The sequence below is a fragment of the Nelusetta ayraudi genome, unplaced genomic scaffold, assembly GCF_046127955.1.
Source record: "Nelusetta ayraudi isolate G7.1 ecotype Tasmania unplaced genomic scaffold, CSIRO-AGI_Nayr_v1 ptg000039l, whole genome shotgun sequence".
Taxonomy (NCBI): Eukaryota; Metazoa; Chordata; class Actinopteri; order Tetraodontiformes; family Monacanthidae; genus Nelusetta; species Nelusetta ayraudi.
In genome coordinates, this window is record NW_027466089.1 from 865,544 (window position 1) to 1,002,674 (window position 137,131).

General features: G+C 45.4%; 13 protein-coding genes across 19 annotated transcripts in view; 8 read left to right on the top strand and 5 right to left on the bottom strand.

Moving 5' to 3' along the window:
- Window positions 1-4,821, top strand: part of atp10b (ATPase phospholipid transporting 10B) — a 17,580-nt gene extending 12,759 nt beyond the window's left edge. Inside the window, exons 14-21 of the mRNA XM_076032902.1 lie at window positions 1-152; window positions 645-721; window positions 806-931; window positions 1,030-1,230; window positions 1,533-1,613; window positions 1,724-1,828; window positions 2,153-2,340; window positions 3,331-4,821. The exon at window positions 1-152 is cut by the window's left edge and continues 116 nt beyond it. Coding sequence (XP_075889017.1) covers window positions 1-152; window positions 645-721; window positions 806-931; window positions 1,030-1,230; window positions 1,533-1,613; window positions 1,724-1,828; window positions 2,153-2,340; window positions 3,331-3,553 — 1,153 coding nt within the window. The 3' untranslated portion in view covers window positions 3,554-4,821. The remainder of the gene's footprint in view (window positions 153-644; window positions 722-805; window positions 932-1,029; window positions 1,231-1,532; window positions 1,614-1,723; window positions 1,829-2,152; window positions 2,341-3,330) is intronic.
- A 599-nt stretch (window positions 4,822-5,420) lies between these two features.
- fbxl3l (F-box and leucine-rich repeat protein 3, like) lies at window positions 5,421-10,263 on the bottom strand. Its single transcript, XM_076032903.1, has 5 exons — window positions 9,868-10,263; window positions 7,924-8,272; window positions 7,558-7,680; window positions 7,258-7,429; window positions 5,421-6,178 (listed from the first exon to the last, which is right to left on the bottom strand). Exons 2-5 carry the CDS (start codon window positions 8,269-8,271, stop codon window positions 5,535-5,537), a joined length of 1,287 nt encoding a protein of 428 aa, XP_075889018.1. The 5' UTR covers window position 8,272; window positions 9,868-10,263; the 3' UTR covers window positions 5,421-5,534.
- A 2,764-nt stretch (window positions 10,264-13,027) lies between these two features.
- atp7a (ATPase copper transporting alpha) lies at window positions 13,028-27,367 on the top strand. Its single transcript, XM_076032901.1, has 23 exons — window positions 13,028-13,332; window positions 13,806-13,936; window positions 15,099-15,561; window positions 16,107-16,883; window positions 17,504-17,716; window positions 17,973-18,136; window positions 18,330-18,491; window positions 18,645-18,721; window positions 18,808-19,030; window positions 19,151-19,384; window positions 19,484-19,575; window positions 20,274-20,401; window positions 20,664-20,818; window positions 20,910-21,044; window positions 21,155-21,349; window positions 21,500-21,682; window positions 21,797-22,010; window positions 22,498-22,644; window positions 22,752-22,889; window positions 23,453-23,661; window positions 23,783-23,900; window positions 23,989-24,091; window positions 24,790-27,367. Exons 2-23 carry the CDS (start codon window positions 13,817-13,819, stop codon window positions 25,061-25,063), a joined length of 4,524 nt encoding a protein of 1,507 aa, XP_075889016.1. The 5' UTR covers window positions 13,028-13,332; window positions 13,806-13,816; the 3' UTR covers window positions 25,064-27,367.
- A 1,175-nt stretch (window positions 27,368-28,542) lies between these two features.
- Window positions 28,543-35,621, bottom strand: sfxn1 (sideroflexin 1). Its single transcript, XM_076032904.1, has 11 exons — window positions 35,443-35,621; window positions 33,238-33,408; window positions 32,981-33,151; window positions 31,822-31,920; window positions 31,607-31,682; window positions 31,176-31,261; window positions 30,262-30,389; window positions 30,109-30,158; window positions 29,806-29,855; window positions 29,179-29,226; window positions 28,543-28,771 (listed from the first exon to the last, which is right to left on the bottom strand). Exons 2-11 carry the CDS (start codon window positions 33,399-33,401, stop codon window positions 28,675-28,677), a joined length of 969 nt encoding a protein of 322 aa, XP_075889019.1. The 5' UTR covers window positions 33,402-33,408; window positions 35,443-35,621; the 3' UTR covers window positions 28,543-28,674.
- Window positions 35,622-36,282: 661 nt separating this feature from the next.
- On the bottom strand, window positions 36,283-39,570 carry LOC142892678 (serine/threonine-protein phosphatase 2A catalytic subunit beta isoform-like). Of its 2 annotated transcripts, XM_076032906.1 has the most exons (8): window positions 39,327-39,570; window positions 39,071-39,211; window positions 38,361-38,570; window positions 38,055-38,228; window positions 37,885-37,974; window positions 37,374-37,535; window positions 37,151-37,269; window positions 36,283-37,054 (listed from the first exon to the last, which is right to left on the bottom strand). In XM_076032906.1, the coding sequence occupies exons 2-8, from the start codon at window positions 39,170-39,172 to the stop codon at window positions 36,982-36,984; spliced, it is 930 nt and encodes a 309-aa protein (XP_075889021.1). In that variant the 5' UTR covers window positions 39,173-39,211; window positions 39,327-39,570; the 3' UTR covers window positions 36,283-36,981. The 2 variants fall into 2 exon arrangements, with proteins under 2 accessions (XP_075889021.1, XP_075889022.1); XM_076032907.1 differs by lacking the exon at window positions 39,327-39,570 and having other exon boundaries at window positions 39,071-39,290.
- Window positions 39,571-40,297: 727 nt separating this feature from the next.
- Window positions 40,298-43,322, top strand: atp5po (ATP synthase peripheral stalk subunit OSCP). The gene is made up of 7 exons (XM_076032909.1): window positions 40,298-40,417; window positions 40,709-40,759; window positions 40,847-40,957; window positions 41,305-41,434; window positions 42,012-42,124; window positions 42,755-42,841; window positions 43,042-43,322. Exons 1-7 carry the CDS (start codon window positions 40,391-40,393, stop codon window positions 43,150-43,152), a joined length of 630 nt encoding a protein of 209 aa, XP_075889024.1. The 5' UTR covers window positions 40,298-40,390; the 3' UTR covers window positions 43,153-43,322.
- A 331-nt stretch (window positions 43,323-43,653) lies between these two features.
- On the top strand, window positions 43,654-45,538 carry LOC142892679 (UPF0461 protein C5orf24 homolog). Its single transcript, XM_076032908.1, has 2 exons — window positions 43,654-43,876; window positions 44,181-45,538. The coding sequence occupies exon 2, from the start codon at window positions 44,184-44,186 to the stop codon at window positions 44,820-44,822; it is 639 nt and encodes a 212-aa protein (XP_075889023.1). The 5' UTR covers window positions 43,654-43,876; window positions 44,181-44,183; the 3' UTR covers window positions 44,823-45,538.
- Window positions 45,539-47,184: 1,646 nt separating this feature from the next.
- nsd1a (nuclear receptor binding SET domain protein 1a) lies at window positions 47,185-63,564 on the top strand. Of its 2 annotated transcripts, none has more exons than XM_076032910.1 (23): window positions 47,185-47,412; window positions 48,118-49,016; window positions 49,423-49,564; window positions 49,718-49,890; window positions 49,968-51,804; window positions 51,994-52,118; window positions 53,283-53,496; window positions 53,944-54,047; window positions 54,149-54,208; window positions 54,312-54,533; window positions 54,718-54,810; window positions 55,497-55,620; window positions 55,728-55,925; window positions 56,495-56,674; window positions 57,660-57,816; window positions 57,971-58,176; window positions 58,367-58,479; window positions 58,569-58,838; window positions 58,939-59,055; window positions 59,808-59,949; window positions 60,068-60,174; window positions 60,689-60,887; window positions 62,063-63,564. In XM_076032910.1, the coding sequence occupies exons 2-23, from the start codon at window positions 48,135-48,137 to the stop codon at window positions 62,785-62,787; spliced, it is 6,390 nt and encodes a 2,129-aa protein (XP_075889025.1). In that variant the 5' UTR covers window positions 47,185-47,412; window positions 48,118-48,134; the 3' UTR covers window positions 62,788-63,564. The 2 variants fall into 2 exon arrangements, with proteins under 2 accessions (XP_075889025.1, XP_075889026.1); XM_076032911.1 differs by lacking the exon at window positions 47,185-47,412 and adding an exon at window positions 47,678-47,840.
- A 747-nt stretch (window positions 63,565-64,311) lies between these two features.
- slu7 (SLU7 homolog, splicing factor) lies at window positions 64,312-69,233 on the top strand. 4 transcript variants are annotated; one of them, XM_076032913.1, is made up of 15 exons: window positions 64,312-64,466; window positions 64,959-65,148; window positions 65,429-65,582; window positions 65,668-65,748; window positions 65,856-66,020; window positions 66,241-66,306; window positions 66,402-66,533; window positions 66,678-66,775; window positions 66,858-66,925; window positions 67,075-67,214; window positions 67,341-67,502; window positions 67,591-67,692; window positions 67,793-67,870; window positions 67,985-68,107; window positions 68,198-69,233. In XM_076032913.1, the coding sequence occupies exons 2-15, from the start codon at window positions 64,967-64,969 to the stop codon at window positions 68,375-68,377; spliced, it is 1,731 nt and encodes a 576-aa protein (XP_075889028.1). In that variant the 5' UTR covers window positions 64,312-64,466; window positions 64,959-64,966; the 3' UTR covers window positions 68,378-69,233. The 4 variants fall into 4 exon arrangements, with proteins under 4 accessions (XP_075889028.1, XP_075889030.1, XP_075889031.1 ...); XM_076032915.1 differs by having other exon boundaries at window positions 64,313-64,474; window positions 64,976-65,148; XM_076032916.1 differs by having other exon boundaries at window positions 64,313-64,474; window positions 64,979-65,148.
- Window positions 69,234-69,369: 136 nt separating this feature from the next.
- Window positions 69,370-71,936, top strand: c1qtnf2 (C1q and TNF related 2). Its single transcript, XM_076032919.1, has 3 exons — window positions 69,370-69,605; window positions 69,860-70,117; window positions 70,711-71,936. Exons 1-3 carry the CDS (start codon window positions 69,566-69,568, stop codon window positions 71,349-71,351), a joined length of 939 nt encoding a protein of 312 aa, XP_075889034.1. The 5' UTR covers window positions 69,370-69,565; the 3' UTR covers window positions 71,352-71,936.
- Window positions 71,937-72,077: 141 nt separating this feature from the next.
- Window positions 72,078-89,747, top strand: ccnjl (cyclin J-like). Of its 2 annotated transcripts, XM_076032917.1 has the most exons (7): window positions 72,078-72,216; window positions 72,552-72,928; window positions 73,617-73,724; window positions 76,926-77,136; window positions 85,179-85,478; window positions 85,560-85,719; window positions 86,418-89,747. In XM_076032917.1, the coding sequence occupies exons 3-7, from the start codon at window positions 73,647-73,649 to the stop codon at window positions 86,971-86,973; spliced, it is 1,305 nt and encodes a 434-aa protein (XP_075889032.1). In that variant the 5' UTR covers window positions 72,078-72,216; window positions 72,552-72,928; window positions 73,617-73,646; the 3' UTR covers window positions 86,974-89,747. The 2 variants fall into 2 exon arrangements, with proteins under 2 accessions (XP_075889032.1, XP_075889033.1); XM_076032918.1 differs by lacking the exons at window positions 72,078-72,216; window positions 72,552-72,928 and adding an exon at window positions 73,186-73,360.
- Window positions 89,748-92,843: 3,096 nt separating this feature from the next.
- LOC142892693 (gastrotropin-like) lies at window positions 92,844-93,851 on the bottom strand. Its single transcript, XM_076032932.1, has 4 exons — window positions 93,686-93,851; window positions 93,417-93,577; window positions 93,223-93,312; window positions 92,844-93,077 (listed from the first exon to the last, which is right to left on the bottom strand). The coding sequence occupies exons 1-4, from the start codon at window positions 93,750-93,752 to the stop codon at window positions 93,018-93,020; spliced, it is 378 nt and encodes a 125-aa protein (XP_075889047.1). The 5' UTR covers window positions 93,753-93,851; the 3' UTR covers window positions 92,844-93,017.
- Window positions 93,852-94,735: 884 nt separating this feature from the next.
- Window positions 94,736-103,391, bottom strand: LOC142892689 (alpha-1A adrenergic receptor-like). The gene is made up of 2 exons (XM_076032929.1): window positions 102,181-103,391; window positions 94,736-95,861 (listed from the first exon to the last, which is right to left on the bottom strand). The coding sequence occupies exons 1-2, from the start codon at window positions 103,145-103,147 to the stop codon at window positions 95,308-95,310; spliced, it is 1,521 nt and encodes a 506-aa protein (XP_075889044.1). The 5' UTR covers window positions 103,148-103,391; the 3' UTR covers window positions 94,736-95,307.
- Between the last annotated feature and the right edge of the window lie 33,740 nt (window positions 103,392-137,131).

Below are 137,131 nucleotides of genomic sequence, written 5' to 3' on the forward strand. Positions count from 1 at the left end.
GACCATGGCGCTGGCGCCGGACCTGCAGGACCGCTTCATGGAGCTGGCGAAGCGATGCCGCTCCGTTCTCTGCTGCAGAGTGACGCCCTTGCAGAAGTCCCGGGTGGTGAAGGTGGTCAGGGAGAAGCTGAAGGTCATGACCCTTGCTGTTGGTGAGAGCTCCCGCTGAAAGGACTTGTGTTCCTGCAAGTGGGATTCACTTTTATAGGACTCTGGTTTAAAGCCGAATCACTAAAAATCAATTTTTTTATTATTAATTGGTTGTTTGATTGATTTTATTCACTTATTTATAAAACATTTGTCAATCTTTTTAATTTAATATTAAAGAAAACATGCTTGTGATGCAAGTCATAATGTATGTTTAGGCTACTAGCATAACTCATCATTGTGCGCTGAAGACATATGTTAACACATTAGATGTCCTGCATAGTAACAGTTTGTCTCCATTTGGTTCTCATGCCAGTTAGTTCTAGCAAATCTCTATTCTGATCCGATCTCATTTTGGTCATTGGTCACCTCAGGGTAGTTTTTATTGTAATTAAGAAGGCGGAGACTCAACATTCAACACAGCTGTACAGTAAATGTATGAAAAAATTACATATGAGAGCAAAACACGAACATGTTGTTTGACCTGCATCTTTCAGGTGATGGTGCAAATGACGTCAACATGATCCGAGCGGCTGATATCGGCGTCGGGATCTCCGGTCAGGAAGGCATGCAGGTATGAAAAGAACAAAACTCGAACCTGCACCGCTGCGTCTACGCTCGACTCCGGACCCATGTGAATCTCTGCTCCGGTCTGCAGGCGGTCATGGCGAGTGACTTTGCCATACCTCGCTTCAAGCACCTGAGGAAGCTGCTCCTGGTTCACGGCCACTGGTGCTACAGCCGCCTGGCCAGCATGATCATCTACTTCTTCTACAAGAACGTGGTGAGTGGTCGCCTGGCGCAAGCCGCCGCTGCTCTCTCGGCCAATCGCGTCTCACGCCAGCCGGCGCCGTCTAATGAGCGGCTCCACTCTCAACGCAGGCCAACGTCAACCTGCTCTTCTGGTACCAGTTCTTCTGCGGCTTCTCCGCCTCCACCATGATCGACTACTGGCTGTTGATTTTTTTCAACCTGTTCTTCACCTCGGCGCCGCCCATCCTATTCGGGATCATGGACAGCGACCTCTCGGCGGAGATGCTGCTGGGTGTTCCTGAGCTCTACAGGACGGGACAGGGGTCGGGGGTCAGTGACTCAGTGTCGTGTAACAGCACAACTAATAATTATGGACCATTATTAGCATTTTAGAGAACTGTTTTAGAAGTTGTCTTCGTACCTTGACATGTTTCAACAGAAGGTCTCCTGTGTGGTGTTGTGTGACACGTTTATATCAGCTGGTAGTTACGTATGCTAATAATCATATACATATTTTAGGAAAATACAATGAACCTCATTCAGTTAATAATTGTTGACTTAAAGGCTAATTTGATAGGTTTATGGCTTTAAATTTCTACGTGTCTGTGTTTGTGTTGGTTTTTTTCACTCAGCAATACAACTTACGCATTTTCTGGCTCTCCGTTCTGGACGCCTTCTACCAGAGCCTGGTGGCATTTTTTATTCCCTATTTGGTAAATAAAAGTCAAACTTCCATGAAGACACAATATGCACAGTCGGTTGTTTCACAGGTTCACTAATTCTGCCTGATGCCTTTGTTTTTTTTTTACCTCATAAATTTCAGGTTTACCAGGACTCAGACGTTGATATCTGGACTTTCGGAACTCCCTTAATCACAATTTCTTTGTTTACCATCCTGCTGCATCTGTCAATAGAGATCAAATCCTGGGTGAGTGCTAAGCTGTGCTCAAGCCACCGATCTAGCGATTTATTTGCTCGGCGTCTTATCTGACGCAGATTACGCCCGTTGCTCAGCTTGTTCCACAAGTCAGATTTGCTTGATTGATTCAGCCAGTCGGGCCGAGCCGTTTGGAATATAGGGCGGGCCTTATCGTCAACGCTCGCTTATTTTTGTTTGCATAGAACTGACTCGCGTTACGCTGAGAATCCACTCGGATTTCAGATTTGCTCCCGTCATGACTTGTAAATTCCGACACTGTTCAAGTGTTATTTTCCACTCGCCTCATAGCTGTTTCGTGTGTTTGTGTGACAGACGGTGGTTCACTGGGTCATCATGCTGGGCAGCGTGGCGGTCTACTTCATTGTGACGCTCGCCTACAACGCCATTTGCGTCACCTGCACCCCCCCGTCCAACCCGTACTGGGTCCTGCAGAGGCAGATGGCTGATCCCATGTTCTACCTCGTCTGCATCCTGGCCACGGTGGTGGCCCTGCTGCCCAGGTACCATCAGCGTTTCATTCATTTTTTATTTATATATTTATTTTTTTATTTTATTCACGTTCTATTTTTTACCAGCAATTATACCAGTGAGATTCAGAGATGGCTTTGGGCCAACATAGCAGTATTCAAAAAAAAATTGAAGGACATACTAACAAACTACTAAAAAATATTTTTGCAAACTCACATAAAGCCGGAGTAATCCTGGTGACCTTGGGGTCAAGAGAGAACTGAAACATGGAGGCAGATTGTATAGGATAGATTGAAAAAAAAAATACAAATATTGCTGTCTCTTGTGCAAAGAGGCAATATCCAGTTTGTCTGTCTCAATGGAGGAGGCTCATTGCTGTAATATCTAGCAGGGCATATATTTTGGCAGATACTTTTCTTCAAAGCGTATTTGCAGTTATCACACTTAATATAAGATTGATGAGAAACACCATTTTCTGCATATGGGCCGCTGCGTTTATTAATATTTCGGGTATATTTTATTGCTCGATGCTTGCCTGCTTTTATCAAAACACCAAAGGAAGTGAAAACACCTGGCTGATATGTTGCAGGACAGCATGTTCCCACCATTACCGACTGTTACTGATGTCACTGCTTCGTGTCACACATCAAGGCCACACGCAGACGTATCAAGAATAACGTAATTCACATTCACGAATCACTGCCCTGCTGCTGCTGTTCAGCGCTGGTCGCGTCTTATTTTCTTATTTGTGCGCCATCAGCTTCCGCGATCACTGGAGTTAAACTGTCGGCTTGTTGTGATGCACGCGTGGCCTGCGACCGCTTTTTTAATTGTGAATTTGAGGAACATCGCGGCAGCTGGCTCCTGCTGCTGCTTGCTAATGCATCTGAAAGTGCTGATATTTAGAGGGAATGCTCTGATTTACATCAAAGGGCCGTATATTTTTCTCTTGGCCTACTTTTTCACCACCGCACTCCGCTCCCCCCCCCCTCCCCACCACTCCCTCCTTCCTCCACCCCCAGGTACATATTTCACGTTCTCAAGAACTCCATCGCCCCTTCCCCAATCGTGCAAGCCCGGCATCTGGACCGGCTGGAGCCCTACACCAGGAGCCAGTGGATCAAGGAGTGGCGGAGCTTGCGGGGCGGCGGGACGGTCAAGCGCTCCAGGCTCTCCACGCCACCGTCTCCCACCCTGGACACCCCTGCGGACGCCGCCTACTTCCCCCCCACCGTCTCCCGTTAACTCCGACAGCATGATGAATGAATTTGCACTAAATGTCATCACAGAAAACTCAAAGGCAGAGGCTCAAAGGCGCCTTTGAGAAATAGACTTGTTTTCTACTTGAGGGATTATTTATTATTTGTAAATAAGCAGAGAATGAGATTTAATTTTATGGTGGATCTTACGGAAATGCAATCAGGGTGAGATACCCTACTTTAATGGGTGACGAGTTCATTTATTTTTTACATTTTTTTTTTTTTTTTTTTTGTCCGACTACAGGCGCGCGGGGCCTCACTTCCTCGCGCTGCTCATCACGAGCTGCAATAGTGAACACATAAGCCTGTTACTTTCCTGATGGGTTTTCAGAGCACAGTGGTAACCCAATTAGTCATGCCACCCACCCCTCCAAAACATGGCCCTTTTCCAGAACACAGTGTTTAGCTAGTTTAATGTATTCCTCTCACCTAGATAACCCTAGGCAGTCGCGCAGCATCGTATCTCTGAGGCAAACACACATTTTGTTTACAGATTGCCAATTTAGTTTAGCCCCATAAAACCATGACAGGCCGGCCCTGCGCCTATTTGTATGTGCTGATCGTAAAAAAATGTGAAGAATCTGAGGGGGGTGAACTGTATCTATGACGCCTGTATTTTTTTTTTTTTTTTGTGGAAGCGGCGCGTGCACAAGCCACATCCACTTGAAAACAGGGTGAGTTAACAACTGGCACACTTCATCTGAAGGTGGCGGCGATGCTTATATAAGCGCTACCCCCAAACCACCTCCGCTTTGGATCACTGCTGCCCTCTAGTGTTGGGATGGAAAAGCTGCGAAAAGGTCAAACGGGACAAACCGCAAGAAGCGTGAGAGCAGCCAAGATGATGCCCGACTGCACCGAAGTCACACTAATGTGAAAGACGTAAGTTCAATGAACATAAAGCCGTTAAAGGGAGGATAAGCTGACTTGGTTCATACCTCAACAAGTCTGTCAGTGCAAACATTCCCATTATAAGACTGTACACAGGAGACAGTGTTTACATCGATTTAGTATTTAATCACACATCACATCATGTCATGAAGCGTAGCGATACCAACACAGCGGTATAGGTGTTTTGTGTGTGTATATTTGTGTGTGTGTGTGTGTTTTTTTTTTTTTTTAAAAAAACAACAACATTTTTTTATTTAAAAAAAACAAACATTTGGCACAAAATAAATTTGATATAAACAGTCAAAACATTCCGCAACAAGGATCTGTAGTATTCATGTACCCTGACAAAAGAGAGACTCTTTTTTTTAAAAAAAAAAAATACAAAAAAAAACATATTTATATTTTAACTTAGATTTTTAACAAAAATCTGTATGATACCAGGAGCACAAATAAAGTGTACTCGGCATTTCAGTGCAGGTTTTATAAGTCCATACTTGGAGTGATTCTGCTTAGGATTTTTTGCAAATTGCTGAAAATATTACATTTGAAAATATCATTAAATGTTGTAACAAACATTCATCTAGATTTGTACATTTAAAAAATACATGATGTTTTCTGTGTGAATCTTTATCAGCAGAGTATATTTCAAGCTGTTTTGTGATTGTAAGCTTTGCAGAATGATCATGACAAAAACAACAGCAGCAACAACAAACAAAAAAACCTTTGTGAACGTTTCTGGTATGGCCCATCGACTAATGCTCCTAACAAAAGCTACCAGCAGGTGGCAGACCAGCATCCTTCATTGGCGGGCTCATCTTCAAGGGTTGCAATAAATCCTGGCAGGCAAATTGAACCGACTGCATCAAAATGTCATAACATCCACTGTTAGAGTCTTAGTTAAAACATCACATTCACTGAAGTTTGAGTTTGTAACATTTTTTAAACGATGGAGCCACGTGAGTGAACAACACAGAGGGGGAAAAAAAACAACAATAATCCGAAAACAGCAAAGCGCACACAGTCTCTTCAGCTGTCGACAGACTTTTTTTCCCCCGTTGATCCGCGCTCGAGTCCACCTACCAAGTGGGCATCACGTCAGGGAACCAGATACGGCCGAGGTGCTTGGACACCTCGCTGTGGATTTGTTCCATGTTGTAGCTGCTGTCGGGGATCAGCACCTCCTCCATGATGGACAGCTGAGTCAGCCTGCCGCCGCACATCTTCACAAACTCCACGAAGCCGCTGCAGGTCACCTCGCACTCGCCCAGCCCGATGGCCGTCAGGCTCTTGCAGCGCTCGGCGATGCGGATCAGCTCCACATCCAGCGGCTCCAGGCCGTTGGCGCACACCACCAGCTCCACCAGCCGGGGGCAGTTGAGTCCGATGCGGCCCAGCATGTCTTTGCTGACCGTGCGGCCAAAGTAGAGGTGAGTGACCGGAGTCTCCTCGCAGAAGAAGGGCTGAAACTCCTCCTCGTAGAGGAAGAAATACATGACGATGTTGACCTTGGGCGAGTGGCGCACCAAGGCCTCCCAGCTGCTGCTCTTGATGGTGTGGAAGTGCGTCTGGCCGGGGTTTTCGCTCACAACGTCGATGCGCAAGTGCTCCAGGTGCACGTGCTTCTCGGAGGACAGGGCGAGGAGGAGGTCGTCGCTCAGGAGGTGGTAGTTCAGCGCCAGCTCCCTCAGCTCATGGCACTGGTCTGCGACGCACAGGATACCTGAGGAGACCGGCACGAGTCAAACACCCCAAATTGTCAAAAACTTCACCTTGGTAAATATTAAAGGGGATAATAAAGATTTTTGAAAAACACTTTTGAAACCCAAAACATGGCTGAAGCGCAGAGGAGACAGAGCATTGGCCGTCGTTGCTCCCAATCTCTGGAAGGATTTGCCCTTTAACAGTTATGCATCTAAATCAATTGTTTCAATTATTATTTGTATGTCCCAATGTACAGCACTTTGGCTAACCCTGTGGTTTTTAAGATGTGCTATATGAACAAAGTTGTTGTTGATGATGATAATGATTAAGCTTTCTTAACAACAAGCAGGTAGGTTGCTATTTTACACATATACACACATATGGTTAGCCTAATAGCAAAATTACCGAAGTCATTTTTGGGCCAAATTGTGATAGCTGCCTAACTTTACCAATGTACTTTCTAAAAAAATGTGTTTTTTCTTGTTTTACGAAAACGTTCAAATATGACTTAAGCAACTATGCTATTATGCAAGTAATATATGATATATAAGCAGACATAAGTATATTTGTATGTATATATTTATGTGTATGTGTGTAATGTATACATATATGTTTATATGTGTATATTCATATAGATTATGATTTATTATCATTACTATTAATTATAGTTATTACTAATTATCATCATTATCCATTATTATTATCCACGTAAGACCTGCCGACGAGAGCCTGGGAGGAATTTTGTGTATTACTACACAGCTACTCAAGTCTACCATTAACCGTCACATTCAACAAAGAAAAGAAATCCCACACTAAGATTAGCCTTGAGTACAAGCCAGAGATGTAAATATTGACAGTTTCAAACTCGGATTTGTGTTTTGTTTAGTTTTTCCTTGCACGTGCTACGAGCAAGTCTCAAGGCACAAGGACCTTTCTAGTGGCCGACAAATCCAAGACTCATTATGCACTATCAGTTTCCTGGATGAAACTGGGCCACGGACGTTCGCCGTGTTCCATATGATTCACCCTCTCTAATCTAATCTCTGGTCCTCGGTGCACTAGCAGATAAAAGCAGGATAACAAAAGTCTCTCGGTGACCTGCTGGGGAGACGTGAGGACAGCTGCTCATCTTCAACAGCTTCAGGGTGTCGCTGTTGTTGGCAACCAGGACCTTCAGGGACGGGTCGTCAACTGGAGTATCATCAATCTTGATGGAGGACAGGGACTTGGAGTTGACAAACACGACTGTCAGCGCCGACACAAAGTGGGCCTGAGGTGTCAGGGAGAGGATGCTCAGTCAACCAGAATCATTAAGATTGCTTCACCTTTACAAAAATTACATCAGCAATGAGGGCGAAGACAAAAAAAACCCTACAAATAGGGCAGTGAAAGTCTGACCTGTGACACGTCCATGAAGCTGGGCCGTGCTGTGGAAATCAGTCCTAAGGTCTTGATGGTGCAGTTGACGAGCTGGGAGAGGATGTCACATGCTGCTTCTGCAGACTCTGTGCAGCTGTCCACCTGGTTTAGCGGCAACATGTGTTTAAAATATGCAAAGAGGCAACCAAAAAAAAATTGAGAAATGGGAAGATAGAGGTGCAAAAATAATCTCAGCATAGACGTGCTAAAGCTAGCAATGCCAAGACAGCTGACACTTCAGTAATGCGGCAGATGGTGCAGATTTAACAAGGCACACGTCATCGATTTTTTTTAATTTTTTTTTTGTGTAGTGCAAAGGACAACACGAGAAAGAGCTCACTGCACCTTGAAGCTGACATACTGCAGGTGCTGGGCGTGCTTCTTGATGATCTGCTGAATGAGGTCAGGGTGAGTGGAGCGCAAGTAAGACGTCGCCGGCTGGTTGAGCTCGAACTCGAACCTCCTCCACAGGTCCGGCGTGTGAAAGACGTCATTCCAGCAGCGGCACACGGACGAGGCCCTGGCGCGGTCCACTAGGGACAGGTGCTGGAAGACCTGCAGCACCACATGGTGAGGCAGGTTGCCCCAGTCCTGGGCCGCAGTCCCTCTCCGGGCCCGCTTCTGTCTCTTGGCCCGGTCCTCCTGAGAGAAGGCCTGGCACTTGGACTTGAGATCTGTCCTTCCTCGTTTCATTCTGAAAAGCAGGCGGGTGAGAGAGAGGTACGCTTCAATATGAAAGGTGTTTCATTAGAAAAGCCTCGAGAGAATTAGAGCACAAGCGTCCTTTGGGGAAAAACACAACATCCTTACAGTGGCAGCCTTTGGAAAATAGCTTCACTGGCAGCTCACTGCTTCACACAGATGGGAATTTCAGTGTCAATGCAAACAACTGCACTTGCATTCTTACATCTGACTTCTGCAGATTTAAAATGTAGTGACTCACCGACATGGTTTGCAGACAGTCAAAGCAACACTTTAGTTTCGCAACATTAAAAAGACAGTCTTGGAACAGTTTTGGATTTTTTTTTTTTTCACAATGTGTATTATCTTGTGAGGATGGAATGGCACCCTCGCAATTAACGTGGGGGGCCCAGATGGCTCTATATAGAGCTGAGTAACTTGCCCGTCTAGACTAGACTGTTATGTTCGTGCAACAGGGCAGTAAACGTCTTATACTGCTGCACTATATGGCTGGGCGTGCTTTGCCGTTCTCTCTTTTACAAGTCTTCAAATCATAAAAATTATATTAAAATAATTCCGAAGGAAAAACCGCACCGTATTGTGTAAACACTGCATGTTTTGTTTCCCCATTTAAGGCCATTGTGAGGATGCTTCTCTATTTGCAACCATCAGGTGATGTCTTGGTTTGGCACGTGTGTTTGCTGCCAGTGTTCACAAAGCAAAGCGTCTCTTCAGAGCTCTTAAGCAGTCAGCTGGAGTAAATACAGGGCAACGGCTGAACTCTGCACGGTCGAAAATTCAAAATAACAATTATGAAAAATCTTTCATGAACACTATAATTGTAGAGGGAACTTTCAGTCATTAATGTTTATAGTCGTGCACGCAACGCACTTCACGTTCAAACGTGTCATTGCATTTCATTTCATTTCATTTCACACAAAATAATTACCAAATGCCAGATTGTTCTGCTGCCATTCTGTCAGACTTCTCACTTTAAGAGACTATAAGTGACGTTTTCTTGATGCACTTTTTCTTGCTACTTGCACATTCATTTAACGATATTATTATTAGTTAATTGGTTTATTATTGCTTATTGCTACTTTATTTTTTACATTTGTTATCAGCCGATGGAAAAAGATTACTGTTGAAATTCAAATAAGAAGGCTGCAAATAAAAATAACAGCCATCCGATTTTTATTTACATTTTAATTCGTTGTTTTTTGTTGTTGTTTTTTAAATTTAACTTTGCATGTGTTAAGTTTATTGTATAGTGTTAAGCTTTTCTTGTTCCATATTCAGGTTGAAGCAACACTTGTTTGGGTCCATAAAAAAAGGCTAACTCTGAAAGAAAATTTGTTTTTCAATAAATATCGATGTTGGCGACTTTGTCAAAGTTTTTAAATTTCGTTCCTACTGTATATTTGAATTCAACACCCCTGTTGTAGGACAACACTAGTTCCAGCGAGTTACCGACTAATGGGCTCAGCGGTAGAACAGAAACCTGCCACCTGTGGCAGGAGCTAAACAGTTTGCAAGCCAACCCAGTGCAATCTTTTCCATCTCTCTCTTTTCTTTTCAAATAAACTAAAGGCAATCGAGTCTACTCACATGAACGGCTCAGAAGCGGCTCCTTCTCCACGTCTTGACGCTGCTGCTGTGCTGCTGCTGGTGGTCTTGGTGGAGGAAGAGGAGAGGAAGAAGGCAGGAGCGTTTTCTCGTGGCCATGGCTGGAGATGACTGGAGACGTCCTGTTGGCTGCCGCTGACGCAGGACAGCAGGAGCGGCCCCCGTAATGAGCTCCTGTCGCGACTCCGGCGACAGCTTGATGCGCGCCGCAGAGCAGCCGGTACACGTGAGCCCGAGAAAACATGGATTCGCGCGCCCAGCGCCTCCTTCACCGCGCGTGCGTGCGTGCGTGCGTGCACAAGAAACACGCACGCACAAAAGTGTGTGTGTGTGTGTGTGTGTGTGTGTGTGTGTGTGTGTGTGTGTGTGCGCGCGCGCGCGCGCGCGCATCCACAGGGCTGAGCCGTCTCTGCGTGCGCACCGCTTCGAGAGGGCGGCTTGGCTTTCACTCGCGGCGCGGCGTGCGTACGGAAGCGCATTGCTGCCATACTAGAAACAGGGCTTAGTATCACGTTATAACGTGAAATTATAACGTTATTTCGTAAAACTATCTCGCTTTTCGTCATTGTTTCACGTTATTTCGTAATCATTTTCACGTTGTAACATCACGTTATTTCGTGATAGTTTTCAAGTCATAACATGAAACTATCACGTCATGTCGTGGAAATTCTCACGTTATAACGTGATTCTCAGCACTCTTTTCTCTATTTATTTATTTATTTATTTATTTATTTACTATGGCAGCAATGCGCCCCCGGAGCCGTCGGGGCGCCGCGCGTTCAAAAGGTGCGCTTGTTTATTTGGCCAGCCGAAGAAAGGAGAGAGCGCGCGCGCTGAGGGACGCCGCGTGGGGGTGCCTATATGCGAATATGAGCACGTGAGCCGAGAAAGTAGGTCAGTGTGTCAGAGTGTGTCACTCACGCGGGGTGCACGAGCACGCGCAGCAAAGAGAGAAAGGCGTTTTGAAGCGACAACAACAAACTGCAAGAGGCATAATTATTAATAGACCTTACAGCCAGAGGTGGCAAGAGTAGCCTATTCACATTCTGAACACAAGGAAAAGTATGGATCCTCGCGGTAAAGAAAAAAAAAGAAAAAGAAAAGAAAAGAAAACTCTGGTAAAAGTAAAAGTACTGATTCAAATCCTTTACTCAAGTGAAAGTAAGAAAGTACTGTACAGGTTCTGAAGAGTTCTCAAGTAAAAGTAAAAATTAAATATTTTTTTCAATTAATGAAACAATACATCTGTTGCTAAGCCGAGGTACAAAAATAATCTCCCTCCAGTTTTATATTTACACAACAGCATATTCCAAATAGCTCCACTTTAACCAACAACAACTATAATAATAAATGAATTACTTTTTACAGAACTGTTTTTAACACAACAGTAATGATCATGTTTTTCCAATGTAAGTAATAGAAAGTACAAATATTTTTGTACAAATATAGGGGGTAAAAGTAAAAAGGTGTCATAAAAAGAAATACTCAAAGTACAGAGAGTTGAACATTTTACAGTACAGTAACAAAGTATTTGTACAGTTACTTAACACCACTGCTTATAGCTAGAATTTAAATAACTCTTACTTGTTCAAAGGTTTGAAATATGAACTCATTATACAACAATGACAAATTCGTTACAATATATAATGTATTGGATTTAACACACATTCAACCTGAGCAATTCACGTGGATGTTCAGTGATGTTTTTGGGGTTTTTTTTACACATGCAATGAAAGGTAGTTCATCAACTTTATGAAATATTTGTATGATTCTTTTGTGCACATAAACACATCAGGTTCATGTTCACCGAATGCTGACAGTTGATTCAGCCTTGTCAATAGTTTTTGAAAATTCCTTCAATATAGGTTTAGAAAATCAAGGTAAAGTTGGAAACTTCGGTTTTATCATTGCTTTTCGTTCAGTGTCTTTTCTATCTCTCTCTTTTTTTTTTTTTAGACAGACAAGTGAAACTTTTAGAAGATCCTCAAAACCTGTGCAGTCTGTCAGGGTGGCCCGTCGTCGTTTATTACATTTAGATCACCTGAATAAACTAATTACCCTGTGTTTATCTCCTTCTCACGTGTGATTATTGACGTAATCTGTCTAAATTGGACGACGATAAAACAGTTTGATCTGAATTCAAAGCGCCCTCTTGTGGACAACAAAAGACAGTGATAAAGTAAAGCTTAGCTCAGGGGTGGGCCACAAGGGGTTCTAAAATGAGACAGAGGGGGCCGGAGCAGGTGCAGATGGATAGAGTGTTTTGATGACCCTCGTCGGAGGAAAGAAAAAAAAAAAAAAAAAAAAAAAAAAAAAAAAAAAATATATATATATATATATATATATATATATATATATATATATATATATATATCATGGGGTATTTAGAAAACACATGGCTTAATATCCATTGAAAAATGAACAAAAGCAAAGTTACATAAGACTATGTGCGTTTGAAGCCCCACAGTATTTAGCTCTTTATTTAAATGACTCTTAAAACACTGAAAACATGCATGAAATACAGCTATTGTATGACTTACTCACTTACGCACTTACTAACTATTAATATTATTTCTACAAGTTTGGCGGGCCGGATTAAAAGGTTTAACGGACAGCATGTGGCCCCAGTTTGCCCATGCCTGGGTTAGCTAGCTAGCTAGCTAGCTAGATAGATGTACTATCCAATTAGTCATAAACAGAGCTATTTTTGGACTCTGATTGAAATAGTCAGATTAAACGTAAAATATGCGCAGCTAGAAAATACAAGAAAGTTTTTTTTTGTTTTGTTCTTTAATTGATTCATTTTATTGATCAATTAGACATTTCTCCACAACTTCCAACATACTAAAGTTTTTAAATTTGAATTTTAAATTGCTTATATTTTCTATTTTCTTTTGTTATTTAACGGTCCACATATACTTTCTATATTACTAGTTTACAGTGTTCATAATGTGTGTTGCTATCCACTTTGCTGCTGCATGCTGCTGCAATGCTGGAAATTACCCCACTGTGGGTTTTACAAAGGATTATCTTATTTTATCTTATCTTATCTTTTTGGGGGGAAAGATTATTTCTCAACAGCACGTCCTCAGCGCGCAGCGTCCCTCCACCCCGGTGATGACGTAGGCGCGACGTTGCAAATCGTTCAGTAGCTGACATCACGCCAGGAGAAGCGCACAGTCGCTCACACACACAACATCCCAACCTGAGCGGCGCTCAAAGAGTCGCCCCGTGGGGGAAACTCGGGGGTTGGAAACTGTTACTTTTAGTGCATTTGGTCAGGTTTTTTTCAGTCAGCAAGATGCCACGATATGTTTGTGGCGAAGCCCTGACGTGAAGGTGGAGAATAAGATGCCAGCTAGCTAGCTAATTAGCTTGCTAGCCCCCAATGACAGCCACCGTCACTAGCCTGTAGCTACACAACTACTCCAGTTCCCTTTGGACAAGGTAAGATCAAAGCTTTTCCTTTCAATGTTAGAGTTTGTTCGGTCTTACTGCGTCAGTAGAAACCGAAGTTTGCTGTTTGTTTGTTTTTTCCCCTGAAAAGTTTGAGTAAGTTGATGACGTTGTTCTGCAACAGTTTTAACTGTGCCGTCTAGCTCTTTACTCTATGTAACAGGCTTGCGAAACTGACTTGTTATTTGGAGAACACTGTCTGGAAACGCAGTTTATTGTCGCCTAGACAGATTGATGCTTAACAAAAATATTTACGCAGTCTGCTTAATCAAATATGTCTAACGCCAGGCTGTTTAGAAGTAAATGTTTTGTGATAAACCGAGTTTTCTTTTCGGTATGTAACAAGGTCCTAATTTCCTCGCACTTTCCCGTAATAGCCATTCTGTTTTAAAAGGAAAGCCGTGCAGTGTGCCAATAGCAAATGCGTCCTGTCATTCCTGTTTTGTTTCGTTTGGTTTTTCTAGACGGAGCAGTCATGGCACAGAAAGGCAGCCTGTGTTCAGTCTCCCTCGGAGTGGAGGGAATGACCTGTGGCTCCTGTGTCCAGTCCATAGAGCAGCGTATCGGCTCTCTGCCCGGAGTTGTAGACATAAAGGTACGCAATGACTGCAAGGATATACGTGTGTGTTTTTCATTTATTGTGAAAATATTTTTGTTTTTCCACAAGGGTTTAAACAATTCAATAATATTTATTGCATTTAGCTTAAAAAAAAAAAAAAAAAAAACGGATTAGAACTCAGTTCACAGATGCTGTCATGGTTCAGACTGAGCTGGCCATTCTCAATCTGTAACCTCTGTTGCAAAAGAAGAAGGCTTGATGGCAACTGTTAAGTTGTCTCTGTTGTTCGCTGTTGTGTGTAGCCCTCGGGCTAAAGTTAAATGGGAAATTAATGCAATAGTATGTTCCAGACAGAGGTCTGCCCTTTGTAGAGCCGTGACAGCAGGTCGATTGCCCCCCGGGAAACATGGGAAATGTCATTTGAGTCTCACAAAATTAAGGCCCTGCATCATTTCAAGTGAATCAGTCCTGACAGGATAAAGAAATTTATTGACGTTTTGTTTAGGAGGGAGGTGGGGGGGCTTCAACGTTGTCTCATTCTCTCTTGTCCGCAGGCTGTAGAGAAAAGCACTAAGTTAATCCCAGGCCGACTCGTTTACTACCAAACCCCCACCATCGCTTTGAACTTATAGCTCAGTCAAGTGATCCCTTGGCTTGGTCACATGTTTCCTTGTTGCTAAAGAGGAAGCGCTAAGGGTCAATATGCTGATAGAGCATACTGTGAACTTTGCCATAAAAAAAATAAAGTTCTGATTAGGTGTCATTGTTGAGCTAAAATAAACTCAACTCTGTCAAGCATGAGTTATGCATCCTGCCTGCTCTCGGACACAGAAAGAACAAGATATTTTTTGAAAAATATGACAGTCATAAATTGCAAATAGAACATAATACATCATCAGTTACAACACGGGTGTCTCGTACTCACCCGTGACTCCCTCGTCATCCTGCGTATGCAGGAAAATGGGTTTTTAATTGCTCTCCGCTGAAGTGTTGTCTGAGGTTTAAAGATGAATATCCAGTTTTATTGGATTTTCGCCACGTCTTATGGGTATCTAGTAGACAGTCAGAAGGAAAAGGGTTGTCCACAGCATGTTTATTTTCATTTGCGGAAAACTGATCTCAAGTTTGTTTAGATTTGTTCAACATTTCATGAACCTGCCGTAGTTACTTTATCGTATCTGCTCTTTTAATCGTCTAGGTGTCTTTGGAGCAAAAGAAGGCCCATGTCATGTTTGACCCCAGCCACCAGAGTCCAGAGTCTCTGTCAGCAGCAATCGAGGACATGGGCTTTGACTCAAGTCTGTCTGAGCTGAGCCCGGCCACGCCCGTCCCCGCAGAAACCCAGGCGATCCCCACCGCCGCCCTGAAACCTGCAGCTGAGACGCCGCTGGGCGTCAGGGAGGAGTCGGCGCTGACCGACCTGACCGTCGCCTTCGCCCCCTCCCGGACTTCCTCGCACCAGCTGGCCGAGACGATGGCGGACTGCGCGGTGCCGCCGCCCAGGAGCCCCACGCCCAAAGACCTCAGCGCGTCGCCGTCTCGCAAAGCCAAGGACGGCGTGTCGCTGCTGAAGCTGAGCGTGGAGGGGATGACCTGCCACTCCTGCGTCACCACTATCGAAGGGAAGATCGGAAAGCTGAACGGGGTCGAGAAGATCAAAGGTGACGCTCTCCAACGCTTCACCGACTCGGTAGTCACGCATTAACCTGGTGTCTGAGGCGCAGTCGTACATTTATTGTCGTGCTGCACTCAGTGCGAGCGTGAAAAGTGTCATGTCACCGTGTGTGGCAGCCTCTGTGTGCTCCCCACCGCCAACATGTCTGTCAGATTAGTCCCTTCCTGGCATTGTTACGAGCAATGACATTTAGACTGATAGGATTATGTTGCTGAGGACGCAGCTGCCGCAAGCTGAACGTTCTAAATATAGTGTTTGTAAAATATTTCAAATTTCTAAGGCACGCAGTCTGTAGTGTGCGACCACGGCCAACAATAATAGTGATTGTCAGGCCCTCGCCAAACTTGATTTTCGCTAGGAGGCTGTTGGCCGACTGCTGCAGCCTTTTGTGTGCTTGTTGGCTTTTCTTTGGCAAGTTGATCACACGGAGCTTTCATCTTTTTTCTTTTTTTTGCTGCGCAGTCACGTCCTGTTCCTGTGGAGTTTGTCCGTGTTTGTTTTTAAAGTGCTCTCGTGTTTATGTCTCCACAGTCGTGTTGGACACACGGGAAGCCACCGTTGTGTATCTGCCTTACCTCATCACCTTGGAGACCATCATAGAACAGATTTCCGTGGCCGGCTTCAAGGCGTCTGTGAAGTCCAAACCTCGGCCCGTGATGCTGTCGCCCAGCGAAATCGAACGCTTTATCGGTTCTCAGAAACCAGCCGTTTCGTCGCCGTCCGACTCGTCGGAGGAGTCGGAAATCTTCATCGACACAAAGCCCGTCGCCCTCCGGGTGAAAGGTATGCACTGCCGCTCGTGCGTGGTCAACATCCAGGACAACATCTCCAAGCTGCACGGCGTCTCCTCGGTGGAGGTCTCCCTGGAGGAGGAGACGGCCTCCATCTGCTACGACCCAAACAAAGTGACAGTGACTCAGTTGCAGGAGGCGATCGAGGCGCTGCCTCCTGGAAACTTCAAAGCTCAACCCTGCGACTCCACCGGCCCTCGCAGATCCGCGTCCACATCACCCAAGCCTGCCTTATTGCTGCCGCGGCCCGTAGGAGCTCATCAGGCCAAGGCGACCGCCTCGCAGCCTTGCTTCACTCAGCCGCTGGCGTCCGCCGTCAGCATCCACATCGAAGGCATGACGTGCAACTCCTGCGTCCAGTCCATTGAGGGCATGATCTCCCAGAGGAAGGGAGTCAACTCAGCCAGGGTCTCTCTGGCCGAACACCAAGGCGTCTTTGAGTACGATCCTCTCCTGACAACACCAGAGGAGCTGAGGGAGGCCATCGACGACATGGGCTTTGATGCCTACCTACCAGGTGACAAGATTCTTGCAGCGGTTAATTATTCTGTCAAACTAGGCAGATAGTCAACATGTGAGAACATCCAATGAAACTGAAGCTTGGAAGTTGAAGGTTTTTTTTGTTGTTTGTTTTACTCCTTTTCATCCATACTTAACCGTGTGGTTGAATCCGCTCTCACTTTTTTTATAAACTACAGCAAACATACCAACAAAATATAATCGTCATCACTCTTCACAGTATTTCCATGCAATTCAGATGTCATACATGTATATTCAAATGTAAAAGCTACTTTGCAACCTATGATTAACAATTCTTAAAGGTAACCAAAACTTCACTAAACATGACAATATGCGGCCCGTCATCACCCCAACATCACTGGACAACAAACAAGCGTGTCAGCATCTACTTGCACGCATGTCGTTTCCAAATATTGCCATCAACAAGTGCATGAACCGCACACACAATCTCCAGTCCATCACAACCAAAATGAAGTGCCACTCTCGACCATTCAAACAAAACAAAGTATAGTTCCAGCACATTAATGTTTGACTATTTTGCTTCTTTTCATTTTCTGCATTTGGGTTTGTCCTCGCTGACCGTATTCAAGTCTAAAAAGGGGCCGTTTGTTTCCTCAGAGACCAATTCTTTGCTGCCTGAACCAAATGTCAGCCTTTCAAACTCCTCGAGTCTGGCGCTGTTGAAGGACAACCAATCAGACAGCGGCGTCCACAGAGAGACCCTGCAGGGACACACGTCAGACCGGCACTCCAAGTGCTACATCCAGATCGGCGGGATGACCTGCGCTTCCTGCGTGGCCAACATCGAGCGGAACCTCAACAATGAAACTGGTGTGTGTGTGTGTGTGTGTGTGTGTGTGTTGTGTGTGTTGTGTGTGTGTGTGTGTGTGTGTGTTGTGTGTGTGTTGTGTGTGTGTGTTGTGTGTGTGTGTGTGTGTGTGTGTGTGTGTGTGTGTGTGTGTGTGTCAGGGGAGAAAGGGGAGAAAGGGGAGAAAGGGGCAAAGCGCAGACGTTCAGCTTTTATCTTTTAACAATGTATCATTTTTCTTAAAAAGGAGCTGATGTGAAAGTTGCTGCTGTTCCTCAGGTATCTACTCGGTCCTGGTGGCGCTCATGGCCAGTAAAGCCGAGGTGCGTTACAACCCTGACCTCGTCGACCCCTTGAAGATCGCCGAGTGCATCAGGGAGCTCGGCTTCACCGCTTCCGTCATGGAAAACTACGAAGGCTCGGACGGCAACTTGGAGCTGGTGGTGAGTCTTTACCATGCTGGTGGTTTCATCAAGAGGACGAGGCATTTTCAGCGCGTCTGCCCGCTTGAAAATCTGTGAAATTGACCTGCTATTTAAAAACGATTGTGCAACAACATGTGACCTGTTTTGCGGCAATTTTGTATGAAACCTGTCTTTCCATCGCTCCACTCTGCTCCTCTTCATCTCCTTTCAGGTCAGGGGGATGACGTGCGCCTCTTGTGTTCACAAAATTGAATCCAGCCTGATGAAAGAAAAGGGGATTATATATGCCTCTGTCGCCCTGGCAACCAACAAAGCGCACGTTAAGTACGACTCGGAAATTATAGGGCCGCGAGACATCTTCAAGCTAATTGAGGTATTATTACCGCTCCTACGTGCTGGTCGCCAATCTGCTCAGTTATTTTTGTGCCGTTCTTCCGTTCCGAATGTTCCCTAAAGCCCTTAAAAAGACCTCCTCGTGAATCACGGCCATTTCGAATCTCATTCACGGTCTGACTGGTCTTTGTAGAACCTGGGATTCGAAGCATCGCTGGTGAAGAGAGACCGCACGGCCAGTCACCTCGACCACAGCAAAGAAATACGGCAGTAAGTGGCAGCAACCGCAAGCCGAACGTGTCGCGTGTCAAAGCGGAATCGTTCCCAGCCCGCGTCCGTCTCCAACCCTCTCCCAGGTGGAGGAAGTCCTTCCTGGTCAGCTTCGTCTTCTGCGTGCCCGTGATGGGCATGATGATGTACATGATCATCATGGACCACCAAATGAATGCTTCACACCAACACAATGTCACCATGGAGGACCGCAACCACTACCACTCCACCATGTTCCTGGAGAGACAGCTAATGCCCGGCCTCTCCATCATGAACCTCCTCTCCTTCCTCTTCTGCGTGCCTGTGCAGGTAATTCATGGAGGGTTTCCGACAAATCTTCACAGACACGTTCGACCACATGCTTAAAATTCTAAACATTTTTCCCGATTGGCTAATACAGGCTTGTTTTCTCCCCCCCACTCTCTCCAGTTCATTGGCGGTCGCTACTTTTACATTCAGGCCTACAAAGCTGTCAAACACCGATCTGCTAACATGGACGTCCTGATAGTTCTGGCCACTTCCATTGCCTTCACCTACTCACTGATTGTGCTGTTAGTCGCCATAGTGGAGAAGGCCATAGTCAACCCCATAACGTTCTTCGACACACCGCCGATGCTCTTTGTCTTCATTTCTCTGGGACGGTGGCTGGAGCAGATTGCAAAGGTTTGGACTCTTTCTCTGTTGGTATCAACGACATTAAACCTTGTGTGGGCATGTGAAATAATGTTTTGTGTGTGTGCTGTATTGTTTTTTTTTAAACAGAGCAAAACATCCGAGGCCTTGTCCAAGTTGATGTCTCTTCAAGCCACCGAGGCCACAGTGGTGACTCTCGGCAGCGACCAGTCGATTCTCGGGTGACAAAGAACCTTTCATATCATGGCGCATTTAGGCTGCGTTCAGACTGCAGGCGAATCTGATTCAAGTCAGATTCCTTCTCAAATCAGATTTTTAGGGCTGACTGTCCACACTGCTTTTAGCAAGTGTCCAAATGGGATCTGGCTCTGCTCAGACTGGGCCACATTGTTGAATGATCTGTCAGATTGCTGTAGCAACGTCTTCGAAATGGAGGCATCCAGCTCCGCACCTGGAATGGCGCTCTCTGGTCTGGCGCTCTCTGGTCTGGCGCTCTCTGGTCTGGCGCGTTGGGTCTTGTGTCGTGGAGAGCGACGTCACAGACATTGAAAAACCCATCAGTGTGTTTGGAGCTGTTCAGACTGAGCCGCATCTGTCCAAATGCCATTTGAAACGGAATTCATGTGATTCGTGGCTGTTCAGACAACAAAGAAGCCATCCGGTTTCAATCTGGATTGGCTAAAAATCAGATTTTGGCTGGCAGTCTGAACGCAGCCTTAGATTAAATCAAATTTAGTGTGTGTTTGTTGACAGTAACCTAAATCTCTGCTAAAAAAACCCAAAAAAACAAAGGCTTAGTAGCATTTACTTATTCTAAAATATCTAAATCTGTAGTTGTTGTGTTCGTTGTGTTGCAATGACATGGTGTGGAAGTGTGTTTGCAACGCTAACAACATTTACATGTTACCGGTCCGCCCAGCGAGGAGCAGGTGGACGTTGAACTGGTGCAGAGGGGCGACGTGGTGAAAGTTGTTCCTGGAGGGAAGTTTCCAGTGGACGGCCGGGTCATCGAAGGTCACTCCATGGCTGATGAGTCGCTCATCACAGGTCGGTCAAGAGGTGTTTCGAGTGTCTGATGTGCATGTCAAGACTCTTGAAATATGCTGTGGTAGATGTCTCAAGTGGTTTCTTTTTCCAAACACCAACTCAATTTTTCTTACTAATGATGACTTCTGCCATAGTAACGCACTCCTTCCTTGAGTCCTTCTCTGAGATCCTCACCCTAATTGGCTGTCTAACCCGCAGTGTCAGTGGCTGACCTACTTCTTCTGTTTTCTGCCGCTGACCCGCTGTTGCTTTGTGAGTGCAGGTGAGGCCATGCCGGTGACCAAGAAGCCGGGGAGCACCGTGATTGCAGGCTCCATTAACCAGAACGGCTCACTGCTGGTCAGCGCCACGCACGTCGGCATGGACACCACGCTGTCCCAGATCGTCAAGCTTGTGGAGGAGGCCCAGACTTCAAAGGTGAAGGATTTGGCGCCGTGTCCACCTGTTGAGATGACTCCGGCTCGGTGGTTTTTATCGTTTTTCTGATGTTTCTGTTTTGTTTTTTCAGGCTCCCATCCAGCAGTACGCAGATAAGATCAGTGGCTACTTTGTGCCTTTCATTGTCGCCGTGTCCGTCCTGACACTAATTGCCTGGATCATCATTGGGTTTTTGGACTTCTCACTCGTGCAAAAGTATTTTCCCGTGGGTATTTTCTTCTTTGGTCTTAATATTTCACTCATAGTTTCAAAAAAAAATGAACAACAGAGCGCAAAAGAACCCCAAACAAATAATGCCAAATTTGCCTTTTGCAGGGTTACGACAAGAGCATCTCCGAGGCTGAGGCAGTCATTCGCTTTGCCTTCCAGGCCTCCATCACAGTGTTATGCATCGCCTGCCCCTGCTCCCTCGGCTTGGCAACCCCGACAGCTGTCATGGTGGGCACTGGGGTGGGAGCCCAGAATGGCATTCTGATAAAGGGAGGAGAGCCACTCGAAATGGCCCACAAGGTGCGTTTCCTTTGTATGATATCAGACGCCAATTGAAACACGGTGCAATTGTTTTAATGTGAGGGGTTTAGTGTTTGTTTGCCATGCTTTTGACTGAAAGTCACAAACCTTTTTTTTTTTTTTCTTTTTCTTCATTTTATGGGGGTGCAGGTTCAGTCGGTCGTGTTCGACAAGACGGGGACCATCACGTACGGCGCCCCCAAAGTGATCCAGGTCAAAATGGTCGTGGAGGGAAACAAGATGCCCCGCTCCCGGCTGCTGGCCATCGTCGGAACTGCCGAGAACAACAGCGAGCATCCGCTTGGTGCAGCCATCACCAAATACTGCAGACAGGTCCGTGTTGTCTTTTTTAATTATTATTATTTCCCAAAGGTAAATATCACCCGTCTGTCTTTTGATTTCCACGTGGTGAACATGCGTTTGAAAATCCCCCTCCCCCTCGCGCAGGAGCTCGGCACGGAGTCTCTGGGAGCGTGCACCGACTTCCAGGCGGTGCCCGGCTGCGGCATCCGCTGTCAGGTCAGCAACACGGAAACGCTGCTGAAGCAGGCGGACAGTGACAGCGAGGATAACAATCAGCGCAACAGCGTCCTCGTCCAGATCAGCGACACTCGGACGTCCGCCAGCTCGCATCCGCTCATCATGGACCCGCAACCGCTGAGTAGGTTGCACCACCCACGCTTTCTCAACAGCTGCGTTTTCCATTGCAGTTTTTCGCAAAATAAAAGCGATATTTCTAAAATCTCGACAAAGCACAATTGCACTTTGCAGGTGTTTCCGTTGAATGGTGTGAAGCCGAGATTTTACGAGAATTACGTTTGTGTTTGTTTACGTTGCGTCAAGAACGGTTGTTATATTTTTCAGTTTCCTCCACCGTCGAAAACACAACGCACCATTTTCACTTGAAGTGAACTGGTCATGTGACCCCATACGCCTCAACCTTTTAGCCTTATTTGAGAGGTTTTTTGAAGTTTAGCCGTTTCCATAAGCAATTTTTATTTTATTTTTGCGATAATTACGTTTTGCGCAATTCTAGGGGTAATGGAAACGCAGCTAATGGCGTTTTGGTGCTGTGATCTATTGAACAGAAATCTAGCAAGTTCTGTGTAAGTTGATGCATTTGTGTGTTTGTTTGTATGTGTGTGAAGGCCATGTGCCCACAGCAACCTACGCAGTCCTGGTTGGGAACAGAGAGTGGATGAAGAGGAACTGTGTGCAAATCAGAGGCGATATCGAGGAGGCCATGACGGACCACGAGCGCAGAGGACGCACCGCCGTCCTGGTGTCTGTAGACAGTGAGTCCTTTTCATCCTTCGGTTTACTTAAGTGCTCTTTTTTGGGGGGAGGGTCAGGCAAAGGTGGAGCGGGGGCTGGATTGAATGCGTTGTAAATGTGTGCCCAGATCTCCTGTGTGCGATGATAGCCATCGCCGACACGGTGAAACCCGAGGCGGAGCTGGCGGTGCATACGCTGAACAGCATGGGCCTGGAGGTGGTGCTGATGACCGGAGACAACAGCAAGACCGCTCGGGCCATCGCTGCTCAGGCAAGGACGGACACTTTGATGTGACTGATGTGAAATATAAGTGACTTTTAGCAAAAAATAATAATAATAATAATAAATAATAATAATAATAATTAAAACAGTAGATTTTCAGTAAAATGTTTTTTTAATTTGTTATGTGACTAATATATGTTATAAGTGCCTTTTAGTTAGTTTTTTTTTTTTTTTCAAATAAATTCTTAGTCAGATCTTTTCTTAATAGATAGTGTAAAAAAATGTGTCGTTTGAGTTGATTCAATTTGATATCACTAAGATGAATTCTTAGTGTCTTTTAGCACGTCTGGTTGTTTTTTTTTAACACTGTAGATTTTCTATAACGTATTTAAGTAAAATAGAACAGTGTTGTTTGATTTGATTAATTTCATATTTCAACTCAGATGAATTCCAAGCGTTTTCAAAGATTTCTTTTGTAGATTTTCTCTGAAAATGTCATGTAAAAATAGAGCAGAGTGTTGTGCCGTCACCTCTGTGGCCACACGCCGACCGCTGAGCAGAGCACAGCTTGTGTGCTCCCAAGCAGCTGATTAGTGGTCGCTCCACCGCAGGTGGGAATCAGGAAGGTGTTCGCCGAGGTGCTGCCCTCCCACAAGGTGGCCAAGGTGGAGCAGCTGCAGCAGGCCGGGAAGAGGGTGGCCATGGTCGGCGACGGCGTCAACGACTCCCCCGCCCTGGCCATGGCCGACGTGGGCATCGCCATAGGAACCGGGACGGACGTGGCAATAGAGGCGGCGGACGTGGTGTTAATCAGGGTAGGAACAGAAGCGCCTTATGTCAGAATCATTTGAAAAAAGATCCTGACCACTGTTGTTTTTCCTGTTGAGCGCTATTCATCCGCTGTCCCTCGTTGCTCCTTCTCTGCCACGCCTGCAGAACGACCTCTTGGATGTGGTCGCCAGCATCGACCTCTCCAAGAAGACGGTGAAAAGGATCAGGATCAACTTTGTCTTCGCTCTCATCTACAACCTGGTCGGCATTCCGGTTGCTGCTGGTGGGTGGCCGCCCAAAACATTCGACGACGGATAAGTGGCGGCTGTGAGCTGAGCTGCAGTGTCAATTTGAGTCTGTCTGTCCTGCAGGTATGTTCCTCCCTATCGGCCTGGTGCTGCAGCCGTGGATGGGCTCCGCTGCCATGGCGATGTCATCCGTCTCTGTTGTTTTGTCCTCCCTCCTGCTCAAATGGTGACGAGACATTGTGCAGAAAACATTGTCTGTTGTTGAAAGACTTTCAGTTTTAAACGCGCGCCTGTCCTCTCCTCTCCTCTCCTCTCCTCTCCTGTCCTGTCCTCTCCTGTCCTCTCCTCTCCTCTCCTCTCCTCTCCTCTCCTCTCCTCTCCTGTCCTGTCCTCTCCTGTCCTCTCCTCTCCTCTCCTGTCCACTCCTCTCCTCTCCTCTCCTCTCCTGTCCTGTCCTCTCCTGTCCTCTCCTCTCCTGTCCACTCCTCTCCTCTCCTCTCCACTCCTGTCCCCTCCTGTCCCCTCCTGTCCTCTCCTCTCCACTCCTCTCCACTCCTCTCCTCTCCACTCCTCTCCACTCCTCTCCTCTCCTCTCCACTCCTCTCCTCTCCTCTCCTCTCCTCTCCTCTCCTCTCCTCTCCTGTCCTCTCCTCTCCACTCCTGTCCCCTCCTGTCCTCTCCTCTCCCCTCCTGTCCTCTCCTCTCCACTCCTGTCCCCTCCTGTCCTCTCCTCTCCACTCCTGTCCTGTCCTCTCCTCTCCTCTCCTGTCCTCTCCTCCCCTCTCCTGTCCCCTCCTGTCCTCTCCACTCCTCTCCTCTCCTCTCCTCTCCTCTCCTGTCCCCTCCTGTCCTCTCCCCCCTCTCCACTCCTGTCCCCTCCTGTCCTCTCCACTCCTGTCCTCTCCTCTCCTCTCCTTCCCACAGTTACACGAAGCCCAGTGCCGAGACGCTGGAGGGTCGGCTGGGTCACGGCCGGCGGCAGGGCAGCCTGTCGGACGTCAGCGTCCACATCGGCATGGGCGACGTGCGGCGGCCCTCGCCCAAGCTCAGCCTGCTGGACCGCATCGTCAACTACAGCCGCGCCTCCATCAACTCGCTGCGCTCGGACAAGCACTCGCTCAACAGCCTGGTGCTCGCCGAGCCCGACAAGCACTCGCTCCTGGTGGGGGAGTCGCTGTGCGAGGAGGAGATGAGCTGAGCGTGCACGTGAGCCGGGCAGCGGGTTTGGTTTTTTTTTTCCCCCCTGCACCGCCTGGGATGGCGGCTACATTTTAGAGCCGGCTGGGCGAACGCCGAGGCTCAGCGCGGGTGAATCCTCGGCAGTCGTGGCCCGTCCGTCTGCTGTCAGTGCCTTCGGGGCAGCGCTGCTGAATTTCAACAACCCTCACACATCCTCTTTGTTTTCTCCCTTGGGCCGACCCCGGCTCGTCTGGTAAACTTGAGAGCGCACCGGAGCCCCCCCACCGTCTCGTCGGCCGCAGAGTGGCCACCCGCAGAGACGCTCCGCGCCCGAAGCAGGTGGCGGCGTGCGCGTCTCAAACATCTGTCCAAAGACATTTCCAGCGGAGCCGGCGACGCTTCTGTTTTAGTAAATGTTCCCGACGTGGAAAAATGATCACACTGTCGTGTAGAGTATTTATGATATCCTTATTTATCTTTTTTTATGTGGAAAATTTAAGTTGTCGAATCCAAAAGGTGTTTTGTTTTTTCCCTCTCCTGAATCTCTAATTGCTGACTAAGGATCAAAAACTCCCGGGGGGAAGGGAGGGGAGGGGGGGGGGGATCATTCTGCTGATCAGATTTTTCTGCACAATACTGAAGGAGGGAGACGGAACTGCCGGTATTACGTAAGTGCCAATGCAAGTGCCACCTCTACAGAGGCCGACACATTCCAAAGATCGCGGCGTGGCGCACGTTATCTTCTTCTCAACGCACCACGCGGCCGACACGCCGGCAGCCTGTCGACGGCAAAAAGGTGTCCGTCTGTCTGTGAATGTGAACACCCATCGCTGTTGGACGTAAATATGCTGTTACATGGATGTAGAGACTTTTGTGAGGGTGCCGTTGTTGTCCTCTGATTGTCAAAGAGACGTTGATGCTGTTGTTGTCTCCGTGTCTCTCAAGAGGTGCGACTCTGTTAGTTAATCTGCACATTCAGCGCTGATCTTTATCGTTCAAAGCCCGGGTGAGAAGGAAATGCCTGACGGAACAAATCTATAGAGGTGTTTAGAATCGCAGTTCTGCTTTGACAGGACACTACGATGTTACTAGCAAAATTAAATGTATGCCAATTACTTTTCTTTGAAAATGAAGTTACTGTTTAACGCTTGATGCTTTATTATTTTTTTTTCCATGTAAAATTATTTAAAGTATATTTTTATGCAACTTCCTGCTTTGCGAAATCGAAACAGAAATCTCTGCAGCGCAGCCAAGCCTTGAGATTTTACATCCGCACTGCCTTGCTGGTCTTGTTGTCGTCACAGCTGACCTGTTTTTGTGCTTTGTGCTTCCAGTGTGTGCGAGTTCATGTGTGCAATGTCACAGTTCTTCAGGACGATATGTGCCTTGGAAATAAAAAATGACTTTGTTATTATGTCACGGAGCTATGCGCGTTGAAACCAGCAGATGGTGCCGAGGAGCCGTCGGCTTGTCTGACGCCACGCAGGAACACACACACAGGTGAAGAGTTTAAGACTTTATTTTCATCCAGTTAGTCTAAACATTACATCAACCCAGTATACTGGGGGGGGGGGGACTAAACAAAACCCAACAACCTGATGCCACTTATATATGGTGCTTTTACAAAAAAAAGATTTCTTGTAGTTCATTTACCCTTAAATGACTTCATTCGACTTGAATCTGTATTGCTTTGGCTGAAGTGACTATTTGATTTGGTCGACTCAGAGTTAAAAAATATAACGGTGCGAAATAAAATTTAGTTCATATCTTAGTTTTACTTACAATCAGAAGTTAAGGGAATATAATTATAACAACAACAAAAAAAAAATATTAGAAAAGTAAGAATTTGTCATCTTACTGACCATGCACTAAGAAACACTGTTTCCAGGAAGTGAAGAGGTTTAGGCAGTGCCTGATAGTATGCATTCCTTAGAATATGTAGCCGCATTGTGCTTCTTCTCCCAACCAAGACTGCAAACAGCTGGAATAAAATGCTACATTCAGTTTGAACACTAGAACATACCCCGCTTCAAAGCCCGCGAAGACAGAGCCTCGACTCTAATAGATCTCTCTGCAAACACCGACGCTCTAAAATAACGTTAATTAGTCACAGCAATGTCAGTAAACAGCATATTTAACACCGAACACCTCACAGGAATCACACAACAGGGTGGGCAAATAGATGCGGTTAAATCATATTCATGTGTTCACACTCGGTGATGAGTTGACGTGAGTGGAAAACAAATAATCGTTGAACCAAACGAACCGTTTAATTAATTATGCCTCGCTTTGTTTGATACTGATTTTTTATTTTTTTATTTTTTTATTTTATTTTATTTTATTTTATTTTTTTAAATAGAAGAGATTCGACTTTACTTGAATGATCATTTACAGAGGGAAAATACAGTCCCGGTAATGTAGCACTCAAGCTACAGCACATGATAAGATAATGTGTTGCTGTCCGACGTCGAGTCGACGAGACTTTTGCACAACCGTGTCTGCAAACATGACGACCTGCACACGAGCGCCACCTAAGGCTCGACGGGAGAACAGCTGCTTGATCAGCTTTGAGAAAAACGTGACTCGAGAGTTGTCGCTCCTCGAGGGTTTTTGGAGTCCAAGTCATTCTGGCGGACATTGAAGTGAGATCATTCCTTGACCTTAGAGGGACATTTTTTTTTTTTTTTTTTTTTTCAATCACATTGACAATTATGGCAACATCACATCCAAGAAGTGAGACGTTGGATTTTCATGTGGATGGCACAAGCACTGCAGTCACATGACAGTGGATTTATTAATGCCTGGTATATTTTGGAATGGGTTCGTGAGACTGAGCAACTTTTTTTTCTGAAAATTAAAGAAAAAAAAACAACATAAAAACTTGGTCAGTGCCTTTCTCTCCTGAGTGTTGCCTCGATGCAACTAGTTGCACAAAAGAAAAGCAATTTGTGTTTTTCTTTTCTGTGAATTCCCGAGTTAAATCTTGTGCTGCTTGTGAGAGGAGTGGTTTGGGCGAAGCGTGTTTGGCGTTCACGGCTCACAATAAATACTTTGATAAAAGTACACTGGTTATTGAAACATCGGATAGCACCTTGCAACCGCCCTAGCGTCACATCGCACAGATGTCCCCCGTTTGGCAAGAATGAACTTTTGTGATGAGAGCAGGTCGAAATAACACTGTCAAGAGGAGGTTGCACTTGTTGAGGCAAATGGTACAGATTTGGCAAAAAAAAATCTGGTTATATTAAATACAACGCAGGTAAGAAATCCGATGGCGGACAGAGACAGATTTGGTGATCAACAAGACACTGACTTAAAAATACTGCACGGATAAAAATGTCCACTTTTAAGAACCGCACGAGGGCCGCTAACGCCGTTGGAAAAACTTCTCGCCGGGGCCCAGTTACTGAAATTCTTCTTATCGGTTACAATAAAAAAAAAAACGACAATCACATCAACAGGAGCGCCACCGACTGGCCGGGGCCCGTCCTGACTGCTGGAGATGAGGAGGAGACACAAACTTAACTTTGGCACACTGAATGAGGGAGGAGGGTTGGCAGAGGGGCCCCCTGCCTGTGACCGTGTGGTGGCAGCGTGTTTTGGGTGAGGGGAGGGGAGGGGCCGCGGCGCTCATAGGCCTTTGTTGAAGTAGACCCGCTCCACCCCCGGGTGGCTGGCCCGGATTTTCTCCTGCAGCTCTGGTTCCAGGCGGCTGACTGACATGGAGCTGCAGACGTGAAAGGGGTCAAAAACGCTCTTTTTATGCTCGTTGTGACTTAACATTTGTTTTTGTAGATATCTGAAGTGGTCCAGGTTCTGTAGGCCATATCAATCCTTGAGATCTTGGAAGCTCCTAACCTCACCCTTATTTATCAGTGAGTAATATGTTGTAAGCCCTAAGGAAGTCCATTCCTTGAATCTATGGTTCGTGTTGGCTAGGTGTAAACTGTGGATCAAATGCAAACCATTTCAAGATATCAAACGTTTTTTTTTTTAAATTGAGCTCTGTTAATACATCGCTCCAGCTCGTGACGTAACATTTTCAAGGGGAGTGGGAGGTTAAAAAAAAAAAGTGACTAATGACTAATGTACACTTCCCTGGGCTAGAAATAGATCTCGTAGGTTTCCACTCACCTCTTTTGTGGGAACAGCGCACAGCACAGCGGGGTGGCAAATACCAGGCTGCAAAGAGAAGGGAAGCACAGCGATGAAACACAACAACCTCTGTGCTGTCTGCACAAAATTCACAATGCTGATGGCTAATGTTTCATATTTCCTCGACAGATCTGCTCCCATGGCGACTGCAAGCTCACACGACGGGCAGTTTCATTTGTGAACTGGAGCAAATGTGGCATCGTAATGTTGGTCGTGAGGTCGCAGCAATTTCTGCGAGCACGTGGAAGGACACGTAGCTGGTTAGTGGATCATCACATACTGATTAAAGTCAATTACCGGGCCCTTGAATCTACACATAATGGGGAAAACGGGATGAAGAAGCACCATGATGTCGCCACTTCTATATATATGTATATATATATATATATATATATATATATATATATATTTTTTTTTTTTTTTTTTTTTTTTTTTTTTTTAATCAACTGAGAACATTCTGTTTCAATTGAGATAAGCAGTAATGTTGAGAGTGAATAAAACACAGGGTTAAAAAATGTTTTACACGTCAACGTGAGAAAATAGGTTAGAATTTCAAAAGGGGCTTCCGAGGAGCGTCTATCTGGTTGACGATCTCTGACGACTCACCAGAATCCAACCAGGCTGACTTGAATAGGTGCACTCATCCATGGGAACTTCTGAAAAGACCAGGCAGGGAGCGAGAGAGGGAGAAAAAAAAACGAGTGAGGGGCACAAAAGCAGCGAATCCTCTGAGCTACAGCAGCCTCCCGTCCTCGCTGCTCCACCGGCCTGTGGTGTGCGCTTGGCGCACGCAGGCGTGGGAGCCACCATTTGAATCAAGCATCTATAATAAATCTGTAAACTCCATCATATTTGTCATATTTTAGCAAATGTTCAGCGTGAGGGTCAGTGCAACAGGAAGACACATACCCTCAAGAAGGCCTTCTTCTCCAAGTGGTTCATTAAAAACGGGGGGATGGCTGTAAAGACGTATTACGGAATGATTATGGGGAAAAAAAAAATTTGAATCTATAAAATATAAGTTGGGTGTTTTTTTCTTTCATGTTGACAAAACATCCGTACCCATTCCTGGAGAAGCCATGAGGATTCTGGAGACGACAACCTGCGAGATGGCCTGCTGCGCGGCTTTCGTCGACTCTCCTAACCTGTTGTCGTTCTCATCTGTGATGGGGATGCCGTGCTGAAGTTCTCTACGGACACAAAAAAAGGAAAGCAACTTTGTTCACGCAGACATTTCCACCACGCTTATGAATTTCGCGGCTCAAATGAACAGGCAGTGTGTTGTATCGTGAATGGCGCAGAGCTGCAAAGGCTGCTGTTCAATAGCAATTTGGGGACCGGGGGGGGGGGGAGCTAATTTGCTAAGATAAAATATTTTATAAATTCACTGCTGTGTTTAAGTCATGTGTCCACGTGAATGTGACACCAGACTGTCACATTCCAACAGACCAATCTGATTTGATACCGTTAGCTTAGCCAACTCAAAGGTTCCTACTGGTGTCGGTGGTGGCACTGGATGTGTGCCACCTTGCTGAAGCTGCTGCACAAAGCAATGCTGAGGTAAGACTGTCAGAGGCAAGTCAGTCTGGGTTGAGGTGGAGATGATTTTTCCGGCTAAAATTGCCATTGAAGTGACATCTATATTAATCAGTTTAGCAGCAGCTGTTGTTTACAACTCAGAGCAGTCCTCTTGGTCCTCTGTGGTTTTTCACAGCAGCTTTAAACCGTCGCTTCTCGCTTTTGTCACAGCTTATCACACGTCATACATCTCATCTTTTTCATGTATAGAGAAAGTTGAAACTTAAACGATGTTGATGTCACCAAGATTGAAACACACCTGTGACGATAACCAGATACAAACTCTGTGTCTCATGCAAAGCATCAACTTTACCGCTGTTAGGCAGGTGAACTTTGTAATTGCTCTTATGGAAGGATGTCCTTCGTTTAGAGCTTTTTTTTTTTTTACCCTTCCTTACCTTTGTCTCATCAGCGGGATGTTGATACAGTTAGCGGCGGCGACGGCAGCAAACGGAACGAACCGTCCAATCAGGGGCGAGATGTGCTACAGCAGGAGAGAGGGGACATAAAACAGGAGGGAGGAATATAAATAAGGAGGCTCTGCTGCACCCTGATAGCGCAGCTCATTAAGCCTTTCTGAATGGCGGTATGGCGAGCTTTTAGCAAGTATAAATTATTTGCGTTAGCATGTGAGTGCTACACAATGTGCCAGGATGCAAGAAAAAGAAAAACTCCGACATGCAGAGCATGACCCTGTTAATAACGCGGCTGCGTTTCCACAATGGGGAGCTGTTTTTGCACGGTTTCATTCACGTGAGCGACGCCCACATCGCTGAGCTGGCTTCATCAAAAGGAGGAGACGCACGGGGATGTTAGATGATGCCGATACCTTTGTTAGTGCATTTAGTCCCAGAGCGGTTGCAACAGCGCCGGTGGTGGCGGACACGTAGGCCGTGCCGAGCTGACTGCAAACAGAAGAGTCTCCGGGTCACAATGTGCAAGAAGCTGCTTGTGTTACACGCTTAGAGTGAGCTGCTGTGTGTGTGTGTGTGTGTGTGTGTGTGTGTGTGTGTGTGTCTGCAGGTGTCTCGTCCGCTCACCTACCTGACTGTGATGGGAGCGTCGCCACTGCGGTTGGTGTAGTTGACAATTGCGTTGAAAGACTGATTGATCCACTGCCAGAGCAAGACAGCCGGAGTGGTTCTGCAAGTCAGCCGATAGGCAAAGAGTCGTCAGCAAGGACGCGGCGCGGCGCGGCGCGCCGAGCAAGACAAGACTTTGTTTAATCTGCTCCAATGACAACACAAGGCCGGACTTTCCAGTTTTAATTTACATTTGAAAGACTTTAACGACGCGCTCTCATTTGCCAGTGTCCTTAGGCAGACAGCGATAAAATAGCAATATTTAACCCAACGGCTAGCAGATAGCAGACTTGGGCCTTGAGCTTTAATCTAATCAGGTCTCCCATTAAATGCAGCACCCACTAACCGGCCGCATTCAAAGAAACAATTAACTGGAGAAACTCAATGGAACCCAGCCACCAATCGTTGATTCTATTTGGCGTTGTCACGATACTGGACTTCAGACTTCGATATGATATTTTTAAAAATATTGATTTTTGATACGATTTTCAATACTAGCTACTGCAGAAGTTTCGGTGGTGGTGGTGGAGATTGCGCTGAATTCCTGAGGAAGTTTCGTCGACGGGAGTTTGTGTGTGTGCTGCCGGGGGCGCACGTCGAGTATCGATATGGAAAAGTCATATTGAAGCGTTTTTACTTTTCAATATCGATATTTAATCGATATATATATATCGATATTTTTGACAACACTAATTCAATGATTTGCGCCAGCGTCTGAGTGGGATGCTTCATTTATACATCCATCCGTCCATTTTCACGAGCCACTTCTTCCTGTACTCATTGTTTTGTTGGTCTGTTGGAGTCCATCCCAGCTGTTATAGGCGGGTAAGTCAGGGTGACACCCTGGGCGAGTTGCCAGTTCATCACAGGGCCACATAGAGACAAACAAAGACAAACAACCATTCACACTTACACACGTGTGATCAATTTAGAGTTTCCAATTCACCTCACATGCATGCTTTTGGACAGAGGGAGGAAGCCGGAGAGCCCGGAGAGAACCCACACAGACACAGAGAGAACATGCAAACTCCACACAGGAAGACCCAATGACATAACAAAGATGCAGGTGCAACAGTTTCACTTGAAGTTAGGTAAAAAATCCAAGTCTGACCAGTTCTTACTTGTAAAACGTCATCATACACCCAGTGATGGTCATGTTCATGGGAACCTGCGCCGACATGCGGCCAATCAGGATCATCTTCTCCCCGGTGTCCGGGTGGAAGGCCGAGTCGAAGACGTACTTGGCTTTCCACAGCTCGTCTTCCGTCAGTCCAGGGGAGACGACGCCTTTCCTGGGAGAAGACAGCGGAGGGCGACGCTTACAGCAGCTGCATGCACAGTTTCACCCCACGCTGTCAGCTGTGACTCGCTTGCATACCTGTAGTCAGTGATGATTTTGTGAGCATGATCCAGCTGTTCGTTGGTGAGGAGGATGTTCCGGGGGTCTGTGACGGTGAAGAAATGCTTGGCCCGGCCCATGAACGTGCTCTGGTCCCAGCGGGGCTCCTTAATGTTTATGGAGGTGGAAATCTCTGCCGCCATGGTTGTGCTGCGGGAAGGTAAGCAACCACAATGAGCATAATGCAAGTGCCCGTACTGTCTTTTTCTGACGACTTTTTACTTTTACTCCATTCGTTTGTACACAAAAAGCTTCACTTTCTTCTTCTTACATTGGAAAAACGTGCTTGTTACATTTGTGTTTACAGAGTGATGAACAGATACAAGTTCTGTTGAAAGTAATTCACTTTTTATTATTGCAGTTCTTGCTTGAAATGGAGCTATTTGTACTCTGCTGTTGTGTAGTTCAATATGAAAGTGGATCCTGTATTAGAGGGACACTATTTTAGAATACCTCTGCTGTGGGGTTGCAGCTCAGTACAATTTGCATTGATGGTGACATAATCTAGACTACACACACGCTGTACCTGGCTGAGAATGATACTGTTATTACCTGCCTGCCTTGACTCTCACCTGAGAACCACAGCCCAAAAAGTCAGTGGAGGAGTCCCGCTGCAAATCAACCGCCCCCCCCCCCTTTTTTTTTTCTGGATCAGCTTTTGTGCTTATTCAGCATTTCCGTCGCTATGGCGACGACTGACCCGACACAAGGGTTGTGAAGCAAAAAATTGCAAACGCCTCTAATGGGCGCGTACCAACACCCCCGCTCCAAACTGGGGCTGACAGGCAGCTCTTGTGACTGGGGGAAAGAAAATAAATCCTCAGGCGGAATGTCACTTACCGCCATGAAAAACCAATTAACATATTCATTATGTTTCAGCTTCCAACTGCAAAATCAGGTGGAGCGGGGAGAGTCATTCTAAAACATATCCAGCTTGCATACTTTCATGACTGTTTATTGCCATTTCATGATCACGGTGGTGGGAAACCAGCTGGAACTGGCCTGCACTGATCAGGCAGCACAGACACACTCTGGTCCTGGAGGATCCACCTGCAAGCATTGCCATTCCTCCCCCCTCTTGGTTCAGTCCACCCATTCTTGGTTGGTCTTCAAGAACAGCAAAGCATGCGCTGCTCAATGCAGGCTGACTGCTGGAGAACCCAACAATGCAGTGAAGTGCAGGGAGCCTGGAGCAGCAGCAGGATGATGAAACTCCACCTGGAAGTGGCTTCAGTAAAGATGGCTGCTGGATTTGACATCGGGGGGTGGGGTGGGGGGGCGGCAAAAAACACAAGGAATGTCTCGTGTTTTCTGGACAGCTGCGGCGAGCACGAGGCGTGCTGTCCCTTGAAAGTGAATTAAACTCCACGGGGCTCTGTCACGAGGCGACAGGAAAACGGCCCCCATCCAACTGGGATCTGATGGTTGAAACGCGGAATCACTACCGAGAGCCGCTCCGAACACGTCCGGTTCGGCGAAACCCTCTATTGGAGCTCTTCGATCGTGATCAATGAAGAGGGATGAACTTTGGACCGATCTGCAAACCCTTGGACCGGACTGCTCCTACCCTCACTCTCAGCCAATCATAAGGGGGCCTGCGTGGCTACACATTAACCTGCCATTCACATCTCTAATGCATCTCAAACATGTATGAATTCATGCACAGAAACGTCTCGTTTCTCTGTATTTTCTGGGTTCTGTTCGGTGGTTCGGTGTCCACCAGCCACTGGGAACTGGCTGCATGGTGCAGCTGCTGGTCGCTGGGTAAACACGCCGAGACTTGACACGGTTAATTGTTCAACACCGACGTAGACCAGTCAAATCTGGACCGACTGCAAGTGGGGCTGCATCCGAATCGGAAGAAAGCCGCTTCGTTTCCGCACCATCGATGAAACACCGCACGTGTCATTGGTGTTTTCTATTTTTCCCCTCTTTCTTTTGAAGCGTCGACCAATTAGGCACATCTGTCCACCGCGATAATTGTCCAGCTGTGCGTCCCAGATTCAACTAGTATCAGCCTGCCACATCCACACATCCAGCTGGCTGCGAGCGAACGCGCCCCCAAAACGCCTCTAAATTGTCACTTTGCCCCACAACTCGCAGCGCAAAGTGAAGAGCTGAGGCCGCGTCTCTTCCCCCGGTGGAAGACGCAGCTATTCGCAACGGAAAACACAGTTTACTCACAACAGAGTGGGGCTCCCGCAGTCCACAAGACGTGTCCGTTCCAGGTTGCAGCCAGCTAATTTCCCATGCAGCAGCAGCAGCAAGCAGGAGCAGCGGCAGCAGCAGCGTCAGGCACGGAAGTACTTCCGCCGAAGCCTGTACCGACAAAATAAGAGTCCAGCGTTGAAACACGGATACCTACGACGAAGGTTGCGGCTGTTCCTACGGTGATATCGTTCTCATTTTCTTTATTAATTGATATTGCAGATCTAAGTCAACGATTGAGTGATACATTTCCGGTTCGAATCACTCGATTAATAAAAAAGGGCTTTTATTTTCTCGGCCAAGTGCGCGCAACATCCGCTTGTAAGCCTTGACATTGTCGTCGACTTTATTCATGGGCACTAAATCATTAATTTAATGAAAACGATAAAAACTTGAAGTTTTCTCACACGTATTTGTGTTCAGACGTCAAACTATTCAATGACCTTGTTAAAAGAGAGGGGAACAGAATTAGATGTATATGAATACACACAGGTCTGTGTGTATTCATAAACATATGTACACATAAAGATAAAGGAAAACACAATCTTTTTAAACTCCTAAACGAATGAATTCGAATGTTTGCTAATACGCGATTAGTATAAGAATTCTGGAATGATTTCCCAGATGCACACAAGAACTAAAAGAACACGTACACAATTCCATGAATACATGACAATGCTGTAATAATTAATATCTCTTCAAGCTAGTCTCAACGATTTGTTGGGGTCTCTGATTCCATCTAGTGGTGAGGGAACAATGCAAATTACACAAACAAAAAAAAATTGGAAAAAAATTGGAAAAAAAAAAAAAAAAAAGCAAAGACCAGGCAACTTGAGACTTTATTTCATATAGCCATGGCAGCAAAACATTTAGTTTCCTTAATTATTTACAAATGTAATTTCCAGCAATAATGCCAATAAAATTAAATACATTAACTTTAATTAGGGACAGCGGAGCAGAGAAGGATCTACACTATAACTGTGTAAAAAAAAAAGAAGAAAAAAAGAACACAGTCTGCCAGTGCCTTGTGATAAAAATCAAATACAAAAGTGCAAAGAGAACAGGTTCCTTACTGACGTTTATCCCTATTGTTTCAGCTCACCCTATAAAGATTTTTTTTTTTCACATTAGATTCACTGCAACATTTGATTTGAGGCCATGCCAAGTGAAAAATGCAGCTTATATATTTAACAATATAATAGGCAACACACTCCAGTCTTCATTGACACACTAACACAAATATTACTTAGACATAAATATTTTCCAGCGTTAGTTCATTCATATCCTGGCAAACCAGCAGGTATTTTTGGATATTTCCGTTCATGGTTGCAGTCATAAAGCAGTATTAAAACATCATGCAGATGAGGAAAAACTTGAGAGGATGTTGGCTTTTAACTTGATGTTACCATTTCCATTCCGTCATGAGTATATGGCACACGTATTTTTGGTCCATTATGTAATGATTATATCTTTTTGAATCCTCTGTGCAGCCTGCGACGTCCTCAGCAGTGGTCTTTATAGGAAATAATCTGGCGTACGTCGCGTCACGTGGGGTTCCCCTCTGCGCGGCGCGGGGTCGAACTGTAAGCTACAGCAAACAAACACAGCGATTGTTCAAGCACATATAAAAAATTTTAAATTAAAACATTTAAGCAGACCTCAAAATCTATATGGATCTACTCACAAGGAATATTTCAAAGTGTCATCCAGCTCCATGATTGCCGCCTGGTTTCCACAACGATAGCAATAATTCGGTGCGCTGAAGATGGTCACCACATTGCGGTCATGGCACCAATTGTAACCCTAAAATCAGACGATTGTTCGCAAAAAACACCAATTTTAATTGAATATTAGAATCACATTGTGTGTGCAATACAACTTGAGTGAGCCAAAAATATATAAAGCACCTCCATGACCAGCTGGTGGGCTCTTGAAACTAAAGTGAGGCCGTTTGCATGGTTGAAAGTTTCTGAAATGTCCTGCCCAAAGGTGTAACCAGCACCACGGGGAGAGATGCCCCAGCCACCACGGTCATCAGGGTCTGACCATAACAAGTCACACATGGGACCCTGGAACACAGTGTTTGTAAATCTGATGCACAAGCAAACACCTAAAAACATTGAGCTAAAAGGTCCATAAAATACAGAAAGACTTAGATATGGCCGCAGCTATTACATGAAAATCCTTATATCAATTTTAGTGAACTAAAACAACATGTGTATATAAAATTAAAATGTGAGGAGAAAATTCATTAAATTTTCAATCTTAAAGGATAACCTTTCACGAAGTACAATTAGGCAGGAATCTAAACGTGAAGACCAACATGTTATGACAGTCGGCTACAGAGTAATGACCTCCTTTAAATGAATGTACTTTAGGACATTTATCTGAAGTGAAGTTCGAACGCTATGAAATTACCTCATGAGGAACCTCCTGCAGGCGATCCAGCGCTCTGATGTGCTCCAGTGTGTCTATTGAGGGTGACAGTCCTCCGTGAAGGCAGAAAATCTTTGGGGAAAAAAACATTGAAGATGTAAGACCCACACACGTTGCTACCACAATGTCAACAATCACATGCGCATTCTTACCTGGTTGTCCACCAGCGCAGTCAGGGGCAGATAGTCAAACAAATCTGTGAAATACTTCCAAACATTTGCATTTCCATATTTTCTTAAGCACTCATCGTAGAAGCCATACACTTGTGTGATCTGTCTGCTTTCGTGGTTTCCTCTGAGGATGGTGATTCGTTCACGGAATCGCACCTGCAAAAAACATGCACGTATGTATGAATGCTAGTAACTCAAGAATGTGTTCCAGCTCACTGGATTTTGTTTTTAGCACATAAAAATGCTCCATCATCTTCTCTTCTTCTTTCTTTCTTTTTTTTTTTTTACCTTCAGAGAAACAAGGAGAGTTACTGTCTCCACAGAATAGTAGCCTCTGTCCACATAGTCACCCATGAAGAGGTAGTTAGTGTCTGGAGACTTGCCCCCGATCTTAAACAGCTCCATCAGGTCATGAAACTGACCGTGGACATCCCCACAGACTGTCACCGGACATCTCACCTCCTGCACGTTGGACTCCTTGGTCAGAATCTCCTTTGCCTTTTTGAGCAGAGAAAACACACATAATGGTGATGATGCTGCTTTCACAGGTTTATGATGATTCTGATAACGCTCGCAGAGCAGCACAACTGGTGTCGTTTTGTTTTTTTCCTCCTTTTCCAGTTTTGGACCGAGGCCCACGGCTGAATACTGGTGCATTCTTACGGCATGAAAGACACAGCAGGACAGGGTTATTTTAGGAGCAAAGCTGCTGCACTCCAGAGTTACCAGGAGTGGGCGAAACACACATGCAGTCAAGAACCTCCATCTTCTTGCAGAGTTGATTCACACCGCACTCCACTGCAATGCATACAACAACAGCAGCAGCAGCAGCAGCCAAATGGTGCTCCTCCAACATCCAGGCATCATAGCACAGCCTGTATCATCCGGGCCGTACTGCGTCTGAGCCCGACTCTGCTGGCTTCATGTCACAGCTAACGGTCTATTAGCATCGCAGAGCGCCGGTGATGGAACTGCTCGCCGCAGTCGCAGCCCCTTACCTTCTCACACAGGACTTTGACCTGATTCTCTGACAGCTGTTTGCACTCGTTCAGCTGCTCGATCCATCCGTCCACCTCCTTGGTGAATGACTTGTCGTCCATGGCCGGCTTTGCTGTCAGCGAGCGTGCGGGGCTGTGCACCTTTGGAAATTCCGCAAGGAATAAAACAATACGACTACCGCTAATGATAATAATAATAATAATAATAATAATAATAATAATAATAGAAAATTAAAAAAAAAAAAAACCTCCTCACACAATTCTGCTGCGTTCTGATGGCCCGGATACGCTAACGTTACGTTACGTCCTCGCGAGCTCCCCGGTCATTCGCTGCTGTCATGTGTGCGCGAGGCTCACGCGCGCGCGTTTGTGCGCACTCGCTGCCGCCGCGGGAACAAAAATGCGTCTCCCGGCCTCGCGTTCCCGCTGCGTGCTGTAGAGATTCAGTTCACGTAATAGACCGTTGACGTGTGTATTATTTCAAGTCCAGCCTCACATGTTTTTTTTTTGTTTGTTTTTAATAGTAAAGAAAATTTGATGTAAATAAGAAGAGAGTTGCACATCATAATGTGGATCACAATTTAGAGAGTAGAATTTGTTATTAAAGACCTATGAATAGTTAGAGAGTCATTTTACACCTGGGAGAAAATCACTGTTGTGCCTTTGGTATGCATAATTTTAGGTTTAAGGTTAAGAGGGGATTCTTATATATTTGTTTAATGTTTTTCATATTTTACCTTAAGAATTATACAATACAGAAGGATTGGATTTGGGGAAGGACAGGGAAGGTAAATATTAAAGTTTTGTTGTTGTGGCGGTGACACTGAGGAAATATCCCTTGATATTTTGCATATTTTACTGTGCTTGCTGACAAAATATAAAAAAACATCTAAAATGACAGAATTAAGAGTGATAAAGATTTTTCCACAGATGAGGTCAATTAAATGTGTGTATCACTATTTTATGGCCTATTATTAAAATCACAAGATTAAAAAAAATAAGCCTTTGTATTAGATTCTTTTTTTAAAAAAAACAAACAAAAAAACAAAACTGTTTGGCTTATACTTAAACCGTATGCTTGAAATTATTATTAATCTGGTTGTGTTGAAATTATTTATTAATTTTTTTGACGTTAGTTTTCTGACCCTTTCAAACCCTCCGATCCAAAGGTGACCCCTGTGTCTGTCTTATCTGCTGCCCTCTAGTGTTGTTTGTTTTAACCAAACCTCCAAAATTTACTACATTACCCATAACTGGAGAGCTTCCTGTCAAAGGCGCATGCGTAATCGTTCGTTCTACTCTGGACAGCTGTAGGAGAAAATGGCAGCACACATGCTAGGACAGCAGGTAAGACCTTCCGAGATTTTGGCTACTTAACGCGTTATCTAGCTAAATTTAACGGTAGCTTAAGTATTTTCAAAAACTATAATCATTGTTGTTGTTCTTCTTGGACTTGAAGGGGCGATCCTGTGTCCTTTTAATTCAAACGAGCCAATGCACTTGAATGACTGCTAATGCGCTTAGCTGACATGCTAGCTTGGTTGAACGTCAAATGCACAGTGAGCCACAGCTTCATCTGTGCACGCCACGATTTTTGCTGTTTTCACAACATGCATTTTCCTCTCTCTCTCTCATTAGGTCCGCCAGTTCAGCTCGTCTGTGATCAGACCTGCAGCGAAGCTGGTCAAGGTAATATTTTTTTTTGACTGCTCATTGGCGTCATGACACAGCTTGCTTGCAGGTTGACCAGGCTATGTCTACTGTTTGTCCTTCCAGCCTCCCATTCAGGTCTATGGAGTGGAGGGTCGCTATGCCACCGCTCTGTTCTCGGCTGCCAGCAAGCAGAACAAACTGGACCAAATGGAGAAGGAGCTCGGGAAAGTTTCTGTAAGTCCAAAAATTGCCGAGGAAATCTGAAAATGATGTAATTCAAAGGTCAAAGTAGACGAAAACCATACACATTTATTTATTATTATTATTATTATTGTTGTTATTATTATTATTATTATTATTATTATTATTGTTATTATTATTATTATTATTATTATTATTATTATTAATAATAATAATAATAATAATAATAATAATAATAATAATAATTAACAACACTACTCTTCAGCATATCTTTTGAGATCTGGAAATGTAGAACCTATGCCATCATCAATGTTAAACCTTTAAAACAAACACTACTTAAATTCATTCATCTTTCCCCTGTGTCCAATCTTGTTTTTCAGTCCCTGATCAAGGACCCCAAGCTGGCCGGCATCGTAATGAATCCTCACGTGAAGCGCAGCATCAAACAGAAAACTTTCACTGAGGAGCTAACAAAGGCTAAGCTCTCACCCATGACCGTCAACCTCATCAGTGAGTGATTAGCAATTTGAGTATATGTATGACCCTGTCTCAGTGAGTCAGAGCAGGAACAAGGATACTTAGCACTTTGTCCATTAATTGACTAAATAATACTATATTTATTTATGTTCATTTGAACCTTTTCAAGAACTTTCTCAAATCGTCTTTATGTTGATGCTTAAACTTAATGGTAATGTCTCAGACAAAAATATGTATGCCGAAACAAACTATTTATTAATTGTACACAACAAATGTTCTGTTCTGGAAATGTGTTAACTTAAAAGAAAAGCTACTGTTGCATATATACACCTTTTGAACATGTGACCTTGCCATTCAGCCCAGTGTCCACTCAGGGTATTGCATTAAAAAAAATCTCCAGTGCCCAAAAATAGTATGTTTTAAATTCAACAAGCCACTGCTATTCTTGAACATAGGCCAATAAAAATTCCAGCAATGATTCTCACGATGCTCATTTTATATCCTTCTCCAAGTAAAATATACACTTGCGAACAAACAACAACAAACAAAACTAAATGTTTTGCTGACATCATGGAACAAACCAAAATGAAGTCTAATTTTGTTTTTTCAGATGTTTTGGCTGACAATGGGCGTCTCCCGCTGACTGGCGATGTTATTGCTGCTTTTGGCAAGATGATGAGCGCCCACCGTGGAGAGGTTCTCTGCGCTGTCACTAGTGCTCAGGTACAAACTGCTGGACACACATGATATGAACTATTCAGACCAAATGCACCATCCTCAGTGTATAGTTGAACATTTGAAGCTATTTGTTTTCTTTTTCCTTTTTTTTGGTAAAAGCAAATTTGTTGTTAATTATTTTACTGTCTTACCGAACACTTTTGTTGATCGACATCCAGCAGAAAGTAACTAAAGATAAATGTCAAGGTCTTGTGTCATGCGAAATTCACTGTATATTCTCCAACAATAAAGTTTCTAGCCTGTTGATGAATTCTCCAAAAATAGGAAAAGTCCATCTTTGACCTGATTTTATAGCTCTACTTCTCAGAAGCTATGTGTTCTAACACCGTGATGGAAGTCATCCCTTTGTGATGTCGTAAAGGGCACAGAACCTCTCCAGGAGTCGCAACCACACTGTTTTTGTCCCCTTTGTAGCGTCTACAAGATAAAATCATTATCAGGTTTTGAATTCCTTGGAATCTATAGGAAACATTTATCTACAGTAAACATTCACATGGCTACTCCACTAGATTCTTTAAACCTGGAAATATTATTAGTAAAACTTGTAATTAGCTAAATTCAGAATAGACAACACCTCGTGTTACAAACGTCCAATGTTAATTTGTCTCTTTTCAGCCTTTGGATGCAGCTAGTCTTTCTGAGTTGAAGGTGGCTCTCAATGGGTTCCTTCAGAAGGGTGAAACCATCAAGCTGGAGACTAAGGTACGATGTTAATTCATCTTGCTGACACAATAAAAGCACATTCCATTCAATTTGAGACATTTTTCAGGTTTGTTTTTATATATATATATATATATATATATATATATATATATATATATATATAAGTACATCTGCCTCTTAGTTCTGAAACTCTGTATTTTAGAAATGACTCTCTAATTTTAACTATTGTCTTCCTACAGACTGATTCTTCAATCCTCGGTGGCATGATTGTCAGTATTGGAGACAAGTACGTGGACATGTCAACCAAAACGAAGATCCAGAAGCTGACCAAGCTAATCAAGGAAACATAAGTCCCGTGGACTAAACTTGGCAAATCAAAAAAAAAAAAGTGTAAAAGACCATTGGAGAAAACCTTAATAAATGTATGTTGCTACCTGCTCCAGCTGCAGTTGCTCCATATGTCCAGTGTCTGTTCTTAGATTCATATGGATGTTAATAAAAATAACAAAAAATGTGAAAACAGTGGTTGTGTGTTTGTGAGTCCTACACATCTCTTTATTGTGACTGACATTAAACAATACCAGATATATTGTAATTATGAACTGAACTTCCTCATTCATGTATTTGTCATACTTCAAATTTAAATTGCCAACTGACACGGAAGTAGTTTAGGTCTATGAATTATGTCCCTAGTGGATGATAAATTCACCCATCGCTTATGTTTTGGCACCGAAACTCGCCATCTATTTGTGCACTGTTCCGCGCGTAATGCTTTGGCAGTGTCTCGGATGTGCTTCTTGGTTTCCTGGAAGTTGCAGTGCGCATGCGCGGTCCGTGCATCCTGTTTTTTATTAATTTTTTTTTTCTCCAGGGCGAAAATGGCTGCCTGTCTCATCTAAACCTCTTCTCTTAAGGATTAAATAAACATCATGAAACAAAGAGCAGGAATCGCATTTCCCCCTCCAAGTGCGCGAATGGACGACGCGTTGTAGTTTAAGAAGATGGTCGCTGCGAAAGCAAAAGTGTGCGAATCGGAATCAGCCATCAGTTGTCCAACATCCTGCAACAATTAAGGTACGAGCTTTTCATTTACGTTCGGAAACTACTTCGGTTTGCTAATGCAAAAAAACAAAACAAAAGCATTTGTATTTCGCGCGTGCCGCAGTTCAAACGGCAGGGATTGTATTCCTCGCTTTGTCTTCACGTAATTTTTTTTGTTTGTGTGTTGCGCTGCTAGAAAAAAAAAAAAAAAAAAAAAAAAAAAAGAGGCCCGTTTCCTTCATCAAAAGTAAGCCGCTAAATATGAGTTTGTTTTTTCGTGCACGCGCTCCAGCCCGATGTTTATTTATTTATTTACCCATTGTGCACTCCCCAACAGAAAATGATGCATCAAGTGAGCGGCAGTAGCGGCGATTACTGCATGAGTGGACTGGCGGAGGAGAGTCACCCGGCCAGCCACTTTAACCTGTGTAGCACCCAGTCCAGCAAATTCTACCCTTCCTGTGCAAGCCCCCGTTTGCAGCTGTCCCTCGGGGGCCTCACCCCTCTGCCACAGGGGGTGCACAAACCCATGGCATGTCAAATGCAAGACTCCCAGAACGACTTCCAGCCTCAGATGGTGAGGATAAATCGCACCGAGGCTCCGAAGCCAGACGGCACCAAGAAGAAGAAGGGCACGGGGAAGTCCGGCCGGAGAGGCAGACCTTCGGGAACCACAAAGTTAGCCGGTTACCGAACCAGCACCGGCCGTCCCATCGGAACGACCAGAGCGGCCGGCTTCAAAACCAGCCCCGGGAGGCCTCTCGGCACCACCAAGGCGGCGGGTTACAAGGTCAGCCCCGGGAGACCTCCCGGCAGCATCAAGAATCTCACAAAGCTGAAGAAGCTGCAGTTAAACAACTGCAGCGTGCCGAAGAAACTGGACTTTGCCTGCTGCGACGTCCCACCTTTTCAATACACCATGTTGGAGAAAAGACCCCTGTGCGAGCCCAGTGGCAAAGTGGATGAAGCCAACGAATAGTCGCGGGGTCTCTAAAGAAGAAGTGACACCACAGTCAATGTTGTTTTGAAGGGAATGCAAAGAGGGTTTGGCTGTTATTGAACCGTCTCTGAATGAGCATTCATTGTGTTGTGATGCACATTGTCTACATACTGTCAGCATAAATGAAATTTGAATTAGAAGTATGTTACTCCACTTTGATGCCAAATGCATGACTTTGAACTACTCACGCCAGTCAGTATTGGGAAAAATGTATATTATTCATTTGTCAATCAAATCTTTCTAGGGAGTGGATCTTTTTTCCCCTCTGGCTATTTGTTCAGCTGAATTATGATACGTCTTTGGGTTTTAAATATTTCTAGCCAAGGCCTCTTGTGATATTTTCTATATTTAAAAAAAACAACGATTTTTGTACAATTGTTTTTTCCCCCTTAATTTTCGATATATGTGGAAATGTAAGTTGTCCCGCCCTAGTACATGTGTCCATGTCTTCATTTGATATTAGTCAAGATAGATATAGTCACCATATCTCAAATGAGAACTGATAATTTGTCATGGTCGACCTCAATACATTATATCATTTTAGAACATAGCATTTGTTCCTTTTGCATTTTGTGACAGCATTTTTTTTATTATGTACTGTAACGGCCTGTCTGTCTCTAAAATTCCTCCATTAGCATTTTTTTCAAATATGTATGTTGTTATGCTGTTCTTCAGAATAAAAATAATAAACACGCGATGCTTTGTGAAATATGTCAAAGAAACCATATAATAACGTGCTGCATGAAGCAAACAAACAAAACTAAATAAATGAAAAGCAAGTGGCTTTCATCTCGTCAATGAGAGCATGTCATTCTCTTTACAGACACCAGGGGGCTCGTCTCCCAAGACAATAGTGAGCTGTTGGTAATAACGCCTTTTGACGCCAGTGTGCTGGAAAACTACTGAAATGACCGTCACGGCCTTCGTGCGGACTCACTTTGAAGAAGTCGTCTATTTGTGGCAGTATTTAATTTATCGGTTGAAGTGCACGATTCCAAAGCACGGCGTTTGAAGTGTAAAGCACGCATTCTATCTAAATCGGCTGCCTGACCAGTGCAACGTTCTATCTAAATCGGCTGCTTGAACGGTGTTAATACGGCCATATTATTTCCCGTGTATTCGCCGCATCAGAATTGGGTGAGAAAGAGAAAATCCACTCAATCCGCGCATGTAAGCCGACAAAAGTTCCATTTTGTGGCCGAGGGTGGCGAGTTTATCTGCTGCCATGTCAGCGTGTAACCGCCTGCTCTTTGTTTGATCTCCGAGAAGAAGTGGTGCTACTGCTGCGACGCAACCAGCCCCATTGTGTGTGCGCCGCAACTTTGCGCATTTATGATTACATGATCGCGCAACCGAGGCATTTTTGTCGGCTCGAGGACGAACCATCAAAGGCTCCGGGCGCCCCCCTCATCTTAATGTATGCGTCAAGGCACACTGACTCTTTTTTTCTTCCTCTTCTTCTTCTCCTCTGCTTTTTCCTGTGCGCCTCGCGGCCCTGAATCCTCGTGTCAAGCCGAGTCACAGAGGCAACATGGCGCACGGAGTTCGGTTTTGACCGGAGAGGCCGTGCTGCCGTTTGCGCACTCTGATCAGTTTTTGTTTTTTTTTTGTTCTCGACTCAGACACACCGAGGGCCTGAGGAAGTAATCCGAGAAAACAATGGAGCCGATGCGCACAAATGAACGGGGGCATGATTCTGAAAACAGGTCGCTCACTTCTCTCTTTCCCTTTATTTATACATATATATATATTTTTTTTTTATTATTATCATTATTATCATTACGTCAGGTCGCGCTCGTATCGCTCCGTTGTCGATCAGATAGAAACTTTACCTGGGTGCGCGTGCGCGCGCGAGCTTGCGACGTGTGTGTGTGTGTGTGTGTGTGTATGCGTGCGTGCGTGCTCGTCCTTTTCGTGCGTGCGCGAGGGTTAGTGTCACGGCCCTTGTGCAGACGGGGGGTTGGGTAGCGGAGCGGATTGGTTGCTCGCCGCTCACCAACCAACACACACTAGTCAGTCAGTCAGTTAGACAGACAGATACACATACATACACACAGTGAGTGAGTCCGGGGCTTGTTTTAACACCACCGGGGGCACTGACATCGACTGCAGCGGGCACAGAGAAAGAAAGAAAGAAAAAAAAGAAACAAAAAACAAAACCGAAATCATGTCAATAAGAGTGGAGCCGCTGCCAGCGGGACCGGCGGCGGAGACAAGCTGAATGTCGCCGCAGTGAGATTTATTTTGCAGCCTTCATTTGTTTGGGGTTGGGTGTTCATTCGTGTTGTTTTGTCTCTATTGCTGACAGTTTTCCTTTTCCTTTTTTTTTTTTTTTTTTCAGAGGAGGGGGCCGCCGCCGCCGCCGCTGATGAGGCGATGAAGTGCAGAGAATGAGAGCGCCTTGGCCTACTACTACTACTGCTGCTGCTGCTGCTCGGGCTGCTGCCGCCGCCGCCGCTGCTGCTGCTGGGATTGTGCAGATCCGCGCTCACCACCGGGGGGAAAGGCTCGCTTTGTGCCACAAATCCACACAGCAGCGCTCGGTCTCACAGTGACCGACCTCCAGATGGTGAGTGCGGGTTTTTTTTCCCCCCTCGCGTGTCTTTTTTTGTCCCCCACGTGTAGTGTTGTGAACTCTGAAGTGGCCTGTCTAGTTTATTCGCCGTCTTCTTCCTCATGTCGCTGGGTTGCCGTAGCTTGTTTGTGTGTGTGTGTGTGTGTGAGTGTGAGCCAGCCACTCGCTTCTCTCACTCACCTCTTGTGTGTGTGTGACTGCTCGCTCCAGTGTGTCACCACCTCTAGCACAACAAGCCCTAAGCGCTTCCCCCATTCACTATTTTCGGCCAGCGATCGCCATGAGCCGCCGCCGTGTCGTTTTCTGGGCCGCTTTTGTGAATGAGACGTTGCCGGAGAAGCGACTTGTCTTGTGTTTTGTCTCTTTACGCCGTCCTATCCGGCCGGCCTCCAAGTATGGAGGCCATGCAGTGACGGCTTAGAGTGTGTGTGTGTGTGTGTGTGTGTGTGTGTGTGTGTGTGTGTGTGTGTGTGTGTGTGTGTGTGTGCGCGCGCTCACGACGGTGTGTGCTCGTCCCTAATAGGTTTTAGTCGAATTGGGTTTAAATTTTGCGCATTTTACGCGTTTCCTCCCCGTGTTTCCGCATTGCTTTTGACGTCACCTCATTTTTTAATTTACTGCTGAGCAAAAAGAGTCTGACCTGTCCAAATCTCTGTCTAACCAGACTCCTCCTTTTGTTTTTGTGTTTGTTTTCAACAGGATGCATCAGTGACAGCATGAATCACTCGTACAGACCTGCTGCCGTCCGACTAGGCTCAGTGTTCGGCCCAGGCCAGCCGGAGCGAGGGCCCCTCAATGGTCTTGTGAGTGGCGCTGCTTCCTATGGAAACCAGTGTGTCGGCGGCGGCGGCGGCGGCGGCAGCAGCAGCGTGAAGCGTGGGCCCGACCAGCAGGCAGCCGTGCAGCTGCCGTCCTCCGCATTCAGGGGACTCAGGTACAGCCAGGCCGAGCCGTCTCACTGCTTCGGCCACCTGAGGAGGCTGCACGACGCGAGCGTCAAGCCCAACGCGGAGAGGGATCTCCTGGCGCGGAATCGCTTGCGCTGCCCGAGCCCCATCAGCGATGACGACGAGTTCGAGGCACCGACAGTGCACCTGCCTCCCTCTCCGGGCATCGACGACATCGAGCCGCTGGGATCCGGGCAGCACGTCGTCGGCAGGAATGGCTTCTCAGCACACAGCCCCGACAGCCTGGAGCGCTGCTCTCCCATCCGCAGTGACTACCTGCACTTTGGCTCCAGCCTGTTTGACAGCAGCGACATCAAGGAGGAGGAGGAGGAGGACGCCGAGGCCGAGAGGCGCGGCGCCGACGAGCTGGTGCCCTTCTTCCAGGCGCCCAAGCTGAGTCAGGAGCAAACTGGCATCGCCGGCAAGAACACGTGCAGCAGTTCCGCAGGGGAGAAGAGAACATACAAACCCACTGTGTTTAATCTGATGTCAAAGACCATCTCTGAACTCAACCCCACACTAAGTCCCAGCGCTCTGCCGGAAATCACCCTGAGAGATGGCTGGAGTCTGGATGAGGAGTCTGAGAGTGACAGTGAAGTCAAGTCACACACGGATCCTGGACTTATTTCCCCCACTGGGACAAACTCAAATGTAAGTGTTGAATAAACACCTCTATAAAAAAAAAATGTTGCTATATATATTTTTCCATAGGCTGTCTTTAGATTTTCCCAGTGAAAGAGTCTGATATACTTACTGTGTTATTATATAAGCGCAACTGTTAATGGGTTGTTAACTTAAATAATTATTTCCAAGAATGTCAGATTACTTTGCCGTTATTATATCCGTTGGCTCTCACACTTACACCTACAGAACAGTTAAGAGAAGCGGGTTAAGCTAACAGGCACGATTTTGAAAAGCGAGACAAAGCCTGTGAGAAGACACAATCTCCCAAGGCCTCAACTGAACCTGGGACCTTGGTCTGCTGAGGCTAGCAGGGCCAGTGCCGCTGTGCTCGGTGGTACTCACATCCTAAATGTACCTGTGTTTGTGCTTTTAGTCCAACAGTCCAAAGAAAAAGCCTCTTCCTGCCGTGTTATACGTGGACGGCGACGTGGTGTGGGCCAAGTTCAACAGGCGGCCGTGGTGGCCCTGCCATGTCACCTGTGACCCGGACCAGGGTGCCTACACTAAGATGAAGGGTGAGGTTTCATCCTAAAAGAGAAGTGTCAAAAAATTTCACTTCCGTCTAGAATTTCGCAGTCATGTCGAGGAACCTTGACTTGTATCTTGCAGCTGTGTGTGTGTGCAAAACAAAAAGATTGACCACTGTCTCTCGTCTTTTATTCTGAAAGTTCCTAGTTCTCGTCCTTGCCGGATGTATTTCGTGGAGACTATTGGGGAGGTGATGGAAAGGGCCTGGGTTCCGGGAAATGTCATGATGTCTTTTAAAGGAGGCTACCAGTTCAAGGACCTACCTGTGCTCAGGCGCAGGGGGAAGCAGAAGGAGAAGGACTACCACTATACGGTAAATTGGCAAAGCCAGGAGATGAAGCGGCTCCGGAACCGACGGCACTGTCCTAACGTTCACTCTGTCCCCGACAGATACCCAAGAGCTTGCTGACTGCGTGGAAGGTCAGCGTGGCCGAAGCGGAATATCTGCTGTCCCAGCAAAGGAACGTCGACGGCGAGCTCTCGTCAGCCGTCAACGCTGAGAAGCGGGTGCCCAGCGTGATCCCACCTGAGACGTCCCGGACCGCCAGCTGGCTTCCCGCGGACCCTGGCCGACTCCCCTCGCCCGACGCCTCCCTCAACGGACTTCAGCCCCGTCCGGTCAAAAACTCTGCTGCACTTCAGTCTGACAGGAGCAAAGCTTGCAGGAAGAAAAAGAAATGCTTGTCAGACATTTTCGGCCATATAGTTGGCGGAGTGAAGGAGTCTCCCGTCGTGGCGGCGGCGGCGGATCAGTTACAGACTGCAGCTTGCGCACTGACAAAGGAGCCGGCGGACTCGCCCTACTCAGACCTGGACTCTGTTCCCGTACTGCACGGATCCAAGCGCAGGGCCGTCGGCACCGGGCGTGACGTGAACGCGGTGGTCGCAAAGAAACCTGCCGTGTGTCAATCCAGAACAAAGTTTACTGAGAAAAATAACCACTCTGCGGGCTCACGCGGCGTTTTCGCAACAAGCCCGACGTCTGACGAGAAAAACTGCGCGCCGAGTTCGGCCGGCTGCTCTGAACCGTTGTCCACTTCGCAACAGAAGCACTCTATGACTCTTCCTGCCAGCAGCCGACTGATCACCAGAGCCCTGGAGGCAGAGGAGGATGTGGACATCAATGAGGATGATGATGGTGATGATGATATTCATGATGATGATGATGATGATGATGATGATGATGTGTTGGCCATGAGCCAGCCATCAGCAGATGCCCGCACTAGAGATCCTCCTGATACTCAGACTGCTGTATCCACCACCACACCCGAAGCTGCTCACGTCTGGGGAGCGTCCTGCCATGTGTCAAATCACGGCTCCCCGAAAAGACGTGCCAGGAAGCCCGATAAGAAACAAATCCGAAACGGCTTGTTGAAGGAGCCCAAGGCTGTGGCCCCAGTTGAGGTCAAGACAGAAAAGGTCCTACCTTCCTCCCCATCGCCTCCGTCAGTGTCTCCGCTGGAAGCTTTCCAGGATGCCAAGGAGGTGACGTTCAAGTCTCTGGTGAAGGGCGGCGGCGGCGGCGGCGGCGGTGGCAGCAGCAGCCCCGAGTTGAATGTATTCCGACACGATTCCAATTACAAGTTCAGCACCTTCCTGATGCTCTTGAAAGACATGCACGACACCAGAGCAAAAGAGGGCAAACCCCTGACGCTGCCGCCGTCGCCGGTCCTGATCAAAGAGGAGCCGCTGGTCATACCCACGTCAGCGGCGGGAGACCAGGCACCCTGCGACGGCTTCGCCAAAAGGCCCGAAGCCAAGGTCAGGACTAAGCCCATCATGAAGGCGGACACGTACCACTGCGAGGACTTTCCCATCGCTTCCCAGATCGGAAGCGCGGACAAGCAGCGCAGGAAGCAGAGGTCGCCAGCCAAGCTGAAGGTGGGCGTGCCGGGCCTCTACTCCGACCTCAGCGACCTGGCCTACGGCCGGGAGTTTGTGAGCGGACACGCCGACTTGGCCGCCCCGCGCCCGCGTCCGCGTCCGCCAGACGGCGCGGGTCCCTCGGTCAACTACCTCGAAAAGAATCTGGCGTCGTCGGTGGCGCCGAAGAAGCGCTGGCAGCTGGTGGAGGAGGACGCCAAGAGCAGGGCAGGTGTCGCAGGTGAAGCTTCTGCTCAGGTGACAAACGGGTCTCACGCCGTGGCGGCGTCGCCGGGACTTGCCCCGGGTGCCGACGGGCAGACGGAGGCCTCCGTTTTCTTCACAGAGAAAAGCAGTACGAGCGGTAAGAAGTTTAGATTTTAAGCTTTTTAACGGTTTCGAGACCAAATGATTTTTGTGCTTGTTTGCTGTGTTTATCCTCCCTCTTTCTCTTCTCAACATGCTGTGGATTTGATTTGATCGTACTTTGTGTGTTTTGCCTCTGCACGCGATGTTTTATGTGCTTTTATTGATCCTGTGCACGGTCGGCCAGGAAATTCAGAGAACAAACGCCAGAGGAAACCAACTAAGAGACTTCTGGAGTCAGCCGAGGACTATGAGCAAATATTCATCTCGAAAAGGAAATCAAAGAAGAACGCATCAGAACCTTCCGTCATGGTGAGATGTTGCCCTGTCCTTTGGTTTCCTTGTAGTGCACATGAGAGTTCACAGCGACAATACATTTACTTATATTTAGGTGAATGCAGGATTTAAGTATTTTTTTAAACAACCCAGCGAGAAATACAGATTAAATATTTTTCTTTTTTGAGAGGGTTAAATTTTGATCCCAAAAGCAGATAGCTGGTAGTGACCCCTGCTTTCACTGCTCCGCTCTACCGGCAAATTAGCTTGATCATGGGTGGACTTTTACTAACCAAGTAGCTATTTGGTAGAGTGACATCAGTCAGCGTAGTCAGTCATAGTGAGCAGCTTTGTCTTATTGTTAGCAGTTAGCTAGCATTGTCAATATGATCACACGCTACTTGGCTTAGGTTAGCTAGTTGGCTAATTACAAGCTAACCTGCGCATGTCCGGACTTCGTGTATTCTTTTCTTCCCCTCTGACAAAAGAGATAGGCCAATGCGCACACCCTGGAAAAACTGGCATTTCTCGTGAGGGTGTGGTTTGTGTTGGTGACGAGTTGAGGCTGTTAGTAACACGCTAAAGTGTTGTGGTCACGTGTGGCGCCTATTTCAAACAAAAGGAATATCTTATCAAATATGCGTGTGCGTAATGTACAGCAGCCTGGTCTTGTTTCAGTGATATTGATATTCTCTGTGGTGCTGTGAGCAACTGTCCCTCTCTATGTCACTACTGTGGTGCCGGGATTTCAAAATTAAAGCACAAGCTCAAAAAACATAGATCACTTTTTACAGCGTGAACATATGACTATGGAAATACAGTTCCCGCATTCTTTTCCTACTTACTGTGTGACACCTTTTGCTTCTCATCAAATGAAAGAATAGCTGCTCTTTATGATTTAGGCAGTTTGAATCTTTCTATAAATATTGGAAATATTTAGTTTGAACCTGACAGCAATAAAAACAGTAAAGTTACAAAACCTTTACTCTGTGATAAAAATTTAATTATTTTTCTTATGTGCGCACACCATGGTGCATCAGTCTACCGTTGAAGCTATTTTAGCCGTAAAAGAGAAAAGATATGAAAACTATTGTTTTTTTTTTCACTGGCAAACATGACTTGTATGCTCAGTTGGGGGGGGGGAAATGCCTGGTTGATGTGAAACAAACGGTGCCTCTTCTGCATTTGTTGTGTGCACAGCAAACATCTTGGATGGCAGAGGGCCATGATCTCTCGCCGCCAGAAATGGTTACCTCGACCCCATCGTCACCTCCTGCTGAAGCACCCGAGGATCCGGAACAGAAAGCGTGTCAGAGAGAGATCTCTACTGTAGCACCCGCAGCATCTCCCGTATCAGCAGAACCTCTCCTGGACACATTAGCAGCTGAAGAAGCTCTTTTACCTCCTACATCAGGTGAATAGGTTTGACTGCGTCTTATTGCAGCATAGCTTGTGGTTGCTGTCTTGCTGGATGCTGAGGTGCAACCAATAAAAACCATAATAATTAAATTATGGTTTAAAACTTATTTTGTTTTGTTCAGACAAATAAAGATGCAAATATTGACAGGCTGCTTGACAGTTTAGACTGTGAAGATAAAATTAATGGTTTTAGTCTGGAAAATATCGGTTATCCTGTAATGTTTCTGCTAAAGTTTCCAAATACTAATATCTATCTATCGCGGCAGTAAATTCCTCACAAAAAGAAAACTCAATTTGTTTTAGCTTCTGGTTTGCTCAACTTTTCAAAAAGTGATGGCTAAAACACCTGCTTCTTGGAATCCACCAAAATAAGCGTCTGGAAAACTGGTATTTCATGGGGGCTTTAAGCACATGATTTAAAATTGGCCTCTTTCTGTCTCAGACAAGGAATCGGTCGCAAAAGAAAGGAAGAGGCCACGGAAGCTGTTGCAGAAGGTGCTGGAATGCACCATAGAAGAAGTCTCTGCTGCTCCGACAAAGAAGAGGGTAGGTTTGGCACAGAGGGTGCACGGCTCTACTAGCCAGCCAAGCCGTTTCTGTGAAAGTCATCTTCGAGTTGAACCCAACACATTGTGTTTGTCCACTAGGAGACAAAGCGCCAGAGTGGAGTCACCGCAGAGGAGAAAGCAGCAATCCGCAAAACTCAGGTATAACGAATCAACCCTGGAAAAAACAGCCACTCTTTCCGTATGTGTGATCAGATAGTAGCGGACGATATGCCTGAGCTGAATGTTATCACTGGCTGGATAGGTCGGACCGTTGAAGAAAGAGAAGCCTGTACCCAGCGCATCCTCGGAGCCTGCAGCTGCCTCCCATTATCCAGAAGGAAGCGACAGCCAGCAGGGCCCCGCCCCCAAGGAGCCCCCGAGCCACCGAGGACCCAAGACCCCTAAACAGGAAGCTGAGATTGAGTCGTGCGCCACTGAGGAGAAACACTATGTAAACACTGGAACACTAACTGCCAAACCTGAGGTGTGTGTGTGTGTGTGTGTGTGTGTGTGTGTGTGTGTGTGTGTGTGTGTGTGTGTGTGTGTGTGTGTGTGTGTGTGTGTGTGTGTGTGTGTGTGTGTGTGTGTGTGTGTGTGTGTGTGTGTGTGTGGTCATGATCCGCAGTTGTACAAACCCTGATGGTGACGCTGGTTGTTGGTCTCTGCAGATGCTCTCTGCCAGCTTTAATGACAGCTTCTCTGCCCAAGTGGACGCTAAAGCCAAAATAGGAGCAACGTCGCTGAAGGAAAACGTCTGTCAGGTGAGACCGTGTTGTTCTTTAAAGTTCCCCTGCTGCTTAGCCATTTGTGACACCACAGAGGGCATATATCCCTCTTCACAGTAAGTGCAACGCTTTGGTTTTAGCATCCTGCTAATACTGAGTGTTTTGGTTGGAGGTTTAGGCTTTTTTTTTGTGGAGGTCTCTGCCTTTAACTCTTTTGTCGTCTATTCTGCTGAGCCATTACCATTTATTCTGTTCACGTGTCAGAAAAATAAATTGATGAAAGGAGCTTTATTGAATTTTTCATCGCTGTAATTCAGATGTTCTAGCAAAAAATAGGTCAGAAATGCTTTGTGGAAATTTCGCCGGATCTTTTTGGATTGTGATGAATGCCAAGAGATCTGTGAATTGTGTTTGAAAACTAAATGCACACGCCCCCATATTTCAAACACTCTGTTGTTGAGCCAGGAGAGACGTCTAAGGCCATTTGCTCTCAAACAGGTTCATTGCATCCGTTTGGTCTGAAGAGACTCGTAATTTGCCAAAACCTAAAAGTAGGAACAGAGGAATTAACCCGAAAAGGCTTCCCAAAGCCTTTACCAATCTATCTCGGCATAGAAAGGAGATCTTCACTTTTGGCCGCTTTGCAGGACTTCTGCTCCGCTTTGTTTGTGTGTTTTCATTTGCATGCGTCTCATCCGTCATCCGCCTGTGTGTTTGAGCAGGTGTGCGAGAGGACGGGAGACCTGCTGCTGTGTGAGGGCCACTGTTACGCAGCCTTCCACCCTGAGTGTATCAGCCTCTCAGCGGCTCCTAAAGGGAAGTTCTTCTGCGGTGAATGCAGCACAGGTGAGCGTCGCATCGTGTGATTGGAACCAGCCCAAAGATTAGATGTGCCCCCCCCCCCCCAATTAACCTCAGTCAAAACCTCAAAACTTTTTTTTTTTCTCCTGCAGGCATCCACCACTGTTTCATGTGCAAGACGTCTGGTGACGGGGTGAAGCGCTGCATGATACCGCTGTGCGGGAAGTTCTACCACACCGACTGTGTTCAGACCTTCTCGGCCACGCAGCCGCACAACAAGGGCTTCCGCTGCCCGCTGCACGTGTGTCTGTCCTGCCACGTCAGCAACCCCCTCAACAGCAACTCCAAAGGTACAGCGCGGACTTGCACCTGTTTGACTTGATAATCGCTGTCGGCCCATCATACAGGGTTGCCATATTTAAAGGGTCCCTATTTGTTCTGACCGCTGCTTTCTAATGATGCTTTGCATCTCTAGCTAGTCAGTCAGTGAGCTCATCTGATATGAGATTTATTGTTCTTCTTTTGGTTTAAACCACTTCTCAGAAGGCAAACAGTTTTCGAAATTGGCCCTTTGTGATGTCACAGAGGACTTTGACTGAGTTTCCATTCCAGCCATAGGGTGCAAAAAAGCATCAGTTTTGACAGGAAGTTAAAAGCGTACTTCTTTACAGGGGGCTGTTAACAGAAGGCTAAACCTGCTGTTTTTATGGAGGTCTGTAGAGTTTCTATGGACAATTGTTAAGGGTGAAATGTCTGTAAGTTGGTACAATATGCGACCTTTTAAACTTTGTGCTGTCTAACTCTTGTGCTTCAGCAAAGTGTCCACTGTAAAGGCCTTATCTCTCTGCGCTTAAATTCCAAACGCAAAAGAGGTCATGGTGACTTTTGCTGTGCTTTTTTATCTTCTTCTCCTTGGCAGGCCGCTTGGCTCGGTGCGTTCGCTGCCCCGTGGCCTATCACGCCAACGACAACTGCATGGCAGCTGGCAGCCTGGTGCTGGCAAACAACAGCTTCCTGTGTCCAAACCACTTCACGCCGCGCAAGGGCTGCAAGAACCACGAGCACATCAACGTCAGCTGGTGCTTCGTCTGCTCCGAAGGTGCGTCTGATGGCTTCTTCGCCTCCTTCCAACCGCTAGAAGTCGAATCGTGTGTGCTCGGTGTGTTCCCAGTGAACTGAGTTGCAATGCGGGGGCTCTCAAAGTGGGTGAAATAATGAGATAATGATTGCAATTTTCCCATGTGAACTATAAAATAAAAAAAAAAAATGTAAAAATTATTTCAACATTGAATATTTTAAGAGACTGATGAAAAAATTGGATGAATGGATGTTTTCAGCACTACGTGTGTTTTAAGGCAAACAGATTGGTTTTCAGGTGGCTATGTAATGTGTGTATGGTTTTCCTTTTAAGCACAGTGTTTGTGCTTAAAGTGTTGTCACATTTGAATTATGATATGTTTTTACATATGATGGTAATAGTTGGGCAATACGGAATTAGTTAATTAACAATTAATTTAAAAAGCTAATGTAATTTAGTTAGAATAGTTACAGTAGAAAGGTATATACAAAAAAAGCCTAATGCAATAGTAAAAGATGTCATAAATAGCAGAGTGAGAGTTCAGATTATTTCATTTAGGGGTGCCTAGAATAATAATAAAAAAACATTAATATGGGCACTTTGGCCCAAACAATATTGGGCAGCGCTGTTGTAATGAACACGGATTCAACGTAACCTCAAGCTTCAAACAAACGTTAGCCAGCCGTCACTGGATATTTGGGAAGTCTGCACAACATCACTGGAGGTGATAACAGCGGAGTCAACTCGAATGCTCTGCCTTATCTCCCAGTGTCTTGTCTTTGTCGTCTGTCACATTTGGCTGAGGATGACGAGACAATCTTTGGCTCACGTGACTCGCAGTGACACCGATAACTGATGACTTCCGTGTTCGCTCGCACATTTCTTAAATCTCACTGTCGTTTCCTCCAGCATCACGGCTCTTGAGTAAGAGGGTTTGCAACGGGTCATTTGAATCGTTGCCGTTGAAGTGAAGTTCACACGTGCTTTGCTGTGCTGTGCTGTGCAGGGGGCAGCCTGCTGTGTTGCGAGTCCTGTCCCGCCGCGTTTCATCGGGAATGTCTGAACATCGAGATGCCACAGGGAAGCTGGTTCTGCAATGACTGCAGAGCCGGCAAGAGGCCTCGCATCAAGGACATTCTCTGGGTCAAATGGGGTCGCTACAGGTGAGGGATGAGCATATATATATATATATATATGTATATATATATATATATATATATAAATTTATTTTTTTATTATCAAACATGCATTTATTTTTTTATAATTCATTTAAAATGGTTAAGACTTTGCTGATGAAAGCTGACCTGAAACCTGCAGGTGGTGGCCTGCCGAGGTCTGCCTGACCAGAGACGTTCCCACCAACATCTTGAGGATGAAGCATGAGGTTGGGGAGTTCCCGGTGCAATTCTTTGGCTCCAAGGACTTTGTGTGGACGTATCAGGCCAGAGTCTTCCCCTACATGGAGGGCGACACTCACAACATCGAGAAAATGGGGAAGGGCGCAGACGCTGTGTACAAAAAAGGTGCAGACTTGTTCATTTAGCTAAATAGTGTCTCAGGTTTTGTTATTAAAATAAATTCAACTTTACTTCCTTTTTGTATTTGTTAATTTTCTATATGTGCCACTTGTTTCTGTTTGAGAAGTTGCCTTTAAATAACAGGCATTTCTGTTGACATTGTTTATATTTATATATATATATTTGGTCCACGTAGCCCTGACTGAGGCAGCAGAGCGTTTCAAGGAGCTCCAGACAGAAAAGGAGATGAGGCAGCTTCAGGAGGACAGAAAGAATGACAAGAAACCTCCTCCGTACAGGCACATCAGGGTACAAGTTTTTAACATTTTCTTTCTTTGTATTTCTTGGCCACTTCTTTTCCTCTTCATACAAAATCTAACACGTTCCTTCTCGACCAGGTAAACCGGCCGATTGGGAAGGTGCAGATCATCACGGCCGACCTCTCGGAGATCCCGCGCTGCAACTGCAAGGCCTCCGACGAGAGCCCGTGCGGCCCCGACTCGGAGTGCATCAACCGCATGCTGATGTACGAGTGCCACCCGCAGGTGTGCGCCGCCGGCGAGCGGTGCCAGAACCAGGCCTTCACCAAGCGCCAGTACACTCCCGTGGAGATCTACCGGACGCTGTCCTCTGGCTGGGGTCTGCGGGCCGTGTCGGACATCAAGAAGGTAGCCGAGGAGGAGCGGATGCCTCTGACGAGCCAGCGTGTGTGTAAAAGGAACCCAGAGCCTGACCTGCACTTCCTCCTCCTCCTCTTCCTCTTCTCAGGGAGCCTTTGTGAGTGAATATGTGGGGGAGGTGATCGACGAAGAGGAGTGTCGAGCCCGCATCAGACACGCTCAGGAGAACGACATCTCCAACTTCTACATGCTCACGCTGGACAAGGTGAGTCTGAGGCCGATGACCCCGCAGGGCTCACTGCAGTCTGTCGCCATGTGTCATGGAGTCAAAATAACTTGAATCTTGAATTTGAATTATTTTTGTGATTGAGATGTTTTTGTCAAATTGGACCTGAAGTGGAAAATGTTTTAGTTTAATAGATTAAATGAACTTGATGCAAATTATCGATTCGTTCATTGATCATCAGTTGATTGACCTTATCAAGCGATTGAGAATTAATTGATCAGCTGTGATTTTTCCTGAGAACCTAAATTTCATAATTAAAAATGTGTCAGGAACACATTATTTAACCCTTAAATAATGTTAAGGGTCCAATGTGACCCATTTTTACATTAGGTAACAGAAAAAACACCCTAAACATTCATCCTCTGACTTTAAGTTGACTTCTAATGGGTCACATTTCAACAAGTAACTTGTTCTAGGTATATTATAACCATCACAGTATCTACAGGTGAATTGCTCTTTCCTGCTCTTTAATTACGACTAAGTTAATTTAATCGATTAGTTGTTGACATCCCTAGTCTGTGTAGTTGTGCTACAAAAATCGTTTTAGCCTCTCTTGCAATCCCCTCAACATTAACTTGCAAAATGAACATGTTAACATTCTGGTTCACGAAATGTTAACATGGGGGTGAAAATCCCACGAAGTTCACCTCAAATTTGTTTTGGAAACACCCTGTCTGATTGACATCTTCGCCGCTGAATCCCTTCATCATACGTCCCGCTCTCTCTTTCAGGATCGGATTATTGACGCAGGACCCAAAGGCAACCAGGCTCGCTTCATGAACCACTGCTGCCAGCCAAATTGTGAAACCCAGAAATGGACAGTGAACGGCGACACCAGAGTGGGCTTGTTCGCTCTGCAGGACATCCCCCAAGGTCTGAGAGACACCTGCCTTTCTTCTGGTTTCAGCATGCAGGCTTTTGTCTTACAGTACATGTGTAACCAATGGCTGGTCAGAACGCAGCCTAAACCTGGTTAAAACGTGTGTTTAAGGTGTGGAGCTGAATTTCAACTACAACCTGGAGTGCCTCGGCAACGGCAAGACTGTGTGTAAATGTGGAGCTCCAAACTGCAGCGGTTTCCTGGGAGTCCGACCGAAGGTAACATCCTGCAGCTGAAGCTGTTGGCTCAAGATGATCCTGTGACCATGTTTAAATTTAGAGCAAACGTAGATGTAGTGGATAGCATTTGAAAGCATGACTTCTGACATGTTTCAAAGAATAAATCAATTTTGTGTCTGAATCTAACTTGATAATTTAGTGTTTAATTGTAGTTTCATATTTTATTTTTATTTTTTATTGCCTTATTTCTTTAATTAATATAATTCTAATCTTTGCATTGTACGATTTTGCTGCTTTAATTATGCAAATTTCCCCACTGTGGGATTTCTTCTTCTCCTTCTTTTTCTCCATCTTGATGACTCTTTACTTTACTTTACTTTACCCTGCAAGTTCCCACTGTTATTTAATATTATTTCTTTGCAACTGATCTGCGGCAGTGTTTTTTTGTACCGGCGATTCTTATTAATGAGGACATCCCTGCTACAAAACAAATCTGCAGAGTTGTGCAAATAAAGCCAACAATCAATTCATCTGAATGAATTTCATTTTGCAGAACCAACCGCCGGCCGAGAAGCTGAAGGAAGGGAAGAGGAGGGTCCCCGGCAAGAAGAAAACGAAGCAGGTGGTGACCAAGGAGAGGGAGGACGAGTGCTTCAGCTGTGGCGACGGCGGCCAGATCGTCTCCTGCAAGAGGCCGGGATGCCCCAAGGTTTATCACGCCGACTGTCTCAACCTGGCCAAGAGGCCTGCAGGCAAGTTGCTGCTGCGGCTGCTTCCATGCAGTTCACTTCGATTTGATGTTTCATTTCTCTGCTGACAGTGAAGTGTGGAGCAGAGCCTGGGGGCCATTAAAAATTAATGTCGGCAATTTGCTGCAACGTTTGCTGGAACATTTATTGATCTGCTTTTAGGAATGGACCAATTTCAACCAGCTGTGCAAATGTTTTTGTGGGTTTTTTTTTTTAACCTCAGAATGTAGAGAATTGACATTAGAGCAAGTTCAGTTAGCAGAAGCAAAACTATCAGAGCACATTCCCATTGCACTGAATTAAAAATACAATATGGATTTGAAATCCTTTTTTTTGAAATATGTTTCAAGAGATGAACAGAGCATACATAACAAAAACAAACATAACATACATTTGGCTCACAAAACTACTCAGATTCAAATTTGTACAGACAAAGGTTCTGGAGTCATCCCATCCCATGTCGTGCGTGTATGATACATTCACATGTTCAGTGAGAGTTACACAGAAACACATCAATTGAAGAATATGTTATTTGCCACGCAGAGCGTTTTCAGTTATGATACAAACCCTCTTGCAAAAGAGCTCCATGTTTTACGAAAAACATCATCTTTGCTGTGCAGTTTACATGTCAGATAGTCTAAAGCAACATATTGGAGTACCTCCCTTTGCCATTGAGACTAAAATGAAGCTTTATCCATTATGCAGTTTAAAAGAATACACTTTATAGCACGAAAAGCAAGCGTCTGATGGAGTTTTCGTCTAAACTTGTCAGCGATGGATCGGTCAGATATTCCAAATATCACATGCAAGGGGTTGTTATTACTGTTAATGTTAATGAAATGTTAATTTCCTGCCTAATGACCCACCGGAACTGCTCTACTTTTCTACTTGAAGTCATGTTTTGATTTAAAGTTTGTATGCTCACATCTTCCTACGCTGTTCATTTCGTAAAGCAAACATGCGACTAGTAAACAGTGGAAGCGACTCAGGCTTTGACATTCGTCAGCGTATTTTTGAAATATTTATTACACACTTTGATTGTTGTTTTGAATTAATAACATTTAGCCATGAACTGTTGGTCCGACTGCTGTATGACATGGTAACAAGACCTCTGTCTCAAGATGTTTTATTATCAATACCTATATATTTTTTTGAGATGCCTGTGGTCTCTCCGGCAGGCCGGTGGGAGTGTCCCTGGCACCAGTGCGACATCTGCGGCAAAGAGGCGGCCTCGTTCTGCGAGATGTGCCCCAGCTCCTACTGCAGGGAGCACCGCGAGGGCATGCTCTTCATCTCCAAGCTGGACGGCAAGCTGTCCTGCAGCGAGCACGACCCCTGCGGGCCCGAGCCGCTGGAGCCGGGCGAGATCCGCGAGTACGTGCCCAACATGACCTCCATGAGGCCGGGGGCCGCCGCAGTGCCCCTCTCCATCATCCCGGACTGTGAGGGGAGCGCCCCAGTTGCTCCCTCTGCTGGCCAGGCGGCGTCACCACCGGAGCAGCAGCCGTCTCCTCGGCTCTACATCAACACCAAGACGGCTACCTCGAGCTTCATCCCCTTCAGCAGCCCCTACCTCACAGACCGGACTGAGGGGACAGCGTCCTCCTCGGCGTCCTCCTCCAAGGAGGAGGGCGAGGTGGAGGACGGAGAGGTGTGCAGGCTGGACGTGGAGGAGGTGGAGGACGAGGAGGAGGACGAAGATGAAGAGGAGGAGGAGGAGGAGGACGACGACGACGAGGACGACGACGTGGAGGAGATGGAGATAGTCGAGGACGAGGAGGAGTACGCAGCGAAGGAGGACAGCGACGGAGGGAACGTCTCCGACGCTTGGAGCCTGTACGGCGAGGAGGATGGAGAGGTGGAGGGGGAGGAGTGGCCCGGGTTCGAGGGCGGGGACAAATGACCATCATTCCTTCACGACTACTGAGCGAAAAACGAAAACTCCCCAAGGACGATTCAAGGCAAAAAAAAAAACAAAACAATTTTTGTTGAAAGACTTTTGGGGTGTTTGGTACCTTATTGGAACGTAGCCTTCACTCTGGTACCGTGTTGCCTTCAGATCCTCCAACTGCTGGACTCTTAGCGGGGATACCTAGTGGTGCTAAAGGCTCCCGGACTCATTCAGTCCATCTCTTATTACTTCTGCCGTCTGTTTGTATGGTTTTGTGTGTCTGGTGCTGTTACGTTCTCTTTGTTGGTTCTCTCAACATTGTTTACATTTTTTTCCACAGTTTTTCTATAAAAAAAAATTAAAAAAAATGTTTTGACTATAAGAAAAAGAAGGAACGCTTCACATGACCAAACTGTAATCATAGCGCCATTTTTATTTTGTTGTTGTTGTTGTTGTTGATGTCACTGCCTTCTAATAACATCCAAAGTGATAAGAAACCAGAGTTCTCGCTGTTCCATGTTGCTGCACGGTGCCACAATAACTGGTGCTCCTCAGGATTATGAAAATGAAGCCACTGGGGTCATTGAGGCTTTAACAACAGCAAAGATTTGCTTTTTCTGGTAATTCAGTCAATGTTTCCCAGGCAATGACCCTGACCGTCATTCTGATCCCGATACTCGATGCTCAAATCAGGGTCTTTCATCCTAATTCCAGAATAAAAATCTCAGCCATGTCATATTACTTTTTCTAGGTTCAGTTAGAAGAATAAACACAAAGTCTTATTATTTACCTCATATTCATCATGTCCTTTCCTCACAGTCGTGCCACACTTGAGACGGTTTGTAATTTTTGAACAACGGTTCATTTATTATTAGGTATACATATTAAGCAGTCAAAGAGGGAGCCAAATTAAAATTCTTAAATCTAACCATCTTCTTACACCACAACTCTTCTCAAATCAAAGCCTTTATTTCTGCGGACACAAGGATTTTCAACAGCATTCCACAAATGTTCAAAGATTGGCATCAGAGGAAATGTTTATACCAGAATGTTATTTTATTTTATTTTATTTTTATTTTTTTTTTAATGAATGACCTAGTTACCAGTCCATCAAGATCTTCAGAAAAGACAAACCACAGCCTCTACCTGTTCAGGGAAATTTGTTCATTTTAGTTGGTAGAGGCTAGAATTCTAGTTGTATTCAGCTTTGGGAGATTTATTCAGTTTGGCTTTTGATAACTGTCAAACCAACAGTAACAGTTTTTATATTCTGCATTAATAGTAGATGTGCCTCAGGACTTTTAGTGACCACATTAGAACAGTTACATTTTCTCAAACCGCTCAATAAATGCTTAGTTCTGGGAACTAATGATGTTCTAACCTTACTCTATGGTTGTTGGTCTTGAGTGCACTTCGTTTCGAGCATACGTTTCACGTCTATTATGCTAAAAGACGGCGCAGGACGTTTTCTGTCCGCTAGGCGCCGCGCTTATTCTTGGAGAAAGTCCCACCCACGCGGCACCACCGAGTAAGAGAGGTCGTGACGTACATGGTCAAAGCGTAAAATGGCGACGCTAGTGTGGTAGTCAAAACACAACCTACGTTGTCAAATTTCAAAACAGTACACCGTCGATATCGCTGTTTTAACGACTGAAAACTACGTCGCGTCGTATTTGTGGGCTCCGGTCGAGGTAAGCAAGTTTGTTTATTAAGTTCTACCACGAACGAACGCCATCGATAGTTGCTATGCAGCCTCATCTGCTAGCATAGTGTATGGAAGCTATTCAGCAAAAATCATGGCCCAAAACCAACTCATGCCATGTTTGCTCATCCATATTAAGATAAAGTGGGATTTTTTTGGTAACACCATAGACGAGTAGTTAAATTGGACGAAATATAGAAAGCGTTTCGAGTCGATACCACGAAAACTTAAATAAAAAAAAGAAGCTATGAGCTTCGTTTGAGAAGGCGATATGCCAATATATGCATATACTGATATGTTCGTGCAGCATATTCTGTTGGGTGTAAATATGTGCGCATGCGTCAACTTCATCGAGCATTAATGGAGACGATGCACAACGGAGAGAAACCTCTTGTTTACGTTTGTCGTGGTCTCTAAGAAGTTGGTCAAGTGTTAGTTTTAGGTTTTGCAACGCTTACATCGTCATTCCTGTGGTGTGCAGGTTCAGTCATGAACGAGCAGCAGCAGCAGCAGCTGCAGCAGCTGCAGCAGCTGCCTAATGCAAATTCGGAGGGCATGGTGGGCCTGGACGAGCCCAAAAAGATGACCAGGGAGGACTGGAGGAAGAAGAAGGAACTTGAGGAGCAGAGGAAGCTGGGAAATGCTCCAGCTGAGGTGGACGAGGAGGGAAAGTGAGTCTACCGAGAGTTGACGTGATGAAATTATTTTCATTTTTTCCCCTCTAAATAAACCATGTACACTTTCTTTAAATACAGTTTATTATCTCTATAAATCATACTATGGTATTCCCTCCCAAAAACTTGTAAAAGCCAATGTTTGTGAATTCCTTTTGTCATAATGACATAATTTGTCAAAATGTTCTATTTCCATTTTAACATGTCATTGACAGTAAAACCAGATTTGTAACATTAATATTTACTACTTTGTGCCGCTTCCCAATTTTTTTTTCAGGGACATCAACCCTCACATCCCACAGTACATCTCATCCGTGCCATGGTACGTTGACCCATCCAAAAGACCCACACTCAAGCATCAGAGGCCCCAGCAGGAAAGAGAGAGCCAATTTGCACCCATCTGTGATTGGTATAAAAGAGGAGTTCAGGAGGTAAGAGCGAGTCGTACACTTAAATGCCTTGTGTGACGCAGACAATTAAAGGCGAATAATATTCTGTATGTTTTGCTCCCGCCAGGCTTCTGTTGCAACTAAATTTCGTAAAGGAGCTTGCGAAAATTGCGGCGCCCTTACGCACAAGAAGAAGGACTGCTTGGAGGTACACCGGATTTAGAAATCTTTATCTTTCAGAAGGTTTTGAATTACGTTGATGGCTATGACAATCTGCCCTCGGCAAACAATGACCCTTGAGGTTTGTCTCAACAGCGACCCAGAAAAGTTGGGGCCAGGTTCACGGGCACAGGCATCGCTCCAGACGAACACTCTCAGGTACAATTAGACCTGGACTACGACGGGAAGCGTGACCGCTGGAACGGCTACGATCCTGAGGAACATCAGCGCATTGTGGAAGAATATGCCAAAGTAGATCTGGTGAGATCTGTTTAGGTTTTTCTATTCTGTCTATCTTATTTGTAAAGTGTGAGTATGTGCCTGCATGAAAAGTTCAGAACCAACAAAGCAACATAACTGAAGTTAGAAGTCAATCACACCTTATGATATTTATTTTTCACTTTATTTAGTGAAATGAAGAATAGATGAAGCAGTTCTAACGCATGCTGTGTGTTGCTCTTTATTTACTTTTGCACATCAGGCCAAAAGGACACTCAAAGCGCAGAAACTTCAGGATGAGTTGGCTTCTGGGAAGCTGGACCAAACTGTAAGTATCCAGTCTAGTCAACATTTGAATTAAAACAATGTAACAGAGGTGTAACTGCAGAGATAGTGGTTAAACTTAGATGATTTTCTCTGCAGGAGAGGGAACACAACAGCGAAGACGAGGATGAAGATAAGTACGCGGATGACATCGACATGCCGGGACAGAACTTTGACTCCAAGAGACGAATCACTGTCAGGAATCTGCGTATCAGAGAAGACACAGCCAAAGTGAGTGTTTGGTGACACAAATGATTTTATGTTTGTATTAATTTGCTGTCATTGTGCCAGTAATGAATCTGTGAAACGGGGCACTGAATGAAGTACTAGTTCATGACATGACCAACAGTCAGTATTTGTGTCTCTATCCCACAGTACTTGAGGAATCTGGATCCAAACTCGGCCTATTATGATCCGAAGACTCGCGCTATGAGAGAGAATCCTTATGCAAACACTGGCATGAATCCTGATGAGTGAGTGACTAAAGTTGCACATAATTCAACACATTCTCTGAGGCCTAAGTTTAAACTGCTTTTGACCTGTTTTGTCCAACAGAGTGGGCTATGCCGGAGACAATTTTGCTCGCTACTCAGGGGACACAATCACCATGGCGCAAACACAGTGTGAGTCTTAAAGAAATCTCCTGGAGCAAACAGGAATTTTAACTAAATCTTTATTGTCAAACATGTTTGGTTTTTTTGGGTTTTTTTTTTAAACATTTTGTGCTGGCCATTTTTTGTGAATAATGAGTCGTGGTTTGATTCTGTGTTAGTGTTTGCCTGGGAGGCCTATGAGAGAGGCTCTGAGGTGCACCTGCAGGCTGACCCCACCAAGCTGGAGGTGCTCCACAACTCCTTCAAAGTCAAGAAGGAGGACTTTAAAGAGCAACAGCGGGACAGCATCCTGGAGAAGGTACGCACAACTGCTGTCAGCTGTTCATGTCACCCTAAGCTGAATGGAATTCACCTAAAAAGGCATGCGTTTTCGCTGACCTATGAGTGCACTCAAGACGTTTGTCCATCTTAATGTCACACTCAGTACGGGGGTGATGAGCACTTGAACGCACCGCCACGGGAGCTGCTGTTGGCCCAGACGGAGGACTATGTGGAGTACTCTCGCCACGGCGCCGTGCTGAAGGGGCTGGAGAAGGCCGTGGCTCGCTCCAAGTACGAGGAGGACGTTGTCATCAACAACCACACTGTGAGGACTCCATGGAAAGCAAAACATCTCCCTCTTATTTCTGTCATATAGCCAGTCGTATTTCAAATAACAAATCTGCTGTTGGTAGTGTATCTGGGGATCCTACTGGAAAGAAGGCTTCTGGGGATACAAGTGCTGCCGCTCTGTGGTCAAACAGAGTTACTGCACCGGGGACACTGGAATTAGTGTCGTAAGTAGACCGTCTGACAGTTTATACACAATCGGTTTCATCATTTGGAATTTCTTGAAAATTATTTCCATGTATTTCTCTTTCTCTCTTTTTGCTCAAGAACACGACGGACTGTGTTCCGTTTGAAGAAGGACTTGAATACGCTGAAGAGGAAGAGCCGCCCAAGTCCCTCCTGGAAGTAAGTGACACTCAAAAAACGAATACAGCAGACAAAATTCAGATTTAAATAAACTACCGGAAATTACCTGGAGATGCAGCAGGTCTCAATGATGAAATGATGCTCCATTCTCAGATGCATCGAGACAAGATGGTAAAAGAGAAGAAGAAGAAAAAGAAGAGCAAGAAGAACAAGAAGCACCACTCTGACAGCAGTGATTCGGAGAGCGAAGAGAAGAAGAAGGAGAAACTAAAGAAGGTACGGTCGCCTTTCAAGTCTGGCCTCGTGTCTCGCGTGGCTGATCACCTCAGACTCTGATCCAACTCTGATCTTTCCTCCGTCTCTCAGGCGCTGGACGCGGAAGACAAGCGTATAAAGCAGATGGAGGCGATAATGCAGGTGGACGAGAGGAAGAGGCCGTACAACAGCCTGCTGGAAGTCAAGGCACCGACTGAGGAGGAGATGGAGGCCTTCCGCATGAAGCGCTGCCGAGCTGATGACCCCATGGCCTCCTTCCTGGGCCAGTGAGATCTCTGGTCTTCATTTTCGCTCACCGTCCCCCGGTATCCCTTCAAGGACTTGACCAGAGACCTTGCTCGGTGAATTAACGTCAGACTTCTGGAAAGCTGAAGCAGGTCGCGTAGTTTATAATTGTGACAAACCTTGTACAGTTTTAAGTACTTTGCCCACTTTTGTTTTAATGTACCAATAGACCTAGATCAAAGTCTTTACTTTTGAAATAAATTTTATAAACTGCCATCATTAAAACATGACCGATTTGCAGAATAATAAGTACTGTACATTTGTATAGATGTGTACTTGTCTGTTTGTCTCCAGAGTTCAAGTTACAACATCAGTTTTAGGTTGTAAATAAAGGGGAAAATGTAGCTTTTTCATTTGGAAGGTTAAAAATAATTCATTGTTAGTCTCTTCCACTGGTGTCTGGGGTACGGAAAAGAATAAAGCTCTGAAACTGATGACAAGTAGGACCTTCGAAAGTACAGGGAAGTGAAATTGCAACTGTAAAAATGTTATCCAGGTCGACTCCATACATCCCAGCTCTGTTATTAATCACTTCCTGCTGATGCAGCATACTTGAAAATGTGTTTACGGTGAACTAAGCTTCAGTCTCATAATGACAGGCATTTACGTTCCCATGAAAGTCCCTCACAAACTTAATGTGTTTTCTTGTCTATTGGATGTCTCTCTAAAAAAAAGTATCTGCAACGGCATCTGGCTGTAAAGGGTTATTTCACATGGTTCTGGTAAAACTCAGCCATAATAACTAAACAGTACACTGCCTCACCCAACAGCCGGGATATTTTATTGGTCTATCAGGCCTGGGATCTGCCCTCAGTGATGAATAAAAAAAACATCTGCCTCATCACAGCGACTTAATGAACTTATTTAGGACAAGCTTGTGCCGTGCGTTTCGCAGGGTTGCGCCTCGTGAGAATGCCAAGGATGATTAACTGGGAATTCTGTTGAGTTTTCCCAGAGCGTGGTCACGTGATCTGTGATGCTGCACTTTATGTAGTGACATCATGGTGAAAGTATTTTATTGGCGGTAGGAACAGGGCGGATGTTATGGGCCGCGAGTCAGTGTTGCACATTTTTCTACAGCGCCATTCTGCAAGGATGTGTTCAATCGATTATTGGGAAATCATGTAGGAAGGGTTTTTCTTTTTTTGCTCCCATGCCGAAAAAGGACGTGGAATGAGGTGGAAAATGCCCTCGGGTCATCTTGTACCAACTGGTGAGTTGTTTGAGATGTCAGACTATTGCAAAAACATGCCGTATATGGCAGCCTGTGCCCTGAAACAAAACAAGCGCAGCTTCTCTTATGTCACAGCATGAAATCTGCCACACTGCCTTCATTGTAACTGCGTCCTCCGCTGTCTGCTTCACTGTCTTTAAAACCTTCCATATTTTCCCCTCATCTTTGATCGTTCACACTGTGGCTTGTGACTAAACTAAAAAACAAAAATATAATCCTTGTGACCCCTACAGCGATCGTCATGCTCCAGATGTGTGTGACGTTTTGTCTGCTGTCAGCTGCGTGCTGTCAGTCAACGTACGCTGCAGCCAAGAAAGGTCGCAACATCACCATCCACTCCTCGCAGCTTGTCTGCAGCCTCCCCGGCCCAGCGGGGCCTGCAGGCAGCCCAGGACCTCCTGGATCACCTGGGGCCATGGGTCCGATGGGTATGCCGGGGATAGACGGCCCAGACGGGAGAGATGGGGACAAAGGAGAAAGAGGAAACAATGGTACTTACTCACTGAATCCCTTCAATCCTTTCTCATAGCCTTATTTTAGAAAAATAGGAAAAATAAACAGGAATTACTTAATTTGTGAAGAACTGCCTTTTACCATGCTTTACAGCTAATATTGTCATTTTCTAGCAGCACACCTTCCACAGCCTGGATTTGTTTACACATCAGATCTGTTGAGTTTTATGTAAATGTGTGAAGAAAATGTGAATAGTCCATACAAACATATGAAGTCCATCCTTGGCAACAACAGTCGCCTCAAGCAAGACATTGTGGTCGCTCAACAAAGTGGCCGCCGTGATTGACTGCTCTCGATGCGCTGCAGAACTGAGAGGTTCAGGAGGTCATTCATTCCGACGGCAATAAGACCGCACAACGGATCTTGCTAATGTGCACTTCATTGTGTTGATAGCAGTTTTTTTGTAACTTTTTTATTTTATCTAATCATTTACTTTTTATCTCTTTTTTTTTTTTTTTTTTTTACAACTTAATGGTGTTTTTTTTGTAGGGGTGACTAAGAGTTTTTGCTGCACACCTGAATAAAGTATCCATCTATCTATCTATCTATCTATCTATCTATCTGTTGTCAGGTGACCAAGGAAGGCCTGGGAACCCAGGAAGGCAGGGTGAGAAAGGCCGTCAAGGTGTCATAGGTAAGGCTGGACCACGAGGACTGAAGGGACCTCGGGGGGTACGAGGGATTGCTGGAAAACAGGGAGCCAAAGGAGAAACAGGGGATGGAGGCCAGGAAGGAGCTCCTGGCCCCTGCAACTGTGGCAGCACGGCGCGATCGGCCTTCTCTGTCGCTGTGACAAAGAGCTACCCCAAAGAGCGACTGCCCATCCGCTTCAGCAGGATCCTGCTCAATGAAGGGAATCACTACAACGCCAGCAGCGGGAAGTTTGTCTGTGCCATTCCCGGTGTCTACTATTTTACATATGACATCACTCTGGCAAACAAACACCTCGCCATTGGGCTGGTCCATAATGGGCAGTACAAGGTCAAGACTTTCGACGCAAACACAGGCAACCACGACGTGGCCTCGGGTTCCACCGTTCTCCACCTGCAGAGGTCGGACCAGGTGTGGCTGCAGATCTTCTACTCAGAGCAGAATGGACTCTTCTTTGATCCCTTCTGGACAGACAGCACGTTCACCGGCTTCCTTATCTATGCTGACCAGGACTATCTCCTGGAGGCAGATAGAAAAGCTAACGCTCAGGGGGACAGTTAACACAGCACTCCAAATGGATTATTGCCCATTTGTTCATTTTGTTTAGTTTACAACAGAAGCAAGGAGACAAAAACAAAATGCAGGAGAGAATAGAAGCCTGTGAGGCTTCTTAATGAAGAATTTGTTCCCATTACCACTCAATAGTTGAATCAATCACAGATCTATTTAAAATAAAGTGAAAAAAAAATAGTACATGAAGCGATGCAGGAACCCAAACTATAAATGTATAGAACAACATATATGAGCTTTGAGTAACAAGAAAACTGGTCTTTAGCTTGTCTGTGAATGGAGCTAAATTAAATCCTTATGTGTATTGCATGGTCCACTAAAAAAAAAAAAAAAAAAAAATACAATAAATAATAAAAATAAAAATGATTTTAAACGAGCCGTTGAGCAAATCAACTGTTTGTGATGTCATAAAGGGCCAGGATGCCAGATAGACGAGCGACATATATGAAAATCTGTTTTTGGGACATTCAATTGCAGTGACTTGATGTAATGGTTTATGACACCAGGGGGCGCATTAAGGACAGAGTTAAAGGCACACGAATGGTGAAACATTAAACATGTCTTTGTTCCAGCCGTCGAGCTCGTCAAGGTGCTATAATTTTTTAACGAATGTAATCACGCTGTCCTTTCTCTGTTCACATACTTTGAAGAGTTATTTTGGAGATTAAAGATAACAACGTTTTCGATAAATAATGGGAGACGCTCACAAAGTACCGTGTAACATTCTGCCCACATTAAAGATCTCCCTTCAAGTAAAAAGAGGCAACTTAAATGCACTTTGGTTTTTGGTGTCAAGACACAGTTGCACATCAACAGCGACAAATCCTTTTCGTGAAGGCAATGACATAATTTCAAGGTGACTAAATAAATCACATTTTTTTTTGTGAAACTATCAATTTACTTAAATGCAAGCCACTATTTGTATTCACTTATTTATTACATTAACGGTGTGGTTTTAGTTATTTTTGCTTTTACTTATTTGTTTTAGTTCTGGCTCGTCTAAGTGGTTTGATTATTGAGTTCACAATTTGCAATAATTTAAGGAAGTTAGTTATTTTTGGGTAATTACTTTGAAGGGAGTAACATCTTAAATATGAAAAAATAGCTAATGCTTAAAAAAAAAAAAAAAAAAAAAAAAAAAAAAAAACTTGCTCTCGCAGTGTTTTTGTGCATTCACGTGTGTGTTTGTAGTCCAGACGCCTGAAAGACTACAATTCCCAGAGCGGAGGAGGGACCTCGTCGGGCGCACGAGCCGCACACCGCAACAGCAGCTGGTGCAGCCGAAGGGTTACTTTTGTTACCGCCGAGCCAACGGGAGAGGAAACGGCCGAGCGAAACATCTCGGAAATTAGTCAACACTTCGAGGAAAGCGGCGCGACCAGAGACGCCAGGCAACCGGGATTCGGCAGCGGCAGGTGTTTCCTCAACTTGGCAGCGAATTTCTGCGTTGTCTTGCCGCCGCAGGAAAAGGGAGGTGTTTTGTCAAAGTTAAGCCCGAAGAAGAGTTCTCTCGGCGCAGGATGTCGGACTGAGACAAAGGGGTCTAGGGGGGCATTCCCGTCGAAGCGGTGAGTGGCACATGTAGGAACCGGCCGACTCGGAAAAGTTCCCCGCTTTGCCGCCGTCTCGGAGACCGACACCGGCGGCGGCTCGGTTGCGGCGATGTTTTAGCTCGTGTGTTTTTGTTTGTCTTTGTAAACGAGGCGAGTGTTTGCCAGTTTAACTTGTGTCTCCTGCGCTGTTTGGCCGCAGACTCGTGGTGCAGTCGCCTGGGTCAGTCGAAACCCCAACCGAGAGGGGATTTAACGTGGTCAATGTCATGACAATAAATCGCGTTGAGAGAAACGAGAGGCTCGTCTGGAAACGTTACCGTGTTTTTCTCGAGTCGCGTGGCCTTCGGCGCGGACAGGCGGGCATTTAACCGAGACATTTAAATTCCCGAGCAGAGGTGGGGGGGAGGCCTGTGATGGCAAAGAGACCCCAGCTATGCCATTAGCCAGGTGTGTCAAAACTTTTCCCAAAAAACAAAACAAAACATCATTTCAAAAGACAACGCGTCATTGTATTTCTCAGACCAACCTCTAGTGTTTGAGTAATTGCATCTAAATTGCGTTTTAATTCTGTATCCGTTGAACTTTCGTCGGACGGATTTGTGGAGGCGAACTCCAAATTCTGGAAAGAAAACCAATATAAATGTAGTTTGGACCACCGTGGCCGTGTTGGATGTGCTCTAACTTTGGACGCGTGTCTCGGCAGGTAACCCTTGTTCCGTGGAGTCTCCTCTGGATGGGAAAGATGGAGAGGGAGCTGCAATGGTGGAAAGGAGAGCTCGCCGCAGATATCCATCAGTCCCTTCGCATCAAGGTGAGTCCGTTATTGGCCGCAGCTTTGGCGAAGATTAGGCTGTTGACATTTGAAATTGTAATATGAAACTGATAAGATTGTGTGCCTTTAAGCATGTGCTGACATTTATCTTGCACGGGGTTTAACTGATCAAGGCTGCAGAGCCTCTTTGCACCCCTCCAACACCTTCGAATAAAAGAAAAGTCACGCTGGGCTTTCCAAGGCATCTAATGGCAGAATGATTAATCAAGACTTTAATTGCTTCCCTCCGGAAAGACTCCTTTCATTTCCTTACACTTATTCCATAAGTAACTGGATTATGGCTTTAAATGGTGCTTCAGTCTTTTAAAAGTAAAGACGTTTGAAAGTGGCGTGCCTGTGCAGCACACGGGAGCGCTGAAAGAGGCTAAGAGCATAATTACACGGTCCTGTTGTCTATTTAAACATGATCAAAATTAGATTACATGGAGGACTTGGGGCTCATTAATTGAGAATGTCTTAATTAACCGCAAAGTGTGATCATATTTCTTGCCATTTGTCATTTTAATGGAGACATCTGCTACTGGAGGGGTATCTCAGAGCTGGGACTCTCCTGGCGGCGGCAGACTGTGTAGGAGATGAATGCAGATCACTTTTTAAGATGTAGTAGGAGGGGGGGGGGGGCTGAATGTACCGAGATACAAGTGCAGTGTGAGAGTTCTTGTGTGTCTTGACTGTGAATCATATGCTCGCCAGCCTTTTATAATGAGTCATTCATTTACAAACAGGTTTACTCATGCTGCATGGGGGCTGACTCAGAAAGGCAGATCTGACAAAAAAAAAAAAGCTTCACACAGCTGGAAGCCAAAGAGCACCCTTTTCTCTTGGGAAGTACTTTCTAAAGGTTGTTCAGTTAAACACGGGTCCCCTATAGAACAGCTGATTACATGGAACATGGTTAATGTGCATACTCCTCAGTGCTGCAGTTGCAAAATTGGAAGAAAAAAAAAAGCACGTTCAGAATGGAATCACATTTGTAGTCTGCTCCTGAAAATACAGTTTGACCTCACAGTAAAGCACATGGTGTAATACAGAGGGGTAAAAAAAACAAAACCCAACAACACGCGTATACAAACTGGCATTTAAGAAATTCCACAGCCATGGCTCAGAATACAGGGACGCACAGACAAAAATAAAGTTGTTTTGTGTGGCCACGTGTTTGGGATGAAGTTACTAAAAAATAATAACAATGTTATGGATAGTCCTTCCTTATACAACATCGACGACAACAGTGAAAAACATTTCCAATTAAAACAAAACAAAACAGGATCGTTTATCGCTGAGAGAGGCTGGAGCAAATTCCCGCTGCTGTTTACCCAACATTATTCTCCTGAGGGGATTATTTAATCACGATTATATGATTATCAAATTGAAAGCAATCAACTAATCAGTTATCCACCAGATTATTGCCGCTCTAAACCGATTTAGGAAAGTCACATTGAAGTTTTGAGAATGTTTTTTTTTTTTTTTTTAGTAAATAACCAAACAAATCTGGGATTTAACCCAAAAGCACTGGATGAATTTCAAAATATTACATTTAAATAAATACAAATTCAAAATAAATACGTTTTGTATTTTATTAAATTTTCACCGGTGTAAATGAAATTGTGTTTTTTGGTATCACGCAAAAAAGCCAAAAAAGATCCTCAAGGTGATGGTTGTGCTTTCCGCAGTGGCCTGAGCTTTAAGGCAACAGTATCATTTCAAATGGAGAAGAATGGTGAATCTGCGTCAGAAACTGCATGGGGTCTGCCCCCCCCAAACACTCTCATGCAGCCTTAATGACGCTTGCTGCAGCGGCGGTGCCCTGATGTGAGAGATAGCTGTGATGTTTAGCATGTGGCAAATTATCAGACATGCAAATCAGGTGGAGGCAGCTGTGGAATCCTTAATTACGGTGCGGGTCCCCCCACAAAGGCAACTCTGCGCTCTGTGTAGACTTCCCCTGAGCCCCTCCAGACCCCCTACCCCACCCCCCCACCCCCTGCCTTCCTCGCTGTACATCCACCACCCCCCATTCTCCTGCTGCCCTTGTAGCCCCAGACAGACAGATGGACCAGAGGCTGGAGCACTGAGACGTGAGCAGAGTTTGTGGAGAACTGGGCACCGTGGCTGCTCATTGTGTCTTGTGTGAGACAGTAAACCTTCTAATAAAAATAGCCGAGAGTTTGTGTAGATACAACAAACCGTGTTGCTCCGTTTATGCTTTCAAGGCACACAAGTATTGACTGCATGCTAGATTGTGTGTGTGTGTTTTTAATGAAATCCAAAGCTTTACCTCAATGTTGGAGCTGTTGGTGCCAGCTGGAGGTCAGGCTCGCACCCCAACAACAACGTTGTCTCTATTTCTCCCGAAACATATTGATGCCCCCCTCCCAGTTTGATCTTAAGGAGATTATTACACCAATCCTCAGTCTCTTATTAAATCCAAATCAGGAGCCTGTGTTTTTACTCTGATTCAGAGTCAAAAACAACAAATGTATATACAAAAAATATATTTTTCACTATAAGCAGCTTATGTGGAGCGAGAGACGACTTACAGCTCGAAAGGGTTTTTTTTTCTCTTTCCTCGCTGCTCACTGTGGTGCCGACTGTGAAACCGGAGTTCATTGATCTCCAGAATTGTGTTGCTGATCGCAAAGATACTCGCGGCAGGCAGATTCAATGCTAATGGCCCTCAGTGAATTCCTCCACTTTGAAACACAGGCAGCTAATTGAACATGAATGGAAGATGTGGTAGGTGTGAAACCTAATCCTATCTACCACACTCAACTTGTGCTGAAGGAGCCCCCCCCTCCACCAGAACCCCCCTCCTCCCCCCCACACACACTATATATTCCTGCTGTGAACTCTTTTGGGGTTTTCTCCTCTGCAGTGATGGTGGATTAGATAGAATGTAAATAGAATTGGAGCGTAATCAAGAGTATGTGTTGATAAATTGACTTCCATTCTGTGTGTGTGTGTGTTTCACACCCACAGTGGCTCCCCAGCCTGCAATTAAATCCACTCAGCAAAAAACATGCATGGCTCACTATTATCATGTATATCTTTTACTACCCCCATGTTTCTCCACCACCACCACTTCTTCCTGCCCACCCTGCTCCCCCACAGCCACTGTTTACACCCCCGTCTCATCTCTCTCTTCCTCTCGCCCCCCTTCACCCCTCCCCCCTCCCTCTGCAGGAACTGAAGCTGCCGGTGTACCGGGCCCACTCACCACAGATTGGCATGCGGCGCTACTTTGCAGACCTGCTGGCCATCCTGAGCAACCGCTACCACCTCTGTCCGACGGCGCGCCACCTGGCCGTCTACCTCCTGGACCTGTTCATGGACAACTACGACGTGGCCGTCAAGCAGCTCTACGTCATTGCCCTCTCTTGTCTGCTCCTAGCCAGTAAGTTCTGTGGTGGAACCTCCAGGTTTTTTAAATCACAGCAACAGCCACGTGTCTGCGGGATGACATTAGCTGCGTTTCCATTTGCACAATGAGAATTGTGCCAAACCTAAATATTGCAATAAAAGAACTTGGAGTGGAAACACCTACATTTCGAAAAACCTTTCAAATATTGGAATATTTTTTTACAAGTAATCAAAGTGAAAAATATAAAACCATTCTTGACAGCAAACAAATGTAAACAAGCAAACGCAACTCTTGTAAATCTTGCAAGACGAAATTTTACAAGTATTATGGCTTATGCTTTTCACACCATTCAATGGAAACGCCTCGTACTTTGTCGAAATTTTATAAATATTGCTTTTATTTTGCGAAAAACTATAATGGCAACACAGCTGGTGTTTTACATATTGTGGTTTCTCATTCAAAAATCTTCGAAAAAAGAAGGTTAGTCGTAAAAGAAGTCTGGAATAGGTGTGGAAGATAAATATCTGAATCAAATCGGCAAGCAAAAAATACATTAATCCAAGTCAAATTGTGTCTTCAGACAATAGGATGTGTTCTATGCATTCGATCCTAATCACTGCCCGATAATGGAATGAGGAAAAGGTTTTAAATTTTCAGCGCTCAAGATTGTTGACACTGCGACTGTGGTTTATGTGCACAGCGCACCAAGGCGACACACTTCCTGCAGCGAAGCTAAGTTGGGTCTCGCTCGAGAGGCAGTGGAGTTATTTTTCTCATGCAGCGCCACTTTCGGGGGTGGGGGGGCTTATCTCATGGTATGTAATGACAGTTGAAGCAACCTCACTGTAAACAAAGCCATGTTTTCACAGCGGTGGGATGACTGTTGCCTTTGTTAGGGGGATGAACTGTTGCGGGGGGGGGGTGGGGGGGGGTGGGGGGGGTTGGGGGTTATTCTTGCATCTGCAGAGACCTATATATACGTCCTCGAACAAAACAATATCACGGGGGCTGCTAATGTTTCAGCCAGTCGCTCCGAGACGAATAGCTAACGCACATCCTCATGTCGGAATGTCCCTTAATTAGAGGTTTTATTGGAAAAGTGATCAATTACGGCGAGAAGCCGCACCGCTGATTAATCCTCCGGCGACCCCCGCAGTAATTATGGTTATTCTACACCAAAGGCCCACACCGGCAATAAATTGGTCTTACCAACGAATGCTACCCAAGCTAATGTATGTTATGCGTCTGTGCCACAGAGCGCCATTGTTGTCTAAAGGCCACACACTCTATTGTGGGTGACACGTTCCCTCATTACCATTAACATTGTCCCTGCAGCGTGTTTGTTCATCATCTGCCGACAGCGACGCTGCCGCAAATGTTGGAGCCGATGCTAAATGTGTGCTAAGCCTCGGCCAGAAATAGTAAGTGGGTAGAGTGTGTGCTTATGCAAAAGACTTATAGACTTAGCTTGACATCTTGGTCCACTTCAGACATTAGCGTTGCGTTACAAATTGGCCTTATTGTGTAACTGCTGTTGAAATTAGGACAACACTCGCCCTTTGTAGGATTCAAATAATCAAGTTAAAACTTTCGGTCGAAATTACAGGCACGTCTTCCTCCTTGCGTGCTTGTTCGTTGCGATCTTTCCTGAGTTGCTTTTGATTCGCTGGCAGTGAGTCGCTTCTCTTCAATGTTAAACGGTGCTTTGTGTGCTTTTTTTTTTTTTTTGTACGTAGCAGGTGTGGTATATCTGTGTTCCCTGCTGATGCGAGGTGCAGGATGTGTGGTAGTTATTAGCGTCTCTGTGCCTGTCTGGTGATTAACAGACTGTGAGCTTTTCTGTACATTAATGTAGCCCTTGGCATCATGGGTAATTAGACTAATGATGCCTTCAAAGTGGGAGTCTGGAAGAGGACCCGTTCGCTTGGGAGGGCTCTGTGCCTCTTGCGTGCGCGCGCACACAATCTCTGCGATCGCGGTGCCGGGATAAATTTGAATATGCAGCTTGAAAGGGTTTTTTTTATTTGCAAGTAATCTCATGAGGATCCAGAAATAGCTTTGAGAGTTTGTTCAAGAAGCGATATAAATATCATCAAGCCTACCTGGACAGAGTTCATTTCATTCTCTTAATAGATGAGACGAGATTTTTCTTATTGAATCTTTTGATTGTGGCTTTCAGTTAATCAGGCACTCCGTGCTCCTCTGCCTCTGGCTCCTCCTGGGCTCCAGGGTATCGCTGCCATGATTGATGAAGCCTTGAAAGGGCGTTTGATTCAAAGTTGCTCTCGTGTTTTTATCCGTCTTGAGGTGCTTTGGAATCTGGCCTAGTTATTGAACTCGCCCTCCGCTCTGCCCGGGCCTTAACAGACAAATGCATATTGTCTCTCTTTAAATTTCTTTGCTTCCGCTCTCAGTTAATTAATCCCTGGCTCCTTTGTGCTTCTCCGCAGTCACTGTTTAATCCTGTTACTATACCACGAGTGTTTTTGTGAGCGCATGTGTCTGTTCACGGATGAGCTCCTCTCCATCAGCGCCAGTGGACTCGGAATGGTCAGTTTGACCAATTTATGCAGGCTCAGGAAAACAAAATCCTTGATGTGAGCTTTAGCTGTGTTGACTAAATATTTCCATTAAAAAAAGAGAAAAGAAAAAAAAGACCCACACCCCTAAACTTTGCTCTCTGTTGTTACATTCCATCTCTATTGAGGTCCTGCAGTGATCACATCAGTCTTCTTGGCAGATCTGGTCCCTGAAGTCCGAGCTCTACATACTACAGCTATTTGTTATGCTAAATGACATCACAGATGTGATTCTTTTGCCAGCAAGTACAAGAATGTTTCAGATTCTGTTGCAGCGTTTTCCCGTCTCTTCATTTCTTTTAAGTCTTAATTCCTTTTATTTTGTGGTTATGATCGTTGAATGAATCGGCAGATAGTTGTTGTTCCGCCTGGATTTGATGTTTTTCTTTGCTCCGTGAATCAGATTTAGTTTCTGGGAAGAATTAAAAAAAAACAAAAAAACAACTAAAATCATGTGACACAAGGCACGACAAGCGCAATCAAATTGAACACACATCATGCTTGCATAGACCTCCAGCCAGGGGGTGGGGAGCAACTCTGTGCTGAGGGGCACCTGCCATATGCTCTCCGAGTCAGGCCTCAAACAAAAGGCCATCAAATGCAAGCAGGACAGCCAGCCAGCCAGCCAGGCAGCCAGACCCTCCCCAGAGCGGGGGAGGGGAGCAGAGGCAGAGGGGAGGGAGGTGTGTGTGTGTGTGTGTGTGTGTGTGTGTGTGTGTGTGTGTGTGTGTGTGTGTGTGTGTGTGTGTGTGTGTGTGTGTGTGTTCCTGCAGGCGTGTGCGGTTTTCTGCTAAATGAGGAGACAGTCGCTGTGGCAACCTCCGAACAAACCTATGGACTTGTTTTGTGATGTTCTCATTTAGATTCACATTGAGGCCTAATCAGAATAATTTCTTATTCAAACGGCCGCAGTTAGGCTGCCACGTAATGCTTGTTGCAGCCCTGGTGGTGGTGATTGTGTCCTTTTACCTTCTGCCTGCCTGCCTGCCTGCACCGTTTTCCTCATGGTTCCCTCACCTTGTCAGGGGCGAGCCTGTCCCGGGACAGCACAGCCAGTAAAGAAAAAGCAGCCCGTATCCCTTGGGGAGTGTGTGTGTGTGGGGAGGAGGAGGGTTGGGTTGTGTTGCAAAGGGGAAATGAGTGGAGCACGACTTCAAAGGCAGGTCGCTCGCTGATGTTAAACAGGGTAGAAAAGCAGCCTGATGTGATGGTGGCCTGCAGAATGGGGACGTATAAGAAGAGAATCACCTAGCGGGGTGCCCTGAAATGTAGATTAATGGGGGAGCCACTCCGCCCCCCCCACCTCCCCCCTCCCCCTGTGCTGCTTTGACGGTAATTCTGATGGAAAGTGTTGTCATGTGGGGCTCGCGTAATTAAAGAAATTATGTAAAGATCTGCAGATTAGTTACCACCAGACTCTTCAAGGTCTATATATGCTCGCTCAAACTGCAATGCTGCTGTTTTTCATTTTAAGTAGCCTTAGTGTGTCATTAAGAAATAGATAAATAAATCTTTTGCCCGTGGTGTCCATGCGATGAGCCGTTCTCCTCATTTTGACGGATCCCTGGAAAAACACACACTCGGGCAGCACTGAGCCGTGCATTTGCCATGGTCACACAAGCATTAGCATCGGGGGTCGGGGGTCATCCCGAGCCTACATTGTGAGAGGTGCCGGGGCCAGGGGTGGCAACACAGAGATTCCGTGATGGAGCGGCGACCAATTTCACACCCCCCAATGAAAGATGAACCCGCAAATAAAACCCGAGTTTAAAGAGCAGAGGAAATTCCTTCATGGCTGTCAGTTCCCAGAAAATAGGGGCGACGCAGAGAAAGTGAAGTTGGCCTTAAGTCTTCCCTTATATGCAAATAGACACGCACGTCATCATCTTTTTTTATTTTTTATACAAGCGAGGAAATAAAACCCACTGCCACCCATTTCCCAGGATTTGCAACACTAAAAAAAAGTATATTTTAATTATTACCAATAAAATGTGTAACTACATTTACACATTTTTGTTATCAGTTCAACATGATTTAAAATGTAAGAAGATTATTTTTTCAAAGGTAGCTTATTTTTTTTTTTTTTAGTAGGTTTGAAAAAATAAAAAACGTAGGTGACTCAAATGTCCCAAGCGTTTGGTTCCCAATCGAAGGTTTAGAATTACGTGACGCGCGCAGACTGAAGAAAGGTGGAAACAGACACCGCCTGTCTTTGTCTGAAGACGGGAGTTCTAAAATGTCCAAACAGTCCGGTCTCTCAAACCCCGCCCCCCGCCAACCGTCCTCAACGGCACACCTGGGGGAAGACTCCGCTTCCTGGCCTTTGCCTTCTCCCAACCCCTGACCTCCTCACTCCTCCTCTTGAACTCTTGCCGTCGCCTTCACCTGTGGGTGCTGGGAGAAAGCCGAGGGGTCCCCGGGAAGGTAGGCGGCGCGGCTGAAAAAAACCCAAAAAAAAACTAGCGTCCCTTCCTGCCCAGGTTGTTGACTAAAGATAGGATCGTTTAGCTGCCTGCATTCCAGGTTGGCTGAACTCACACGAGAGGAATGCACCGTCTCCTGAAGGCCCCATTCACACAGTAAAACGATGTGAGGGGGCTCCATTAGAGCTCCCATGTTGCAACAGGGTATCGGGATGAATGGCCAGGCCCAATGTCCAGTTTCACCCTTCCTTCAATTTGCAAGGCTACGTTTTCTATGTCGGCAAACCTGCTGTTGAGACTCATCAAAAGAAGCCTAACTACTGAATTGTAATGCTGGTGTTACACACACACAAAAAAAAGTGTGTAGCTCTTCAATTTGTTAATTATCCTGAGCTATCTGGGATGTTTTGGATGACAGCAGAGTCACAGACAACAATCAATATTCTTTATGTACATTGCTCTATAGCCTCGACTGTGAGATAAAACAATTGCTAGGATTTGTTCAGCAAAACATTGCTTTTCTTGTTCTCGTAGCCCCCCCCCCCCAATGCGGTATTTAAATTACCGGTATGTTTATAATAAGCACTTGGATTTTGCACATGGGAGTCTTCTACTGGGTAACTCTCCACAGAAAATAGATCTACCTCACTGTTTAACCATAATACCCTCAAAGGATCCGGTGAAGGCACTTTTTGTTTTTTGTTTTTGATGTTTTTTCTGGTTTCTTGATGGCGTGCGCACGCTTAGCCGCAGCTCCGAGCCAGAGGAGTAATCAAAGTGCAAAATAAGGAGATTGACTCGCGTCTTCCTGGAGATCAAAGAGCCCTGTGGTGGTGGCGGCTGAGATCGGGGTGGGGGGGTGTCGTTGATGACGTTTTTTACGGCAGCGTCTGTGTGGACATAGCCGTCTAGTGGGCAGACAGAGAGCGGGGGGGCGGCGAGGCGAGTGTGGACACGGCCTCAGGACGAGCCCTGCCGGCTGTGAACGGCCCCACTTTCCTGGCCGCCGCTTCCTGTTCTGGTGCAGGGATGCCGTTATTGCGTCTCTGCTAATTACCCCGCGTCCTGTTGTACTGCCGATCCCCTCACCCTGCACTCCACTCACTCTCTTTCATTCTAGCCGTCCCGAGCTTCACTCCTCCTTCATCTTGCCGTTCATTCCGGTTAGCGTAATGTCAGCTGACTGGCTGCACGAGCACATTTTCACTGAAATATGGCTGTAACGGGGTGAACGAGGCCCCTACGACAACAGCAACAATAGCTGTGACACTTGAAGCTGCTGCAGTCCACTTGTGTCCACCTCAGAGGAGTCGGTAAAATCCCTTTCTTATAAATTGCCTCATTGATTTAAGGTTTACCAGAGGGCTTTAGGTCATTTTCTAGGAAAACCATTCATTTTTTTTGTTTTGTTAAATATGACACAAATCTTTGTTCATCAAGTTAAATTCACTAGATTTTTTATTGTATTATTTAGATTTTTTTTTGTAATGAGACAATTTCTGTAATTGCAGTCTATGAACAACATATGGACATTAAATAATTTATGATCATTCAGACCTCCCATTTGTTTTAGCACTGCCCCGGTTTTACGTATTTGTCAGTATCTGCAAATCATCACCCATTTATTGTTTCCTCTAAAAAAAAAAAAACAACTGTTTTTTAAGTGACACACAATTTCTCATACAGCATTACATTATTTAATTGTGGCTCTTGTTTTATAGCCTAGTAGTGTGTAAGATTTAATGGCATCTAGCAGTTAGGTGGAACGTTGGGTCTTTTTAGTTTTTCGATAAAATGTTTAATTCAATTTAAAACATGACATGGCGTGCAGTGTAATTTTAGCTCTACACATTATTATAAAAATCAAACTTAAGTTTGGATTGGGGCCAATTCTCGGACGTTTGCTGGTTAGTCTGCACTCTGTCGCCACGTTTTCCTCTCTAATACTCTCTGGAACTTGCACACATGCTCTGCCGAGGCCGAATCGCAGTAACCCGACACCATCCTCATTCTTTAAAGTTGGGAGGCCTGTTGGAGCCCTGGATTAGAGGCAGAATCGCACCTCCTCATTGCTCGCGAGGACCCCAAGGCCTCAGGGCTGTTGCCATGGAGAGGAGGATGTCTTGAGGTGGGGAAGGGGAGGGGCCCCCCCACAATAATGGCTCTGCTGTAATGTGTGCGAGGATCTGGAATGAGCGAGGGGCTGGATTGAAAAATTAAGGGTGGAGGCAGACTGGCTCTTTCATACACAGTGTTTATAATCCACCCTAAGTGCGACACAATATGGAGGGTTTGCTACGGCGTAGTAGCTTAGTTTTTTATCGCCAGATGTTCAGTAATGGCGCGCTTAATTGCTAATGCATCGCAGACACTTGTTATGTTTGTTAGGATCTGGAGTAAAGCTGTGTGAGGGCGGCTGACCTTTAACCTCCCTGGGAAGTTGTCACGGATTTGTCTTCACTTTTGGCCCTTACTCTAGTAATTAAAAATAGTGCATAGAAATATATATCATTTCTTTCTGCAATTCAGATGTCACATCATCGACACCACAACTCTCCCTCATTTCTAAACATTGTCAAAATGCGATTGGCTTCTATTAAATGACCCAGCAAGTAAAGGGATTATATGGTTGTCAAACGTATTGCCGTTCTTTCCCTCTTTCTGACTCGGCCTCTTGGCTGGAATACTACTGATCTGTTTAATTAGTGGCAGTTGTTTTACGTGTTTAACTTGTTCTTCCTGGAGCCCTTCTGTGGTTTTTGGAGCAGAACCTTGGAGCCTGGTTCCTTCTCATCCTCCGTTTGCCACTTTATCTGTCAAGGAAGGTGACTGGGAATTATAGCCGATCTAAGATGCTGTCGATGAGGGGGGCTTGACGAGATGGATGAGGCTGATTTCAGAGTTTAAACCTGGGCAACCCAGCTGTCGCGCGAGGTCAGACATCCGATACAGTTCAGCGAGAGGGTCCTGCTGAGTGGTCTTTCTAGGGACCAGTCGAATCTGTCGCGTTAAGCATGCATTAGGTTAGATTGAGTTTTAAATCCTTGTGCTTAATCTGGTTGTTTCTCCCCAGGCAAGTTTGAGGAGAAGGAGGACAGAGTCCCCAAGCTGGAGCAGCTGAACTCCTTGGGCTTCATGTGCAGCATGAACCTGGTCCTCAACAAGAAGGACTTGATCAAGATGGAGCTCCTGCTGCTGGAGACCTTTGACTGGAACCTGTGCATGCCCACGCCGGCCCACTTCATCGACTACTACCTCCACGCTGCGGTGCAGGACGGCGACCTCTACAACGGCTGGCCGCTGTCCTCCCTCTCCAAGACCAAGGTCTTCATGGACAAATACACTCACTACTTCCTGGAGGTCTCTCTGCAAGGTGGGTTAAGAGGAGGGCGTTCTGTGAGGCGCGTTACCTGCTTGTGTTTGAAGGCAGAAGTTGATTGAGCTCTTGTCGTAGATCACGCCTTCCTGAGCTTTCGACCCTCCCAAGTTGCGTCCGCGTGCGTGGCGGCGTCCCGCATTTGCCTCCAGATCTCCCCGAGCTGGACGACGGCTCTGCAGCTGCTGACGGGATACTCCTGGGACCACCTCACCCAGTGCATCGAGCTCATGCTGCTGTAAGACACACACACACACACACACACACACACACACACACACACACACACACACACACACACACACACAATGGCAATCGTTAAATATAGCAATTAACCTGGGCAGCTGTCAGTCTCTAGTCGACTGCGTTGTGTTTGCATGTTGTCAAAGTTAAACGTCCATCGTCCAGCTCAGTGAATCGAATCGCCGTAAAGATCTTCAGGTCACTGAGTCAGTGATGTCATTGAGCCTCCTGTCGAGATTTTGATTTGATCTGATGTGTTTGTTTATTTCGAACGAGCATATAAAAAAAATAAGAATACCAAAAATCAAAATAACTAATCAGAATAAAAATAAATAACATACAAAAACATTGATACTGTTCGAAAAGGGAATGGGAAGAAGTGTAAACTTTTCCGAAGTTCCCATCCCTTTAAACTCCAAAGGAATGGGATGAGAACTTATTAATACTCTCTGAACCTTCAGAATAAAAGCAGAAGACTTTTTGAACTTGGTTGTATCTTGTATGTTTTATTTCTTTCGACCTGCGCAAAACGTAATTGCCAGCACATGTCGGAGCTTCTTGTGCGGGAGAAGAAGGAGCCGCATTAAGCGGCTCTTTTTCCAGATGCACTCGTGGCTTCGTTACTCTTTTCGTTTTATGTGAAATAATTGGCATGTGCCTTTTTTCTTTCCTTTTTTTTCCCCCTTGGCGCAGCGCTCACGACAACGACGTGAAGGAGGCCAACAAGACCAAATCCACCCCCCCTCACCGGCCCTCCTCCCTGCAGTCGCAGTCGCACGCCGCTCACCTCTCGCCGGCCGCCGCCATCCAGCGGCCGTCCTCCTCCTCCACCTCGTCCTCCTCCTCCGCCTCCTCCACGCCGCAGCTGCTCTTCCCGCGGGAGGCCTACACGCACCTCTCCCACCACCACTCCCCGTCCCTGTCGCAGCTGCAGGCCCTGGCCGACTCGCAGGCGCTGGGGCCGCTGGTCAACATGTCTCAGGACTTCCTCCAGAGCCACAGGATGGGGCTCCTGACGGGGGCCTCGTCCATCCCGCCCGGCGCCGGCCTCGGAGGCGGCGCCGGCTTCTCGCCGTACCCCGGCTTGACCTCCGGCCTGGCGCCGGCGCCCCGCGCGCTCCCCCTGCAGGGCCCCATCACGGTGCAGATGGCCCTGGCCGGGGAGCCGCGCCACTGCCTGAGCATGGCCTACAGCGGCGGCTACCTGGGGGCCCATCACACCTTCGCGGCCGGCTGCTTCGACAGGTGACGCCAGGAGACGGAGAGGGAGCGCACGCCCCTGCGGCGGGAGTGCCGGCGGGCCACGGTGCCGCCCGCCGGCCACGTCCCCGCCCCGACGTATCCCTTCGCGGACCTGCTCTCCCTCTCCGTCAGCTCGGCGGCACCGCCCGCGGCTCAGCCGGCCCCCCAGAGACACCACCTCAAACGCAAGCAAAGGTCCAAAGTGAGCGCCGAGCCGGTGGAAGTCATCACGCTGTCGTGACGCGCCGTCCACAGACTCACCCGTCGAGGCGACGGCAGCACGTGACCGCCGCGCTCTTAACCGTCTCCTGCTTTTATTTTTACTTTTTCCTTTCTACTAAATCTCGGATATTATGAGACTGTCATCACTGTGAATGAGATGAAAGCAGCAGTGTGATCCAACAGCCGACTCATTCAGTGCCTCTTCTCTGCCGTGTGATGGCTGAGCCAATTTTAGACGTGCGCAGAACACACGCGTGTCTGTGATGAGGATTTCTCGCTGCTCGACTGTTTTTTTTTTTCATCCCAATTTCGAAATCCAAAAATGTAATACATTTAACAAAGCAAAAAAAGACAAAAAGAGACTCTTTTAAGTATTCAGGCTATTGATAGAGGGGCGGGGGAGATGAAATAGCAATACGTGCCGTTGGGATGGATATTTGCGCGTCGGGGGTTTTTGGGTTGCGCGTCCTTGTCAGCGGACGTTGATCTTCCTGCCGCGTGTCGGAGCTGCTGACGGGCCCCTCGGGGAATTCCTCGCCGCATACACACTCTCACAGAGGAGCGGGAATTAATTTTCTGCACAGCGGGTTAAGTTGAGAACATCGGCAGCCGTTCCTCCTGTGTCCTTGTCATTTCATCTTTCTCCCCATCTCCAAAGTTAAGCCTTGTGGCTGAGCCATCACACACACACACGCACACTCGCAGGTGAAATGTGTCCCTCGGGCAGACGCAGGCTTCCTATATAGTTTTAGCTTGTGTCTCCGCCGATACAACACAAATAGTTGTAACTGGACCAGCGCGGTGCAGGGGGGACGTACGTGTGTACTGTACATTTGAATTTGCTGCTGCCTTCTTCTGAACTGTTGGTTCTGTGTCTGTGTTTATGATGTTTACAAGAACCACTAACTATCAGGGACTAAACAAGATTACTTGAATATGATGCCATTGAAACATGCCATAGCTTTTTATTTATAATGACTTTCTTGTTTTTGTTTTTTTGGGTTTGCCATTTTTCTCTCACATTTTTTTCTTTTTTCAGTTTGTTATAGAGTAGCTTTGTATACCATATTAGAAAGAGTACGTTGTTTAGTTTTCTTTGTACTTTGTTCATAGAAAACCTTGTGTTCACTCCTCTGTTTTCTAGGCTGAAGCTTGCAGCCTTTCCACTGTTCTGTGCTTCTTTTTTTTTTATATAAAGAGGATGCTTACGCGGCATCTGCAGGGGCTGGGAAAAAGGTTTTTCCTCCTCCATCACTGGATCACTCCTCTTCGACTGTCACTGAGCGCTTGAAACGAGCCGGGTTGCCTTGTGGCCACCGGTTTCTCGCAAACATCTGTGGCCAGTCTCCAGTAATTGCTTCCAAGATTTCTAAAGTTGCAATGCCCAATCTCCCACTTCCTGTTTAAGTATAAACACATCCAGACTCCCGGCGTCGGCCAATATGGTTGCCCACTTGTTTCCACGGTGATGCTTTAAATGGCTGTAGTTTGTGTCCTTATCCGCGTCTTGATTTGACAAATGAAGAGAATTGCTGACGCCGCCTTCCATAATTTGATTTTCTTAAAAGGTTGTTTTAGCCAACAGAAAACCCAAAGAACACAGTTTATTACAAAGAAAAAGAACAAGTGCTCCAAAAACTCAGTAAGCGAAGTAGCTATTATTTCAAAAAATATGGGGGAAAAGCCTGGTGTCCAAAATGTTTTTTTTTTCATTCCCCATAATTGAATGTAACCACTGCGATGTGTTTATACGGAGGCAACCGTACCCTGCTGCTGCTGAAGACGCGGCTTCACTTCCCACACGGTGCCTCTTCCTCAGCAGCTGACATGCATGACTGCTGAAGGCTGAACTTGCAGCCAGTTGTGCTCTCAGATAAGAGGTCAATGGAAGCCTTTTGAGAGCGCAGCGCTCACATATGGTCAGTCGCGGTGGTAAATCATGAAATCTTTATACTCTGCTACTGAACATGTAACCCTATCAGTGAAATGAACTATTGATGCGTGCTTTTTGTTTTTCCTTTTTTTTTTGTTGTAAAGTTGTATGATTTCCCATTTTTCTTTCATTTGTGTATATATATTTTTGACATCTTTGTTCCTTCTCATCGTCTGTCGGTGTGAACTGACTGACTTCAGCTTTTTCCTCATAATTCATGTGTGACTTCTGAGGTGTCAAAGGTGCAATATGTTGTATTTCTGTTTTGAACTGACCACAGCCATCACTGACTCATTTATGCCGCAGGGTTCTTCGTTTCTTTTTTTTGGTAACTTATTTGATTTTATTTTTTACTAAATGTGTATTTTGAGCTGCTGTACCTCGATCTCCCCTTTGTTTCCTTTAAAGGACAGTGGGCTGAAAACACATTAAATCTGTTGCATATTGCAGCCGCCTTCTTTTGAGTAATAGTGCTTTCTGTCAGTTAGCTGCGTAGGACTTTACTGTGCGTTATTCCCAGAAGTGAGAGGTGCTGCTGTCACTCGCACCAAAACAACACCACAAGCATCCCCTTTATATTTTTGTATTATTTTCTAACAGGTCGTCGCCCTGCCTTGTGCGGCATCGAAAGATGAAAGGAAGTGTTTTTTTTGTTCCATAGGAAGAAAAAAATAAATAAACACACTGATGCGAGCTGAGTGTCTCAGGAGTACGTTTCTTTGCAGAATGCGTGACCAAAGTGCAGTCACAGCCTTGCTTCGGAGAAGCGGCGGCTCTCTCCGCTGTGGTCCCGTCGGTGCAGAGGGTAAGACGATGCCACGGCTCCGGTGATAAGCAGGTCTTTCTCACATTCCTCCAGCTGTGACCACATGCTGACGTCTTTGTTCCCCGGCCACAGAGTAGCGCCGCACCGCGGGTGGACACTGTACTTAGTATGCGCTAGTTAACAACCGACTCATTCTTTGGCCTCTCCATTCCTAATGTTGCCTCTTGCCGCTCACTCACAGCTCTCTTGTGTTTTACTGGCATTTCCACGCATAGGACTCTTTTCAATTGCACGTGCTCCTCCATGCAAATTGACCCACTTGTGACGGGCACGGCACAGGGGACTGACTGAGCACTTGAGCCTCGCTGCCTTCTCCCAGTTTTTATATTTCTTGTACTCTTAATCAAAATATTTAGTTTTCATTTTATGTATGAAATAAACAGATCTAGATCACAGCACAGAAATGCTTAATCATATCAGCTCGCTGATCTTTAATTTGCATAAAATTACAGCTGGCAAAAATAAATGTCCTTACACAATGTTCCCTATCATAATCCTGATGAAAATATAATTAACTTGGCATGTAGATTAAAGAGCACTCAGTATTTGGTGGTGCTTTCTCCCCCCTTGAGATCAGGAATTCTTGTAAGAGTTGTTGCATGGCAGGGCAGTACAGGGATGAGGCGGGTGCAGAGCTTAGTTGTTGGTTTGATAATGGCTCATTGTCTTAGGAGGCTTCAGTGTGTGGAGACAAAACACAGGCTGTTGTTTTTCTCTGCCTCGGGGAAGAATTTAAAGAAGTGTCGGTTGGGTAAGCCAGTAAGGCTGCTCACCTACTGTTTGTCCCATGGAGGCCGACTTCCAACTGACTCTGCTGTGTTTAATCAGCACAAACGTATCAGCGACGTCACTCCCCCGTGTGCCAGCAGCTGTAAAAATGAACACTTCAGCCGGACCTGCGGTACTTCGTCACAAGCAGAACTAATATTTAGTTTAACACGGGGCAGGACTTTGTGCTTGTTTGAAGTTGGCCTTCTGCCTAATTGTGTATGGGAGTGTGTTAAATCTAAATGCAGTATCAGAGGAGGCCAGCTGCCTCTGTTTGCTCCGGCTGGTTCCTCCAGTCAAACTGTAACAAGGTCTTCCCATGTCGACTCCCACATTTAGAACATGTTTTTTTGATGCTGTTAAAATCCTTTTTTCTTTCAAACCCCCACCCTCTTTTCCCAGTATGTTTATACATATGTAGACAAACAGACAGTGTTTAACCACACAAACATACCTAAGGAAATTAATCATAGCAAGAGCAAAGAGACAAAAACTGGAGTAAAAAACAAACTTGTGCTAATAATACATCAAACTGAAAAAATCAAGCAAACAGAAGAACAACATAAACAGAACAAACATCAAAAATAGGCAAGTATGAATAAACAAAGTAAACCAACAAAACAACCTTTTAAAGAATTTCCCCCCAATCAACATGTGCACTCTTCTTCAACCATACATTAAAATCGTCACTTTTTTGAACAATTGAAACTTTGCATATGCTCTCTCTATAAACAAATGGTTTTGACCACACTAAATGCAGTACAGCCTAACATTTTAATACAAACCTTGTTACTATGTAATCTTAAATTGTAAGTACATTTAAAAATAATAATCTTCATTAAGATTGTTTCTGTACATCTGATTAGTCTCTTTTATTTCAACTGTCCATTCTCAGTTATATTCTACAATCCAGATTAAAAATATATTTTCTAATCTTTTTATCGATGTATTTTCCATTTGTTCAAAAATTCATAAAACATTCAACATGTATTCCCCGTTATTTGGTGTGTTACGTCACAAACGCCCCGTGACCCTGAGCTCAGGACGCAGCGGGTATTGAAAATGGATGGATGGATGGACGGACGTTACAAACGTTAATATAAAACAGCACTCAGCTTCATAAGAGCCGCATGGAAGACTCGGGGGGGGGGGGGGGGGGGGGGGAGAGAAACTTGAGGAAGAGCGCCTCTTAGCGGTCATAAGATTAAAGTGCAATTTCTCCACGCCGCATCCCCTGCAAATGCACAGTTGGGTATTCCGCTCTGTGCTCTGTGGCATCCGTGTCACTGAAGCTGTGTTGGAACACAGCAACGAAAACATAATATTTTCTAAATGCACCTAATTCATTCCCCAATAAATAAAACCAAGCATGTTCTCCACTATTGTGCATGCATTGTGTCATTTGGCAAATACATCCTTGACATCTTTACATATGATCAGCATCCTCCTAAAAAGCCTGTACACCATAATGAATTGTAGAGAGTAAATATAAGTGGAAGAGCCAGAAAAACAACCACTTCAAAGAAAAGTGAGTCTCCCCTGCTATTGTGTCTGCAGGGTCTCTAATGTCGAGCAGGACCATGAGAGCCCTGTGGATTCCATGAAGGCCTGCAGCTCTCAGGCTGGACTATTACCTTACAAAGACCTTCTTTAGAGCATCTGTTCGCAACTTTTCCTCTCATGTCAATGGAGAAATGTAACCTTCCCGTTCAACCGTGAGATTCGACTCTTCTCACACATTTTGTAAATGACTGGCAACCTGCTGCAGCATGATGGTAAGTTCAGGTCAGAAATGATGATATCATGGCAGCTGGTTGGAGGAAGATTTGACTTGATACATAAATGCCCCAGATGGCGCAGCCCTTCTAAAGGCGGCAAACTGAACAGGCTGACTCAGTTACATTCTGCGGAGTTGTGTTGAGCTCTTGGGGGGTGGAGATACGCTTGTGAGATATAATGCAACAAAACACGGTTGTATAACATGTATGTCATAATTGTAACTGTTGAACTGTAACTTGTATGAATATATTATAGATTTCAAATGAGAGGGGAATGAAACGTATGCAGGTTTATGTGTTTGTGTGCAGATGAACATGACATTGAAGATGAATTCTCGTAGACACATTGAAGACAGTAGACACTTTCATCCCTTTATTCAAAGTGAGGACAGAAAAGTCACACTTTTAAAAAAAATGACATGATGATGCTCGCCTGCTCCAGCAGTAGTTGGATCAGTCGGCTCCAGGTAGCTTGTACCTCCCACGGCCTTCTTTTCTACGGAGGCATGTCCAGTCTCGCTGCGTTACAGCCGCCTGCTCGTTCTTTTGAAAGTCACACCCTTCTCTCCTGGCGTTGTGCAATTCTATGGGTGAGGGAAGGAAAATCAGATGGATGGAAAAGGACCACACTTAATGTAGTATATCTAGCATTTGTAATCTAAATTCACTGAACAAAATTTCCACTCCTTTTTGGGTGCTGGTAAACACAAAGTCGATGGGTTTCCTCACCATTATGAGTTTATTGTCAGTGATCTCTGCGGTGAAGTGGTACTGAGGAAAATGAACGGAAATTTTCCCTTCTTCCATAGAAACTGGAGCCTACAGGTGAACCACAACAAGGTGAAATCCCCACCCAAACGGACCACCGGCTGAATGAGGGCGACGGCTCAGCAGGCAGCTTCTGCTGACTGCCGGCGACTCACCTTAAATTTGATGCCCTTCATCGTCACCAGCTCACACTCCTGGCCGACCTTGAACTTATTGCTCCAGGACCAGTTTGGAATGGATTGCGTCCACGTGAAGTCGTTCCCGTCTTGCACCACCTCCGTTGTCACCTTGTGGTCTGTCTTGGCACTGAGAAGTCCTGTGACAGGCAGTCAGTCAGGTTGGTTAACCAACAACATGACGGGCCAGGACCACTTCAAGTAGAAAAACTCGTAAAAACAACAAGTCAGCAAGAGAACCAGCGTACCGATCGCTTCCAGGAACTCCTCGTAGTTCTCTTGACTCTCCAGCTCGTACGTGCCGCTAAAAGCCATGACGGTGACAAGAGGAGCGATGGAATCGGCGGAGAAGACAAATGGAAAAAAAAAAAGCAGGAGTGGCCTGAGGCTGTTACCGTCTTTCCATTTGTGCTCAGATGTTGGCCTACACGCCTCACTTCCTCCTTCAACCACATCATGTGACAACCCAGAGTGTGTGTGTGTCTGAGTGTCATGTTAAAAATTTTAGAAACCCTAATTTGTAGGTCAACCACATGCTAATATCTCATGCATTCCCTGGCTCCTGTCAGCGCGATAGTTTTTTTTTTCCTGCAGATTTGAGCAAGTCTGAGCAAGTGTGTTGCGGGAAGATCTAGTGAGATTGAATACACAGAACGCCTGTGGTGTCAACAGCCCTTCTGTCAAGAGGTCACAGCTGATCTTTTCTTTCTTCCTCTTTCATGTTGAATTTAAATCCACTCTTGATTTGTTTTTCTCAGAGTTCATACTTGAACTTCCTCAGTGTATTTAAATGTACAAGGTTGGTTCAAGATTTTGTTAGTTTTATTTCTTTTCTTCTGCTTTGATATTATGTTGTCATTTTTGCCTTAAAAAAAAATCTAAATCTACGATTCTAATGGACAGGAATGATTACTATCATATGAGACTCAAAGAACTGACTAGGGGGTTCAAATTCTAATGACAATATTAATTCAATGACAAGGCATTTCCTTTTTCAGATTCCGGCCCGTGTTCGAGGCGAGCTTTAACATTCTTTCAGTACATGTCTGTCGAATCGATGCTGATGGTGGCAGCAGTGACCTCCCACTGTTGTGTTACAGCCTGCACCTGCTACAGCAGGTGTCCACTTCTGTCCTCTTCTGTGGCTGAAGCAATGTTTGTGCCAGCAGGTAGATCCACCAGATCTCGTGGTCGTGGAGGTGCTGGAGTTCATTCATCGTCCACCAGTCACCAGTACGAATACAAAACATCGCCATACACCATCATCAATCCATGAACACATGAACTGACACACAGAGTTTGCAGTGAGTCTCCTTTGAGCAACTGTCTATGTTTATTCACGTACTGATCACATTTCTGATATGGACAGAGCTTTTTTTTTTTTTTTGGAACATCAAACATACAAACTGGAAGATATGTGGTGATTGTGCGCACAGCAGATAAAACCAGGCTATACTCTTGAGCTTTTCCCCACAACATACCATTAAGATATCAAGTGACAGAGTAACAGAACGGGTGAGTGTTTAATCCGTCACGCATGACAAGTCCCCTTGTCTTGTTCAGTCTCTTATTTGATCCTCTGAAAAAAAAGTCCTTTTTTCATTTTAAATTAGTTTTAAAGTTTAAAGTTTTTGTTGTTGTTGTTCAGCCAGGATGCATGCACGAATGTCCCAGGGCCAACAGGGGGCAGCAGATGACAGTCCTTACATCGGCCTTCCGAAAGATACAGCAACACAGACGCAAAAACACCTCTGACACAGCAGCACCACTGTCAACACTCACCTTCACCTCACACTGACCATAAGGACGACCCACTGACAAAATGACCACGGAACCACGGATAGCGAGTACGGCGGCGGCGGAAGTGACGTCACACTCTGTCGTCGGGCGCGGCGCCGCGTTGCTTTTCACGGCTTTTCCCGAAGGTGAAATTAAAAACGCCGCCGGACGTCTCCCCGGCTGTTTTACCTCCCCCAAGGCTTCCCCTCAGCGCCCCCTGCTGGCAGTCCGCGGGGCTGCCGGGGAGCAGGTTGGGCGTGGAGGGAGTCGGCGTGGTGGCGCCCCAGATGTACAGCGTCTCCCCCTCGGGGCAGGACGGGAGGCCCCTGCTCAGGTAGCTGGGGCTGGGGCTGGCCGAGGACGGCAGGGTCCGCTGGCTGCCGTTCAGGCAGCTGGAGTTGTGGTCCGCCGAGCCCTTGCGCGAGTTGCCCGACGAGCTGATGTTGGATGAGCGGTAGTTGTAGGCCCGCCAGCCGGGGCGCTTGCGCTGGTGGCACTGGCATTTCAGTATGCGAATGAAGGCCAGCTTGAACTCGCGGTTGTAGCAGGGGTAGATGATGGGGTTGAGGCAGCTGTTGAAGTAGCCCAGCCAGAAGATGACTTTGAAGAGCACATCCGGCGGCCGCAGGTGGACGTTGAAAGAGCCTGGAAACACAAGGGGAGGGTGGAGACGTTGAATTCAGTCAGGAGATGCTGTAAAATACTAATATTCAAATATTGGTTGCAGGATGCTGCAGGAATTAAGATGCTGCTGCTTGCTTCTGCACAACCACCAAGAATGATCAATCAGTTGTGAATTGCAGAGGCGGCGCTGCTGCTTAAATTACTTAAACTTTCATGAAAGCAAGCCAGTATCTTATTTTTCTAAACGTTGAATTTTAAGCAGTGAATTGAAAAATCACAGGACACCCACTAGGTGTCAGCATTGGTCAACTATGGCAACAAGGCACACAGCAGGCAGAGAAAAACTATGACTGTGAAGTAGAGGCTGTGGTGGTTTCTGTTCCTGTTCTCAAGTCTCTTTCCAATAAACAGATTGATGCATAACTTGAGTAGGAGCAAAATATAAAAACGAGTTCATCAAATACACACTTCTTTACCAGAGTTGCACAACTGCAACAAATGGAATCCTTTTCACAAATGTAGACTTTAGAAGAGGCTTGTCTTCGCCCCCAAATCAGAGGCAACACAAGCGGCGGAGACAAAACCAACACTTTCTGGTGTGAGCGTTTGATGCTAATGAGCGACTTTAGCGTTGGATTGAACCGTGTTAATCTAGCCTCGTTCTGCCTTCCCCCCCCCTCTGTGGCCGGGTTTAAATAAAGGAGGAATATCTCTCAGGCTAATGAGGTTAGCGGGGGAAGCCTGGAGATAAGAGGGAGAATTAATAAGCAAGTGTGAGATTAGTGTGAAAGGAAGGATTGTGTGTTTACGTGCGGGGGCAGACGCAAGCAAAACTGTTTCTTCACACCAGCCCACTTGGTTTGATAGAACGTTTGCTGAGCATCCTCGGGATGCAGGGGAACGATTGCGATTGAACTTGTTCAGCCGAGACGTTACAGGTGCACAGTCACAGACACATCTGCTAATCTTCTTTATCTTCATCCAAAAAACGAAAACATCAGATCAGCAGCGTACGCAATAACGTGCTCAGACGTTGTTTCAGTAGTAGGTTTGAAAATAAATAATTGGCTGCAATTATTAGTGAGAGCCTGAAGGCACAAGTGTCCACTTAATGAGATAAAAATGATCCAATAAAAAATAAAACATGAAACATCCCACACAATTCTGTTTTGGTGCGGCAAGAGACATTGTCACTCCAACCCGCCAGTCAATTTATTATTCAGGAAGACAGAGATTGTGTGACAACAAGCCAGCGAGGAAGTAGTGTGTGTGTGTGTGTGTGTGTGTGTGTGTGTGTGTGTGTGTGCGTGCGTGCGTGCGTGTTTGTGTTGGGGGTGGGGGGGTGAATTACTCCCTGCCTGTCTTTTCTTGGCAGTTATTCTTCCCAGTAACTTAAAAGGATAGTTCACTCCAAAGTCGAAATTTCACCCCTCAAACTACTGGTGAGATTTTCCAATCCATGCACCAGTCTTTGGAGGGAAAGAATTCAACTTAAGGGATGTTGACAGTAGCCACTGAAAACACAATAGACGTAGTAGATAGATGTGGCAGTATAACGATGTATATCTTTATCTACATATAGGTCAAAATATCCAATGTAGCCTCTGAGACTGGCAGGCATCCAAGTGGCTATTGCAAAAATGAAAAAATGATTTTGTCTTACTCATTAGAGACACACGAATGTGACCCCTGTCTAATGTTATGTTGCTAGTTTTCAGCTAGTTTCTTAATTTCATTTACTACCATGTGGGTGAAGCTGCAAGACGTGAATTGGAAGATTTCACATGAGCACTATGTAGACACGTCGTGTTTGCTGTTGAATGGTTGGATGGATTAGAAAACATCACCAGCGAGACTACTAGACCAGGCTCTATAGATTAGGAGTGGAATTCTGATTCGGAAGTGCGATACGTTGTATACTGAAGTGGAACTACAAATCATTCTTTCACTTCTCATGAATGTTGTTACTTTTTAAGGCGTTTGCTGACATAGTGAATGACTTTCGTCTCCACATTAGTGAATATCTCCTTGTGACTGACTGAGCCTCTCCAAAATTCATCAAATAAACTTTAAACTTTTTTACTTTGACTTGCACACAATTTTGCACAAATAAATAAATTAATAACAAATTAAGATCAGATTTTTCATTTTGCCGCATCATTCATACGCTGCCTCATGACGCTGCCCACTTCCTGTATCCTCTCCCAGCAAGACTACAAAATAAAATAGTAGGAAATCCGGTTGTAAACAGACCTACCTGCGCCACAGATATAGTACATGTTTGTGTGTTTTAAGTGGAGTGTCGATTGTTTTTGGGGCTCACCGCAGAGTGTCCCATGACAAGGAGAAGAATCAGGTTCCCGACGACAGGCTGTGTACACACATCTCGCCTTAAACACAGGAACATCTCAACATAGCAGGACTTCCTGTAATTCTTGGTAAGAATATGCGCCTGGTCTTTACTATTCAGTACACACACACACACACACACACACACACACACACACACACACACACACACACACACACATGCAAACAAACAAAATCCGCCTTCCTAAAATTCAACCATCCTGTTTGATGCAAATCCCTCAAACCGGATTAATGCATCTTCATTGAGTTTGGCAGAATCATTATTCCCATTTCCAGATAGTCTTGAATTAAATGAGAGCACGACCCCATTCTTGAAAGATTGGGTTGCCATGATGGGGACCATGGCCTCACCCCCACTGCCCTGTGGCCTCTCCAGCGCCCTCCATTCTTCCTCATGCCTTTGTCACTTAGCACTCTCATTAATTTCTCCCCTTCAAAAACCATTTCCATTACCCTCTGGACAGTGAGGTACGGCCAGGTGGGGTGGGAAAAACAATGCATGCGCCCACACGTGTGAGACACACACACACACACACACACACACCTGCAGGGCCACAGTATTCGTTTCTGCAGTGAGACACAACAAGGAAACAGTTGGTTAATTCATGAAAGCGTTGTTTCCTCTCAGATGCTGGCACGTTGCTGCACCAGCGGCTATGTGTGTGTGAGGCCTTGGCACATTTTGTGCTTGCGCTGGTTATTTCACCTAACGAGACCACGCCTTGGGTGAAATTACACAAGTATTCCAGGAAAATAGACTAATTTTTCTCAGCTAGCACCGGAGCAAGTGAGAACAAATCGATAAAATGTAAACAACCGTGTTCATAAATCAACAGTCTGAAAAGTGCAGTCTTCACTCTTCTCTTTGCACAGATAGTTTTCCACTCATGGATCCCACACTGGCTATCTCTCTAAACCTTCTGTCGTTAATCAAACGTTTTTTGAAAGTCTTTCAGTAGAATTCTCATTTGTATTTCTCCAGCAAATAACCTTATATTGTTTGTTCTTCTGAACACTGCACGATGTGTCACGCTAAATTGACAATGTGGCTTTTAGCATCACCACCACTGTGCCTTTAATTATTTTCCACACTGTCTCCATCCAACAAGCAATTAATAATTAATAGAGAAGGAGCAGGATAATTATAATGAAAATGAATTAGATGCAGTCCCAGCAGCATCATTACAGCCGGCATTCATCCTTGTGCAAACTCGCTTTAATATGCAGGTGAAGCAGCGACTGAGACTTCTTCTGCTGTCTTTGATTATTTTATATTTTCCTAGTATATTTACTTAAGTGGATTTCTTAATTCATTTAATCACATTTAAAATATCAATACAAAGTATTTTGACATGTATTTCTATTTTAAAACATCGACAAATTTATTGAGGCAGCTTTAGGTTCGGCAGTTCAAAATTTAAGTTTAAAGTATGAAATAAACTTAAAACGTTAACACTGCAACTTCTATGTAAAGCCTCATCACACATATAGGATTCAGTTAAACTGGATTGGCCACTGAGATATAAGCCTCCATGTTACAGCTCTGTTTTTTTTTTTTTTTTTAATATGATGATTTAAATAGGTAACCAGACAGGTCAGTGAGTGTGTGGGAAATTCTGGGCTTCTTTTTGGTCCAAGTGAGCTATCCTGGAGCTGTAACTCAAACAATTTGATTTGATGTTTAGAATCCTGTAGTCTGTATTTCATACTTTGCGCCAAGTTCAGGGCGTAAAAGGAGATGCTAAAACCGACCAACCCAAAACAGGACTGTTAGCTGCATGTTGTCCATTTATGTCCAAAAAACAAAAGCCAGGTATTTAGTAGCATCTGAGTTCAGTAGGTCAGGTAGGTTGTGTACATCCTTCCATAGTAACCCCCGCTTTCATGAAAACTACCAGCTCCCTCGCACATTGATTACACACATGTGCCATCAGGTGCATGAGCGACACTGTGAAGAGGAAGGAGCAGGGTAATAGCAAGTGTAAGGCATAAAGATCTGGCAGTGGGTGGACGGTAATGGATAATGAGGGAACATCTTGTGTTCAGCTGCATTGCCTTTGAAGTCTTTGTGAAGTTTCCGTTGGACATGTTGTTAACTGCCACACCAAAATATTTGGGTTTTAAATATAAAAAGATATAACATCTTTTTTTTTAGATAGATCTACAACCTCTTCTGTCTTTTCTCTGTTATTGAGAAATTAGCAATACCAGGCGTCGCAGCTCTGCTCGGCAGCTTGTCTGCACCGTAGGACAACTGAACTCATTGAGCATGTTTTAGCTTTAGGCCTCAGTCTGAACCCCATTTCTAGTTTAAGTAACAGCATTTTAGCTTGAAATCTCTGCTGCGTCGCCAACATGTTACACTGCTCTTTCTCAAACTTTGCTGACAGATATATCCCGTCTGGCTGTGTGAAATTCCAGCATGCTGCTTTGTCTCTTTGCATGTGTGTGCCTCCTCGGGGACCGTTTACAAAGAGCTAACGGCTGGGTTTTCTTGGCAGTGTGTTGATTAGTGTTGCGTAAACGGGCCCCCTTCTGAACCCCACATCACCCCACTTTTTATGGGATCTTTAAGATACTGAAATCACAGCTTGCTTGGTTAGTTCAAACAAATTCACAATTCACCTTGTTTCCACTTCGTTGACGTAGCGTTATGGTGACATTCTGATCCATGCAACGAGTTCCGGAGTTTCACAGAAAGAATTCCACCAAAAATGATCTCTTCAGCAGTCGTCAATCAAGTATTTAAAATTTGTGCAATGATTTCACGGAGTACAGCAAATTACAAATCCCAAATGGACTTGTTTTGCAGCATTATTGTGCATGCTTACACGAATGCAGCTCTTGAGAGGCTACAGTAGATATTTTGATTTTGAGTAAAGTATGGCTACTGTTTCAAATCCAAATAGGCTGATGATCTGGCAGAGCGTATTGTAAAGACAATATTTTTCTTCTGGCGTTACTAACGTCTGTAGTTACCAGGGCTGTCCAGTGGGTGGGATTTGTTCTTTCTGCAAAACTCCTAAATGTTAATTTGGATTAGAAAATGTTCCCAGAGTTTAAATTGACATAGTGGTCAGTGGTAAAGAGAATGCCTTTGTGTTGCTGAGGACAGGGGAATGGAGACAAAACGCAACAATAAGTGTGTAGACACCAAATATACATCTGTGTGACCCAAAATGCACTAAATACCATTAGAATTAGGTTTATGTGAAAAATAAAAAAAAGAACACAGCAGCCTCTGTGGTGGTCCGCACACCCCATTACTGCTGTTGCACAACACATGGCACAGATTTTCACCTGAGGTGACACCATTTTCCTCTGCTGTCACAGTGAGGGGTTAAATGTTTGTCGGTATCAGTGTGAGAGAGACCCCCAGCAGGCCCCACAGACCTCTGTACACACTGGCCGCCTCCAGCCTTCATTGGCATTCTGGGGGAGTCGCAAATGAGACTTGTGAAGATGCAAAGCCATTCATGTCTCGCCTTCTTAAATGGCCATTTTCAAGCTGGAGAAGACTACACCGTGAAAGAACAAAGTGGTGCAAAATCCAGCTATTTCACTCTTGGCTATGTTGATGGCTGAGTTAATTCCAAAGCCGATGAAATTGAGTTGATTTTTTTTCTCCACTCCGTGTACTCCAACATTGCTGTTTACTGAGTGCTTCAGTAATATACGGTATGCTGCCGTTAGTCATTGACCCTGCAGTGTAAGAGGACTGCTACCACTATATCAAAGCCCACTCTGTGGTGTGATGATGGTGCAGAGCAATAAACGCAACCAAGGAGATTTTCCCAGTGACTGCTATGATTTACATGGAATGCAGCAGCCATGAAGCCCCCCGCACCCCCCCCCCCCCACTCTACATTTGATCGCTTGGAAATTCACTCTATGAGTCTCATAATCTAATCTAATCTGCACTTCTGCAAGTGGAGGAATTTGATATGACAGGGGGAATAATTCAACTCACCTATGGGTAAGGCCAGAAAGAAGGGCAGCCAACACAGCGTAAACATGCCAACCACGACTCCCAGAGTCTTTGCCGCTTTCTTTTCCCGCGAGAATTTCAGAAGTTTCACCGTGAGCGAACTCCGGGCTTGGTTCGCGCGACCCTTGGCCGGGTTCGAGCCGCCCTGCTCCTCCTGCACCTGCGAGCCCTTGTGGATCCTGAGTGTGAGCTCGCTGGAGTTCATCCGCTCGCGCATCACGCCGGCCTCCAGGTTCTTAGTGGTCCGCTTGGCGACGATGTACACGCGGCAGTACATGGCCAGGATGACGACCAGCGGGATGTAGAAGGAGCCGAGGGAGGAGAAGAGCGCGTAAAAGGGCTCCTCCGTGATGGGGCACTCCATGTCGTTCTCCGACGGCGGCTGCTTCCAGCCGAACAGGGGTCCGATGGAGATGACCACCGACAGCGCCCACACCCCGAGCATGGCCAGCAGAGCCCGCTTCTCCGTCACGATGCCCGGGTACTGCAGCGGGTAGCTCACCCCGATGTAGCGGTCGATGGAGATTACGCACAGGCTCATGATGGACGCGGTGCAGCACAGCACGTCCACCGCCGCCCAGATGTCACAGAAGATCCTGCCGAACACCCAGTAGTTGAGGATCTCCAGGGTGGCGGACACCGGCAGCACCGTGGTGCTCAGCAGCAGGTCGGCGATGGCCAGGTTGATGATGAAGTAGTTGGTCGGCGTGCGTAGGTGCCTGTTGCACACCACCGACAGGATGACCAGAATGTTGCCCGCGATGGCGAACACGATGAAAGCCCCCAGCACCAGGCCGAGCGGGATGGCGCGGCTGAGCTCCACCACGCCGGGCTCCGTGTGGTTCCCCCCGGAGCTGTTGCTGCTGAAGTTGTGCCGGGAGCTCGCGTCGTCCAGCGGCGTGGAGCCGTTTTTCCACAGGAACGTGACATTGTCAGTGCTCGCGCTCATTTTGACGCGAGGAGTCCTCCATAGCAAGGGTCACTTGGAAGCGCAAATCAAGCAAATTGAAAGAATCCCCCCCCCCCTGTTTTCCCAATTATTTTAAAGCTACAAACGCGCGGACAAAGTCTACATGGTGCAGCAGCCCCGTGCGCGCAATTTGCCTTTTGAAGTGCGCAGCCGCGGCGTCCGCGTGAAGTCCCTCTGCCTCCATCCTCCCGGGGCTCGGCGGAGAAGTGAGGAGGGCAGCAGCAGCAGCAGCAGCAGCAGTAGCGCGCATCTCCTGTCTCCTCTGCAGCACGCGCACTTCCGCCACAAACCGACTACTTGCCTCAACACGAGCCTGGGAAAGCGCGCGTGACGCAACGTCTCCCGAAGCGCCGAGACGCGTAACGCACCGGCATCAGCTATGAATGGGCAGGTTGAGTGTCTGAGGTTTGTCTTTTCTTATGATGAGAGACTTGCATCCCCCGACTAGGGGATGTAATGTGACCTTTTAGTGTAAAGCTGCTTCATTAAACTTGTCCTGAGTTTTGATATAAAGTCATGGGTTACTGGGAGAAAAAAAATAAAAAAATGGCGATTTAAGAGATACTTGAGCCCATGCTTTGCCTCCCTCAGATCCTCCGTGCCAAAGCGTGGCCCTCTCAAATATGTTTGGCAACTTGAAAGAACGAGCCATAAAAGTCAATCTGTCAAAGCTCAAAAACAGATAAAGAGAAAAAGATCACACAGTCTGCGATTCCATCCCGCTGGAGCTGAGGTCACGCGCCTATTTTGGTCAAACGCAGGAGTTTCTTCAAGCATCCGCAGTTTGGATGCAAGCTCAGTTTGTGCGGAGCGACAGATTTATTGAGCCGAGTTTAAAAACAGGCACATTCCTGAAAAATTCCTTCTGTTTCTTCTCCCCCTTTTCCACTGAAACCATTCACAAACTGAAATTTGCAGGTTTTGTGGGTAAAGCAGTCTGTATCTATGTACATATGTAATTTGTTTAATCTAGTATACAATCACTCCACAGCTGTTTAATTGTACATCAAAGTTGCTTTAAAATCCAAGCTTTTAAAAAGAAATATAACCTTGCAAGAAACAGTATCTGCTGTGGCAAAATGCAGCTGTGACCTCCAGAGGTTATCATGTGACCCACAGGTTCTCCGAAAGCACTGGGAATTATAACTTAAACTCATTCCAGTTGACATGCAATTTACATATCCTATCTAGTCATTCTTCTCCTTTATCTTTACATTAATATTCATTGTCCATTGCTGTAAATGCCTTAAATGTTCTTTAAGCAATTTTTTTTTTTTTTTTTTTAACTCCGTAACAATATCCAAATGGTGTTTTGGAATTGGTGAGAATTGCAGCATTTTTTTTTTTAATGTTTTGATTCCAGCTTGTCCACAGCTTGACAGCCATTACGTTGCACCTGTTTAACACTTGATATCGTTGTCCCCCACGGAAAGCTGGTGCCAATCACCATTGCAAGAAAATCATTGAATTGTTCTTTGTTTGTGTCTCCCGTCCAACAGGTGGCAACAGACATGCCTGGATATAAAGGCAGAGAAGAAGAAACAAAGTATATATATATATATATTTTTTTTTTTTGGAAAGGCTGAGGAAATATTTCAAGCTAAAGGACAACATGTCAAAAATACACACGGAATGGCTGGTAAGTTTCACTCTTCATTTTTCTTCAAAACTACAAAACAGAGGTTTAAAACTCTTCAGTTTTGCTAAAGAAGCTCGACTATGTATAATCGGCTGCCTGATGTGTTTTCTGACACACCTCGACATACCTCGTAGAAAAAGAAAAAAAAAAAAAAAGCTAGGAAACCGCTTTTCACTCCGCTGCCGACTTCTCATGTACTTTACCGAGTTTGTGACGTTTCTCTCGTGTCAGCTGCCTGATGTGTTTTCTGAGGTTACGGCAGTTTTAAGGGTGTAAGTCAGTCAAACCACGTGTTAATTATACCACCTTTACATCTATCTTTCATCTCACCTACAGGGTAACTGTAACAATTTCAGCTGGAATAAGTAGAAAATCCTTAATTCATCGCCTGAAACGACTCTGAAACAGATGACACTGGGGAGAAACAAAGTGCTCACTGTTTTCATGGAAATGTTGTTTTGCCAGTGAGTTACATTTTTTTTTTCTCCAAAGTGTATAATGATTGTTAGATAAAGTCACAAAAAAGTAATTTGCAGTAATTATGGGGAAGTAGTAAGACCACAGCCATCACAGTCACAGCAAGAGAGAGATTAAGAGATCGGTTTGTCATGGTCTCAGAAAAACCGTCAGTATTTCCAATATGAGGAAGCCAGTAACAAATAATGAAAATCTCCCTTGTGCATTAACACAGCGACTTTCCTGCTTGACAGTGTGACAGCATTCACTGTGTGAGTGTGGTTGGAGATTTAAGAGACCTTCATATGATCCTGCAGTTAGATAAACTGGCACACTGGAATGTCTCATGCATCCAAGGAATACAAAGACAAACAAACAAACAAACAAACAAACAAACAAACAAACAAACAAACACACAAACAAAAATTAGTAACACGCTTCCGCAAAGATAAATATTGTCCCGAACAGCAAACCCGGCCCCTTCGAGTGACTCCGATTGATCCAGTAATATTCTGGCTGGTGGAAACAAAATCGGTAGGATGTGTCAGAAATAGATCCGATAGATTTTAGACCTGAAACGTCAGCAATCCAGTTGTCTTGCAACGTTAGCAGTTTCCCCCCCCAAAATAATCTGTGCCAGCTACATAGAGGTCACTTGTCATTTCTCTAAACATTCTGGATTTGTTAAATGATATTTTAAAATGACTGAGCACTGAAAAAAAATACATATTATTTTCTCTATTTTGTGCATGACTGCTGAAAATTGTAGATTGTAAAAGAAAATTGTCCGCAGGACTGAATGTGAGTGCGAATGGCTGTTTGTGTCTATGTGGCCCTGGGATGAAGTGACACTTGTCCAGGGTGTGACCCCGCCTTCACCCAAAGACAGCTGGGATTGGCTCCCGCAACCCCTCCTCGACCCAGAGTGCTGGAGCGGTGGCTGTACAAAATGGATGAATGCTGAGAGGATTATGTTTAACTCCTTTTTGCTGGGCTGCTTGTCAGACATCGAGTGTTGATTTCTATTGTTTGCATGGGCAAGAACTCAGTTGGACACAGCTGACCCGTCTAAATTTTAATCGGTTGTTGGAGTGATTATGGTGCTTTGGTTTTGCATTTAACGTATCAGATCAAATACTTTGTATTTGTAATGACGTGATGCGACATAATGAATTTCTTCGGTTCCTCCCTCGACAGATTGTAAAGGTCATGTCAGAACAATCTAAACAATGTAGGGATATAATGTACGTTCATTTAGTTTCACCACTGTTTTCAGCACTTTCTAAGGACATTAACATATCTAACAACAGTAGACCGGACTTATAATATAAGATCTCTAGCTACAAAAACAGACATTGCCATGTTTTGTAGAGTATTGGAGAGGATTAGACATTAGACATCTTTTTATTACATCTCCGTAGTCTTTCTTAAAAAACCAATCCCCTAAAATTAGACGTTTAACACCTAAGAGTAGATCTCAATGCTTGGCTGAAGTGTGTTTTACCGTCCACCTCCCTCCACCAAATGCCGGCTTTCTTGGTTCCAGCTCGCACTGGGGCCTCCGTTGCTGTTTGCACTGCCAAGTGAGAAAACTTTCAAATCTGACATGAGAAATTCACCGAGCAAGCGTCCTCCGTCTCTCTGCTCCGGGGTTTGCCTCCAGTTCCAAACGGATCGACTTTTGTTCTTGGCAAGACAAACAGCATAAATCCTGGATTGCATAAGACACGAGTGGCTCCATTTCTCATTTAAAAACACGGCTCCCGGTATAACCGGCAATCTGTCAGCGTTGCAACATGCGTTCCGCATTAGTCAAATGAGATTAAACACAATGTTTCTTTTAGATTGCCGATAAAGACATTCCCACATTTAAAATGAACTGTTTACTCATGTAAAGAGTCTGCTTGTACGGCCCAAAACCATTTATACCTTTAGCAGGGCCTGTCTGCTGCAGGGGCCGACGTTGCTCACCGTGCCATAAAAACAACCAAGTAAGATTGGAAGTCCCCGATTTTCGTAATAGCGCAAACAATTCGGCAATTCTTTTCTGAGCGCTGTTCCTGCTGTGAGGAGTCAGAGTGTCAGAGGTCAGATATCTCCCCGACCTTCTCTTTCTGATCCAGGCCCGACCTCACGCTGGTCTGTTGACAGCAGAGCCGAGACCAGTCGCTCCATCTGGTCGGTTTTTCTCGTCTGCAACAAGACACGAATTCCTCCATCATCGCATGTGCAACCACGCTGAGTTTCCCACGTGTGCTGACAAGATGTTAGTGTAGCGCAAAGCTTGCTGCAGTCAGCTTTTGCTTTTGTTTGAGAACTGAATTAGAAGAAAATAAACATTGGCACTTTTTGTCATAGAACTGTGAAGATCATACTAATTTGGGTTTTATTATCAAGCAAAAAAAACCAACAACTTAAAATTGTAAAATTTGAATGACGACACAAAGTCCACCTCTCCTTGGCTAGTGACAACTAGCTGGTGTGACAACAACACCAGTCAAGTGTTTGTTTTATCACCTGAGACCATCGAGTGGCTGTGTTGTTTTTGTGTCTCCTTCCAACAAAGAACCAGTTTTAGCAGGAAGAGGAAGCAGAGATCTGCTGTTGTATAATGCAAACAGAGGGCTAACGGAGATGTGTAGAGTTTTGTTTGAAAAAGACATTTCTTCAAACACAACCTTTCAGTGACATTTCCAGTGAAACACTTTACTGCCTTGGGAAATTATATCTCATTAAAACCTCATGTGCGCCTGAAGAGAACAATCGTTAGTGGTGATTTAATGTTGGAGAAGGCACACGGCAAAGTTCAGGAGCCCTTCCACTCTGAATCGGTCTGGATCAAGTCTGGCCTCAGTACAGGACAACGCTGCAACATTCCGCTCACGCTGAAATCTTATTTGAAAATGAAATTCCCTTTGTAGTTACTGCGATGTGTTTCCTCCTTCAATAGACGCGGAGGTGCCAGCTGGTAGTGAAGCCCACACAGCGGCCTAATCTATAGCGGCCCACCTGGGTGTGTGGGCTCCTGCTGCCTACAACTCTCCCCCACACCCATATATGGACCTTGTTGTGTAATATGCCGAGAGCCAGAAAATAGTTTGTGTTGTATAACTGTTTTTTGGGATTAGTAATATCTGTTGGAGCAACCAAAAATAGTCTCAAGTCTTCACGATGCAAAGCCCGAGTAGACAATAAGCTTGACTTATTTTTTTGTCACGCTTTTGGGTGGAAATTTCACCTATTTGGAAATAAATACGACAGAAGACGTCTCATGAGTCTTTCAGCATCAGGATTAAAGCTTCATCAGGGATGAGTCAGAGTTTTTTTTTTTTGTTATCCTACATGCAGTCAAGTGGCATGTGAGAGGAGGTACAGTATTTCATAAAAAAATTGCTATGTACTCAGATTACTGTCAACCTCCAAAACACTTCCACTACGATGGTGTTTGACACAGAAGTTGAAGCTTGTTTTTCTAAAATCCTGGCAATCTTACTTACTTTCAGGTGCGCCCAATCAAGCTGTTCTGGAAATAGATATTTTGAATGAAAGAGTGGAAAAAAAAAGGAGATGAGAGTGAGAGACGATGACTCAGGGAAGTTCTCATTATAGGGAAGCATTAGTCCGCTGGTGCGTCTCGCACTCTGTCTCCCGTCGTGACTGAGGCTGACATCTCCCGTCGGACTGAGCCGATGTCAGGCAAACCTGCCGCTCTGATCTCGTCTGCTGGATGCGGGCGACCCGGCTCACCTCTGCGGAGGAGGTCGTGGGCGGTGTTGTCAAAGCGCGACAGGTCTGTGGTCAGCTGCCAGCTGCTCTGTCACAATCAGCTTCTTGTCGAAGGGAGGACTTCAAACGCTGCAGCCGGTGGAAGTGCTGAAGTGATGCATCACAGGAAAGGAGAGAATCAACTCATCAGTGAGGCCTGCTTCTTTCGTTGCTTTCAGTTGTACAACCAGGGGATCATCTGATTTTTTTTTTTTATAAAAGCAAATTCAAGAACAATACCTTTTTGATTTGTGGACGTTGACATATCCCGTTTGCAAACACTGTCTTGCCAAAGCCGAAGGCACACTCATCAGATACTTTTTGTCATAGATTTGTGTTTTTTTAAATGATGATGGAAAGTTTTAAACACCAAGAGTGTCATATTAATTGGCTACTGAATAGCAGTTTGACTTTGACTTTAGTCACGACATGTCACAGCAGCAAACTGTCAGAAATTTCTTTTAAAAATGAAAAAACACTTGAGAAAAATGCAATTGCAGGTGACTGCCAGGGGAATGTGAAAGACAGCACTGGGACACAGTGACTTTGCAGCACAAGTTTTTTTTGGGAAATAAAAGAAAGAATAACCTCTCCTTCTTCTTCTTCTTCTTCTTCTTCTTCTTCTTCTTCTTCTTCTTCTTCTTCTTCTTCTTCTTCAGGTGTTGTTAGAAGAACCTGCTGTGCAGCGCAGTTTAAACACTTCTTTAAATGGTGAACAGGTTCGCAACCTGAGCCACTGCGGCAGTAAAAAGAATATCATTGATTATTGTTCTGAAAAAACAGAAACAAATATTGACGTTGAAGGATGGTAATCCGTTGTGGCAGACTTGAAAGACAATGCAACCGGTGCAACTCCTGTGCCAAGCAAAACCTGAACACAGTCAAAACTATTTACTCAACGGCACATTTATTTTCTGCCACGGGAAACAAATCAATTTCCACGTTGCTCAGTAAAAACCAGTCACATTGTTTTCTGATCCTGTTTCCCACAGACCTTGGCTGGGGTGGTGAGGTATGTAACCGGTTAATGAAATTAATCATTTCATTTATGCTACACTTTGTTGTGTCAGTATGATTTGCTGTCGACAAATTAAGTTGACAAACATAACAATGGACAGCAGCAGTTGTGCAAATGGCATTCAGCACATGTAAGCGTCCCTGTGCAACAAATTAATTGCGCAGCAATTTCTTCTTCTGCTCTCCTGTTGATTTGGAAAGCCAACTCATACCTTACAACTCCAACACTGGGAAAAAGAACCTGTGCTGCAATTCAAAGACGAACTGAATGGTTATGTGAAGTGTGAATGGGCAGTGCTAAAAAAAAGAAAGTGGGCTACTCACCAGGAAGCAATCTGATTGGGTGGGCCTGATTTCTGTGGCGGTGGAGCTGGGCCCACCCACAGCTCCATGACTGCTTTTAAACTAAAGGAAGCTAGACTTTTGATCTGAACTGTGATAAAGATGTATTTGGAGCCAAATACATAATACGGAAACTTGACAATATCATCATGACAACATGAAATATTAACTGAATTAAATTTAGATTCCTCAGCTTTAATTCACTTTTCCCTCTTTCCCAAACTCTCGATCCCCACTTCCTTGTTTATTCAAGCAAGAGATTTGGTAGCTGATGGGGACCCGCCCTCTCCTCCCCTCCCTTCACTGGTGCAGGGCTATCAAGGGAGGCAGGTTACTGCTAAAAAAACAACAATATCTGAGGACCACCCACAGCAGCACTTCCACTCCCGTGTTGAAAAATTCATTACATAGATAGATAGATTGATGTGCTTTATCCCAAACTGGGAAACTACACTGTCACAGCACAAAAAAGACAGTACAAAAACAAAACAAAACTATACAGCAGTTACAAAACACTCAAATCAGTCTATGTGTGGCAAGGCACAGAGGGCCCGGGCGGGCTTCGAACCCCAGACTCCCGGGTAATAGCCAGGGCGCATGATCAATTGGAGGCATAGTGACAGGACCGCCACTGTCACATATGTACAACAAACAACCAAAGCAGATGTGCAGAAGACAGTCAAATTGTGCAGAGGCAGGGACAAAGCAAGGTTTTCTAAACCATTAGTGCTTTATTTGCCATTGGGTCCAGGGAAAAATGCCCAGAATGCTATCTGTCACACAGCGGGGAAGCGTAATAGATGGTAATGGCTCTCGGCAGGAAAGATCTCCTGAAGTGTTCCTTCAGACAACAAAGCTGCCTCAGTCTCTTGGAGAAGACGCTCCGCTGTCTGTCCAGTGTGTGGTTGAGAGGGTGGTCCTGGTTGTCCATGTTGGATAACAGTTTGTTCAATGTCCTCCTCTCCACCACCGCCTCAAAGGTCTCCTGTCTGCAGCCAATAGGAGAGCCAACTTTCCTATTCAGTTTGTTCAGTCTGCTGGTGTCACTGGCTGAGATGCTGCATAACAACCCGACCACAGAGGAGAAGAGAGTGCCGGCTACGACAGAATGGTAGAAGATCTCCAGCATCTTGCTGCACACATTAAAGGATCTGCGTTTCTTCAGGAAGTACTGTCTGTTGCAACCCTTCTTGTGTACAGCTGTGCTGTTGGTTTGAAATAGTAACACCCAGGTACTTGTGCACCTCAACCAACTCCACATCCCTGTCCGGGATGCGCAGGGGTCACAGAGTTGTTCTTATCCTCCTGAAGTCAATCACCGTGTCTTTGGTCTTTCCCACATAAAGCAGCAGGTTATTGTCCCCGGTCCACTCCCACAAATCTATCCATAAGACCTCTGCACTCATCCTCACATCTACCGCTTAATTGCAAGATTACGCGGCAGTGGATTATATTATAATAACCCACTAGTCACACTTCCTAATGTCCATCAGGTCAATATTCCGGTTTTATAAGCCAATCAGTTTTCTTTCCTTTGAGTATAATACAGCCGACCTTGCTTAATAATTCACTGATGAATGTGGTTGAAGGCGTTAACTTTTTCAAAGACAACTGATTCTGAGACTCAACATTGGGTACATTGGGTACCTTAACAGAAGCAGATGATTTAGAGATAAAAGTCGGAATTTAAATCTTCCCGATACTTTGTTTTAGCATTGGAGTTATTTCTCTTTTTACATTTTGGATAAAAACACTGTTAAAATACCAAGCACAAAAATCAATTTCATAAATAAATATGAGGAGATATTCACACACCTGTTAGACTTTTAACCAAATGTTTCCAGATTTGAATCACGTTTCTTTTACTCAACTAACAGATGGAGGCCCCATCTGGTTTTCACAAAGTAGCAGAAGCCCCTCGGCTAACCCATCAGCACGTATATGCCTCAAGGCCGGCTGCAGTTCAAGTCTAAATGTTTGTTTCCCCAACAACAAACATCTGCAGCTGCTGCTGCCGAAGGTTTCTTATTTGGGACAAGAAATCTGTGTAAGTCTCCAAAGATTTTCACTTAAAATAGGAAGTGAAGTTAAAGTCCTTTGGGAAATTTCTTGGGCTGACAGCGGGGGAATGACATGGTTCCTTGTCTGAAAACGCTTTGCCACAAAACAACCAGTTTTGTGTCTTCGGACGACCTGAAAATATTCACATAACTAAGCCTGGCTATAATTTCTTTCTTCTTTCTTCTTTGTCTCATCTGGTGGCAGGGAAATGGATGGCCCGTGACAGTTTGCAGCAATATAACAGCAGACTAATAATCACATACCAAATTGCAGTAGAAGAAGCCGCAAGCTTTTCGGTTGAAATATGGACTTGATAAACAGAAGCCATTTTCCCCCTCACTCCCTGTTTGTCAGACTTCTAATTTTAGTCGGCCGCAAATATTTTTTCATGATGCCTGTTTTGCAAATGCAGCCTTGAAAATGCCATCTGCTGCAAATGAAGATACCTGTGAAAAACAAAGGATTTTCTTAAAGGAGCAGTTCACCCAAAATTGTGACTAGTTATTTGCCTCCATGCACTGATCCCTGTGTTAATTGCTTCTCATGTGTGACATTCCAGGGTGGTTATCCATCTATTCCATTTTACGTCACTACAGCACTCAGGGTTGCGTAAACTCAAACTCAAACTATTGGCCGAATTAGATTTGCCATTTAGCCAAATGGGCACGTGTTTGGTCTGTGTGGGGGGAAGACGAGCTACCTGGAGTGAGCACTTGCAGATACAGGCAAAAACATGACAACAACGATGGCCACGACACCACCATGCCACCTCTCAGAACAGTGGATGTTGATTAGAAAACAGATGGCATTTGAAATACTGGGTTAGCAGACGTACGTCCGTTAAGCGTCGACAGACTTTGGCTGCGTGTCTAGGACAGGTGTCCTGTCCTGCTTCTTTAAGGTGTGCGACCCTGACCGTGATATCCAAGGTTGTTTCCCTGTATTGTTGTCAAAGATGATCTTACTCACTTTACCCTCTGAGCCGATTCAGGGTCGTGTCCGATTGGTCCGCAGCCATTTGCATATCGACCTCCATATCTTCCAACTACTGGACTACCGACTATGGATTGGTATATCGAACGCGCGCGGGACAATGTGGCTTAGCCGGTCGTGGCTCTCGAACACGTTTCGATCAACGTGAGTTGGCCAGCTGACGGCCGCTTCAGGGCGTCTTTGGGGCGTCACGGCAGCTTGCGGCGGCGGAAAACACAGGATGACAGATTTCAGCGGCGCAGCTCAGCCAGAATGTGAGTCCAGAATGTTTTGACTGAGTCAAGAGTCGAACGAGAGCTGGTTAAAGAGCTCCGGGCCTGATGGAGCTTATCTGGCTGCGGAGAACATGATGTAGTGTTTTTAACACCGGTTTCACTCTGTCAGCCTCCAACACTCTCACACTGCCCTCCTGCTCCTTCTTTGCCTTATCACCTGCCTCCCAGGATGAGTTATCACACCTGCCCAGTGCCCACGCTCTCACTGCGACCTTACCTGCAGCCATATAAACTATGCGACAAGGGGGGGCTTTACTGCTGCGCATCAATACCGGGAACCCGCCCTGCTGGAAAGGAACAGCTGGCACCGGAGGGATTTCTCCGTTCCGTCACCGGTCGAGGAAAAGTGCCGACGTCAGCACTTTCTCTTCAGGCTCTCAGGTCTTTTTTCACTTGACCAAACGGAATCGGAATCGGAAGCGGCGAGCGTGGAGCCGCGTTGTACTCCGCAAGTGTGATTCATTTCTGCCGTGCATCTTGGCTGACCCCGTCAGAAATGCACTGCTGTGAAATGAGTGTGTTAGCGCAGCCGGTCAAAAAACACCGGACTGCGGAGACGCACGCGCGTGTGTGTGTGGCTGATTGATCATACTGGTCGCTGGCTTGTAGTCAGGTGTGTTCATCAGAGCAGATACTTGGCCAATGATGCTTGAGACTGGAAATGGCCTGGCAGCAGCCCAGGCCCTACACACAGAGAGCTGCTGAGTGGACACTTTCGCGTTTGCGCTGAGTCCCGACCATTAGATGATTGCCTTCCAAGGTTTTGCGAGAAGATAGGGACCTGTTATGTCTTGACCGATTCTCCTGCCTGGAACCCGGATCCGTGACGGCCGACCACGCCGAACGTCCTGGGTGCGAAGCGTGTTCGGTGGTCGTGTGGGTTCTGTGTGAGGCTTTAATGTCCATGCGCGAGGAGAGCGGGCGTTGCGGCTCCTTTTCTCACATCCCGCGCAAGGATGTCATGATTGGCTCCGTCAAATTGCGCTATCATAGCCCCCATTTGGCCCCTCCGTCATCAGAGGGAAAATGCCTAAGTCAGTAATTTGGAACCGCAGGTGAGCCACTGAGCTGCAAATTGTTGTTTCATTTGACAACCATCTCATTCCACCTGGAAGAAACAAGCATATTAGGCCATAAGCAAAATTTACCTGAAGACAAATGATTTTGTGTATGGAAGATTGTGTGTGTGTGTGTGTGTGTGTGTGACGATCCTTATGTCTCCACTATTTTTGATCGACTGCCATTTTAGCGCAGATTGTGACTGAGAGGCGAACGCCGCCTGCGCGCGCTGGCGTGCACTGTGTGGCGTCTGTGAACAAATGGAGCTGACAAACGCGCTGCGACAAGAGTTTAAGAGCAAATGTGATAAATGATAGCATGTCAGCATTCATTGTTCATCATCCGAGAAAAAAAACAAACCAACAAACAGTGAATCAAAATCAAAAAGTGAATGCGGACACAAACTTTGATCTATACAATGTCTGTCTGGCCTGCGGCCCTCTGCGTCTGGGCCCATCAAGGGAATTAAAGGAGGAAGAGGGGACGAAGACCTCCGGAAATAGACGGGTGAATGATGCACACGTTGCCGTATGTTTATCAATGTTGTCTGGAAAAACTGAAGTGAAACTTGGCCGCGAGCCTTGGGAGTTAAATACACTGCTGTCGGCGGGAGCCACTCATTCAAATTGGGCTCTCACATAAATCATCAGATGTTTTGTTGTCCTTCTCTGCCGATTTAGTCGAAATATTGTGGCGGTGTAAAAAACCCCGCTGAGGTTGAGTAAGGACAAGGGAACAAAAGGTAGGCACGCAGATTTTCCTGTTTCACATCCTTTAGCCCTTACTCTTGTTATCTCTGCATCAAATCACCTCCTTTACAGGATGTAGTCAGAGATGCAAGAGAACTAAATGAGGAGAGAAGGCTGGAGGTAATAAATTCAAAGGTATAGCAGATAATTATTTTTTTTCGGTACCGCAGTGCTGCAGCTTATTCTCCAATCTTAGCTAATTTGCGTTCACTTGATCTGCTGTAAGAACCTCACGTGCATCAGCTTCACTTTCCTGTCACTAGTTCACCACATGCCTGTGCAGATTATGCATTCTGCATTTTGCGTCTATGCTGGCTCACAGGAGCCTCGCTCGCTGGCAGCAACTGTTTGTATGAAGGATTACAAGCTGTCATCTTTATTGACATTCTTACGTAAATTCACTTTAAGAAACAATGTTGTCTTTACCGCCGTTTAAACATCGATCAAATAAAATGTTTTGGGGAAATCTGTAACTATGCTATTGAAAACAGAACTAATGCTTCTGAGTAAATGGAAAAAATGAAGATAAGTTGTGTGTTTTTGCTGACAAACTGCCAGTGCAGACTCAGTAACTTTACCCACAGTGACAGATGATTAAGATGTCTATCTATCTATCTATCTATCTGTCTATCTATCTATCTATCTATCTATCTATCTATCTATCTATCTGTCTATCTATCTATCTATCTGTCTGTCTGTCTGTCTGTCTGTCTGTCTGTCTGTCTGTCTGTCGTTCTAACCACCCAAATGAAGACCCTTTTTTCTCTTGGTTACCTTCTCTCTGGTAATCAATGAAACAGTTCCATATGTCCCTATATGATGATAGATGGGACAAATACATGAACCCCAAGGAAGCATCTTATGGCTCTATTCTGGATTCTGGAGTTTTACTGGTTTGGCTTCTTTTTATTTGGGATTTGGACTAAAACATGCTTTGTAGAGTTGTATTTGGAATAGCAAATGTTTGATCAAACAAAAGATTCTTCTTATTAATGGCCCTCGGGCTCTCGCTGCACAGCCTACCAATATTCCAATTCCCAAATCATGGGGCATACATTCATCTGAAGTGACACCCAGGTATTTATAGGAATCAGGACATTCCAGAGGCAGGGTTCCAACTGAGAATTCTTGCATACATCCCTTTGTTCTGAAATGCACAGTCTGAGGATGATTCCAGTTAATCGATGGCCTCCATCTTGAGCACCAGAGCTACTTTTACTCAATTCTTTACCAAATAATACTAGTGAGTGACGTCGCATCCAAGTGAATGCTTTTCTTATTCGCGTCAGTTACGTCACAGTTACATCACATCACCCCTTTGTGGCACAACGGTCACATGTGGATCTATCCAGGAAGTGCGTATTAACCCCTGAATCATCAATATAGTTCATCCACACACATCACTGCCTGTGACGCGGCGTCCGGTCACAGGAGTGATCAGACTTGTTTTAGGCTCATTGATTCCCAGGCAGACAACGCTGCGACGGGCCACAGCTCTGACGCCATGAATGAAAATGGCTTAGGTGATGAGTCCACCTACGTCAGCGGCTGTCTGCTTCTCAGAATATCCTATGAAAACTAGCGAGTTCATCCTGAGCCCGAGGTGTTCCGCGAGGCTCGACAAACATAGCAAGCTGGAAGCGGAGTGAGAGCTTAAGCAATCACCCGCAGAATCTGTCATTCCAATCGATTTTCTCCGTTTGAGCGAAGGAACATTCTGTCCGCCGTCAGGTCCAGGTGCACCGCGCTCATCCCACACACACACACACACACACACACACACACACACACACACACACACACACACACACACACACACGCGCGCGCCTCTTTTCTCATGGCGACGGCTTTATTTGGAGCGGCTAAAATTCTTCAAAGACTTGAAAAATATGTCATATATGTAAGAGGAATTAAAAGCAAAAACAAGACCCACAGAAATCTGCAGGAGGCCCCCACACCATAGGAGACATTTATAGAAAATAATGCAGCATTTATGGGAAGAGCTGCTTTTCTCATAGTGTTTTTTGGCCTGTTTGGCATGTTCGCACACTCAACTGAAATTGGAAAGTGTCTTTGAAAGACTCCCCCCAATCCCTTTTATCTTGTTGGTTGATATAACCGTGGCCTTGAACTCGCCAAGGTCGCACCTCCCGTAGGCAGAGAAAAAGCCCTCACTAAATAAAACTGATGTGGACTCATCAAGCACCCTGCACTCTGTAACCCCCTGCTGCCTTCGGTCTATTAAAAAAGAGAAAAAAAAAAGGAAAAAAAAAAGAGTTTATTTACAAAACAGCTGTGGCTCTGCTTGTACGAGCTCGAGTGAAAGGTCATCGGACTTGCAACAGTTTTCCATCACATCCCAGGAAGCACGACCGCAGTGTGTGTCTTCGTTCTCACTGGAGCTTATGGCCGCGGCTCGACCTGAAGTCGCACACCAAAGGAAGGCCGTTGTAATGAGGATGGTTTCATGCCGACAAAATATTTTTTTCGTTAAAAGAATAGTTTGTTCAAGATTTAAATGTCACATTAGTTTCTGAACACGTCAACAAGCTCTGGAGAGAAGCAAATTCATGTGTGCGCACACATGTATTTTACATGAGGGCACTCCAGGAAAAAAACATGAAGGTGACATCACTGCTTCATTTTCATTGGACCGCTGAGTGTAGGCACATGTGGATGTCAACACAATGAGCAATATATGGAACTGTAATGTTTTGCTGTGTGTTTGTTTATGTTTTTTAAGTCGAGGAAACGCCCATTCTAAGCCTCCATTGTTTGGAAATGGGTGGAATCGTCTCCCTCAGTAAATATACAGAGCAGTTAATTGGATTACAATACGTCACAAGTAGAAAATGCTTAAAATTTCGATTTTAAGTGAAGTACCCCTTTTAAGAAGAGGAAAACTACGTTTTTAACATTAAGTTACATGGTAAGTGCCATCCAATCTTTAGTTGTTTGAGTTTATAGGTTCCAAGTCTAGTGGGTTTTTTTTCTTAAGGACTTGTTGATGATTGTGCTGCTAACTGTTTGCTAATTCAGATGAAACGGCATTCTGCTGCTATTGTATAGAAGAGACAGAGCAACTTTGGCCACAATGTTGTGTGACGCAGCCAGCACAAGAAGTAGGCTGTTTATTTTTGCTACAATAAAGAGCCCACGCTGTCTCCTTCTGTCTGTTTTTCCTGAGCCTAAATTAGCTTATTGTTAGCCGCTGAGACTATTAGCTGAAGGCGTACACTGTCATGTCCAATATCTCCTCAGCGCCTCCTCCTTGCATAAATATAGATCACCCTGTCCCTCAAGAAAAGAAAGAAGGGAACTAGTGATAGCCAAAGTATCAAAGGTGAAGCTGATCATGAATTTAGCATTCACAAACACACACTAACAGTTTTTGGGCCTTTATTTTGACATCTATATCAACAAGTAGTTTCTCTATAGCTAACCCAGTCATATAAAAAGCTTTATGAGTTGCATGTCAGAAGATGTGCTCAATATAAGGCTTTTTCAGGCTGAATAGTTGGTATTCATGCTGTTACTGTCACCTTTGAGGAAGTGCCATTAGTAGCTGCAAATTGGCTGCTCTGTGTTTTTTCAGGGAAGACCTGAACCCACCACGTCAGAGAGGAGAGAAGCCGCGATTGTTGGACTGACTTATTGTTCCCAAAGATAGTCACTGTATTTATGATGTCATGTGGTTGTGGTCCGGCTATAAATCAGGCTCCCGGGTCTCCTCCGCAGCGTGTGAATATCAAGTGCACCCCTGCTGCGGAGTCAAGTTTATCTGCTGCCGAGAGTAATCAGGGGCTGAGCGGTTGTTGCAGTGATTTATGGCCATTTTGACAAACTGGAGTGTTGCCGCTGCTGGGCTGCAGTTGATAGGTTGCATAAGGTGAAGAAACATGGACATGAGCAGGGTGGAAAGTTATCTCAAACGATTGTGATGAGTCAGAATCCTTCTGGAAGACTTTCCAAAAAAGGGTGCAATAGTGCATTGAGTCAAAATTAACTCTGCATGGAAGCTTGTAAATAAGTCCCAAAATAAGGCCAGAAAAGATGGCTCTCTTGACATTGACCATGGCCAAACCTCTGCGAACAGGGAGATATTTTCATCCTGAGAATTGTTGCGGACCCTGAGATCCTCATGCGGCGAGCCGAGGAGAACCAGGGACTCTGAGTATTTCTGTAGATGATCGAAAAATAAGCCTGACAGCTAGATGGATGGCCGGCGTTTGCCGAATTCCACTTTGTGGGACAAAGCAGGGTTTCCAGATTCACCTCCCACTGGAAACTAATTTCAGGTTGCCAGTGATCAAATGCAGATATCAAACCGTTTGGGTTTGGTGTCATTCATCAGCCTGCTAATGCGCTGCTGTGCTGATGAACCTGTGGACTTTGGAGGCGTTCTCCCTAATCCTCACTATCACAGCTGGCTCAGCATATTGGCTGATGCATATCTCACTTGAGGACGTCTGCAGCAGCAGTGTGACCCAACAAAAACAAAAGTGAACTGGGCTTTTGGATGTGAAGAACTGAGTTAGAACAGCCAAGATGGAGAAATGGATGTTTAGGAAAAATTAACCCAAACTCTTGCCGAGTACTTCACACATGTTGTGTCGGCACAGAGTCAACTGTTGCTCTCCATGTTGTTGCGCAGACTAAACAGATTTTCCTTCTTCACTCTGCTAAAGGACACAGCCGTAATGGAGGCGTTAAACGGCCCGTTTTGCTGCCATTTTTAGCTCTCACTTTTTGCCCTAGCAGACTCCAGCGGAGCGGCTGGGCATCATTACTTCCCCAAATATATCTATCGAGTCTCAGAAAACAGCTTATTTTAGCCCTATGTTTACAGCATCCTGCAGAAAGAAGTTCTCAGACACACACAAGCACATCTCTGGATACTCTCACTCACTTGGGAGAGGTATCAGTGCCCTTTGTGACGTCGTAGAGGGCGCTGACAGGGTACAGAGACAATGAATTGTAAGAAAATATTGGTAGTGAATTGTATGTAGGGACTTTTAATTGTGTCATTTCACTGAAAGTCAAAACAAATCCCCATAAACCTGAAAAGAGCGGTTGTTCATTGTCTGCTTACATCCCCTATTTCAGTTACCAGTTCTGTTTTATCAGTAAAACCTCTTTTGAAAAAGTATTCAGTCCTCAGAAACTGAGGTGAAGACTAACTGGCTGTCTGTTTAACTATTTTTGAACTTTTCATTTCTTGCCTCGTATTGCAGGGAAAACAATTAATGCTGCACACCAGAGCGTTAAGCCACTTTCAGTTGTCTCTCGCTCTCTCTCTCCCTCTTTATTATGCTGTTGCGACTCCGTAGCTCTAACCACGTCTTCCGCTGCCCCCACCTCTTCTAATTTCTCTCCCCTCACCATTCGACAGACGTTCGCTTATAAAGCTATTTTCATAATTAGGGAGAAAAAGAAGGTGCCGTTCAATTTGAGCTCAGGAAACGGATCAACACCCTGGATGATGGCGATGAGAAACAGCTAATTTCAAGGAACATTGGTTTTTGGAGAGGTGTGATTGTTGAATAACAGGAAATTCATTGTTAGCGATGAATTCTGCGAGGACAGACATCGCACAGCGCCTCCACCAGTGCTCAGGGAGAATTCTTGGAATACGACCGACAGTCTGTTTGATAAATGCCACATGATATAAATTTTGGCCCCTGTCTCGTTGACGGCGGGGAGGAAGAGGAAGAGGATTAGGATGGAGTCCCATACGGCGCTGCATGAGGAAGGCGTTCAGCCTGGCTCAGCGCTGACATAGTTGAGCCTGAGCTCCACCCACAGACATCCAAACATGTCCCCGTTCAGGAACAGGAGTCTGTGTTGTTGCCATGGATGTCTTATAATAACTGGATACCGGACTGGCAAGATGGTGGTGCAGCGATTTTTCCCAGTGGCCACTCGAAGCGCTGCAGCAAAAAAAATCTCATGGGCCCAAAAATACTTTTCCCCATAGACCGCGATTCAACGCAAATCTTTCTATTGTAGATTTTTCAGTTATGGTCTTTTCTAAAAAATAAATATATGAATAAATAAATAAATAAAGGCCAGAAAATCACCAGAAAATTTATTCCCAGCGTGACGTCACAACGTCCTACGTGCTGCTGTGTCTCATCTCGTTCTGATTGGCTGTCCTGACGTGTCTGTAAGTGACGTTCTCCAGAATCGTTCTGATTGGCCATGTGAGTTTCAGAGGCATGATGGGAGGTGATGCTACTGCTCATGCTCTATGGGCCCATTAATGCGGAAGGCAAAAACTCGGAATGAATGGTGGGCCATCTTGCACTCTGGAGGCTTGGATGTGACACTTGAGCTCTGAGTTCACCTTCCTCTCCAGCTGCCGTCCCCAGCCTGCTCCTGTCCTCGCTGTTCACCTCACCTCGACGCCCACCTGCACACCTGCTCCCCGCCGACCCTCACCAAAAATCTTTTTATTAAACACGTCTCCCCATTTGGCCGAGCTCACACTCGATTAGTTGCTCTGATTACCTTAAGCGACCAGGAGTTCCCAACCTGTATGGGTCTCTTCCACGTTTGCTCTCGCCCACACACAATGCATTTGGCCTCAGTGAAAGACAGAAAAAAAAGGAACAACAACAGGGCCTTTGTTAATTTGACATGTCATATTAATAACAGCACAGGTGATGATAGAATTACTGTTGGTGGGTGGAGGAGCCACGCAGACATGGCAGGGGTGGAAGGGCTCTTGGAAAAGGTCGTCTCCATGCCAACTCCCAGCCAGTCTTTTTATTGTTAGCAAATCTTCATCTGAATTAGTGGTTTAAACTTTGTACTTTGTAAAAGTGAGTGTGTCATTGTCTTTTACATTGTAAAAAGTTAGTGCGACGGCAGCTGTCTGGTTTTTTTGCTGGGTCATTCTCACTACATTAAATTTTTTGGGTGGCTTCCTCAATGTGTATGCAAATTATGGTAGAACCTTCTACCATAGGAAAACTGCTAATGACACCTTTATGTCAGACATCAAGTTGAACGTCACACTCAGTGGTGCAGGTTGGAGCTACCGTGATGGCACTGATGGTCTTGGTCTTTATGGAGATGCATGTTTCTCCTGTTATGTTTCTCATTATGGAATGTGGTGGAACGCCTCATTTTTATTAAATAAAGTAATGTTGTGATGGAACCAATGAATTTTAACCATTTATTGGAGGAGTAAAAAGCATATGACCACTTCTTCTATAACACACAATGATGGTTGCATTCAGTGTCTTGCAGAAGTTGTTTTTACACTTCATCATGCACAAGATATTTCGAAAATGAGAAGTTCCTCGTGACAAAACGCTGAGAAAGGAAATTTTGCATTTTGGAAAAATCCTTGATGAGCAATAAACTGTCTAGACCAACTTCTCTGACTCTAATTTAGCGTAAAAAACTTTAACTTTAAAAAAAAAAAGAAAAGTCATGAGGGAAAAAACATCTTCTGATATCAACTTTTTTGCACCGGTTTCATCTCTTTTAGTATTTCAGTGAATGTCCTGTAAAAGGTTAAAAGTAACTCCCATCAACTCTTCCTCTCTTGAAAAAAAACCTAATTTCAAACTCGGTAAATTAATCAATCCGGGCCTTTTTTCTTGTCGAGTGCAAGGATACTGCAGCCACTGTGGTCGACTGAACAGCTAAGGACACACAGCAGTTGCTGCAGTGCGGTTTGTTGTTTGGGACCCCCCCCCCCTCCCCTGTGCTTGTTTGGCTGCTAGTGTAGGATGATAACTTTGAGATAACTTGATCCCAATCACAGGCCTTTCCCCTTTGGCCTTGAGCCTCCAAGGGAGGGTCTTACTCTGCCTCAATTTGGCACTCACCCTTTGATTTTTCGCAGCCTTAAGAAACAAAAACATTGTCTTGTGCATTTTCTGTCCAGATTTCTGTTGCTCTATAGACTGAAATGTGCACTTTGTTCTCTTTGGCCGTTGCTCGTGTAATTACAAAACACAAACAAGCTCACCAAAAAAAAAAGAAAAAAGAAAAGTGGAAAAAAAAGAAAGAGAAGCCTGATGTGACCTCAGAGGAAAAAAATCCTGCTCTCCCTCAGGAGTGAGACATTCTACAAAAGCATCCTGCACCAAAGCACGGAAATTCTTAAGCTTGTTAAGCATCTGTGTTCATGTTATAAAAGAGATTTTTCGATGCATCTTGCGTCGGTCAGGGCGTCCTACTGTTGCAGTCCATGTGCTGGCAGAGGATTTTCTGATTGTTTTTCCACACAGAGCCTCGCATGACAGAGGAATATCATGCCAAGCTGTTAAAGAAATCTGTTTGATCTCTGTTCATGTCAAACGTATCTCTGGAGCGGAAAGACGAGGTTCTGCCCCGTGCATTAAAGTCTGACCTTTAGAAAAGCGGCCAGATCTCTTCTGCATGGAGCCGTGGAACCTTTAACCCCTCAAACATGTGCCAGTTATTTGTCTAGCACTCAGGTGGATTCACTTGTGAAAAAAGCGTCTTTGATGCTTTATCATTATTGTTTTTTAATTGCCCGGAACCCGGGGATACCGGCGTCATGTGATCCTTCCAAGTGTCTGCATGCACAGCCCTCGTCCCGGATCCTCGGGCGCTGGACCGCTCGCCCGCTGGGTATAGCGCAAGCATGCACACTGAGCACAGTCTGGTATGCATGAGGCCACATAAACAGCTTCTGTTCTCATTTGTGGTTTCCTGTCTCTCTGTGTCCTCCTCATAAGTCCTGGCCAGGGGGCTGCTGCGACCAGCTTCCCATGTGAAAATTGACTTGGCCTTCCAAAAAGGCCATGGCTCTACTCCACACTGATACCCTCATCTCCAGCGCCGTGCCCCAAAGGACCGCTACTCCATCATCTGCATTGCTTGGCACACTTCAAATTCATCTTTGTCAAGCTAATCTATTTATTCATGCTTCCTAAATGGATACCCGGCTGTTGTGTGCGTTCATAGATGGATGAAGGTCTTGCGTGTCGTTTTTTCCTTCTCTATACATGATTTGCATGAAATGCCTTAAAATTGGCAGTGTCCTGCGTCAGTCGTTGTTAGGCTCAAATTGAATAAAACAGCTATATAACTTTCGGACACTGGATAATGATAAGTGTGTGTTGTGTTGCATATCAAATACAGGTGAGTGCAGCTCAAAACAATGTCCAAGACACCTAGATAAGACTTTACTTATCCCACAGTAGGAAATTTAACCAGTTACGGCAGATTTTCTTCTGTTGATTATCCAACAGGAAGTCCTAGCTAACAAAATTAGCCTCTAAGCTTTAAACACATTTGAAAACACAGCACAATTGGTATCGGTCCTCTAATTAAAACACATTGTAGAGCCTCCTCTTGCGCGATTGCATCGTTAAGTCAATGTAAAGCAACACTCAGTCAAGTGTGGCGGTCATTGACCGCGAGCGGGATGAGAACGCAACCTTGGCGGTTATCCAACATCCCGGCTGGACTCTCGAAGCTTCCTGGTGAGCTCGGAGCGCCGTCGGACCATTGTGTCCAACCTCCAGGCAGGAAGTTTTCCAGACGCAAGCAAGCTAGGCCTCAGCTAGCAGGCAAGAGTTTGTTTACTTGAGTAATTGAAGTTAGTAATTGACCAGTTTGCAGAGTATCCAACCCCAGTTTGACAAATCCATGAAAAATATCCAAAATACATTGTGAAGAAAAAACGTTTTTTTTTTTTTTTCAAAGTAATTTGTTTGGAGCGTGCACATTGTCTGTCTACTTGCATCCTTAGACAACCTTGCTGATGCACTCCCTTTGTTTACACACAGGCTAATGAGGGACTCCATTACAAAGCAATGTACTCTTTGCAAGTCATTTCATCGCCTTCGTTACCTCTTGAGTTTATCGCGTGCTGGGATCCTTCCATTTTTAGATCCATCCAATCTCGCCCAAATTGCTTGCAGTTTGTCGTCATTATTCCCGGGTGCAACGGTAGATACTAATGAATTTTCTCTCTAAATTTCTGTACCTTACACACATTTATCCCCCCGCTCACAAATCACAAAGATGATGTTGCCCTTGTTATCAAAGAAGCAGTTAGCTAGCGGCGAGCCACATGAAGAGTAAACCAGTGACGTCCATGAGTCGAAAATCAGCCTCTTGCTGAAAACAGTTTAGGTCCATAGAATCCCTTTGTCTATTTTTACGTCCAAAAAAAAATGACTTCAGTCAGTGATCACTCTATAAGGAAAACACCTGCAATCATTTATGGATTGTTGATTTATGAAAAAAGTTTATAAAATAAGTTTTTCACTCATCGATCTGTTTTCTATTAGTCATGTTTAAAAGCAAAATTAGGACAAGGCACGAGATGACTCACAAGTCAGAGAGCCTTCATTAACTTTGGCTAAATATTTGCTGCTATTGATGAATGATTCATCCTAATTTAGCCGACAGTATAAGCTCAGATTTCTGCTTTGATGAATGTCGGGATGCAAAGGAAACTGGCACATTCAGTCAAACAATCACAACCTCCCAACTGGAATTTCCCTTGAAGCGCAGGCACGAGCTGCATGATATCAGGACAAAGTCCAGCAGGGGAGGGTTCTTTCTTTTTTTTTTTTTCTGTTTTCTTCCCTCAACTCTGGTCGGTCAGTCCAACAATGTAAGGTCACTGAAGGTCTGGACGTACATACAGCGTGATTAATGTGGGCCACTGAAGGTTACAACCGCAGTATACACGCAGGTCTGTGTAACTAGCCTGCCCATATAAAGCATACTGTATGCAGTAATAAGGAAGGAAGACGCGCCATTGTTATCCGAGCCTGTGACATAATAGCTCTCTAGTATAATGTCTGGACACATGATGAATGCGCTGCTGTTTAACTGAGCTTGAGTAAAAAAGTTAAATTGTTTTACATCGTCGGGAGACAGAGTAAACATAAACTCAAGATAATGACATTGTAATTGGTCTGATTTAAAAATGCAACAAAAATAATCTGAAGGGATTCAACTCGACCCCCCTCCCCCGTCAATTACTTGCCAAGAAATTACCCTTCTGAATAAGTCCTTTAAATATGTTTCATTTAATGAAGTATTCTCACAGTTTATTAGCCCAGAGGAGACAAAGAGAAGCTCTTTAACTTGGGGTTGGAATTCATGGCAGACCCTTCCCTCCCATAAAGTCCCAGGAATTTGTTGTTTTTTGTTTGACAGCTCCACGTTGTACCACTTGATGTTGAACTCTGACTTTTTTGCGAGACGGATGTCTTTTTTTTTTTGTTCATGTCGCTGTTGCATTAATCTTGCACCACCACCACCGCCGCCGCCCCATCTCATTATCATGAGAAAATGTAATCAAACACTTTGCCGGGACAGGACGATGCTGAGTCTTAACACACAACAGAAAGGGAGGGGGGGGGGTTAGTGTGTGGGAAAATATGTCATCACATATTTAACTCTGGTGTATACAGGATAAAAGGCACAAGCTGTTCTCTGGGAGAAGGAGATTCATCATCTGCATGGCGAGATGACAGAACAGTTTCATTGGATTTGAGTCCGTTTTCGTGGCTTATTTGAACAAATCGATTCCTCGTGGTCGTTGATGGGGCGGGCAAAGAAACGGCCGAGTCGGCAGGAATCGCCGCCGCCGCAGGCCGAAGCCGAGCGCCGTTCTAAGTTGCCTCTAACTAACACTTGAAGGGAAGCGTGACGAGCACATCTCTTCTGGTTAACGTAGAGCGCTCGGCTTCCTGAGTGGTTCCATAATGACTTTAGCTGCCGTGCATCCAGAAAATGGACGATAAGTCATCTTGGAAAGTTTCCAGAATGTGATGCGCTTGTGTCATGTTCCGGAAGAGGTCTTTTGTTGGCAGGAAATGACAAAAAAAAAAAAGTCAAAAGCGCAAGTTCGCCCCGTCTGCGTGTTCTGTGGTCGCGGCTGGAGGCTGATGAATGGCCGCGCAGGCGTTGCAGCGTGGACGTGGAACGTGTGTTCCCAGAGAGGCACGGATTCTTTGCCCCAATCCACTGAGCAGGAATGTGCTTTTAGACTTTGATAAACAGCGAACATGGTGGGGTTTTTTTCCACAGCTGTCTGAGTCAATTTGTCTCAAACGTCTTGAACAGCTGCCATGAAAAAAATATCGTCGACATAAACACACAAACACTGAAATAGAAAGACGACCGATAGAGATCTGAAAGTCTAAAAATACCGCGCTAATTGCCGTGTGTGTGTGTGTGTGTGTGTGTGTGTGTGTGTGTGTGTGTGCGAGGGAGATAGAAAGTTCATGTTACAATGTTACAAAGCATATAATCTGTTGCTGTTTCATTTATCCTTCAAAGAACAAACTGGGCCAAACTTTTTACAAACAATGTTTTTTTTCTTTCTAATTTCGGTGTCTTAAACGTCACGTTGTTCATGTTTCCTCTTTTCATCTGAAGGTTCCTGACTTCAGATGTTCGGAATGTGTCTTTGCTTTGGTTTTGTAAGTCCGAGTTCTTCTTCTTTAATGTCTCTCTGGCCTGAATCTGATTGGACTGAGGTTGAACTTCCTCTTCAAATTAGTCACTCTTCCAAACACAAGTATCAGCATGAGATTTTTGCCCATAAAAAGTATAATGAGAAGCATCCGATGACCAGGAGCCACATCTGCTATTTTTATGCACAGTCTGAAAGTGTATGTATTTTGATAACAGTCTAATGTTAAGATTTGCAGTCAGTTTAATTGTTCAGATGTCTCGCTTGTACGTTGGCTGCACAGTAAAAGTGCTCTCAGTCACAACCTCGGACTATTTCTACCCTCTTATGGTCTATTTCTGCCTCAAACTCCGCAGCAACTTACAGACCATCAGTGGCACCCAATCAATAATAGGCCGAGATCTAACGTTTAAGGCCGTAACTCAGTGGGTTGAAGTTTTCTCTGAATAGCGAAAAAGACCATTTTTATTGTGCGCTTCAGGGTTGCTGTACGAGCGGAGGGTCATCCGAGGTCACCAGGGGGTTGAGTTTTACTTGGCGAGCAGGCAGTAAAGCTTTTTCGGCGAGAAATGTAAAAAAAAAAGAGGATTTTTTTAATTTTATTTTTAGAGCGTGTAAACGGCGAGCAGAGAAAAATACTGCCGCAGTGTCTGCTGCAGCAAGAAACTTGCACAAGCCAGCCACTTGTAAATAATATTACTGACATGCTGCTGATTGAGAGCTCATTAGGCCTGGATTCCATGGGCCAACATAAACTTAGGCGTGACAGTAATACTAATGTACAAGACTTATGAATATACCAAAGCTGCGCCGATGAAATTACACAACCTGGGGGCATTTGTGAGCTATTTAAACGCTGAAGAGGTAAATGTTCATAAACCAAATACTACAACCAACCAAAATTGAATGTATGTCACTGAAAAATGATGCAATATCATACGGCTGACGTTTTAAGATTAGTATCCAGTGTAAAAAGAGCGCTTTTGAAAGAGCGCAGCGTGGCTTCCCTTGTATTTGTCACAAAAGCTCCACAAACAGCGAGGACAAATGTAAACAGTTGCTCAGTGGGGCAGCTACAATTATTTACTCCATGGGAGTATTTTTATCCCCCGCACATGTTGCACCAAACAAACACTGAGGAAAAGTTAACCTGGCACGCCAGATGGAACGTTTCCTGACTCCTTCAGATTTATCTCACTGGGAAATCCAGCTGTCAGGCAAGGTTAAGGAAATGCCTTTAAAAAAAAATTAACTTGTCAAAAGGACAATGTCCTTTAACGTAAAAATAAAAATGTGCACAACCGTATTGTATTTATGTGAAATATTCATCCTTGCCGAGGTTCCTGTTTAATACATTTTAATAAATAATGGAGGATATGTTATTTTTTTGTGGGAAAGTTGTAACAGTTGAAGAATGCAGCCCTTAATGATGTCACAAACGGCAGGCACTAATATCTACCCTAGTTTATTAATGTCCAGCCAGGGGCATCTTTTATTCTCCCTGAGACCGTTTCATGTCGCGCTCCCTTCTGTCCCCTTCCAAACGTGGAGAAGGTGCCTCATAACATCAGCATTAGCTGGGAGCTAAAGTGAGGTGTCTTTTTTGTGGGAGGCTGCAAACAGAGGGCTAATTTTGATCCCTCCTTGAAGGCTGCGAGGTTTTCTGGATATTAAAGTGCAACAAGGCCATGTTTTGGAAAGAAACACAATAACAAGACAAAAAAAAAGAAGGGAAATTAATTTTTATGTACGCAGCCACTTCAGAAGCATCATCAACAGTGACCCAAACCTAAATGGACTAATTACTTGTCAGTGGAGCGACGCAGCACGGTAATTAAACATGACGGGTAAAAGCTCCGCTGCCACAATGGAAATGACAGGCCGGCGCCGCACTGAAATGTTCCACAGAGTGAGGATGTTCTGACAGCGAGTGGCTGAGGATGCCGTGAAGGACACATTCAAAAAAGTAGCACTCAGCCCAACGTGAGGTAAAAGAAAAGAAAAGAAACAAAAAAAAGCTTCAAGGGCCGCCGTTGTCAGAATTGAATCAAACAAACAAAACAAAAAAAACAAAACAAAACCCTCTGTGCTCTCACAGTAAAGTGGGATGCCAAGAGTTGATGGATTCCCACCGGCTCGCCGAGTGAAATCTAATGAGCTGCAGCAGCTGCTGCCGGCTCTTTCAGAAATGACAAGGCCTCCCATGGCACGACTGACTGAGTCACACCGGTGGCAGGTCGACGGACTCGGTTATATTCATTTATTGCTTCATCCAGGCGGCGTCCAAAACTAAATGAAAGCTTTGTCCAAGACTTTGCGTTCAGCCTGCAAAGAAGACGACAGCCATTAAAATGAACAGCAAACAAAACGACGCATCTTTCAGTTTTCAAGACATTTTCCCGTCAGAGCAGGACCACTGTTGGAGCAGACTTTGGAAGGCTTTTGTTGTCATCCCTCCGTCTGACATTTGTCACACTGCATCTATTAACAATGCACACGGCACACACACGCGCGGTAGTGTGCCTACTGCTGCCTCCTCTCTGTTTTAATTACTGCCATTACAGGAAATAGCGCCGACGAGAGTTTGTGTTGCGTTTTCCCACTTTTCTCCTCTCCCATCGGAGGGAAGGTGTCGCCCGGCTCTGCTGCATCATCTGTCCTGTTAGAGCCGGCTTCTGTGGTCCTCTCGCAGTAAAAACTCTGTATCCGCTTCTACAGATGGAGGCTTGCCAAGACAAAAACTACGTTCAGCATTTTTTTTTTTTTTTTTTACATCCCAGTAATTAAGAGGATTTACTGCGCTATGGAAGGAAAAAAAAAGTGAACCTATATTAAAGAGTTACGCAGTCAGGAAACAGAGGTAAGCTCGGGATGATGAAGCTCTATAGATTAAACGCCGCATGCATCAATACCCCTTTTTATATGCCGACACAAATAATGGACCCGGTCGTGCATTAAATCCTCATGCCTGAGTCTCAATGACTGCAAGACAAGAAGAATACTGCACACACACGGTTAATACGGTGTGACTCCATTCAAAGAACAAAAAAGAAGTGAGTTTGTTAAGCATGGACTCCACGTAGTGTCATCAAAATCTTGTGTCACTACAAAGACCCAGTTAGGGCAACTTACTTTTGCTTTGTAGTGTTGTGCAACGCTGAGTGTGCACGTAGCTGATAGGCAGTCAGTCCAGTTGAAGCCATTTGAGGATGTTGGTCATTGTAGTTAACGATTCCTTAAGTAGTTTGGCACATAATAATACTTCCAGAGTGTGTGCTTCATTTTGCAAAATATAACAGTATATATCATTTTTGGATGATTTATTAGATTTATTATCCTAAAGCAGCACATTCAGCCCTCTGTTAGCACCGGTTGTAACTTAAACTGATGCTTTGTTGGATCTTCTCATCTTTTTGGAAGGGGATTATAAACAAGGACGGAGCCTCGGCCCCCCTGGCGCAGGTGGTGGCACTGTCCTGGGTATTTATGCCCTTTGTGACATCAGAACTCTTGATTTTAGTGTGAACTTTCTGAGAGTGTTTGCTTTCAAGTGCAAGATGTGGAAAATGGTGGCGTTTTGTGATTTCTCAGAAGACCTTTAGGTAACAAACTCTGGTACTGGTTGGTATCTAGTTACTCCACACTGTGCCAACCTGCAGAAGTGCTCCATCACTCCCATTTGTACTTTTCCACCTTATCGATCCAGCACAAAACCTTGTGTCAGCAGTGCTGCTTCTTTATGAACAGTCAAATTTAATGGACAATTAAGTTCTTGCCATATACTTCCCTTTAAAAGAGTTCCAGAACTTGATCAGCAGCAAGCACAACGTGTGTTCAACGCATCAGCATTCTCTTTGGCGATGACCAACTGTCATAGTTCCAAATTTTAAGGAGAATTGCATCAGTTTTTTGAATTCTATGTAAGTTACAGATCAGACCACTTTTCTTTTATTTAGAGTAACACTATATGGAATTCAGTGTGTGCAAACGCTGCAATTCTTAGCCACCTGGTTTGGTGACTTGTGTTCGATCAAAAAAATTAAAACAAAAATGAACTGAGAAATAAATAAAAAAAAATGTCTCTTTTGCTTCCACGTCAACCAGAAGTTTTTGTAAAATCTTTTAATGAGCTCCTTGCTTCATGTCGGGGACGTGTCAGGCAGCGCGTAACGAGCCGAGCGGCACCATTTGACCAGGAGAGCGGCGCTTGATGAACTTCCTGTGAAACCTCGCAGCACAAACGGTCCTCGTGCAACAGCGCAGGCCTCGGCCAGAGTAAACACAGAAACAATGGAGACGTGTGCGCTGCCAAAACCTCCCGGTTCCTCCTGCCCGGCTCGTATTGGTGGTGGTGCTTATTATGAGAAGAACCTGGGAGAAAACAGAGCGAAGCGTGAGTTCAACATATGCAGGAAATCACACCACGCTTCATTTTGTTGTTCCTGTTTTTGTGAATGGAATTAAATCCATCCAGATTTCTTCCCTCCTTATGACGTTTTAATGCCATAATCCTGTTTAATCACGCCGCCCGGCTCTCTCTCAGTACATACAGATGTTTTGTTCCCTCTTCTAGAGTTGCCGGTGGAGTATTTTCCATGGGCCTAATTGAAATGCGGAAGGCGTCTGTGAGAAACCCGGGCCGGGTTGCCAGATCGCAGTTCCGGCTCCAGTGTCTCTCAGGAGACTGCAGTGTGATGTTAAAGAAGTGCCCCCTCGGTTTCCCCTCTGTCAACGGCACAATGCAGCCGGGAAGTGTCGGCGGTTGCGTAACGCCAGGAGTGATTTCGCCGGGGCTTCCCATTCACGACTCATCCCGGGCTGGTCGGAGTGCCGCGAAGCAGAAAATAAAGGAGACAAAGGAGGCGAGAAGGAGAGAAGTGGACGCGCTCGCCGGCTTGTGAAAGTTCACCAACAGTCCCACGTTTGGCAGAATTTTTTTTTTAATCGATTATTTTTTCACCGCTCATCTGCTTTATAATTTCCACGACAAATAATTGGATGAGCAAAAAAAAAAAAAAAAAAAAAATCCATTACTTCTGTACGTTTTATCACTTTGAGAGGCATCGACGAGCCAGCGGGGATCGACTCGCTCTTCTCGCGATCATTGCGCACGGATGCACATTTCAATGAGGCACGACGCCTGTTCAAAGGCGTCTCGGCCGTTCACCGAGCAGAGGCTGGAAGTAATGTAATGAGCCGCCGAGAGAGGCGCCGATCTCCCCTCGTGCGGCGCACCTGGTCGGAGGGGAGCGTCAGAAGCTGGGAGAATGGCGCACGTGCGAGCGACGTCATCGCAGGTGACTCAGGAGAATCGCCCCCGACGCTGTTCTTCCGTCAGACGACCACTTGCGCTCCGAGAGCCAGTTGGCTTGGGCGGCGGTGACAGATGGCGACGCGGCCGCTTGACATTTTACCTTCTCGGGTTTATTACCGTCATATGTCATCGGAAACAAAAAGTCTCACACTTTCTCACCCTCCGGAACCCGCTGGACGCTAAATACAGCTTGACTTTGTTTTTGTTTGTGTGAAATACAGTGGGCTTTTTAATCACCGCAATTAATAATATTAGAGGGAAGGAAAGGGGGATAAATCAGGCGAGGTGATGGCCGGGAGCTGTTAATTTGCTCTGACAGCTTGTTTTCTTGCACCGCCGCGACCATCAAGCACGTTCAGAAGAGACTTCACCGTGACTAAAAATTTGTAAATGAAGCCCGGTGTGTAGCTCGCATCGGACACGAACGTCTCCTCCGCACATCTCCTCTCCCCTATGTGTGGTATGCAACCTTTGCCCCCTCAGGTGAGCGTTCCCTTTTTTCTGCTGACTCGCTGCCCTCCATCCAGCTGCCCATTGTGTCGGAGCGCTTCCTTCCCCTCTTTGTCAGCGTTCCCCCTGCGGCCAGCCAATAAACGGGGATGACTTGCGGGAGATTGATGATGAACGCCGCGGACGTGCCGACTGGAGGGAGGAGAAATGTATTGGTGAAAATTCCTGAAATGCCTGGAGAGGGTTAGACGTTCCGAATTGTGACAACAGGAACGCCTGCCGTGATTTGTGATTCCGGCCAACATTAAAACCGTGAGGGTTGGATTTTAGATGTGTTTTTTTTTTCTTTTCAAATGCTCACTGGCATATCCTCTTATTTACTCTGGAAAAAAAAAAACCTAAACAGAATCATAACGCTCCACTGAGCTCTGATTTAACCTTTGACTCCCTGCGGTGGTAAACTGTGAGCTGACGCTCTTTCAAGTGTCCGCAGAGTCGGATCTGTTAGTTTGTCCGGAAGATTTATGTTGCATGCAGGTATCTGTTATAGGTTCCTATTCATCAATATGTCACACTTTGACAGAGGTGCAGTAAATCAATCTGACCTCGGCGCTGGACTCGATCAGAGAGCTTTGCTGTTTTTCCTTCGGCACTGCGCACATATCGATAATCCCCTCCTCATCTGTTTCAATCAGCATATTAAAGTAAAACTCCACTTTGATGAAAGTGATAATTGTAGGACAAAATCAGCACTCGGTGCAATAATTTGCTGCAGACCAGTGAAGCAGCTGCACAGCTGTGCCATTTCTTAGCTTCCTGTTACACCCCTCGACCAATTCTTTTGTCTCTAAAAGATGATTTTCATTCCATATTCTCCATGAAACATGATGCTGGCTGATCTGAACACAGTGTAATGAGTCCTACTGTCTTGAACCACTAACAGATCCATCTGTGAAGGAACCTAGCTTGTTATTTTGAAGGGAAAGTCCCTTCTGGTGACAGCTGTTGTATGGTTAAAACGCATAATGATGACTGCAGATAGATATATTGTGTGTTATGGCGATGTCATTGGCCACTTTAAGAAAAACAGCCTTGTGAACCAGCTCTGATCCCTGTGTGTACCTTCTTCAGTGGTGGGCGCTAATGGATCACGTCGTCGCTGCGGAGGACGCGTTGTCTTCTCACCCTCTTTTAATCGAGGGTCAGAGATGCGACTGTGCTCTTCGCACGTTCCCTCCCCCCCACCAAGCAGCCACCCTTCAGGAAGACATTCTTCTGGCACTTGTTGTTTTTTTGCGCCGCAGTGAGCCTGAACGTCTCGGGCCGGCAACAGTGACTCAGCTGGCGCCTCAGGAACCATGGCAACATCCATGACGCGGGTCGTGCACGCTCGGCTGAGCATCTGAATGTTCTGCAACAACACCGACCGAGGTCACTGTTGTTCAGAACCTTGGTAGGATGGCAGAGGAAACGACCGGTCGAGCCGTTTGCGCTGCTGTACTGCTGGTTTGATGCACGTCTGCAGCGCTAGCGTCGTCTGCGTTGGAGGCGTAGCAGCACAGGGACGAGATAACGGCTGATTATTAGCCTCCGGTGGTTTAGAATAAACAATATGGTCAAACACTCTGAACAGCGGATGTACATGAATGCATATGAGAAAAAAACAGAGGCAAGCAGGCTGCAGTTTCTATTCCTCCTTTTTTTTTTTCCAAGGCGGGTTCACCTTTACCTCACCGATCAACATGAGGTGTTAGTCAGAGGCTGACTAATGTTTACTGCTGGCGAACCACCTCGGCTCCTCCCCTGAGCTTCACAGATACCCCTGCAGAGCCTCATTAATTCTGTGAGACAACACAGGATCACCTTTAACTGAAAAGGCAAACAGACACCCTCCCTATTGGTATTTAAAAAAGAGAAACGCCAGCGATTGCCTTGCAAGACTTGTTGCTGTTCCTCTGTTTGCCGTGTCTCAGGACGTTTGCATATTAATTCTCTGGTGAGAAACTGTCTTTTCATATCCTCTGTTTCCTGAGTGATATCGCACTGCCGTGGCCGTTCAAAAAAAACCCAAAAAACAGTGGCGTACGAAGCGCACGCACGATGGATGCGGTGCTTCATATGAGGTCACTTGCACGCAGATGGAGCCCAGATTTTCTCATGACCCTTGACCCTTGCTGTGTTTAGCGCAAGGGGACTCGTGGCCTTGGGGTTTGAGTCACAGTATTGTCGCCTGCTCAGATACACCAACAGGAAAAAACAATGCGATAGACCCGGCAGGATTTTGTAATTTTTTTTGCAAATGGAGGATGACTGAAACTCTGCAACCCGAACTTCTGGATCTTCCATGTGTGTCATCGTGTCAAATTGTTTCCCTGTTATTAAGTCAAGAATTTGCTGGTGGGCTTCCTGTGTAACCAGCCAGCGGGGTCTCGGCTAACCTGTCAAAACTGACACGTCCAGCTGTCTGCTTTTCCTTTCTTCTTCTTCTTCACTGCCACCAGGAGAGTTTACGCTCTGGACCGTCTTTTTTTTCCCAGCGTGGCTGCGGGCTCGCATGCTTCTCTCCTGCGCTAGTAGCAAGGGTGGCCGGGCCATGTGAGAAATGAAGAGAGGATTTTGTTTCCCAGCGGAGGGGGGAGAGTTGGATGTGTGTCAGCCTTGGGTCGGGAGAACATCTCCTCTGTATACCCCTAATCATCTTTCCTTTAAGGGCATGTTTATGTTTGCACATTTTTCCCCTCCGATCGTGCTGAAGGAGACTGAACCCATGAGAAGGATGTTGGATGAGTCTCATAAGTCTCCAGACGGCGCCGCGTCCAGCCTTTCGCCCGACCTGCTCGAGGTGCAGGACTCGGACGACCGCTTGACGGCTACCGGACGCAGCTGTGTGGGGGGAGGGGAAGAGAATTCACTTGTTCGGATGCCGTGATGAGCCATCGTGCCAGGGCTCATGAGTGTCCCAACGTGCCTCTGCAGGGGGACAAGAAAGTTTTCGGGAAATAAACAACAAAAAGTGGAAACATTTAGAGTCGAATTAAAACAGTTAAGCCCGAAGCTCGTTAAAGAACACAATGTCAACCTTGTATTTCTCCTCAGAGTCTTATTGGCATCCGCTCCCATGAGGTTTCTATCAGTCAGACCGATCTCCAGCTCCAACATCCTTCTGTTTTCTTATCCTTTCAGTCGCCTCCACGCCGCCTCGCCGCCACCCCTGCCCCCTCTGCCCCCCCACGGGCCCTCCTGCCCCCGACCGTCACACTTTCAGATCCGCTTTTCGCGAAATCTGCCGTTGCTCCCCTTAAATCCTCTGTCCCCTCTTAGTCCTCTCCTCATTCTCACTCCGCTCCGCAGCTTGCGGGAGCGCTCGGAGGCGTTTCCGCTCCCAAACTCCCCACGAGCTCTGCACTCCCTGGTGG

Excerpts from the sequence above, each read along its gene's own strand:
- fbxl3l (XM_076032903.1), bottom strand. The coding sequence starts at position 8,271 with ATGAAACGAGGAAGGACAGATCTCAAGTCCAAGTGCCAGGCCTTCTCT. Across the intron at positions 7,430-7,557 it reads GCTTCATGGACGTGTCACAG|GCCCACTTTGTGTCGGCGCT; the intron begins GTCAGACTTTCA and ends CTGACACCTCAG. Across the intron at positions 6,179-7,257 it reads TCCTCACGTCTCCCCAGCAG|GTATCCTGTGCGTCGCAGAC; the intron begins GTCACCGAGAGA and ends CGGTCTCCTCAG.
- atp7a (XM_076032901.1), top strand. The coding sequence starts at position 13,817 with ATGGCACAGAAAGGCAGCCTGTGTTCAGTCTCCCTCGGAGTGGAGGGA. Across the intron at positions 19,385-19,483 it reads GGCTGGAGCAGATTGCAAAG|AGCAAAACATCCGAGGCCTT; the intron begins GTTTGGACTCTT and ends TTTTTTAAACAG. Across the intron at positions 22,645-22,751 it reads CGTCCTGGTGTCTGTAGACA|ATCTCCTGTGTGCGATGATA; the intron begins GTGAGTCCTTTT and ends ATGTGTGCCCAG.
- sfxn1 (XM_076032904.1), bottom strand. The coding sequence starts at position 33,401 with ATGGCGGCAGAGATTTCCACCTCCATAAACATTAAGGAGCCCCGCTGG. Across the intron at positions 31,262-31,606 it reads GACTAAATGCACTAACAAAG|CACATCTCGCCCCTGATTGG; the intron begins GTATCGGCATCA and ends CTCCTGCTGTAG. Across the intron at positions 30,159-30,261 it reads CATGGCTTCTCCAGGAATGG|CCATCCCCCCGTTTTTAATG; the intron begins GTACGGATGTTT and ends ACGTCTTTACAG.
- LOC142892678 (XM_076032906.1), bottom strand. The coding sequence starts at position 39,172 with ATGGACGACAAGTCATTCACCAAGGAGGTGGACGGATGGATCGAGCAG. Across the intron at positions 38,229-38,360 it reads CTCTCCTTGTTTCTCTGAAG|GTGCGATTCCGTGAACGAAT; the intron begins GTAAAAAAAAAA and ends TGTTTTTTGCAG. Across the intron at positions 37,270-37,373 it reads CCCACCAGCTGGTCATGGAG|GGTTACAATTGGTGCCATGA; the intron begins GTGCTTTATATA and ends GTCTGATTTTAG.
- atp5po (XM_076032909.1), top strand. The coding sequence starts at position 40,391 with ATGGCAGCACACATGCTAGGACAGCAG. Across the intron at positions 40,958-41,304 it reads AGGAGCTCGGGAAAGTTTCT|TCCCTGATCAAGGACCCCAA; the intron begins GTAAGTCCAAAA and ends CTTGTTTTTCAG. Across the intron at positions 41,435-42,011 it reads CATGACCGTCAACCTCATCA|ATGTTTTGGCTGACAATGGG; the intron begins GTGAGTGATTAG and ends TTGTTTTTTCAG.
- LOC142892679 (XM_076032908.1), top strand. The coding sequence starts at position 44,184 with ATGATGCATCAAGTGAGCGGCAGTAGCGGCGATTACTGCATGAGTGGA.
- nsd1a (XM_076032910.1), top strand. The coding sequence starts at position 48,135 with ATGAATCACTCGTACAGACCTGCTGCCGTCCGACTAGGCTCAGTGTTC. Across the intron at positions 49,017-49,422 it reads CCACTGGGACAAACTCAAAT|TCCAACAGTCCAAAGAAAAA; the intron begins GTAAGTGTTGAA and ends TTGTGCTTTTAG. Across the intron at positions 54,534-54,717 it reads CACTAACTGCCAAACCTGAG|ATGCTCTCTGCCAGCTTTAA; the intron begins GTGTGTGTGTGT and ends TGGTCTCTGCAG.
- slu7 (XM_076032913.1), top strand. The coding sequence starts at position 64,967 with ATGAACGAGCAGCAGCAGCAGCAGCTGCAGCAGCTGCAGCAGCTGCCT. Across the intron at positions 65,149-65,428 it reads GAGGTGGACGAGGAGGGAAA|GGACATCAACCCTCACATCC; the intron begins GTGAGTCTACCG and ends TTTTTTTTTCAG. Across the intron at positions 68,108-68,197 it reads AGAAGGAGAAACTAAAGAAG|GCGCTGGACGCGGAAGACAA; the intron begins GTACGGTCGCCT and ends TCCGTCTCTCAG.
- c1qtnf2 (XM_076032919.1), top strand. The coding sequence starts at position 69,566 with ATGAGGTGGAAAATGCCCTCGGGTCATCTTGTACCAACTG. Across the intron at positions 69,606-69,859 it reads GGGTCATCTTGTACCAACTG|CGATCGTCATGCTCCAGATG; the intron begins GTGAGTTGTTTG and ends TGACCCCTACAG. Across the intron at positions 70,118-70,710 it reads AGGAGAAAGAGGAAACAATG|GTGACCAAGGAAGGCCTGGG; the intron begins GTACTTACTCAC and ends ATCTGTTGTCAG.
- ccnjl (XM_076032917.1), top strand. The coding sequence starts at position 73,647 with ATGGGAAAGATGGAGAGGGAGCTGCAATGGTGGAAAGGAGAGCTCGCC. Across the intron at positions 73,725-76,925 it reads ATCAGTCCCTTCGCATCAAG|GAACTGAAGCTGCCGGTGTA; the intron begins GTGAGTCCGTTA and ends CTCCCTCTGCAG. Across the intron at positions 77,137-85,178 it reads CTCTTGTCTGCTCCTAGCCA|GCAAGTTTGAGGAGAAGGAG; the intron begins GTAAGTTCTGTG and ends GTTTCTCCCCAG.
- LOC142892693 (XM_076032932.1), bottom strand. The coding sequence starts at position 93,752 with ATGGCTTTTAGCGGCACGTACGAGCTGGAGAGTCAAGAGAACTACGAG. Across the intron at positions 93,313-93,416 it reads TGAAGGGCATCAAATTTAAG|GCTCCAGTTTCTATGGAAGA; the intron begins GTGAGTCGCCGG and ends GTTCACCTGTAG. Across the intron at positions 93,078-93,222 it reads CTGACAATAAACTCATAATG|AATTGCACAACGCCAGGAGA; the intron begins GTGAGGAAACCC and ends CCTCACCCATAG.
- LOC142892689 (XM_076032929.1), bottom strand. The coding sequence starts at position 103,147 with ATGAGCGCGAGCACTGACAATGTCACGTTCCTGTGGAAAAACGGCTCC. Across the intron at positions 95,862-102,180 it reads CTTTCTGGCCTTACCCATAG|GCTCTTTCAACGTCCACCTG; the intron begins GTGAGTTGAATT and ends TTGTGTTTCCAG.